At 50.7% G+C, this 138,443-nt stretch overlaps 6 protein-coding genes and 1 non-coding gene across 16 annotated transcripts; 3 read left to right on the top strand and 4 right to left on the bottom strand.

The window, feature by feature from the left end:
• Positions 1-10,840: 10,840 nt before the first annotated feature.
• Positions 10,841-14,931, bottom strand: TNFSF14 (TNF superfamily member 14). Of its 5 annotated transcripts, none has more exons than XM_032465751.1 (4): positions 14,547-14,931; positions 13,214-13,250; positions 12,920-13,108; positions 10,841-12,182 (listed from the first exon to the last, which is right to left on the bottom strand). In XM_032465751.1, the coding sequence occupies exons 1-4, from the start codon at positions 14,763-14,765 to the stop codon at positions 11,725-11,727; spliced, it is 903 nt and encodes a 300-aa protein (XP_032321642.1). In that variant the 5' UTR covers positions 14,766-14,931; the 3' UTR covers positions 10,841-11,724. The 5 variants fall into 5 exon arrangements, with proteins under 5 accessions (XP_032321642.1, XP_032321643.1, XP_032321641.1 ...); XM_032465752.1 differs by having other exon boundaries at positions 12,920-12,961; XM_006177540.3 differs by having other exon boundaries at positions 11,746-12,322; positions 12,920-12,961.
• Positions 14,932-19,831: 4,900 nt separating this feature from the next.
• C3 (complement C3) lies at positions 19,832-50,078 on the bottom strand. The gene is made up of 41 exons (XM_032465749.1): positions 50,005-50,078; positions 49,236-49,428; positions 48,419-48,578; positions 48,252-48,322; positions 46,424-46,518; positions 46,238-46,320; positions 46,062-46,152; positions 45,783-45,885; positions 45,530-45,668; positions 45,149-45,264; positions 44,899-45,045; positions 44,342-44,551; positions 44,004-44,210; positions 42,709-42,867; positions 42,247-42,376; positions 41,910-41,981; positions 41,514-41,711; positions 38,143-38,251; positions 37,785-37,870; positions 34,641-34,783; positions 34,335-34,547; positions 31,967-32,033; positions 31,784-31,870; positions 30,857-31,060; positions 30,330-30,405; positions 29,893-30,052; positions 28,809-28,907; positions 27,415-27,571; positions 26,590-26,753; positions 25,494-25,652; positions 25,286-25,345; positions 25,087-25,177; positions 24,934-24,985; positions 23,339-23,426; positions 23,130-23,219; positions 21,307-21,412; positions 20,949-21,038; positions 20,720-20,803; positions 20,333-20,416; positions 20,104-20,239; positions 19,832-20,022 (listed from the first exon to the last, which is right to left on the bottom strand). Exons 1-41 carry the CDS (start codon positions 50,076-50,078, stop codon positions 19,881-19,883), a joined length of 4,995 nt encoding a protein of 1,664 aa, XP_032321640.1. The 3' UTR covers positions 19,832-19,880.
• Positions 50,079-55,286: 5,208 nt separating this feature from the next.
• Positions 55,287-62,004, bottom strand: GPR108 (G protein-coupled receptor 108). Its single transcript, XM_014553149.2, has 18 exons — positions 61,840-62,004; positions 60,990-61,109; positions 60,110-60,160; positions 59,816-59,898; positions 58,971-59,095; positions 58,805-58,866; positions 58,645-58,713; positions 58,444-58,548; positions 58,103-58,236; positions 57,937-58,012; positions 57,363-57,436; positions 57,165-57,282; positions 56,947-57,077; positions 56,817-56,860; positions 56,498-56,547; positions 56,203-56,286; positions 55,985-56,109; positions 55,287-55,770 (listed from the first exon to the last, which is right to left on the bottom strand). The coding sequence occupies exons 1-18, from the start codon at positions 61,957-61,959 to the stop codon at positions 55,698-55,700; spliced, it is 1,644 nt and encodes a 547-aa protein (XP_014408635.1). The 5' UTR covers positions 61,960-62,004; the 3' UTR covers positions 55,287-55,697.
• A 2,067-nt stretch (positions 62,005-64,071) lies between these two features.
• Positions 64,072-72,694, top strand: TRIP10 (thyroid hormone receptor interactor 10). 3 transcript variants are annotated; one of them, XM_032465745.1, is made up of 15 exons: positions 64,072-64,224; positions 65,397-65,512; positions 65,597-65,653; positions 66,515-66,662; positions 66,738-66,800; positions 67,019-67,123; positions 67,210-67,338; positions 67,902-68,048; positions 68,161-68,355; positions 69,403-69,570; positions 69,833-69,942; positions 71,476-71,608; positions 71,831-71,979; positions 72,063-72,184; positions 72,285-72,694. In XM_032465745.1, exons 1-15 carry the CDS (start codon positions 64,201-64,203, stop codon positions 72,431-72,433), a joined length of 1,815 nt encoding a protein of 604 aa, XP_032321636.1. In that variant the 5' UTR covers positions 64,072-64,200; the 3' UTR covers positions 72,434-72,694. The 3 variants fall into 3 exon arrangements, with proteins under 3 accessions (XP_032321636.1, XP_032321637.1, XP_032321638.1); XM_032465746.1 differs by lacking the exon at positions 67,902-68,048; XM_032465747.1 differs by lacking the exon at positions 69,403-69,570.
• Positions 72,695-73,090: 396 nt separating this feature from the next.
• Positions 73,091-83,586, bottom strand: SH2D3A (SH2 domain containing 3A). 4 transcript variants are annotated; one of them, XM_032465743.1, is made up of 10 exons: positions 83,493-83,510; positions 80,210-80,285; positions 78,534-78,883; positions 78,088-78,161; positions 75,982-76,469; positions 75,735-75,850; positions 75,381-75,555; positions 75,176-75,287; positions 74,446-74,631; positions 73,091-73,584 (listed from the first exon to the last, which is right to left on the bottom strand). In XM_032465743.1, the coding sequence occupies exons 2-10, from the start codon at positions 80,276-80,278 to the stop codon at positions 73,424-73,426; spliced, it is 1,731 nt and encodes a 576-aa protein (XP_032321634.1). In that variant the 5' UTR covers positions 80,279-80,285; positions 83,493-83,510; the 3' UTR covers positions 73,091-73,423. The 4 variants fall into 4 exon arrangements, 2 of the variants coding, with proteins under 2 accessions (XP_032321634.1, XP_032321635.1); XR_004314328.1 differs by having other exon boundaries at positions 73,448-73,584; positions 74,446-74,719; positions 83,493-83,511; XR_004314329.1 differs by having other exon boundaries at positions 73,448-73,584; positions 74,446-74,677; positions 83,493-83,511.
• A 2,568-nt stretch (positions 83,587-86,154) lies between these two features.
• VAV1 (vav guanine nucleotide exchange factor 1) lies at positions 86,155-133,908 on the top strand. Its single transcript, XM_032465742.1, has 27 exons — positions 86,155-86,480; positions 110,217-110,333; positions 110,817-110,875; positions 110,994-111,062; positions 111,185-111,293; positions 111,380-111,475; positions 112,425-112,493; positions 112,665-112,768; positions 113,347-113,446; positions 114,127-114,222; positions 114,450-114,518; positions 114,817-114,903; positions 115,008-115,093; positions 115,436-115,568; positions 115,872-115,981; positions 116,685-116,786; positions 117,028-117,125; positions 117,212-117,234; positions 117,401-117,446; positions 119,521-119,657; positions 120,001-120,066; positions 122,439-122,470; positions 126,621-126,737; positions 128,364-128,451; positions 130,373-130,487; positions 131,898-132,049; positions 133,607-133,908. Exons 1-27 carry the CDS (start codon positions 86,277-86,279, stop codon positions 133,658-133,660), a joined length of 2,538 nt encoding a protein of 845 aa, XP_032321633.1. The 5' UTR covers positions 86,155-86,276; the 3' UTR covers positions 133,661-133,908.
• A 3,536-nt stretch (positions 133,909-137,444) lies between these two features.
• TRNAD-AUC lies at positions 137,445-137,517 on the top strand. The gene has a single exon. It is a non-coding gene; the product is annotated as a tRNA-Asp (tRNA).
• The last annotated feature ends 926 nt before the right edge of the window (positions 137,518-138,443 follow it).

The following is a 138,443-nucleotide window of genomic DNA, read 5'->3' as shown; positions in this document are numbered from 1 at the left end:
GCAGCCCTATTTACAATAGTCAAGCTACAGAAGCAACATAAATGTTCATTGACAGATGACTGGATAAAGAAGATGTGGTATATATATATACAACAGAATACTACTCAGCCATAAAAGAGAATGAAATAATGCCATTTGCAGCAACATGGCTGGACCTAGAGATTATCATACTAAGTGACATGTCAGACAAAGACAAATGTTAAATGATATGACTTATATGTGGAATCTGAAAAAGTGACACAAATGAACTGATTTACAAAACAGAAACAGTCTCACAGACATAGAAAACAAACTAATGGTTACCAAAGGGGAAAGGGATAGGAGGGATAAATTAGGAATTTGGGACTAGCAGATACAAACTGCTATATACAAAGTAGACAACCAATAAGGTCCTACTGTATAGCATGGGGAACTATATTCAATATCTGGTAATAACCTGTAATAGGAAAGAATCTAAAAAGAATAGACTTATGTATATATGTATAACTGAATCATTTGGCTGTACACCTGAAACTAGCATTGCATTGTAAATCAACTATACTTCAACAAAAAAGAAGTCCATAAAAAAGGAGAAATACAAAGTCTGATGAATTCAAAACTCATTAAAACAATTGAAAAATAACTTTAAAACTTTCCTATATACACACCTATACACAAATCTTTTCCACAAATAAGGCACCAGATCCAGAGCTTTTACACATGAGTTTGACTAAATATCTGTCTAGCTAATAATTGTAATCATATACAAGAATTTGGAAAAAAAATATATACAGTTTCTTTTTTAAAAAATTTAAGTATAGTTGATTTACAGTGTTGTGTTAGTTTCTGCTGTACAGCACAGTGATTCATTTATACATATATATGTTCATGTTCAGATTCTTTTCTTTATAGGCTCTTATAAGATATTGAATATAGTCCCCCAAGCTATACAGTAGGACCTTGTTGGTTATCTAGTTCCTATATAGTAGTTTGTATCTGCTAGTCCCAATTCCTAATTTATCCCTCCTACCCCTTTCCCCTTTGGTAACCATAAGTTTGTTTTCTATGTCTGTGAGTCTGTTTCTGTTTTGTAAATAAGTTCATTTATATCATTTTTTTTAGATTCCACATATAAGCAGTATAATATGACATCTGTCTATCTCTGACTCACTTCACTTAGCATGATAATCTCTAGGTACATCCATGTTGCTACAAATAGCATTAATTCATTCTTTTTTATGGCTGAGTAATATTCCACTGTATATGTATACTACATCTTCTTTATCCAGTCATCTGTTGATGAATATTTAGGTTTCTTCCATGTCTTGGTTATTGTAAATAGTGCTGCTATGAACATTGGGGTGCATGTATCTTTTTGAATTAGACTTTACTCCATTATATACCCAAGAGTAGAATTGTTGGATCTTATGATAACTCTTATTTTTAGTTTTTAAAGGAATCTCCGTACTGTTTTCCATAGTGGCTGCATCAGATTACATTCCTACCAACAGTGTAGGAGAGTTCCCTTTTCTCCACACTCTCTCCAGCATTTATTGTTTCTGGACTTTTCAATGATTGCTACTCTAACTGGTGTGAGGTGATACCTCATTGTAGTTTTTTTAAAGTTTTTTTTTAAGTTGAAACATAATCAATTTACAATGTTGTGTTAATTTCTGGTATACAGCATAGTAATTCATTTATACACACATATATATTCCTTTTCATATTCTTTTTCATTATAGGTCATTACAAGGTATTGAATATAGTTTCCTGTGCTGTACAGTAGGACCTTGTTGTTTATCTATTTTATATATAGTAGTTAGTATTTATAAATCCTGAACTCCTGATTTATCCCTCCCCACCCCCTTCCCCTCAGGTAACCACAAGTTTATTTTCTATGTTTGTGAGTCTGTCTCTGTTTTGTATATATGTTTCTTCTTCTCCTTCTTCTTCTTCCCATCCCCTTCCCCTTCTTCTTCTCCTGATTCCACATATAAATGATACCATGTGGTATTTGTGTTTCACTTTCTGGCTTACTTCACTTAGTATGACGATCTCCAGGTCCATCCATGTTGCTGCAAATGGCATGATTTCATTCTTTTTTATGGCTGAGTAGTATTCCATTATATATATACACCTCATCTTCTTTATCCATTCATCTGTTGATGGACATTTAGGTTGCTTCCCTGTCTTGGCTGTTGTAAATAGTGCTGCTATGAACGTTGGGGTGCATGTATCTTTTTCTTTTTTGTGTGTGTCATTTTATTTTATTTTTTCCTCTTTTTTATTCTTATTTTTTATTGAAGTGTAGTCAATTTACAATGTTAGTTTCAGGTGCACAGCAAAGTGGTTCATTTATGCACATACATACATGTATATATTTCCAGTTTCTTTCCCATTATGGCTCATTGTAAGAAACTGAATATAGTTCCCTGTGCTATACGGCAGGACTCTTTATTTATCTGTTTTATATACAGTATATGTAGTTTTGATTTGCATTTCTCACAGCCAATTTCTTTCATGAGGCCAGTTTTGCCTTCACACCAAACCCTGATAGGGTTAAGATGAGTCAGAAAAACCACAGACCATCTCTCTTTTGAAACAGATGCAAAAATCCTCCATAAAATATCAGTGCATTGAATCCAGTAATGCATTAGAAATATATCACCATCAAGCCAGATTTTTTCCAGGAATAAAAGGTTGGATTAACACTAGAATGTTGGTGAACATGATTCATCACATTGTCAGTCTGAAGGGGAAAAAGTCATATGATAATGTGAGAGATGCAGAGAAAATAGTTAATAAAATTCAACATTTATTCATGATTAAAACAAATCTCTTAGCAAATTAGGGCTAGAAGGGGACTTCCTTAATCTGATAAGGTAGCCACCTAAAAAACCCTGCAGCAGGCTCTTCGTTTCATTGATGGTGGAACATTAAAAGCGACCACTTGACGATCGGAAACAAGACGAGGATGTCCATTTTAGGGACTTTTTTCAATCTTCTTGTGATGACCACAAATATCTATTGCATTGTGTATGCCAGCAACAGATGTTAGAAAATATAAAATTAAAAAAAAAAAAAGAGATGACATGTACTATGGCACCAACAAATGTAAAGCATTTAGAAATAAATCAGAAAATGACGCAAAGTATTAATGGAGAAAATCATGAAACATTATTCAGAAGTGTTAAAGAAGGCTTTTGATACAAGGAGAGTTTCTGCGTTCATTGACTGGATAACTCCATGTTATAAAGACATCTCCAATTTGATCTGCAGGTTCAATGCAGTTCTATTAAAAATCTCAGCTGGGTTTTTCACGGAACTTGACAAGCAGAGTAAAGGATCATATATAACCAAGATAATCCTGACGATGAAGAAGAAGAAGGACCCTGTCCTCCCTTCCAGACAGCAGGACTTACTATATTCATTATATTAATGAGGGCAGTGTGGTACTGGTCCAGGTCCAGGCGCATCTGCCAACAGCACAGAGTTCATCATCTGCCTGGCTTCCTCTTGGGAAATGAAAGATGCTCTCAGAGGACTTGCTTTTACCATCAGGATGACGGGCCCACGACAACTTGTTGCTTCCTCTAGGCTGCATGTAAATCTGGAATACATATTAGCCCTGTTTTGTTTTACTTCTCAGTTGCACAGATTTTCATCCAAGATTGGGGTACATCCTACAATGGATGCCTACATGATGTGAGTGTTTATTTATTTGATGCTGAAATAGGCTGTTACTAAGTTTAGAATTTGATTTGGAATATATGTGTGTATCCATCCATCCATTGTCCATTCTTTTTTTTTGTACATCCATCCATCCACTTGACCATCCACTTACCATCCATCCATCCATCCACCCACCCGTCCACACTGTCACTCATTTACCCACTCATTGATCCATCCCCCTGTCCATTTATCTGTCCGTCCAAATACCTCTCTATTTATTCACCTATTTGTCTCTCTGCCCTTCTGCCTATCTATCAGGATGGTTATAGAAGAGGGCTTGCAAGGTCTATTAGTTACCTACCGATGCGTAACAAGGCACCCAAAACTTAGCGGCGTAAAGTAACGTGTTTTATCTGCTTGTGATTCTGTGAGTTGGCCCCACAGGGCTTGGTGGGCCTGGTTAGATCAGCTCTCCGGACAAGGGCAGTTCATCTGGGGTGATGGAACTGTAAAGGCTTTACTCTCACATCATTCGTTCTCCAGGGCCACTCCGTCCACCCGTCCTTCTCACTGGACAGCTGTACTTCCTCTCATGGCCACCGGGGGCTCCGAGAAGGCAAATGTGGAAACTGCTTGGCCTCGGGCGGCCCAGATTCTACACTTCCTCAGTGTCACTTCCATGTAAATTCTACTCATCAAAGTAAGTCACAATCAATTTATTCAGCCAGTATTGTTTGAGATCCTGTCGTGTGTAGGCACTGCTCCGGTAATAAGAGATGGACAAAAGAGACACATTCCCTGCCCACACGGAGCTCGCCTTCTGGTTCCTACGCTTTCTGTAGAGACTCCATATACACTCACACTGAAGCAGGTCGTAGGTCTCCATCCTTCGTGGGTGACTTTTCTCCCCACCCATAATCAGTAGCGTTTTTCTAGACCCCCTTGATCAGATCGGACTACTTTTCCAGGTTTCTGGTTCTGGGCAGGGACCCCAGTTCCCTTTCCTGGGCATCCCACAGACACATTGCTGTCCCTGGGGGCTACCAGACCCCCATTTCTTTGCACTCTAGAGTCTACTTTTGGGACCCCTCCCCTCCATTGCAGCAACAGCTCACCATTGTCACTCTAGTTTTAATCTCTCTCTTCCAAAAAAGCATCTAAGGATTTTTTTCTTTCTTCCTTTCAAGATCATCTACAGGTTATATTTTACTTTATTCAGCATGTCTCTGAGTTTTGAGTAGGAGCAGGGCCTGTCTCTGTCAGCTTTCTCTCTCGAAAGATTGGGTTTCCACGAAAACAGAATCTGCAAGGGAGATTTGCATGCTGGAGGTTAATTGCAAAATGCTGTCAGGTTCAGCACCTGTGAGGGGGTGAGGGCAGCGAGGCCAGGCAGAGGGAGGAGCTGGTTGCGATGCAGTCACACCAGGGGCTTCAGTGGGCGTCACAGGGAGATCTGAAGCTGGGACGGCTCTTTAGAATTATCGCTTCACAGCCCCCAAATGTTGGCCAAACTCTAAAGCTCTTCATTACTTCATGCTTTTGGAGATGGAGGCCAGGAGGAGACTCCTGGGTTATTCCTGCTTACCACCATCTCCCTAGCGAAGGATGGGAGGGATAAATAATAATAACATCGACAACAGTGGCCAAGATTGTTTTAATAGGAAAGACTCATTTTAAAAAAATTATCAAATACCTGATAAAAGCAACACAAAACAGAGGACATTATTTTGGTAAGACACAAGGTCTTTGCTCTCTAGGCAGATTGTTTTAAAGGTAAAGAAAACCTTTTACAGTCTCTTACCAGGAGCAGACCAGTAGTCCAATCAAACTTTGTCCTTTTAGCAGGTGAAAGAAAATACTCAGTTTTACGTAAGTACAGTATTGATAGTAAAGTTTGTTTTTAAAACTCTTATACAAATTAATTAAATCTGATCCAGCTTGATCATGTAAAGTTACATTTCATAAAGCCACACAGACCCGCGGAAGTGCCAGCTGAGGGGGAAGGGAGTTTAGAATGGATAGTGGGGGAGAGGGGTTGCTGAGCACCAGCTGAGGTGGCTAGATTTTTACTTCCATTTTTACTCCCATTTTCTGGTTGGAATAGAGATCAGCCAGACTCCTGCAGTAGCTCTTCCCAACTGCAGCGTGAGCCTCTTTATGAAGCACGCGGATGCGGGTGGGCTGAGAGGCAGACGGTCAGGTGTGCCGCGGGGCACCCCTCTGACCCCCGCTGGCTGACCTTGCTGGTGCTCCTTTAACTAATCACAGCTGACCCTTGAACAACATGGGTTTGAACTCCACAAGTCTGTGTATACGTGGATTTTTTTCAATAAATAGAGTACCTGTATTTTCATGTTACAAATCTTTACATTAACTAAGTAGAGGGGAAAGTTTGTGTTTGAGTAGAGATCACAACGCCTGGAATCAAGAGAACTAGGGTTTGAGTCCTGATTCTGTCCATCCCTGAGTGCATTTCAGCTTCCTGCCCTTGGGTGAGTCATTCGTCAATCCCTTTGTTTTTGAGGCAGAGGTAGGAGTACGTGGATTTTTGACTGGACAGGGGTCAGCTTCCCTAAGCTTTGCGTTGTTCAGGGGTCCACTGTATGGCCAACTTAAAGGCTTAAAACAAGACAAATCTATTATCTTACAGTCTTGGAGGTCAGAATCCAAAATCAGTTTTACTGGGCTAAATTCACGGTGTCAGCTGGGCTGCATTCTTTCTGGAAGTTCTAGGCACCAATCTGTTTCCTTGCCTTTTCCAACTTCTCGAGGTCACCAGCATGCCTTGGCTTGTGGCACCCTTTCCAGTAATCACATTACTCCCACCTCTGCTTCTATTGTGACATCTTCTTCTCTGCCTCTACCTCCTTCATTTGTAAGCCTCCCACCTCCAGTGCCTCTCGCCACCCTCCCAGCTGAGAACAAGGTTACCCAGGGCTGGTGAGAGGGGGAGAGCCGGTGTAAGAATCTGCCTGGGCTGCCTTGGCCAAGGACCACAGACAGGGTGACTTAAACAGAAATGTATTCCCTCACAGCGCTGGAGACTACAAGTCCAAGATCAAAGTGTCGGCAGGGCTGGTTCCTCTGGGAGCCTCTCCCCTTGGCTTGCAGACAGCTGTCTCTCCCTGTGTCCTCACATGGTCTCCCCTCTGTGTGTGTTTGGGTCTGACCTCTTCTTCTAAGGCCGGCAGTCACATCGGGTTAGGGCCAACTCTAATCGCCTTAATCTTCCTCTGTAAAGGTGCTATCTCCCAATGTAGTCACATCCTGGCGCACTGAGGGTTAGTGCTTTATATTTTGATATAAATTTTGGGAGGGACACAATTCAGCACCCATATTCTTGTGCACTGCTTTTTTGGAAAAAAAGAACGCTGGAAACATGGAAACTTCCCCAGAAGCGATCTAGGGGGGCCGAACACTAGAAGAGCCTTGAGTCTTGTTCTTCATTGCAGAGAGACTGCAGGTCCTCCGAAAGGAAATGACTCAAAGATGTCTCTGGGCAGTTGAAGCCACAGACAACCTCAAAGAATTTCCTGTGCCCAAACCTGGCTAAAAATCGGCCTCACGAGCAAGGCTCGGGAATAGCAGAGAACGCACCACTCTTAGGTCACAAGCACAAAAGTGGCGGGCTGGTGGATCCGCAGTGGGCTGGGCGCACCTGTGGGTGAATCAACACGAAACAGATGGATCCTTTCCTCACCCTTAATGCCTTGGCATTTCCTAAGCTCCCTCGAATTTTGACGGTCTTGGGAAAGGAGCATGTGGGGAAGGATGTCTCCCAACGGGCTGATATCAAGGTCTCAGCATCCTGGTACAAAGGCATCTTTGCATCAGTGAAACTGCATTATGAGTTAAAAGGAAGGTGAGTTATTTTCATTCCTGGTAAGTGGAGATTCACGTTTGCTGCACACATGTCTCAGTTTGGGCTCCCTCAGAGGCAGAGCCTGAGAAAAGGATGTGGGGACAGACCCTTTCTCCAGAAGGAACACAGCCCTGCCAACACCTTGATTTTAGTCCTACAAGTCTCATTTCTGACTTCTGACTTCTAGAACCATAAGATGATACAACTAGTATTGTTTTAAGCAGCAATAGGAGACTAAAACAAATATGAATTCTTGTTCTTCTTGAAATTCATGGTCATCTCAGGCTGTCACATATTTTCTCACCTTTGATGGAGAAGTGGCAACCTCTCTATGCCTAATTTCTCCATTATAACAGTACCCCCTACAGGGTCACTGTGAGAATTAAATGAGTTACTGCGAATTAATGCACTTAGCACAGTGCCTGGCATGCAGTGAGGACCTTGGAAGTGTGACCTGTAATTAATGGTCATTGTTACTTTAAGAAAAACAACAATACAGACATGATGATGAAAGGCAACTGACACTGAGACCACGAGGGGTGGTGGACACTGGGGTGAGCTGGTGCGTGCACGCCCCACCCAAAGGAGGAAGCCCCTTCCCGATCTGGGTGGTTGCCACAGCCTCCAACTTTGCAAGAAAATCCACAAATATGGATTTGTCCACGTGCAAAGTTTTGTAATGTTTAAATATTGGCTACAAATTCCCATTTTAAAAACACACGCAGTGACTAGATGCGGTCTCTGGATGTAAGGCCACCTTGCTGTAACGACTGAAAGTGCACGTGATTACAACTACGCTCGCAGAAAGAACGCCCGCGGATTCATCTAAGGACTCAAGAGCTCACTGTGGGCCAAACTCTGGGAAAATGATCAAAGGCTCAAATCGTTTCATTTCACAAGAACCAGGGTAGGGTAGAAGCCACTGTTCATCCTGTTTTACACATAAGGAAACCCAGGGAAGCCAAGGACAGATCTCAAGATCCCCCGGCTGGGACACGGCGGCGGCGCAGGGGTTTGAACCCGGGTGCTGCGGCTCCAGTGCGAGCCCTGTTCTGCGAGCCCCGTTCTGCTTCTCGGCGCGGACGCGTCCCGGCGTTTGAACGCAGCCGTCTGCAGCGGGGAGGGCCACGGTGTCACCACAGGAAATTAAGAAACAATTTAATCACCATCATTTTTCCTTCTATTACCCCTGCATCTTGGCAAGAGAGGAAGAGAAGGGGGAGAGTTTCCTGCCCGGCGCTGGGGGGAGGGTGAGGAGAGCCGGCTCTGAGTCTCGAAAGAGTTGACCTGGGGGGAGGGGAGGGGGAAATCTGAAAAGACAGCTGAGCGCGGGAGGCGAAAGCGGAAATCAAGTAGATAGACTTCTAAGAAGTTGTAAACTAGGTCAGTGGCCGGGCTGGGGATCAGGGCCCTTGCCGCGCCAGCCTCCGCCTGCCGGGCTCTCTGCCGCCTTCCTCGTGTCCCTGCGCCGTCTTTCCCTCCCTCCCTCTCTTTCCGTCTCCCTCCGACCCTTCTGCATCTCTGCCCACCTCAAGGCTGGGAGGCCCCTCCTGGGAAGGGTCTTCCGACACTGAAACTTAGCGAGAGGTTCCATCCCCTGGCAGATATTAGTGGCTGCTGGTGGCTTTGATAAATTCTCCACACCTTGGTCTGCTCATCAAAGCCACGGAAACAGAAAGACCATGATGAGAATAGAGGAAACTCCGGCGTGGGCTGGGGCGGGCGTGGGGGGCTGTCTCACCTCCCGCCAGCCCAGCCGAGGCAGAGAGGCATGAAACCGCGTGCCCTCAGTGGGGGCGGAGGGGAGGTGCCACCCCTGCCTCAGCCTCCACATCTGGAATATGGGGGCAACAACAGCTCCTGCCCCTGGATGGAGCTGAGGACGTGACTCACACGAGATGCCTGGCATAGGGAAAGTGCCTGGCAAGTGCTCTTCTTAATATTTCTAAATGGCTTAAGGCACTCACACACAGAAGGGGCTCTCACTGTATGCCAGCACCATATCAAATGGTGCCTCATCAGGTTTCCTCATCTGATTTAATCTTTACAATAAACCCAGGAGGTGAGGACTGTGGCCACCTCCCACTTATAGATGAGGAAACTGAGGCACTTGCTCCAGGGCACACAGCCAGGAAGTGGCAGAGTAGAATTGGAACCCAGGGCCATCTGATTGCCAAGCCATTTCCCTTCACCCCAGTACCAGGCAACAATGTCAACAATAACAATAATAATTTATCCACCTCTGGAGTCTGAGCCTTCATCCCAGGTTCCAGGGAAGTCTTACTTCGTGGGTTCATGCTCATTTGCATAAACCATCTGGTTTGTATGCTTATCATCAGCTGCCCCTCCCCACACTCCTTCATGCTCTGAGTTACTCCAAGCTGGGTAGCCTGCCGGTCTGTGCTGGATGACTGCTGCAAGTGTTCTTGAAAGTACGTGGCCTCTATTTCCTCAGAAATTGTGGATTTGAGGGGAAGGCAGACCTGCATGAGCTCTCTGGCTTCCCCCCTAAGCTTCCTGTATGGAGCTGGGCCAGCTGGCTTTGGTTTCTCATCTGTAAAGTGACCTCTGCTGGTCATTCCATCTATCCCTGTTGCCTCTATGAGCCACCCTTCCCCTGAGAACCCCGTGGCCAAGGGGCCCAGGGACACAGACCAAGTCTGGTCCTCACCCCAGGATGTGTTCATCTTGGCTGGGAGGAACTTCAGGCTGTGTGTATGTGTGTGTGTGTTTGTCATTGTGATGCTGTGTGTGTGTGTAATGGGACTGACCATGCTGTAGCAGGGGGAAGCCTGATTCTTTTCTTTTTTTTAAACTTTTTTAAAGAGTGGAGGTACTGGGGATGGAACCCAGGACCTCATGCATGCTAAGCATTCGCTGTACCACTGAGCTATGACTCTCCCCCACCCAAAGTCTGGTGTGACAAGCATTGCATCCATGTGTCACATGGTGTGGCTGTGTGGGCCGTGTGGGTGACTAAGGTTGTGATGATGATTTGTGTGTGGTTGTGTCATAATTGGTTGTAACGCGGTGTTTGTGCCAGAGGGTTTGCGACGCTGTCTGTGACTTGTGTGAGGTTGTGTGAGAATGTGATGCTTTGTGTGTATGTGTCTGTGGTTGTGAAGGAGTGACTGAGCTCGTGGAGATGTGATTCTCCGTGATGCTGGAGCTGTGATGAAGGTTTCTTTCTTTTTTTTTTTTTTTCCAAGCAATCATTGTTTTATCATAATAGCCAAAAACTGGACACAGATCTGAATGTCCTTCAGTGAGTGAATGTTTAAACAAACTGTGGTATGTGTGCACTAGGAAAGACTGTTCAGCAATTAATAGGAAATAAAGTATTTTAAAAAGACAGCTTTACTAAGATATAAATTCACATATGTGATGGAGGTGGTTTCTTTCTTTTTCTTTGTTTCTCTTTCTTTTCTCTCTCTCTTCCTTCCTCCCTCCCTCCTTTCTCTCTCTCTCTCTTTCTTTCTTTCTATATTTCTGTCTTTCTTTCTTTCCTCCCTCACCTTCCCTCCCTCCTTCCTTCCTTTTTTCTCTTTTTCTTTCTGCAGACATTTTCCAAGTGCCTGATGCCAGGATCTGGCTTGGGTGCCGAAATAGCCACGGTGTCCTGGAGGAATCTGAGCGCTTCGCAGTGCCAGCACACAGCCAGCCGGGTGACGATTTACACAGTAGCCAGAAACCAGCCTCCGTGGGACTGTTTGCCTCCCGGATACAGGCAAACACTACAGAACGTCTCCACTCTCGCAAGAGCCAGTCGCAGCACCCCATCAGCCAGCACATCGCGGTGACTGTGTCTCTGAGTGGACCTTCGTGGCCAGGTGGAGACGCGGCCACAGCGCGTGGCTGGGGCTGGGGTATGTGACTGTGACCGTGGGCGGGGCGGGGCGGGGCGGGGCTCCCCACGTGGGTGAGTCTTGATGATAAATCTCCCTCCCGGCACCACCCCGCCCACACTGAGAGAGTGGGGAGGATGCTGTTTCCTGCCCACTGCCAAGTCCCTGGGCCCCCAAGTCCCGCTGTCCTCTGAGTCGGAAGTATAAATACCCACCCCTCACCCCTTCTTCCTGAATATCAGGCAGATGAGCTTCACCCCTGCCTGGGGGCCAGCAGTCCCCTAAGTCTCCGGGTCGGGGTCTGCAGTGCTGAGCATGGTGGGGTCTGCAGTTCCCTTTGGTTCTCCGGACGTGCCGGCTGGGTCTTTAACTTCTTAGGTGGCCGGGTTCTTGCCCCCGGTGGTCCCCACTGAGCGCTGCACCTGCTGAGTTTGGGGTTCCCATGGGCACGCTGCAAAATCTCCGCTTGTTGGGTTGCCGGTCTCCCGAGGCACCCTCTGAGGTCTCCCCCGTTCCAGTCACCACCGCGCCTTCCTTCACACCATGAACGCCCCGAAATAGGAGCGCGTGCCGTCGCGGAGCCGGACCAGGCGCTCGTCCGGCAGGCGCACCACCACCTCCTCGCCGGCGTCCAGGTGGACCACTCCGCCCAGGAAGCTGCTGTCCCACCAGACCCGGGAGCTGCTGACCCGCCCGCAGGGGGACCGCCGGCTGACCAGCAGCTCCAGCTCCTCGGGGTAGCGCGCCGTGCGCTTGTAGAGGCCGTGGGTGATGGGCAGGCCGCCGGTCAGGCCCTGCGGGCAGCCCACGCCGCCCAGCTGCACCTTGGAGTAGATGTAATAGTAGCCCGTCTGGGCGATCACCAGGGCGCCGTCCCTGTAGGTGAGGCCCCTCAAGAAGGCCAGACCCAGCTCCGTCTCCCACAGCAGCGGGCCCCCGCTGCCCGTCAGGCTGGAGTTGGCCCCTGCGGAGGGGGACGAAGGCTTGCTGTGTGACCCTGAGCCCGCCGCCACGCCTCTCTGAGACCCATTCCCTCTGTGCTAGGCTGTGTGAGAGCTTTAGACGGACGACCTCACTGTAGCCTCACTTTACAGGTGGGGAGACTGGCAAAATAACTTGCTGATCATGCATCTTATTTTGTTTTTCCTCCCCTTCCAGCAGTCGGGGAAACTGAGGCATGGAGCAATTAAATGACTTGCCCAGAGCGTCAAAACAGGGGCAGAACTGAGGGGTTGAGGCAGAACACGTTCTGGTTTGGCAGCCTCATAACCTCTATGTGCCTCAGTCTCCCTTTCTGTAAAATGGAGAGAACAGTCCCCGCTAAGGATCTAATGAATTAATAACGTATAAAGCACATCACCGTGCGCGACAGGGCAGCGCAGTATAAGGGTTTATTCAATAAATAAAATTAGAAATTAATGGACCTAGGGGGTGCCTGTGTGCTGAGCAACTCTGCATAATCACTGAGTGAAAGAAGGGGTCCTCTGACATGGGGTGTCTGTCTCATGTCCCCAAAACATGCTGACCCCCGCCCCGTGGCAGGGCTCGGGACCCCCCTCACCTGTGAGGTGTGCTGCGGGGTTGGCTTGCTGGGTCCTCCGCTCTGGGGAGAGAGGGTCGGAGGTCAGAGGCGAAGGCAGTGGTGGGGGCAAGGGCCAGCACCCAGAGAGGTCAGCAAGTCCATCTCCCGGTGTCAGCCCTGCCCTTTCCGGAGCGCCCCAAACTTCTGCTTCTCCGCCATCTGTGGGGCCTGGGCCGGTTGTGCAAATCACATTGGGCAATGGGCTGAGGGTGTGGGGGCGGCAGTGTGGGAACCAGCCCGACCCCTTCCCCAGGCACCAGGACCCTGACCCACCTTGCACCAGCTGCTCCCAGGATCCCGCACGTCTGTCCTAAAAATGCAGAGCAGCCCCTGGTGAGGACCTGCGGGCCCCGTGCCCTGGCATCACTCAGACTGGTGGCCGAGAGACACACGCAGGCCGTGGGCACAGACACCACCCTCAGACGTATCCAAGGCCATGTGCACACTGCCCCCTCACCCTGGTTCCTGCCCCACAGCAGACTCATAACCACCCAGTGCCTCAGCTTTCCCCTCCATAAATGGACATGAATAGTGCCTGCTTAGGATTCAGCAAATCTACACGGGAAAAGCATATTACACTGCCTGGCGCGTAGCAAGCACTATGTAAGGGTTTACTAAATCAGTGATATCAGAGACACTCGAACACCCTAATGGCTGGATGCTTGGATGTAAATGCTAACACGTGGGTATGGACACATGACTCAGGGCACAGACCCAGATGCTTACGTGACACACTGACAAGACACACGTGGATGCAGGCATGTGGATACACAGTTTGGGGATCCACGTGGGTCCATGCACACAGAGACCCAGACACAAGGACATGCCAACAGTTAACACACGGGCTGTAGCTGGGCAAGGAGGTGGACACGCAGGTACACATATGCAGACTGCAGCAGGGGTCCGCGTGGGCCTGTGGCCATCACATCCAGCCTGGAAGAGGAGGAGAACAGACCTGGAAACAAAAAAGGCCAAGACCACGTGGGCATGGTGTGGGCCAAACAGTCCCACAGGTGTGGCAGACAGACAGAGACGTCCGCAGCCAACAGGGAACTGACACAGATTCTCACAGTAGGTAATGGCGATCAGGGTGTGGCTGATAATAATCTGCAAAGTCAGAATGTGGGTTCTGGGGGTTCCAGACAGCACAACTGTATTAGAAACATTCAGCTTCCTAAGAGACTAGATTTTATTTGTTCCCATCACTCGAGGAAATAACGATGTGACACCAGAGAGGTGTTAGCTAACGCTACGCTGGCAACCCTACTGCAATATAAATGTATCAGATCAACACGTTGTACACCTTAAGCTCACACAACGTTCTATGTCAATTATATCTCAATAATTAAAAACAGAATGTTGGTCCCCACTGGTTGAACGCTTGCCGTGATCCAGCCGGGCACCACCTGGGCTACATCATATTTTGTTCCCTACAGGGTCACTCGTTATCACGCCCATTTCACAGATGAGGAACCTGAGGGTCAGAGAGGTGAATTAATTTGCCCTGGGCTGCTCTTAGTCTGTCATCCATTCTGCACATACACACACAGAGACGCACTGTGACACAGGAGACCCACGGGCTTTGAGCACCCCCAGCGCCACTTACCTGCAGAGGGATGATCACCGCCTCCAGGCGCCAGTGCAGCTGCAGGAGGAACCAGCCCTGCACCGCCAGGCCGGCCGCCAGCAGCAGCAGCAGGAGGCCCAGGCCCAGCCGGGCAGCACTGCAGGGCTGCTTTCGGCGGCTGCGCCCCAGCCTCGTGAACGGGATGTCTGTCTGTCCATCCACCACGAACACCGAGGGCCGCACGGCTGTCTCCTCCATGCCTGAGTGGACGAGGCCCCACGACGCCCCGGGCTGGGCTGGCACGCCTGGCTCCTGCGGGGCCCGGAGGAAACCACAATTGCCCCACCCTCCCGGGCTTTGCACGCTGCAGACAGGCGCCCCTGGGTCCCCGGGCTGCCTTTAGAGCTGGGGCTCAGCCCCTCCCCTTTCCCCACTCGCTCTCCTCTTCTTCCTGTCCGCCCACCCTCGGCCCGGCCCGGCCCATCTTACTCTCACTCATCTGATCTCTCACACTTTCCAGAGGCTTCTGAAGATGTGACTCACTTGAGGATGGGAGAGGGAAGGGCCCAGCTTTCCTTTTTGGCCTCGTCGTTCACCAGATTGCCAAATATTTATTGAGCACCTCCTGTGTGCCAGGCACTGTTCTAGGTTTGGGGGTGCAGCCATGAGCAAGAGAGACAGAAGTCTCGATCTTGTGGCTCCCTGATTCTAGTGGGCTGAGAAAGACAATGAGCCTAATAAATGAGAAAACACTATACAGTGTTGGAGATGGTGATAAAAGCAGTGCAAAACACTAGAGTGGCTTGTGTGTGTGCTGTTTATATATATAGTGTGGGCATGCAGGTGTGCACAGGTGCCAGCATGCATGTATGTGTGCAGGTGCACACACAGTGTGGGCATGCAGGTGTCTGCACGTGTGTACATGTGCTTGCATGGCTGTATGCACATGTGTGTGCATGCATGCAAGTTTTCATCAGAACTCACAGTCGAACGGTGGAGCCACTGTCCACTCAGTTAACTAAACCCAAGGCCTGGGAATCATCCTGGACCCCTCCCTTCGTCCTGTCACTACATCTCACCCCCAGCAAGCCCTGTCGGTTCAACCTCCAAAACAGACCTGAATCCAGCCACCTGTTTCCATCCGCACACTGGTTAAGTCCTATGGACTGAACGATTGTGTCCTCTCTCCCCCTAAATTGGTATGTTGATGCCCTAACCCCCAGTGTGATGGGCTTTGGTGGTGGAGACTTTGGGAGGTGCTAGGGCAGAAGGGTGGGGCCCTCCTGAATTGCATTAGTGCCCTTATAAGATGAGACATGAGGGATATGCTCTCACTCCCTCTCTGCCGTGGGAGGACACAGAGAAGGAGGCCATGTACAAGCCAGGAAGAGGGCTCTCAGTGGAACCCAACCCCACAGGCACCCTGATCTCAAATTTCTAGCCTCTAGACCTGCAAGAAATAAATGTCTGTTGTTCAAGCCACTCAGTCTAGGGTATCTAAGACACTGAGGCATCCATCATTTTTTGCCTGGACTGTTACAGTAGCTTCCCACCCGGACCTCCTGCTATACCACTTGTCATCTTATAATTCATTCTCTATCCTTGAATTAGGGTGACCTTGCTCATTTATTTCCGATTTTATTTTATTGGGGTAAATTCACATAACATAAAACAAACCATTTGGAAGAAGCAACTCAGTGTCATTTAGCACATTTACAATGTTGTGCAACTCTTATTTCGTTCCCAAGAATTTCAGTGCCTCAAAAGTTAACCTGATAACCATTAAGCAGTCATTTCCCATCCCCAATTCTCCCCCAAAACCTGGCAACCGCTAGTCTGCTTTCCTACTCTATGCATTTACCTGTTTCAGACACTCAAAAAAAAAAAAAAAAAAAAAAAGGAAATACACCGTATGTGGTCTTTTGTGTCTCGCTCCTTTCACCAGATATAATGCTTGCAAGGTCCATTTACATTGTAGCATGTGTCAGTGCTTCACTCCTTTTTAAGGCTGAGTAATACTCCAGTATATGGATGAACCACATTTTACTTATCCATTCAACCATTAATGGACATTTAAGTCATTTCTGCCTTTTGGCTCCTGTGAAAATCACTGCTATGAGGAAGTGTGTGCGTGTATTTGTCTGAGTACCAGGTCTCGATTCTTTTGGGAATACACGTAAGATTGGAATTGCTGACATCAGCTTTTTAAACACCTAAGTCAGTTCTCATCTCTTCCCTGTTTAAAATCTTCCAATGGCTTCCCATTGAGCTTACAGGGGTTAGCAAATTACAGCTTGTGGGTCAAATCCAGCCAAGCTCCTGTTCTGTCCAGGCATAGAAGCTGCTCTTGGGAGCTGGCACTTTAGTGTGCTCTGGAGTCCCAGATGGGGCATCCCCCCCACCCCCTCTTCCTGAGTTTGCTCCCAATACCAGCCTCCCTGGCCAGCGGCCGAAGCTCGCTGCCGCCCATGCCTTGTGCTGGTCTCATTGGCTTCCACTGACATGTTGGAGTGTCCTCTGTTGACAACCGTTGGGCACCGAATGGATGCATCTCATTCTGGGGGTTTGTGACGCAGTCTGTTGCCTCACCTCTGGACAGCAAATCCAGATGAGACAGGTGGGCCTTGGGAAGGAGAGGTTGGCTGGGATCTGGGTATCACTGAAGCAGAGAGAAAAACTGGCCTCAGTGGTCACCCCTCACCTTCTCCACTTGCCTGGACCTCCAAGCAGTGGGTCCACCACCCTTCATCTAGAGAGTATCTCCAGCAGCCAGGTACAAATCCTGGCCACCATCTTGGATGGCCCATCCCAAGCAAACAGGGCATGTGGCAGGATGGAAACTTCCTCTTGTTTCATAAGTACCTTCGTAATATCCTCTATTTTATCTCTGGGTCCTCAAAGGCTAAAATATTTAGTATATGGGCCTTTATAGGAAAAGGGCTATCTCTTGAGCTAAGAATAGACAGTAAGTGGTTTTCACCGTCTTGAAGTCCTTGCAGTCTGGTTACTCTGTCCAAGGCACCCGGGCCTTTTGCATTGCTCTTCCCTCTGTGTGGAGCAGTCTTTTCCAGATCCTCATGGCTGGCCCCACCTTGTCATTTATTTCTTGACTCTTCACAGAAGCCTTCCTTGACCACTTGTATTATGCAAGGTTTGTCAGAGAAACAGAACTGATAGTATATCTCTGTCTCTAATCTCTGTCTCTAATTGCTATCTATCTATCTATTATCTATCCATCTACTATTTACCTATCTATTTTTATAGAGAAAGAGAGAGAGAGAGAGGTTTAAGGAAATAATTCATGAGATTTTGCTGCTTGGCAAATCTGAAATCTGTAGGACAAGCCAGCAGGTTGGAGATTCAGTTAAGAGTTGATGTTGTGGTCTTGAGTCTGAAGATGAGAAACTCAGGTAGAATTTCTATGCCACCATCTGGAATTTTTTCCTCCTCAGGAAACCTATATTTTCTATTCAGCCCTTCAACTGATTGCATAAGGCCCACACACATTATCAAGGGTAATCTGCTTTTAAAGTCAACTGACTGTACGTGTGAATCACATCCTAAAAAATACCTTCATAGCAACATTTAGGCTGGTGTTTGACCGAGCAGCTGGTCACCACAGCCTAGCCAAAGTGACACGTGAAATGAACCATCCCTCAAGCTAAATGACCACTGGTGGCTTCCCCATGTCACTCTGTTCTCGTTTCCTTTTTGGACGCCCCCACTGTATGAAATCAACTCTATGCTGTCTTTAGAATGTAAGTTTCATAAGACCCTGTCTGTGCTGTTCACAGCCTGGAACCACAGGTGCTCAAACAACACCACGCCGTGCGTTAAAGAAATGAAGAAAGTGAATTCCAGGGCAGAAGAAAGGGGACATGAACAAGAAAAGAAGTGAGAAATCAGTCACAAAGGAGGACGGGGCCCAGCAGATGTCAGCTGGGACACCACGTGGGTGATAAGGATCTCCGAGTCTCCCTTTGACAGGGGTCTCTGGCAGTAGGGGGCTGGAGGGAGGGGTGGGCTGTGAACCGATTTCCCTCATATTCCTGGAGTTGGGAGGTTGAGGATTCCAGGACCTCGGGTCTTAGGGGAAGGGGTCTATGCTGGGATGACTTCCAGGTCCAGGGTTTTTTCTGTAATAACCTGACCCAGAGGCCTAGCCTGGATCTCACCCTCAACGGTCCTCAAGAACCACACGAGGAGTTAGAATAGGCATTTGGGGGTCCCTTGGCAGCCAGGGGTCTCAGTTGCTTGTGGCTGGCACCCCACCATTTGTTTCTGGTGAGTCTGTGACCAGAACAGCCCCCGCACTCCTTCCTCAACTGCTGATTCGCCTCTTCTCCCGGCTTGGTGGCTCCCTCAGGGCTCCAGCCAGAGCTGTCGCCCTGCGTGCCCCTTACTGCCCCCTCCTGGCACAGCCACCTCACACACTCCTACCGGTCTGTTCAGGCCCATCTAGAAACTGGTGACCGGGAGGGTAGGGTGAACAACGTAGAGGACAGCAGATGGAATGCAGCGGAGACAGGAAATGGAGTGAGAGAGCTGTGAGTGAAGGCAAGTGGGGCGCAGATGAGAACAGGTGAGGATGGCAGGCAAGGATGCAGGTGAGCATGGAGGTGGGGAGGCAGAGGGAGACCGCAGGGCTATGATGCTGGCGGGGATGCAGGTCAAGACGCAGGGGGAGGTGCAGGTGGGAAGGCAGGCAGCTACGTAGGTAAGGATGCTGGTAAGAACATAGGAAGAGATCCAGAGAAGGATGTAGGTAAAGATGCAGGTCCTCACCCAGATGAGTATGCAGAGAAAATACAGGTGAGGACGCCAGCGGAAAGACAGGTGAGATTATAGGGAAGAACGTTGGTAAAGATACAGGTAAGTTTATAAAGATATAGGTAGGGGAAGAGGGTGAAGATGCAAAAAATGCAGGTGGATACAGCTGAGCGTGTAGGGGAGAGAGCAGGTAAAGACCCGGATGAGAATATTGGTAAGTGTTCAGGTGAGGACGCAATAGGAGGTAGGTAAGCAAGGGGGTGAGAGCTCAGGTGGAGGGGCAGTGAGCTGCTGGTGAGGATCAAGGTGAGAATTCAGGTGAGGATGGAGCTGAGGTGCGGTGAGATGCGGAGGAAGGTGCAGGCGCGCGTCCAGCAAGGTGCCAACGGCAGGCCCCGTGCTTTAGGCGAGGAAGCCCGGGAGCTCGCAGGTGGCCCGCAGGAGGGATGGGGTGGGACGCAGGCAAGGTCTCAGTAGGATGCAGCAGGGCTGCACATGCAGCCGCTGGGGGTCGCAGCTGCCCCTTTCCCCTCTCAAAGACATCCAGGCTTTGGGAGATGTGAAATATAACTGAGCTTTATTGGGTGGACAATGGCGGTGGAGTCAGTTGGGGCAGCCGAAGACGACCATGTTCTCAGTGAAGTTGGCCAGGTCCTGGCACAGTTTCTGGTTCTCCTCATCCTGGCATTCGTCATCCTCAGGCCACAGCTCCACCCAGGTGTCCTTCCCAATGATGTAGCTGATGCTGGGGGAAGGGAAACAGGTCAGGAGGCGGAGGGGAGGGAGGGAGGCGGCGGCCACGTGGAGGTACAGGGCGAGCACTCACTTGGGTTTCTCTCCCCACAGGTCGGAGGAGACGCCCCACACGAGGTACTGCTTCCCCTCCTGCAGTCTGAGGGCTTCTCTGCACTTGATGTGGCTGATGAACTTGCGCCTCTGTTTCTCCTTCACCTCATCCGAGCCTGGAGGGGAGGGAGAGGGAAGCCGAGCTGGGGGGAGGGAGGGGCAGGGGGGAGGGGGAGGCAGAGAGACAGGAGACAGGGCACAGGGCTGACCTGATTTGATGATCTGATCAATGACCATGGTGTACTCGTCAAAGTCATCGGACAGCTCCTTCTGGAGAAGCGTGGTCTTGTACACTGTCGAGGGGAAGGAGGACAGTGAGGGTGGTCTGTGGGGCACCCCCACCTGCAGGCGCCCCTGGGCATACGGCTCCTCCAAGCAGGTCCTTGCAGGGGTCACAGTCCGGCACGCTGCAGCCTCTGCCACGGCCCCCAGGAGCGGACACCGTCACAGACGGTCGCAGATCCCCCACCTCACCCAGAGTCACGCTCACAGCCAAGCACACGGTTACAGCCGCCCGCGACGACAGTCAGATGCCTGACACCTGCCGTCACGCGGCCTCACGCACACCGCCACAGCCCGCGCCCCGCCCCACGCACCGTAGTCCACCCCCGGCTCGCAGGCCTTGTCCAGCCGCTCCTCCAGGGTGATCTCCTCCTCCACGTGGTGCATGAAGCAGTTCTCTGCGGGGTGGGGCGACATGGTCTAAGTCCTGCACTCCTTGGTCGGGGCCCACCGCCCATGGGTGTGGCCAGCCCCGGGCACATCCCGCCATAAGAGTAGGCGGTCCAGTGGGCGTGGCCACCCTCCTGACTCCTATGCACCCACCCTCTGCGCAGCGGCACATTTCTTTGTGGCAGAGTTTGCTCAGCATCCCATCCTCCTTCTCCGGGTGGTAGAACCGGGTGCAGGTCTCATCTGCGGGCAGAGGGGATGGGGCGGGATCAGAGGGCTGGGGCTTCCACCCCAGAGAGCACACCTGGGGCCTCAGAGTCCCAGCTCCAGTCCCATGCACCCATCGTGCCGATGTCAGGTCTCCAACCCTGGGGCCCCCAGACCCCTCACTCACAGACCCCTGGGGCCCCAGACCCCTCACTCACAGACCTCTGGGACCTTGGGACCCCCAGACTCCTAACTCCCAGGCCCCTGGGACCCTGAGACCCCAGGCTGTAGGATGGCGGCTCACCCAGGTTGTAGTAGGAGTACACCTTGACCGACCCAGGCTGTATAAGCCCCACGTTGAAGTACTGGTGAACTTTGAAGGATAGACAGTCCTCCTGGGTGTGTGAGATCTGGGAAGAAGGAGGAGGTTGGTCAGGGGGTGACATGGAGGAAGTCCAGCACGGGGTTCTGGGGGTGGAGCAGTGGTGGGGAAATTGAGGGATCAGGATGAATACTGGTGGGGAAGATAGAGAAGATGGGTGGGGGCAGGAATCTTCGCCAAAAGATGAACGAGTAATTCAACAAATCCATGTTTTTTTTCTTCAAGGCTCACAGCTAGATCATTCTTCTCCGCCTCTTTGACTTCCACGTGGCCGAGTGATTGAGTTTTGGCCAATGATTGCTATCGATGGCCTTAAAAACATCCCACTGTTAACAGGATTGCACTGGATATTTGAAAGCTGCTGAAAGGGTAAATCTTAGAAGTTCTCACCACACACACACACACACACAAGTTATAACTATGTGAGGTGATGGATATGTTAACTGCCTTAGTGTGGTAATTACTTCTCAACATATACACATACCAAATCATTACATTGTACAGCTTGAACATGCACAATGTCGTATGTCAATTAAATCTCAATAAACCTGGAAAAAATAAAGAGAAAGGAAGGAAAGAAGAACGAAAGAAAGAAGAAAACAGATATGTGTGTGTGTGTGTCTATATATATATAGACACACACACATACATATGTGACAGATGCATACATTTGGAGGAAAATACTAACAATTAGTCAATTTGGGTATATGGTATATGGAACTTCTTTATGCTGCTCTGAAATTTGTAAGGTTGAAATTACATAAAAATATAAAAGTACAAAAATTAAAATGTAAAAAGACATTAAAAAAAAAAAACCCTTCCCATGCACAATCATCTCTTCTAGAGAGAATGGATCCAGCAGAGGACTCCAAAATCCCAGGACTGTAGAACCACAAGATGGAAGGTCCTTGAATCCCTGAGCAACCACACTGAGAAGGGTCCCTCCTTATCTCTCATGCCATCTGGACTTTAGCAGGGTGAAAAATACAAGTCTCTGGTGTTGAGACCCCCATAATCTTAGGGGTTTTATCACAGTAGCTGGTGTTCCTTATGCTGACTAATGTGGAGTGAGGGTCCCAGGGGGCACCGGGAGTTAGCAGGGAAGATATGAGGATAGCAGAATGGGAAGGAATAAGCAGGAAAGAGGAGGAAGCCCAAATCACATGAGAGATAATGAGAGCCGGATGGAGAGAAAATAAGAGAAGAGAGAAATGCTAGGGGGTGGGGAGCAAAAGAAGTCCTTTCTCTTCACTGAGCACTTTTTTCTTCTTTTCTTTAAACAAAGTGTTTTTTTTTCCCCAATGGTTGTTTAAGACCCTGATGAGAAGTAGTTGGAGGGAGCAAGTGAAAAATGAGGTTGGAACATCAGTGGTCAGAAGGCATAGAAGGTGGGTTGACCACCTTGTTGACCTGGGTTGACCACCCTGTTGACCTGGGTTGACCACCCTATTGACCTGGGTTTACCATCCTGTTGACCTGGGTTGACCACCTTGTTGACCTGGGTTGACTGCCCTATTGACCTGGGTTGACCACCTTGTTGACCTGGGTTGACCACCCTGTTGACCTGGGTTGACCACCCTGTTGACCTGGGTTGACCATCTTGGTTTACACATCCCTTCTTCCAACACCCAGCAGCACAGACCCTGTCTCCCCTAGCCTGGGGCTGGCCTGACCCAGAGACAAAGGCCAGTGGAGAAGGAAAGGCCAGAGCCAGGTAGGGGCCAAGATCCCAATGAAAGCCTTACCTTGTCCAGGTAGATGATGAGGGTGTTCTTATTGGAGAAGGCTTTGTCCATCTCATACTTAGAGATGTATCTGTCGACGCCAGAGCTCAGCTGGGGAAGGATGGGACTTGTGAAAACCCTTCCTGGGTCCCTTTACCCCCGCTCCAGCCTCTTCCAGACCCTGGGCTCCTTCTCACGGATCCTAGCCCCCAAGCCCAAGACCTTCGTACCAGGTTGAGGTCATCAGTATCAGGAGAGAAGCCAGTCATCATGGCTATGTCCAGAATTGACATGGTGGCGTCCTGGTCTCCCAGGTACCTGGACAGGGCAGGGGAAAAGATGCTGGGCCTCAGAGTGGGGTCAGTGCCTGGACGATGGTGTCATATCAGGGACTGAGGCTTCTAGTTCCCACGTAGCATCAGAGAGGGATGCTAGATTTTAGGAAACATTCCCCCAAGGGCAATAAAGAAAGGGAAGCATCGTGGTCAAGAGGACTAATGGCTCAGGTTCTGGAGCACAACTGCCTGGCTTCAAATCCCAGCCCTCTGTAACATCTGATGAGTTTCTTGACCTCTCCATGCCTCAGTTCTCCCAGAAAATGAAGATAAGAATACAGGCAGGTCTCACTTTGTGTGATTCTGTTACCACAGCCTAGTACAATGGTGCCAGTCCCACAGCACCATGGTTCAGACTTCAGTGCCACGGTATATTAATCGTAACTGCCTAAGGTACCAGTCTGGTCACCAGCTCTTCACTCCACCAATCACTATGGAGACAACAGATTTGCATCACAGCCAATGACCAATCACATCACTCCTTTCAAAGCCTGTCAGTGCCGGCTGCCTGAGCCCCGGCTGTTCAGCTCACACGCAGACAGCGAAGTGTGTCCTTGTGCTGCTCCTTTACTTCGCAGTGAAAAACCCACGTGAAATTTTACAAAAATGGGTAATTGACAGAGGGAATTGGCCAACAAAAATGAAAGCAAAGCCATGAAATGAAGAGTGATAACACTGGAGGCAAAATTTGAATAGGATACAAATGGCATTAGAGAAAAAACAGCAGAGCACGGGAATGCTGACCCTGCCGCCATTTGCAAGACTAGTGACATGGCCAGAGGAACTTAGTGAGGCAAACTCAGCGACGTAAATGAGGAAAGCGGCTGTGACCAAAAGAATGTAGGTGTCCCAGAGGAAGTGACACTGGCAAAGAGCGTCACACTAAAGGGACACTTGGCTATCTCATGTCGCTGAAAGCTCGAAGGATGAAATGTTGGAAGTTAGCCCAAACTTAGAGGGGAACATGACAACTCACTAGGGCATGGAAAGATGTTTGCTTTACATCATAAATTACACAAAGAGAATAAAGGAGACGCTGTCCCAACGACAGTGCTTTGGATAAAGGTTTTCCGAAGGGGAAAAAGAAAACCAATTGTTTTCTCAATATTCTAATGTTTTGAATTATGGTGTACTTAACAGATACCCATCTTATTATACTTTCATTTCTCTGTACTTTTATAACTGGCAGGATGATAGTTTGTGATGTTGTGATTAAAGATTTTGAAGGTCATGGAACAATAGGGATTTCACGCATGATTAAGATCAGTTTGCAGACTTGGCTCACGCGGTCACGGTCACTGCTAGTCTCACACTGCTATGCGAAGCGAGGACTGCCTGAGCTGTCCGCCTCCTTGTGGCTGCTTAGCACAGGCCCAGCCGGCAAGACACTCTCAGGAAGCACTAAGTACGACAGTTATTATTTGTAAGAAGTCTTGCTAGAGACAGAGGGATGGCCAAGATGAACCCCAGGGAATAACCCCGTCTCTTACCTGGCACAGATGCTAAGGACCATGGAGCTCTGGGCATCCTGAGGCTTCTTAACTACAAACACAGAAGACAAGGAGGATAGGAGGAGGGTCCCTGGGCTCTGATCCGGGAGTGGGAGGGGAGACAGTGACAGATAGGGTCTGAATTCCTTTTACCTGGTTCAGGGGCTGGTGTTAAGGAAACAGTGAGGTCAAATTTTTTGCAGCTGACTTTGCCTTTGACTTTGGCGTGGTACACAGTCACCACCTGGCAAGATGGGAGGGGAGACAAGGTTTCAACCCACTTGACCTGGGAAGCAGAGGGCGAGCCTAGAGAGGATGGTGGGTCAAGTAGGTGTGGGTCCCCGTTCCTTACCGACAAGGTGCCTTGTCCTTTCCCTTTGGCTGTTAATGTGAAATCCTCATTTTGCTTGGTCTGCAGGGAGCAGGGAGAGAGAAGAGAGGGTGCTGGGAATGCAGCCTTCCGCTGGCTGCAGTGGTCATGCACCCTCCCTCCTGTCTTCCGCCAAACCCTGGCTGGCATGGAGGATGAAAGGCGTGAGGGTTTGGCCAGGTGGCTATACCTCTTCTGACCGCAGGAGGCTAGCAGATTCCCAGACGATGCGATGCTTGACCAGAGAGCTGCGGCTGGGCAGGTGGATGGACACGTCCAGATTCAGTTCTTTGTGATCAGGGACATCCTTCTGGTACTGGGCCAAGGCTTGGAACACCATGAAAGTGGCCTATTACCCAGGACAGAGAAAGGGGGTGAATCTGGGTGACAGAGAGAGCAGTTAGAACCCACTGAGGGATGAAGAGACTCAGATCAGAACCGGGGCGCCGAGGCTGTGACCTGGAGCCCGCCAGAGGGTGAGAATAACACTGGGGTTGTTGGATACTGAGGACATTATGTAGAGCTCTCTGAAGGAGAGAGGGTCAGAGCAGAGCTTGCAGACACTGAGAACATGCTTAGAATCCACCAGAAAGTGCAGGCGTAAGACAGAAAGTCTAGCCACACTGAGAATGTGGTGCAGCTCCATCCAGAGGAGCGAGTCTAACACAAGAGTTTGGTGGCACTGAGAATGTGTCTAGAACCCACTCATGGAAAAAGAATAAAGTTGGAGTCTGGGAACACTGAGCATCTGATTAAGAACCCAAAAGTGACACTGAGGATGTGGTTGAGAGCTCACCAGGAAGAAAGGAGATTAAACTGGAGCCTGTGGTTGCTGGAGTTTGCGGTTAGAGAACCCATGGTCTAGAGCCCATCAGAGAGAGACAGAGGCTCGGGTGATGCCCTAGAATAACTGAGAACCTGGTCTAGAACTCATAGTAAGGCATGGCAACAGTGGGAGCCTCATGGAACTGAGAACATGGTCCAGAACCACCGCCCCCGGGGGGAGAGAGAGGCTCACATCTAAACCTGAGCCTTGAGAACATGATCTAGACACCAGGACGGAAAGGGTGGCTCAGAGCACAGTTTGGAGCATCCAGAATGTAGTCTAGAATCCATAGATGGGTTTGCAACTTAAAAAAAAAAGATTCCTCAGTTTTTCCCAATCATCCTGGCTCATGGGAGAGAACTGCCTCTCTTGGTCACAGTGTCTTCTCCAGAAGGCGAACGGGAAGCCAGAGGCAGTTGGGACGCAGGTGCCTGGGGTGGGGGTGGGGGGGGGCACTTGCCTGGGTGGAGCCGTAACCACCGCCGTAGTATCTCTGCTCGTTGAGCCAGCGCACCACAGGGGGCACAGTGTCAAAGTCTTTGAGCACAAGCAGAGCCAAGAGGGCATAGGATGTGGCTTCCACATTGTAGAGCTTCTGGCCAGGCTCCTCCCAGCGGGTCCTTTCTGCAAGGAGAACCCCCGCCCCCAAGGCTTACTGCTTTGTCCAGCCTGGAAATAGCTCAGAGAAAGCTCAGAAAAATGACTCACACTAGACCTCTTGGTGTTCAGGTGTCCTGGCCCACATTCAAGGCCCTCGATCTGCTGGCTTCTGCTTCATTCTCTTCCCTCATCAACTTTCCCTCCTCCATTTGAATTCTGAATTGCAGCCCCACTGATCTGCAGGAAATCCCCTAAGCTTGCCATGCTCATTCTTACCTCTGAGCCTTTGCATATTCTGTTCCCTCTACTCGGAGCACCTTTTCTCCATCTACTCCTGGTTAATTCTTACCCACCCTGCATAATCCAGCTTCAGTGGCACCCCAAAACTGAATGAGGCCCTTCTTCCTCCTGTCTCTCAAGGCATCCTGGGCTTTTCCCATGCCAGCACTATGATGCTTCACTGTCAAAGCAAGTACTTAATGCACAACGTGCAACCCTGTCAAATGAACTATGCACCAAACCTTCTTACGTGGCTTACAATGAAGACTTTTCACACGGTAGAGCCGTCCACCCCAGCTCAAGTTGGAGCTGCCCAGTGCCACTGAGGGCCACACATCCCAGCTCTAGAGGGACCCTCGAACCCCAAACATGCATCACTGTTTACCCCTTTGGGAGTGCTCCTCACCTGTGGCTGTGTTCAGGAATTTGTTGAGGAGGGCACCTTCCAGCTTGTCCAGCTGAGCCAGGGCATAGCCAGTGATGGCCACGGTATACGGTCTTCTCACGTCTAGGTAGTGGTCTGCGAGAAAGTCCCCTGCCTTGTTGATGCTGCGCCCCAGGCTCTGTGAGAGAGAGCATTGGGTCCTTGGGTCAGGTGGGCACTGATGCCACAGAGAACCAGTGAGGGTCACAGAAGCCAGGATGGGAACCAGGCTGGTTTCTGTCTCTGTCTCGGGCCAGCCCATTTTTGAGAGTTTCCTACTGTAGCCGCCTTGTTGCTGAGCGCCTGCTGTGGTCACTTTCATCTTCGCGCCTGATAAATTCTTGGATCTCTAAAATAAATGCCCCATCTATTTTTGCATCATCTAGGTCACATGTGTGACAACTAGGACAACTCAGAGAGTCCTAAAAAATACAACGATTATTATACCCATTTTACAGATGCATACACTGAAGCCAGCAAGGGGAAATGCCCGTGATCGGGATTTGAAGTCAGATCTATCTGACCCCACAGTCCTAGCGCTGTCTCTTTTCTACCATAATTTCTCTTAAATCTTCAAGACTGGAGCCAGGAAGGCCTGGGTACCTCCTGGGTGTAAAGGGTAACAGCCTCCTCCCCTCCATCTCTTTTCTGGGGCCCCGATGAGGGAGGAACAACTGGCTGAAGGTCAGACCCTGAGGTTCCCCAGCAGGGAAACTAAAAGTCAAAGAACCCACTCTCAACACCCAGGGCAAAGCAGGTGGAGCAATTACAGGCTCTCAGGGGCCCATCTTTCTAAGCTTCTCTGCTTCAGAACCAAAACCAGAAGAAAAGGGGACAGCGATGAGCCAAGATTTTTAATCCTTTCCCTTTTGGGGTCATGGACCCCTTTTAAAACATCCCGAAAGATCCGCCAGACTAAGAAAATAGTCCTGAGGGATTTTTATCTCTGTGCCTTGAGTTGTCTTCAGTATATTTAGGATATAAACGTGTCAGTTGTGTAGGAGTGCTGTGGCAAGCAAGCTGGAGGGGCTTCTGCTGAAATTGGCTACAACGCTCTGAAAACGGTAAAGCAGGCAGAAAGGGTCCAATCTTTGATCTCTTTGTGTCTCAGTTTTCTCTTCTGTAAACTAGGAATAATAAGAGTAGGCTATCTCTTGGGCTGTTACAAGGATTATAGGCTGTAAAAATGGGATGTTCTTAGATGAGCATCTTAGTTAATGGCTCGATGAATGTTAAGTATTATTATGGCTGCTGTGGTGGTTGTATCGCACTGGGAAGACTGGAAATGACCCAAAAGCAGCACCTCACCTTCCAAAGTGGCTGTGTCCTGGAGAGGGGAGGGGAGAGGAGGGAGGGAGTGGGCAGGGGACACTTACATTGACCTGTCCCTCACAAATGTCTTTAGCCTCCTGCAGCGCAATGACAACAAAAGCCGTGAGGGACATATCTTTCTCCTCTGGATTCTTGAAGCCACCCTGGGGGAGAAGGAAGCAGGAAGCAAGAATAGCGTCACCAGTGTGTCCCCACATGCCAATCAACCCACTTGTATGATCAGTGGGTCAAGACAGGGCTGGGTCTCTCCCCAGTGTCTCCCCAGCAGGGCCATGCTCTTTAGTATTCATTCATTCATTTATTCATTTATTCATTCATTCATTCTGCAACTATTGCTGGGGTGAATGAAAACCAGACATGGGCCTCAGCCCTCATGGAGCTCCTTGTCTAGTTGGGGAGACAGACATGAACCAACCAACTCATCCATAGATACATAATTATAAACTGATGAGTGCTGTGCAGGAGAAGTGGATGTGGCAGTGAGACAGCGGGAGTGTGACTCAGTCAAGGAAGTCGGGAAAAGTGCCCCTGAGGGATAAGATGGAACCACAATATGAACAGTGAGTAGGAGTCAATGCTCACAGGAACAGTATGTGCAAAGGCCCTGTGGCTGGTTAGAGCAAGGCTCCTAGCAGTGCAGATGGAGCTTGGAGAGAAGGGGTTAGCTGTGAGGCTGGGAAGCCTGAAAGGTTCCAATTCCTAAGGCAGCAATTCTCCAACTTAAGCACATCTGGTGGTGGTGGTGGGGGGGCCGGGGGGTTGTTAAAACTCCGATTCTTAGGTGTTGCCCCTAAAGTTTTGATTTAGTGCACCTGGAGTCCAGCCTGAGAACGTGTATTGCTAACAAGTGTGCAGATGGTGCTGATGCTGCTGGCCTGGGACCACACTTTGAGGACCACAGCTCCAGGGAGTTCTGTGTTTATTTTTAGAGACAGGAGGGAGTCAGGGGGCTTTCATTTTGCACCAGATCCTGCGGGTCTAGTGTTTTTGCAGCGGAAGGGTGACACTCTGAGCTCCCTTATATCTCTTTCCCAGCGTGCAGTGAATTGGGCGGTGGGTGGATGGTGGAGTCTTTTTCCAGTCCAGGTGCCCCTCTCCCCCAGCCTGCCCTGAATCCCTGCCTCTTACAATCATTTCTTGGTGTATCACAGGCCCATCCTCCTGGAAGACTCCATCAGGCTTCTGTTTCTCCAAGATCAGCCATTTGACAGCCCCGCAGAGGACCTGAGAGTCGATGGCGATGAGGTTGGCTGCCAGCGCAAAGACCTTGACCACAAAGGCTGTCAGCCTGGGGGTGGACACAGAGCATGAGCCAATTGGCTCTGGGATCCAGAGACTACCATCCCAGATAACCAATGAGCAGAGAGGGGCGGGCCTGTCCTCATCAGCCTAGCTTCCCTTCCCAAAGCTCAGGACCCAGCGTTGCATAAGGGTCACTCAGCTGGCTGGTGCCTTGAATGCGAGTGAAGGGGTCCCGTCTCACAGGGCTGTGAGGGTGAAGCCCGCCTAGGGCGCTCCAGGCTGGGATCCAGGGAGGAGCAAGGCTGAGGTTGGGCAAGACTCACCAGGTGCTGGCTGGCCGGGCTATGAAGGCCGCATATGCCATGTTGGGTTTTTTGAAGGCCAGCTGCTGGGTGTACCCTGCAGGGAAGGGAGAAATGTCACCAGAGGCTGAGCGGACGGGGTGGCTGGTGTGCGTATGTGAGGAAGGGGCTTAGAAAGGGGATAAGGATGCTGTGAGGGGTGGGACAGGGGTCCACAGAGGCAAGGGGGGCTCTGGGCAGGATGGGGTGTCTGCAGGGGAGAGGAGCTTAAAGGCGGAAGGGACTCAGAGAAGGTGGGAGGAGCAGAGAGAGGAAGGGTAAGGAGTTCTCAGAGAAGAGGGGATTCAGAGACAGGAGGGTGCTCAAAGGGGGGTCTCAGGGGCAAGCAGCCCCCAGTGGGGGAGGGAGCTCAGAGAAGGGCCTCAGAGAGGAGAGAGGGGGCAGTCTCAGAAGGGGGCGGGGCCTCCAGAGGGGCGGGGCCCCAGAGGGGCGGGGTCTCAGGGAGGAGCGGGCTCCGAGGGGCGGGGATGGGGGCCTGGGGCACACACCCTTCTTGATGAGCTCTAAGGCCTCCTGCCGCTTCTCCAGGCCGAACTTCTCCCACTGCTCGGTGTGGTCCAGGTAGTGCACAGCGATGACCGTGGGCGTCATGCCGATCATGTTCTGCTCCCCACAGCCCGACGGGGTCACGATGAGGTGCTTCAGCCGCTCCCCGTCAATGGCGTCTTCTGCCATCTGGGCCACTGGGGTCCCTGCAGCCGGGCAGGAGGATGACACTCAAGTCCGGGGCCAGCCAGGGCCAAAGGGGTCAGGGACAGCTGGGGGCGCGTGAATGACGGAGGAGCTGCACGCCTGGGTGGCTGGAGGGGGCTCTGCGTTTTTAGGGGGTGAAGGTGGCCTTGCGCTTCATGGGGAAACACAGGACCCTGGGTCTTCTTGTTACACCAGTAGTAAACTAATTCCAGTAACAACAGCCATGAATACTGATGTCGGTGCTTAATGCTATTTGCCAGGCTTTGTTCTAAGAGAACACCACATAGTACCTCATTTAACCCTCCAACAACCCTCAGACATTGGCACTATTACTCGCCCCCATCACAGATGAGGAAACCAAGGGTCTCCTCCCCAAACCTTACACCTCTCAGGTTGCGAGCTGCCTTTTCAGCTCCTTCTTGCGTCCCTTCTTGCCCCAGTCATTCTCCTTCCGGGGCAATTAGTTCCAGAATTTCTGCTCTTAAACTATATTGTTTCTCATTTAAACACCTTTATCAGCAAAGGCTATTTGCTGTACTAAATACTGCCTGGAACCTTCTATAAGTCAGATCAAGGTGGGGGTTGTTTTGGCTGAAGAGGACGAGGGAGGCACAGTGGTTATATTTCCCCCAGAGTTAGATGGAACTGGGGTCCCTTCTCACGGATCATGCCCCTCCCGCCCCGTTCTGGGTCCCATGGGGCTGGGGCCAGGGGCATCTCACCTTGCAGGAGGATCCTGGTCTCCGATTCCGTGTCTGGGACTTGGTCACTGAGGTCTGCAGCTTTGATCTCCTCTCGCTGGACTCCATCTGCCAGGCAAATAGGAGACACCGATGGCACCAGCCCCCTCCCACCCACCCTGCGCCACCACCCAGGCCTCGCCCCCTCTCCTGCAGCTGACTCACTTTGGCCCTTTTCTTCTGGATTCAGTGTGCGGACAGCCACAGTTTTGTTCACTCTCCTTCCTTCTGGCTGGACAGCGTTGAGGGGCAGGGGGAGTCATGTGAATGAAAGGACAGAGAGCCGGTCAGCAGGGCACTGTTCTGGGAATCACTGTGGCATATGTGTGATGCCGTCCACCTGGTCTTAGCTGTGTGACTGGAAGTCAGTTACTCACCCTGTCTGTGCCTCAGCATCCTTCCTGATAGGGAGGTAATGTAAACATCTACCTTATAACCATTGTTGTGCAAATGAATAATAAAATTATAAGTTAATAATGAAATAACAAGACCTTCAGAAATTTTCTTATGTGCCTAGGACCTTTCTTTACTGGGGTTAGTTCATTTAATCTTCACAATAACCCAATGGGGTGGGTACTACGATTAACACTCCCATTTTAAAGATGGAGGAACTGGGGAACAGAGAAGTGAAGCAACTTGCCCGAGGTCACACAGCTAGTAGGACAGAACTAGGGTTTGAATCTGGTAGTCTGGCTCCAGAGTCTGTTTTTAACCCAGTGACCTTCAATGGATTAAATAAGAGAAAAATAAAAATTTTAAAATAAAACAAATGATTTAACTTAAAAGTAAAACAAAAGTATAAAATAAGTAAATAAGAATAGGTAATAAAGAAAAACTAAATGAAAGAATGTGCGTAAGTACTCAACACTGCCTGGCACATAGTAAATGCTCAATTAAAATAGGGGTTATTTTAATTAGGATCAAAGCCCAACTCAAGTGGGGAGGGTATAGCTCAGTCGTAGAGTATGTGCTTAGTGTTCGCAAGATTCTGGGTTCCATCCCCAGTACCTCCATTAAAAATTAAATAAAATAAATAAATAAACCTAATTACTACCCCCAACCAAAACAATCAAACAAAACCAAAAAAAAAAAAAAAAAACCCCGAAAACACAAAAAACCCAACTCGAGCTCTCATGTGTTTACAAATAAACCTCCGTAGTGGACAGTGTCTGTGTTTGCCTTCTTAAAATCCAGTCGCCTTTCACCTGGTAGTAATTCCCAGATTTTCCTTTGCAGACTGAGTTTCCCCCAATGGTGCGTTGGCAAATGTGTAACATCCAGCTTTCAAGGAAGATAAGCTCCTGAGCCGCAGTGCTGTCAGTTGCCTTGGTGTAAATATCCCCGCCATGCTGGATTTCAAGCCAACAGCGGCAGCGAGGACGGAATTTGGAGGTGGCGGGCATGCGGGTTCCTGGGAGCTGGGCAATGCAGCCTCCAGCACACTGCTGGTTTTCTTCCCGCCAGTGCCCAAGCTCAGCCATACTGAAACCCAATGCAGGAGAAAAATGTGTGCCCCTAAATATATACTTTTTTGTAATTCTTTAATGGTTAATTTTTGTTCCAGAACATTAAGGTAGTTGAAAAACATATGAGTTTGCTTCCATTAAAGCCAGAAAAGAAAAATTATAATAAATTTCGGTTTGGGTATAAATGAAAGATTTCAATGTAAAATCACTGTCAGTTCTAATACATTTGGTTTTCAATATTTCCATGATTTTTCAACTACTGTAACATTTTGGGAGAAAATTAACTATTAAAAAATGCACACAGACCCATCTACAGGGCAACTCATTTTTCTTTTGCTTCAGGCTCCAGTGTGGCTTGGACTGACACTGGCAGGTCCTGTCTCTAAAATTTTGATATTTTGTTCATTGTGGTGGTTTTGGCATTAATTTTGATTTCTTAAAATACTGTCTTAAAATATTTTATCTTGTTTGCGATCTCACATTTTGCTTTAAAATATTAATAAAAGATGATGAAATAGTCTTGTTTTTATGGATGATTTTATCTCTGATTATATTGGAAAATGTTCAATAGAAACAGAACTGTTAATGTATATTTCGAGGGTAAGACTCGTAGGTAAAAACAGAAAAGTTTCCCATGTTCCTGCATTGTATATTATTGCTTTATAACATTTGTTCTGTGAAATGTTTTCCCAAGATCTTTAAAGTCAAAAGAAAACTCCTACTGAAATGTATTGCAAAATGTCATATTTGAGATAAAAAACAAGGTCCTACTATATAGCACAGGGAACTAAAAAAAGTCATACTTGACATTAAAATATATTTTAATGAAAAAGTATTATTGATCTTTGTTACTGAGCTTTTGGGTGCCTCCTAAAATTCCATGCCCAAGGAGAAAGCTTCACTTGTCTCACCCAAATCCCAGACCTGCTTCCAAATTTCTAGGACCCTCAAATTTCCTAAGGTGTGTGCTGTGTTCTCAGCCTGGGTCTCCAACCTGGGCTGATAGCACAGGGAGAACAGGGGCCTTCCCCGAAGGACAAGGGGCAGCAGGTACCCTGAGGACTCACCACGACCTTCAGAGTCTTCTTGACACCATCACTGATGAAGCGGTTGTACACGGCGGCCTTGACCTCCACCTCCTGGAGGCCGATCTTCAGGGGCACAATGACATAAGGCACGGCCACCGAGGATTTGGCTGGGATGACTAGAGTCTGCTGGTGGCGCTTCTTGGCGGTGGCCAGGCTGCAGAAGGCTGGATTGTAGAGCAATTCCACCCTCACCTGCCGGGCAGAGAGAGTATCAGGTGAGGGGAATGTGCCACGGCTCCTCCCCTGCAAGCCCCTCTTCATGCCTCTGTTGCACCAGGGACCCACCTTGAGATCTTCGGCCTCCCGGTAGTTGTAGAGGACTGCCCGGATCTCCACCTGCTCGTTGCGCACGACAGAGTAGGGCAGGCGCAGGTCGATGAAGAAATCCTGCATCACTGTAACCTCATAGGGCTCAGCCACGCAGATCCCTGCCCGGGTGGAAACAGAACACGGAGTATGAGGGGTAGAGCGTGGGCAGAGAGGACTGGATCCAAGTTCAGGTCCAGGTTCCTGTCCCTGCCAATGTCTCGGTGCTTATCCCTGACCACGGGAGGCATCCCAAGCCCAGCCTGTCTTTGCAGAAGCCTGTAGACGAAACATCATTAATGGTGATAACTTACAGATGGTGGTGGTGGCAGGATGCTGCCACGATTTAGTGATTCCTATTTTCTTTGTAATTTTACTCATAGATAGATGCACAGGAGGAAAGAAGGCGAGCATGACTGAAGGGTCTGTATCTGCGCCCTCCAAAATGGTAGCCCCAAGTGGTCACTGGGCACTTGAAATGTGGCTAGCTCGAGTGAGAACTGGATTCCTGCTTTTAGTTCATTTTATTAACTCAGATTGAAACTTTAAAAATTGTGAATATACTAAAAACCACTGAATTGTACACCTCAAAGGGTGGCTTGCATGATATGTGAATTATATCTCAATTTAAAAAAGGATGCTTGATTCAGTGATTAGGAAACTTCTTAAAGTACGTTTAGAACAACTTGGTGGGCCAGTCTACCTTCTCAACTGTAAATTTTATGAGTCCTAAAATACAGATCAAAAGTGAAAATCTAGCATCCTAGATGAACAACAGTGTCCTAGTGTAGCACAGAGAGCTATACTTAATTGAAGAAAAAAAAGCTAGCATCCTAATTGAGACGTGCTGTAAGTATAAAATATGTGGCAGATTTTGAAGGCTTAGTACAAATAAAAACAAAATATGTCATTCAAAATTTTGAGACACTGATAGGTTATCCTTAAATATGAATAGATTTATTATTGTAACATTGTTATGTGGTAGTGGTTTTGCAAAATTTTATAAAATTGAAATAATATTTTGGATATATTTGGATTAAATGAAATGGGTTATTAAAATCGACGTCATCTACTCCTTTGTTATGGGGCTATCAGAAAATTTTAAATGACATACACAGATGGCATTATATTTCCAATCAACAGCACTGATCTACTTGTAAAAATTAATAAAAGAAAATCTCAAATAAAACTGGCTTAGGGAAGGCCTGTAGAGGGAGTGCTGATGCCCTACCACCTGTCAATTACCTGCGAACAGGAAGCTGTCAATTACAGATCTTAACAGGAAGAGGCATCAGTTACAGACCCCAACCAGAGGAGATGCACCTTGCACTCCCCATCAGGAAATGCAACTGATTTAGGAGGAAGGAAATTTTTCTTTCTGCCCAGCAACAAGCCCAGCCAATGGAAACACTGCAGCTCAACCAATGAGAAACTATCTCACCCGAACTGCTGCTTTCCTCCAATGAGGAGATTTTTCTCTTGCTGTTGACTTGTTTGTCCCACCTTTCTTTCTATAAAAACCTTCCATTTTTTACAGTTTCTCTTTCTGGTTTTTTTTTTTTTTTAAGCAGCATTGGACTATCACATTCATAATAATGTTGCACTAAGAAATCTATTAAGATTTGATCATTTTTCTTTCTTATTCTTCAATGGCAAAAAAATAATCAGAGACTTGAACAAAATCCTTATTTCTCATCACCCTCGGGGTGTCTGCTGTGGTCACTGGTACTATCAAAAACAAGACAAGCAAAGAAGCAGATTTTGAGAATCTTGAAGCCAGGAAAGTAAAATTATAATAAAGTATAATTTATGATAAATTATAACTAAACAAAATTATAGTATATTAAATTCTGGGTTTGGTGTAAATAAAACACACTTAATGTGAGTTTTAATACACCTACCTTTTAATGTTTCAGTATTTTTTCAACTACCTTAATGCTCTGGGAAGAAAAATTAATCTTTGAAAACAGGCATGTGGGACACACATTTTTCCTCTTGCCTCAAATGCCAATATGGCTTGGCACGGCGCTGGTGTCTATTTAAAATTTGGTTATTTTAGCAGATACAAGCTATTATATACAGAAGAGATAAACAACAAAGTCCTACTATATAGTACAGGGAACTATATTCAATACCTTGTAAAAACCTGTAATGAAAAACAATAAATATATGTATAGCTGAATCACTATGCTGTACACCCAAAATGAACACATTGTAAATCAACTATACCTCAATAAAAAATAAATAAAATAAAACAAAATTTGGATATTTTGTAAATCACAAATTTCTCTTGCATTCATTTTAATTTAAAAAACTAATGCATGAAAATATGAATTATCTTGATGACTGAGTCTTTTGGCACCTACTTAATTTTGCACTCAAAGTCAGTGCCTCGCTCTCTTTACTCACCCCCAGCCCTGCTGCAAACCATCCGTCTTTGGCTACGGCTCCTTCTCCTCAGGGTTTCACACCCAGCCCTTGGTGGGGGCAGTGGTGGTGGAGGGAGATGGGGGGGCAATGTGGGTAGGGACATACACACCTTTTTTGTCATGTTTCACAATCTAACCACCTATGTTTCAATCACTCCTTTCATCCCGCTTCCTCTTTTTTTTTCTTCATTGCTTTCCCCACTATCATGGCGACATCACCCCCTGAAAAGTTTTTGTTGTTGCCAATTTTTCTGTATGATGCTTGGACGATGGGTATATGTCATTATACATTTGTTCAGACCCACAACATGTACAACACCCAGGAGTGAAGCCTAAGGCCAGCTATGAACTTGCAGTGATAACAATGTATCCATGTAGGTTCATCGATTGTAACAAATGCACTCTGTGGGTGCAGGATGTTGATAGCGAGGGAGGCTGTGTGTGTGGTGGGGAAGGGGGTATATGGGAAATCTCTGCACCTTCCTCTCAATTCTGCTCTGAAATGAAAACTGCACTACAAATAAAATCTGTTTACAAAGAGCACCGTGTTAATCACATTCTAGACTCTAATGCCTCTCCAGGGGGAAGAGTGGGAGCCACCAAGAAATAGAGGGTCTGTTGGGATGGAATGAGTAAATGCCCAAGGGGTCTGGGGTCCCGGCCTCCTGAGGATGGGGTTGCCATCTTCTCTTACCTTTCTTGTCTGATAGGCTCACAGCCAGAATCTCCCAAGTGGTGATGGAGTCTTTTAAAAACACGTACATGAGCTTCGTGGAGATTCTGGATGGGGGAGGAGGGGGAGCGGGGCATTAGGAGAAGACATCTAGCAGGGTGGAGGGGGAGAGCTGTCATGGAGGGGTCCTAAAAGAAGGGTTGGAAGGGGCTGGGATGGGCACGTGTAGGTAGCCCAACTCTCGATTTACTGGGCTGGGTTGTGGGGTTCCACCGTGATTCCAGAAGAGGAGGGATGGAAGTGCATGCAAACTAAAGGCCCACCCTGGGGTGATGACAGGAGCTGAGGGTGGGGTGGAGCAGGGGCATCCCAGCCTTACCCATTTTTCTCCTGTTCTTTAAGCTCCTCAATGGTCCACAGCCAGCTCTCGGGGAACTGGCTTCGGGAAATGATGTCCTCCTCTGGGATTATTTCATCTTCCAGGTCACCTGCAAGGGGGCGGGGGGACAGTCCCAGTTTAGAACAGACCCACGTTCCCCGCTATTCCCTTTTAGAGGTTTATCTCTGCAATCCCCTGGAAGGATTCCTAGCAGCAGCACGCCCGTGGCCACAGCAGCGCTTTGGGGGATCCCAGGTCTGTTTGCCCCTGAGGTGTGTGTGTGTGGGGGGTTCTTTCCTCCATAAAAAATATTAACAATCCTATTTTACAGCTGTGTTGGTATAAAGGTGAAAATAATCCAGGCTGTATTATATTCATGTTTCCCTTCTCTGATTTTTCAAGGGAGTGAAAGCAATTTGCATGAGCCTCTGAAACATCGCGGTCTCCAAGCACTGCGCCCACTGAGCCTGATGGTTGAGTACACCCTGAAAGCAATGGGGTGAGTTCAGAGATGCCACAGACTTGATGGAAATTGCGAAGAGGTGGTGGCCTTTACAAGCCACCTTGACACTGTCAGCAAGTACGTGAAGTTGGGTTGGAGTAGGGTCCAACCCTGGCTGGATTTCCCTGAAAAAATGATGAACAGATTATAATTTGACTCTGGGTCTGCCTAACAACAAAGCAGATGGAATTCCACAGTTGCCCAAATCCACACATATTCTGGAATAATCCATCAAAGTGCCTTTGGGGTACTAACTTTTAATCAGCTCTCTGTCTCACTTCCTGTTGGCTAAAGAAATGACACAATGCTAAAAAAAAAAAAAAAAAAAAAAAACTATGTGTCAACCATTTCCCCAGTAAATCAGAAGTTTTGTCTAAATTTCCTCTTTGCAAAATAAAGTCTTGGGCGCCTGGAGCAGAGAGCAGCACGTGTAGTTATAATTTGCCAAAAGACTGAGGGTAGACTGTTTTGCTCACACGTGTTGGGAATCTTGAGTCTTTGGGCGGCTGGAGGGATTGCTAGCTTTCTAGCTAAAGGAATTTAGAAAGATTTGACCACATTGGCAATGGCTGCCTTTGAGATGTGGTTGTAAGCAAAGAAAAAAAAAAGAAAGAAAACAAAAGAAAAGAAAAAAAAATACAGTTGTGTACAAAAATCATGTGTTACCATATAAAGAGTCCATACCTGTTTTCTTAAAGGTTAAGTGAATGTTGATTTTTGGGAAAATCTCTCTTGACTTAAATTTTGCTATGATTGGATAGTTACAATGTTAAAGAAAAACAAAACTAGAAAGCAATAAAGAGGAAATTTACAATGGAGAAATCTGGCAGACACTGCCTTAATCAAGTGATCAGGGTTTTCACAACACCACTAATGGATCAAATCAGTACCACGTGGCTCCTGAGACAAAGGACAGAGAAGGACATGGTATCTCTTCAGTGATGGTCCTGCCAAAAGCTCAAAACTTGAATAGGATCATGAAGAAGCATCAGGCAGACCCAGAGAGTGGGACAATCTACAAAATATCTGGCCTGTGTACTTCAGAGACGTCGAGGGTGTGAAAGTCACAGAAAGAACAGCTGATAGGGGTCGGAAAGATCCAAAGGATGCTGAAGGGACCCAACCAGAAATGCAGCATGAGAGTCCGGACAGGGTCCCTTTTCCTATAAAGCGCCAGAAACAAAAAGAAAACCCAGCAAAACCAAGAAAAAACAAACAAACAAAAACCTGGTGAAGTTTGAATGGTGTTGGAGGACTTGGTGGTGATGAATCAGTGTTAGTGTCCTAATTCTGATGGCTGCACTGAGGTTTTGTGGGAGAATACAGGCGTGCTTCGGTTGAGCTTTGCAGATACTGAGATTTTTTTTTTTTCAATCAAAGTTTTATGTCAACCCTGCATTGTAAGATGATGGTTAACACTTTTTTTTTTTTTTAGCAATAAAGTATTTTAGAATAAGGTATGTACATTTTTAAGACATCACACAATTGCACACTTAACAGACTATAGCATAGTGTAAATATGACTTTTCTATGCAGTGGGAAACCAAAAAGTTCATATGACTCACAGTGTTGCCATGGTCTGAACAGAACCCACAATATCTCTGAGGTCTCCCTGTATCTTTGTTTCTAGAAAATCCCCACCAAACTATCTAGGGGTGTTGGGGCAAATGGTTCAGGAGGAAAAAAGTTTTTTAGATTTCATTTCCAGTTTTTCTGTAAAGTTTAAGACTATTTAAAGAAAAAAAAAATGAGGATTTTTTTTTGCTTTGCTCTGCCAGCCTGCCACTGAGGAAGTGTCCCCGTCTTCTGTGGCTTTTAAGCAAGAGTATTTTCATCACTTTTTATCTTGTAATTGATAATGTAATTTCCATGTTTCAAGTGTCAAGTCACTGACACTTGACTCTGCCCTTGGAACCCAATTTGATCCACGCAAGTCCCAATCCCCTGTGAAAATGACAGGACACACGAAAGAAACGTTCCAATGGCTTATAGAACCATCCCCAGAGACATGACAGCTCACCATAAAAATCATTAAAAAGAGAAATTTGGACGGGTTAAAATGGACTGGGGTTTTGCCAAGGTGATCCTCGCAAAAGATACCGAGCTGCCTGGGGTGCAACATCCAAATGTTGTTTCAACAAAGCCCCTCCTGTGAGAAGTCTTTCCCTAATTAGGACGGATTAAAAGATGCTTCAGAAAAGGAGGGATCAGGCCACCCAGGGCTTCTCTGCCTTTCAGAAGATGACAGTGAGGGCCCTTGTCAGTTTTATAAGTGGAGGCGTAGTTATAAGTTGCAATCATATGGAGACAATTTTGGTTTTGCTTTAGTTGGGCTTCTGATAAGAGAAATTTCTCTTGGCTTTGCTTCAAACTTAACTTGGTCTGAGATGGAAAGTTTCAAGTGTGTGAATGTTTCTGGAACACAATGAATGAATGAATGAGTGAGTGAATCTTGTTGGTAGGCAGAAGTTGGACACCTCTCTTTGGAAGGCAACATGAATTTGTTTCTTTAGTAAAGGCATGCTTAGGAACACATGCCAGTCTTGCCACTGGCAACTTGTGCGGCCTGCCCCGTCATCTGGAATGTCACCCCCCTCAGACCACGGATGTCCTGGGCGCTGGCGTTGTCAAACTTCAGAGTGATGGGAATGGGCCAGGGTGATCCTCCCAGGCAGGCAAGGAATCTTCTTCCCCATTAGACTAATTCCTTCTCCTTCCCTCAGACCTGAACCACCTCGCTCTCTATCTGAGGGCTTTCTTACCCCTCCGACAGGGGCTTCATCCTCCCTGCTTCCCCCTCAGACAGGCCCTCCTTCCCCCTTGGGCAGGCACCTCGGCCGGGGGCCGCCTCCTCCCGGGTGAGACTTACTCCGGGCCAGCCCCAGGGGCTGGTCGCGCCTGAGCTTCTGCCGCAGCTGGGTGATGTACTCGCAGCAGTCCAGGAAGGCCTTCACGCAGGCGGCGCCTTGCAGGATGAACTGGGCCCGGCGCCGGCACGGGAACCTCATGGGGTTGTCCCGCATGCCGTCTACACAGCACTTGCGCAGCTCCCTGGGGTACTGACCCGCTGTGGGAGGACAGAGCCCCCCCCCGCCGCCCCCCGCATGCCCTCAGTCCTGGCCTCGAAGCAGGAGGAACTCAGGACAGACCCCAGGGAGAGCTTCCCCACCGCCAGGATCTCCTCCCCCCCGCCTTTGGCTGGGGTCCCATCTGGGCGGGTTCTGGGGTGTGGGGAGGTGGGCAAAGGCCCGCGGAGGGTGCCCACCTTTGTCCGCCCTCTTCTCCATGAGCTGCACGGAACGGCGGCGGCGGGTGGCCGGTTTCGGGCACTCAAGATCTGAGAAGGGGGACCAGGAACGAGATGGGTTAGGCACCTCCTCTGTGTCCTTGGTTTCCTCACTGCAGCCCGTGAGGTTGGAGTGTTATTGCTCCCACTTGACAGATGGAGAAACTGAGGCTCAGAAAGAAGTGATTTGCTAGATGGTGGTGGAGGCAGGACTTGAATATTCCCGATCCCAGACCCCTGCTCTTAACCTGCTATCAGCATCCAGTAGGTGGAGGCCCACCCCGCTCCCCGAACCTACCACTGGCTGCATCCTCACCTGCCCTTTCAGGGGTCTGGAGGCCTTTGTCGGTTTTGAGGGCCAGCCCTGCATCTGTGAAGACGCCAGCATAGTCCTTTCCACTGCCTGGCGTGCAGCCAATGTCTGCCTTCTCCACTGTGTCCCAGATCTGTGCAGTGGAACGGGGAGTCCGGTCTCAGGGTGGGGTGAGGCCAGGCCAGCAGTGCCTCCACCAGCGTGCCAACACATCCATCCAACCCCACCTCCATCGTCATCCTGGTCCCCAGGCCGTCCACGGTGGACCATCCGGAGGTGGACCCAGAGCTATGTCCATTCACATCACCATCCCCAGCTTGGACCCTTGTCCACATTCTCATCGTCAACTCAACTTCAACCCATCCCAGTGTCTACATCCACTCCGACTTCTACGTTCAACTCTTGCTTAAACCCATTTGCTCTCCCCAGCCCCATTCCCACCTCAACCCAATGCCATCTCCGTACCTTCCTCTGGGTCAGTTTGTTCTTCTTATTCAGCACGAACACACCCTTGTCCACGGCCACCAGCCCCACTCGGGCCCCCCGGTTGCCCTCTATCTTGAGGGTCATCTGTTGTCCAGGTCGATGCTGCTTCTCCTCCTTATCACCACCTTTCACCACCAGCTGCGGGGAGGTCGGAAGGGTGGGAGGGAGAAGTCAGCCCTGCGAGGAGGCCCCGCCCTCGGGCAGCAGAGGACAGAGGAGGCCCCGGACTGGACAGGGAGGGGAGATGCAGGCAGAACCCGCATCAGGCAGAGAGTCAAGAAAAGAGAGAAAACCAGGAGCAAAAAAGATACTGCGTATAAAGATTCCAGTTACAAAATAAATGAGTCGCGGGGATGCGGTGCACAACGTGGGGAACACAGGCAACAGCTGCCCAGTACCTGCATGCATGGTGACACGTGGTGACACGTGGTGACTGACTTACCCTGGTGAACACTTAGACGTGAGGGATTTTGTTTTGTTTTCTAACGTCTTTTTAGGGGGGAGTTAATTAGGTTTATTGATCTATCTTTAGAGGAGGCACTGGGGGTTGAACCCAGGACGTCACGCACGCTAGGCATGCGCTCTGCCACTTGAGCTACACCCTGCCCCTGGTGAACATTTTGAAACATATGGAAATACTAGTCGCCATGTTGTGTATCAGAGGCTAACATAGTGCTGTGGGTCGATTATACTTCCAAACAGGCTCATAGAAACAGAGATCAGATTTGTGGTTACCAGAGATTTGGAGGGGGGGGGGGACTGAAGGAAGGTGGTCCAAAGGCACAGACTTCCGGCTGTAAGGTACGTAAGCAGCAGGGATGCGTGTACAACATAACAAGCATAGTTAACACTGCTGCGTGTTAGATATGAAAGTCCCTTGAGTAAATCCTCTGTTCTCACTACAAAGAAAAATTTTTTTCTAATTCTTTAATTTTGTATCTCTTTAAGATTAGGGTTGTTCACTAGACTTGTGGTGATCATTTCATGATGTATGCAAGTCAAATCATTATGCTGTATACCTTAAACGTACACACAGCACTGCATGTCCGTTACACCTCCATAAAACCGGAAGGGAAAAAAAGAGCCGCTGAGACTGAAAAGAGAGGGAAGAAAGAACAAGATGGAAAAGGAGGAGGAGGTGGGCACCCTGCAAACAGGGGAGAGGAATGGAGCCAGAAAGTTCTAGAGAGGCAGAGCCAGAGACGCAAGACGGGGAAAGCGATGGCCAGGCGGAGAGTCCCCACATGGGCACAGAGAGATGCAGGGGAGCTTACCGTGCCCACACACGTGTCCTTGACATCCACCCACACGGAATCGGCCACCACCTCCCTCTGGCCACTGGTGGTGATCAGCGTGTAATAGGCCACCAGGCGGAAGGAAGGGATGAAGTCCTCAGTGATGGTCAGGGGCATTACCACCAGGTCCTGGCCAGGCTCTCGCACTTGGCGCCCCACCTTCAACAACTTCCCCTTGTTCATTATCTGAAAGGACAGGTCGGCATAAGGGTCGGGAAGGTGAGAGGAAAGATGGAGGGGATCCAGGATGGGGGAAGGCTCCTGGAGGTGGCGCCAAAGTGAGGAAGAGGGACTCGGGGTTCCAGGAAGCCACAGACCAGGTAGGTGTAATAGCGGATTTTGGCTTGCTCTTTGGGGTCCGTTCGCAGGTGGAAGTTGACATTGAGTGTCTCTCCCGGCTTTAGCTCCACACGGGGCACAGAGAGGTGCAGGTAGTTGTTGGAGTTGCCCTGGGTGCTGTAGGGAAGGGCCTGCATGGTCCTGGTCGCCTGTCGCGCCTCTGGGATACCCTCCTTCTTAGTGCGTACCTGGGCAGGGAAAGATGGATGCATGCTGGCCCCCCACGTCCACATCCCTGGGAACTGGGAATATGGTGTTTAACGTGGCAAGAGGGACTTAGCAGATGGGGTTAGGTTAAGGATCCCGAGGGGATGCGGAGGAGACAGGATGACCCAGGTGAGTCCAGTGCCGTCACAAGGTCCTTAGAGGACATCTGAGTGGAGGGAGGGCCCGGCTGTGTGGAGGACAGCCCTTCGGTGCAAATGCACACATCCCTCTCTGGATGGCAAATCCCTTTATACAAATAAAAGGAGCCCTCTACAATATAAAGCCCCCCGTCCCCCGGCGTGGGGCCCCGAGGCTGGCCCAGACGCACGGTGATGGTCAGGGGCTGCCGGCTGTTCTGTGTGTTGATGCTCAGTTTGGCGACACCGTCATCCTGGGTCAAGGACTGCACGTTGGAGCCCTGGGTCACCACTGGGATGTGGCGGGCCGGGGAGCCGTCGGGGTTTGTCACGAACACCTGCGGGTGCAGGGGCAGGTGGAGGGGGTTCAGGTGGACCCAGAGGCGGGGTGGGGCTCAGGAGCGGCTCGGGGGAGGGGCGCAGCCCTGCCCTGGGTCTCACCATGAGGTCGAAGGGCATGGCGGGCTTGAAGAACTTGGGTGTCTTGGTGAAGTGGATCTGGTAGGGGGAGGTCACGATGGGGATCCCGGTGCGCTCCGCCTCCACCATGTCACTGCCTGAGGGGGGCCAGCCGTGAGGGCAGGCTCCTGGGCCACCACTCAGGACCAGGCTTCCCCGCTCAGATTGGACCGCGCCTGCACACTGGATCTCTCTCCTCAGACTGGGTCTCCCCCATAAGTCGGATCCCGCTTTCATTCTAAATGTCCTCCCTCAGATTGAGGCTCCCCCCTCAGACTGGGTTTTGTGCCCCAGACTGGACCTCCCCTGTCAGACTGGACCCCCTCTTCAAGCTGGGCCCCCTCCCTCAGTCCGGGGCCTCACCCGAGTGCAGGATGACCGTGACGGACACGTATATGGACTTCCCCACCAGGATGTTGGCAACGGCGTCGGCTCGGGGGGCCTGTACCCCGTCCAGCAAGACCTTTTGACTCAGTGTGGCCTCCCCAGTACCATCCTCGATCTGGGGGAGAAAACGAGGGCTCAGAGAGGAGGAGGGCTCAGATGGGGGTGCTCCATGGGGGAGAGGAAGGGTGTTCAGGGTGGAGGAGACTCAGTGGGGTCCTCTGGTAGGTACCAAAATACGGGTAAGGGACTTGGCCAATGAAATCCTCTGTTCACCATCCTGGATCCCAAAGATGACGAAAGCTGTTCCATCCACATTCTTCCCATACAAGAACCTGTGAGGTGGGGAGAGTCTCAGATTCTCCCCTGCTGAAAAGATGAGACTTTCCCCCAAACTTCCATCGGCAGTGGCTGAGCCCCGCACTTCCCCTGGTCCTCACCAACTTCTCACCTGGTCCCGCACCTGTCCCCATCACCTTGCCTCTCCCTTGGTCCTCCCCCAGCCCCTCACCTGGCAGTGATGGTGACCTCCAGGCCGTTTGGGTCATCGATGTAGTAGAATTTCTCTGCTGGTTCCACTTGGACTTCAAAACTGGGCAGGACTGGCGGGACAGATGGTGTCAGTGCAGGGTCAGTGTGGGGTTAGCGTTACGCTCCCCCCCCCCCAAGGCTCCTCCCTCCTCTTACCGTATTCCTTCACTTCAAACTCAGCTGAGAAGATCTGCTGCGGGGAATTTTCATAGTGGGCTTGGATCTTCCACTGTCCCATGCTGTGGGGAAGATGGACTAGTGATCTGGCCACACCCAGCAGCCCCTCACCTCTTCTCCTGGGGTAGGGGAAGCCTGAACCCCCGCCTGAGGGGCCTGACATACGTGACCAGCTCTGGGATGTTCCAGGACAAAGGCAAGATGCCAAACTGGTTCTGGGAAGACAGGGAGTCACGCTTGATGAGAACGCCATCGGGGGTCTGTGGGGAGACAGGAAGGAATATGGCTCTTCAGAGACTAGACTTCACCCTTCGGCTCTCCCCTCCCTCTCTGGGTCTGGACGCTCTCTATGAGTCATGCCCACCAGGGAAATGGTTAAGAATGTGCCCCTGAGCCAGTCAGGTAGGGTTCAGATCCCCACTGCGCCACTGACAAGCTGTGTGACCTTGGGCAAGTTACTCAACCTCTCTGTGTGCAATGTGCACATTTAGAAAAAGGAGATACATACTACTCCTCCGTCATTGGCTTGGGACACATCAATACGGGCAAGAACTCATGATCAGTGTCTCTCAGATTACTAATAATAACTAGCATTAATTGAGACTTTTTTGCAGGACCCTGTGCTGAGCATTGGATTTCTATATGCCACTGCCTGCCATCACCTTTCTGAACTACAAGCATAGCCACCTTGTGCGGCTCGACCTGATACACAGATGACTTCGTTCGTTGCCAACAGTTCAACATCAGGAGACATCACACAGAAATCTGATTTTCTGGCTTCTCTTGGAAATTGAGGTAACTGTGGCTAACGTGCTGCTGTTGGCACAAGGTGACATCTGGTGGGAGCTGGGCAGCGCTGAGGAGGTGTGTGTTCTCTGTTCCGCACAGACCCCATCAGCCTGGTAAGCCAGCCTTCAGAACCTGGCCCCTCTTAGGTTTGTGTGATGTTACTAAATACAAAGATCGCATGAGGAGGACATGCCCTTTCTCTCTCTCCCTTCCTCCTACACTTGCTTTTCCCTCCCAATTGCGCCCTGGTTTTTTCTCCCCATTCCTCCCTCCCTCCCTTCTTCCACTGAGTTTTTATTAACCCTACAACCTGCACTGTGCAAACAGATAATCTCTTTCTGTATGGTACTTGGATTCAGTAGAAGTTGGGGGAAGGTGCAATGAACAAATGAAGAAATCCAATTTACAGGATGCCAAAAGGAGATGCCAGGAAGGGAGAAAAGAGAGTGGAGTGTGTGTGTGTGTGTGTGGCGGGGCAGTTTGCACTTTTACAGGGAGCTCAGAGAGAGCCTCACTGTAAAATTGGGAGCTTTGCGACATTTGAGCAAAGGCTTAAAGGAGGTGAAGGAGCAAGCTGTGTGGTTATTTGGAGGAAGGGGGTTTTCTAGGTAGGGGGAAGAGTCCGTGCAAAGGTCCTGGGGCAGGACTCTGCCTGAGTTGTTGCAGGAACAGGGTGGCTGGAGCAGAGTTGGGTGGGGGAGGAGGTGAGAATAGGGAGGGGACAGGGTGGGGGCAGGTCGTGAGAGGCCCTGTGGGCCATGAGGAGGAAGTGTGCTTTTACCCCCAGGAAAGTGGGAACCCTGGAGGGCTGTGGGCAGAGAAGGGGCGGGACCTGACTCAGGTGCTCACAGGCGCCCTCTGGCTGCAGTAGGTGGAACAGACTACATTGACTTAGTATCTGTCATTGTCCCAATTTCAGATGAAACTGAGGCTGGGAAACATGAAGTGGCCTGTCCAGAGTCACACAGTGACCAGGGGTGGACCTGGAGTCAGAATCCAGAGGCTCAAGCATCGCTCCACGCGGTATCCTTGGGTCCCCGTCCCTCTCTGGGCCTCTCTCTGCTTGTGCCTCTACGTATTTCTTTGCCTTTGGGTATCTGCTGCCTGTGCCTTTGTCCGTGTTTCTTTCACTGTCTCTCCCCATCTCTTTGTCTCTCCCAGAGTCTCTGCCCCGGGTAGGTCTGGGGTCCCTGTTGGCTGGTACCTCAATGCTGACGATAACCGTCTGGCCCACCGGCAGCAGCTTGTGGTCAAGCGTGAAGATCCGATAGAGGACTATGAGGTGGTGGGAGAGAAAGGGAGAGCTGGGTGAGCCCTGTCCCTCCTCCTGGCCCTACCCCCGGCCCTCTCCAGCCGCCCCCAGCCCCTTACCCGTGGATCCCGGCGTGTAGATGGTCTTGTCCGTCTGGATGAAGAGGTACCCGCTCTGAAGGCTGATCAGTACCACCTTCTCCACCAAGACGTTCCCGAAGGCTGCCTGGACAGTCACGAACTTGTTCCCCACCTCTGGTTTTAACTCTTTGGCCTGGATCTGGGCACAAACCAGGGGATCAGGAGGGGTCTGCTCCAGGGCCTCTTGCCCACCGTCCAGCCTCTTGGCCTTCGGGCGGGGTCCACACCTGCCCCTCTTCACAACAGAGCCCGCCCATCACTTCTGGTCTCCTTAGTTTGCCCAGATTTAGGGAGAGAAGGGGTACTCAGAGAGGGGGCAAGGGCAAGAGAGGGGGTAGGGGGTCAGGGAGAGGGATGGGAAGGGGAAATCAGACGGCGAGGGTGCTCAGAGGACGGAGGGCTCAGAAAGGGAAGAGGGCTCAGAAAGGGGAGGGGCTCTGAAGGAAGAGCGGGCTTAAAGGGGGAGGGACTTGAGAGGAGGGGCCCAGAAATGGGGGGGCTCAGAGATGGCCGGCCTCGGAGGGGGTGCTGAAGGAGAAAAGGGGGCTCCGAAGGTGGAGGCAGCTCAGAGAAGGCACTGGTTGAGAGAGCGGGTGGGGGCTCAGAAAAGTGGGGGCTCAGAAAGGGGAGGAGGAGACTCAGAGAGGGGAGGGGCTCAGAATGGGGAGGATACTCAGACAGAAGGGGCGGGGCTCAGGCAGAGTGGATGCGGCTCAGGGAGAGGAGGGGCTCAGCAGGGGGAGGACTCTAAGAGGGGGCGGGGCGTCAGCAGGGCCGGGCTTCCCTGCACGCCCACCTTGATGTTTACGTGGCCCAGATAGCTGTTGGCTCTGTTCAGCACGGTGTTCTCGCTGGACAGCACTTGCTTCTTGGCTGGGAAGTCATGGACCGTGACTGTGACCTGAATATCCCCTTGCACATCATGGGCTTCCAGCACCACCATCTCCTCGCTCTCCAGACGCAGGATGTTGGGGGTGATCATGGAGTACCTGCCGGAGCGGAGCACCGAGCGTGGAGCTATCACCCCAGGACCGTGAGAGTCCAGCCCTCAGCCGAGGTCAGCGCTCTGGAGGTTCTGGAGGCGCTCCAGTGACCCGCCAACAGCTGGGGGTCCTCGAAGCCCATCAAGTCTTGAACCCCAAATCAGAACCACCAGCTCCTCCAAGACTCTCGACTTCCAAACCCAAATCGAACCCACGTACTCTGGAAGCCCTAACTCCTACATCGTTAAACAACCCAAGTTTCTAAACACCCAAACCCTGGAACACTCCAAATCCTAATCTAAACTTTTGGCACCTCAGATCTATAAACGCAACCAAGTTCACCCCCTCAGCCACGTAAATGCACACCAAATGTCCAAACTCTACAAAGACTGAAAGCTCCTACATCCTGAAACTGCAAACTCCCAGATCATCTGAAATGCAAATCTCTGAGACTTGAAATCACCCCATCCACAGAATCGCTGAACACCACATGTCCCCTAAACCGGCAGGGACCTGTCCCCGCAAATGCCCACTCCCATCTCAGAAGCAGCCTTGTTTGGGGTCTGGGCTGTGACTACTCACATGGGGTCCCCCAGGGCCAGGGGGAGGCTGGCCAGCAGCAGCAGGAACAGGCTGGAACCTGAGTAGCGCCGCATGGTGCAGGGGCAGTGGAGGGACAGAGGGGCAAAGGGGCAGAGGGACTGAGGGAGAGGACGGGGAGGAGTGAGTTGGGGCTGCTGGAGGCTGCCTTTTATCTGGCTCCCCCCTTTTCCCCTCCTCAGCCCAGCCCTCCTCTCCCTGCAGCCTCCCCCCTCCCTGGGGCTGCCCCAGATTTCTCAATACGTTTCCTAAATTTTTCAATCTGCAGGGCCAGCAGGGGCCTGGGGTAAGTAACCCAAGGGCATGTCCTCCTGCAACAGGAGAAACACAGCAGCCTCCTGCCCTGGCCTTTTTCAGGGTCAAGGCCAGCTGGCGAATAGGGACCTTTCCCTGTGACACTCATTTTATAGCAGAGGAAAACCGAGGGCAGAGACACCCCCCCAGCCCCACCCAACCCCAAATATCTGGGCCTGGTCTTCAGTCCACTTTTGGCCATGCATTTATTAACCAAATCCTTCCTGTGAGTCCATCTTTATGCTGGTAGCTAGAGTCCCACTTCTAGAACCTTCCATGCTGGAGTTGAGGGTGGGGGACGGAGTCCAGCACTGACACTCGTAGCCCCATGGGGTGGCTTCCTCAGTGGAGAAGAACTCTGTTTCTTAGAGGGTCAGGGAAGGCTTCTTGGAGGAGAGAACATTTTAGCTGGACTTTGAAGTATGTGTAGGAGTTCACTATCCAGTTGAGAAGGTTTTCTAGGGCAAGGAGAGCCTGGAGCTCCCTTCATATATTCTTGTCAAGGGGCCCGAGTGACTATGAGGGTTTATCAAAATCATAATTGAGGACGGTCTCATTGCTAGTTTTTGTCTTACATCAATATCGTCTTAGGATAGTGTTATGAAACTTTAGTTTTTTGTGTATGAGTAGGTAATAAAGTTATATGGCTCAACGTCTTAAAGGTAAAAGTAAATACACAGGGAAGAGGTAATCCTTCTCCAGCTCCTATTCTTGTGCATTTACAAGTGTTTGCAAATTAAAAAAAAACCAAGTGCCAGCAAGCTCCACACACTGCCCTGCCTCCTCTCCCCGGGTCACACCTTGCTTGTTCATAAACAAGATACCTTAGAGATTGTTTCCTATCAGTGCACAACTTCCTTGTTCTTACCGGCGACTGTTTCACTGCCTTGTGTGAAAATAACCAGCCACCTACTGATGGACAGACAGACTTCCATTGTTCCAAACCATGCTCCCTCCACGGGGTAATCTTGAACTTGTATTATTTTCCAGTTCTCACTATTATGAGGTGGTAAACTTTGGGCAAGTTACTGATAGCCATCTGAGCCTCAGTTTCCTCCTGTAAAGGGGGGTTTTATCATAGCAGCAGCTTCAAAGAGTTCTTACTGCAAGGAGAAGAGATAACCTGGGATCAAAGTCTGTGCGCAACAGTAATCTTGCTAGATATGTCTCAGTTCCCCTCCAACAGTATAGTGATTTGCATGCTTGCTGGCCCTGCGCAAAATTGCCAATTTCCTCACAGCCTCCCCTCGAGGGCATGTTGGTAAAACCTTTGGATTTTTGCCTCAGTGTCATTTTAATTTAATTCCCAGGAGGCTGAACATCTGGGGCAGGAATATGTGAAGTCCAGGTGAAGGAGGGGATGGTGTGTGGATAGGCAAACCCAGATCCCTGAGGGGCTGGTTTCCAAAGCTCCTTTAAGGGGTTAATGGCGAACTCACTCTGATTTCCTGTAAACCATGCTCTTTTCCTGGCTATACACCATGGCCCGGTCAGGGGGGAGGCCAGCGGGGAGGCGTGGAGAAACAGAACAAACCTGGCTTATGTCTGCTTTGATTGCGACATCCTTTCCTTGGAAGAGGAGGAGGCGGGAGAGGCAAACACCTGCTTACCCTCCAGAATGGGGGTGCCACTTCTGAAACCTGCTACAATCCCCTCATCCCCCAGTGCTTTGTTTTCCTCCTCTGCCCCCCATCAGAAAACCCCCCACTCCTTTTCTTGGTTTCATTATAGCCTTAAGCATTCGGGCTCTGTGGTTTGAGAAGGAATTCCAGCTTACTTCCATTTCCCTGGGAGGCTGGGCTCCTTCCTTGGAACCTCAGTTAGTCCATCTGAACAATGGGACTGATGATAGTTTCTGCTGTTTTGAAAATTAAATGAACTCAGATGCCTCGGAGCCCTGGGCTTGGAGGGAAGGCTCCTGCCCGTGGTGGTGGAGGTCTGGGAAGGGTCCTGGCCCTGACTTCCAGGAAGTGACCAGAGGGATGGAGCGAGGTCTCCTGGGAGGCAAGGCGGTGAGAGTCAGAATCCTTCCCGGCTTTTCCCTGGGGAATGCACGTTTGCACCCAGAAGTCTGGGAGGAGGATGGTGGCCCCTCACCACAAGCCTAGCAGGGGAGGGAGAGAGGAGGCTTTCCTGGCTTGGAGTGGGGGAAAGCGAGGCTGCCTGGGCTGGTCCTATTTAGGGAACCAGGGAAATCTGGAACATTCTTATACCAACCAAGTTATTTGTTGTTTATCTGAAATTCAAATTTAACTGGAAAGCCTGTATTTTTCTGGCAGCCCTAGCTGGGGTGCAGAGAGAATAAAGGGAAAACAATGGGCATGATTTCTGGAGGGGGAGCCCAGGCACCCCCCACCCCCCACGCACCTGCCTGGGTGCGGTTATCTCTTGGCGGCACCCCATACCCACCCTTCCCTCACACAGGTGCGGCCAGGCCTGGGAGCAGCAGGGACCCCCCTTCCCTGCCCCCGCTCCTGGATGTGGTCCTTGCTACACTGCTTTCTGGGAATTTCTCTCCAGGACTCACAGCCAGGCCTCCCCTCCACACCCCCCTCCCCCAGCAGCCTGGGCTTCTCCTTCTCCCCCAACCCATTACTCATTAACTCGTAGTTAACCTTGACCTGGTTGAGCCAGTCCGCCTGCCCTCTGGCTCCTCCCCCTACCCCCCTCATACTTACCCAGCTGAGGCCCCCTGGGCACCAGGGACCCTCACCCTGGAAGACTCAGGGGCCAGAGATTTTGACTCCAGCTCTGCCTCCTCCCAGCCTTGACGCCTAATCTGTAAATTAGACATTCAGAGCCACAGAACCTCCCTCTGGGTCTTGGGGTTACGGTGCCTACAAGCCGAGGGCTCAGCCCGGTGCCCGGCACATGGCCAGCCCACGACGTGCTTTAGCTGGTTTTTAATTTTTGCTGACACCTGCTTCTCCTCTCTCTTGCCATGTTTCAGTGGCAGTCCCACTGGGTCTCCGAGCCAGGGTTCCCATGTCCTCCATCTTCCTCGTCCTCCGCGACCAGCCCCTGACCCTTAGACCGTCTCTCAGCCAATCCCTTCTCCCTGCCCTTGTGGTCCCTGGCCTTTCTGGCGTAGGCTCATCTCCTCCAGTTCATCTAGTCCATAGCAATGGGAGACTTTTCCCTAAAACACACCTTTGCGTTCCTTTTACAGAATTAAGATGTATAATACAGGCATAGGTGCTCGTGACCGTGAACCGTGAGGCTCAGCGGCAGCGTCAATTTCTCGCATCTTGTTTATTCCAAATGCCTTAGGTGCTATCACTGTCCCCATTTTACAAAGAAACTTGGGGCTTTGGCCACTTGCCCAAGATCCTCTAGCTGGTAAGAACTGGAATTTAAACCCTGGCAGCTGGGCTCTGGCGTTCACGTTCCTAAACTGTATGAGCTTCTGACCGCTGCTGTAACAAACGATTACAACCCTGGGAGCTTAAAACAATACATTTTTAGAATCTTACAGTTCTAGAGGGCAGGAGTTTGAAATTAAGGTGTGAGCAGGGCTGTTTCCTATGGAGGCTCTCGGAAAGAATCTGTTTCTGGCCTTTTCCAGCTTCTAGGGGCTGCCTGCATCCCTTGGCTTGTGGTCCCTTCCTGCATCTTCAAAGCACAAAATTCTAGCCTGTTTCCAGCATCACATCTCATTCTCTGATCCTGACCCCACTGCATCCCTAAAATGATCCTTGTGATGACAATGTGTCCACCAGAGAAACCCAGAATTATCCCTCATTCTGAGATCCTTCATTTAATCATACCTGCAAAGTGGCTCTTGTCATGTAAGGGAACATAATCATGGGTTCTGGGGGTCAGGATGGGGACACGCTGGAGGAGTCATGAGTCTGCCTCTCCCAGCATTCATGTGGAGTAAAACATCCACCCTGTGTGGCCATATCTCTCCATGCTTTAAACTCTTCCTTGGCTCTGTGAGACCCAGCATCCAGTCCAAGTGTGTCTGCCTATCTTCAGGCTGCCGCCGGCTGCCCTTGTCCCTCCACTGGCCCCAGCCAGACCTGCAGCACAACTCGCAAGCTATTCTGGGCATTGCCTTGCTGCATAACTTCCTCAGTCTGCAATGCCTTCCCACTTCCTTCTTTGTCTGGCTGGGCTATATGTTCATCTGGGCCCCAGTTATACATGTTTCCGCTTGCAGGAAACCTTGACCTCAGCCCTGGTTCCCTTCCCCTGTCCCATGACTGTGCCCCGCCCCCCACACACACCAAGGAATAGCGCTCAGAGCTCCAAAAGAGGTCTAGTGTTTGAGTTAAAGGATGAAGCATGGCGGGGGAAGAAATGCATCCTGGGAGCCTGACTGCAGGTGTGTGCAGCTGCATCTCTAACCTGCCGTGATCCCTGAAGCTTCAGGGAAATCCAGGAAAGGCCAGGCTGTGTGGGAGGGCACTGTGCTGAGCCACTGACTCCCACTACCACCCGTGACACTCAACTCTACAGGGTCCCCATTTTACATGCCAGGAAACAGAGAGATTAAGCCGCTTCACAGGGTCACACACCAAATAGGGAGCAAGGTCAAGAGGCTTGGTGGCCGGGAGCCTAGGTGCAGAGGGGCGGTGCACACGGTGGTAAAGGACAGCTCTGGAACCAGACTGCTGGCCATTTGAGTCCTGAGCCTTCCAACAATTTGCTCGCTGTGTCACCTTGGGCAAATTACACAGACTCTCTGTGCTGCCTAAGATTTTGAATCAGTTAAAGACTATGGAGGCCTTAGAATAGGGTGTGGCATATAGCAATCACTTGGCTTCCTGTGGGCCTTTCAACCCCTCCAGCCTTTGCACGTGTCGTCCCCTCCTCTGCATCCTTTCCTCACTTCTCTGTTCACCTCTGATTCCCCAGGCCGGGCCAGGGCCCTGTGATGAAAACGTCCGGCGACACGAGTGCTGGGACTGGGCGGTCTGGGTCGCGGCACCGCCCGCAGCACCCAGCACGGGACCCAACATGCAGCAGTCACTCCATTAACATTTATTGACTGCAAAGCAGTGGGTGCTGAGCCCTCTCCCGCCCCCCTCACCCCGCCCCCAGCACGCGTCTCCAAACTTCAAACACAGCCTCTCCGTTAGCGCTCACGCCTCAGAGAGGCAAGAACCCGGGGCAGGAAAACAGACTGGTCATCATTGTACAGCTGCAAGTAGGGGGTGGTCCCGGGTGGGGACAGGGCTGCTCAGCACTTGAGGCGGTGGGAGGCTGTCTGTCTTCTTCGGGACAGGCTCCAGGAACTCGGGTCTCGGGGAGCTGGGTGCCGTACGAGCACTGGCCCCCTCCTCCTCCTCCCAGCCGCGCTCTGGGAGATGCTACAGTGAGGAACGTGTGAGGAGAGGACGAAGGAGGACGAAGGACTGTCCGAGGTGGGGACATCATCATAACAGTTCTCGCCCGCTGGCCGTTTTGTTGACCTTGGACAGGCCTTCCCGGAACCCAGAATCTGTCATTCTGGAGGCAGACAGCAAGGGAGTGAGCCAGGAGCTGAGGGGTACCAGGCTCCGTCCACCCACCCCATAGCCTCCTGGCCCAGCCCCAGGCCTCCGCCCTGCCCACCCAGGCCCCCCACACCCACCCCGAAGCCTCTGGGGCCCCGCCCCGCGCCCAGCTGCCCAAGCCCCGCCCCTAGCCCTCACCCTCCCCCGCCCCCAGCGCCAGGACTCACATTTGCTCCATCTGCACGTCCTCCTCGTCCTCCTGGGGCAGCTGCAGGTACGGGTTATCCCTTGCGGGCTGGAACTTGCAGCCCGTGAGCACGAAGAAGGCGAGAGTGGAGCCCTCCACCAAGAGCTGGGGGCCGGCGGAGGGCAGAGCGGGAGCATCAGGCACGTGCCTCCAGCCTCCACCTCCGCTGTCTGTCTGTCCAGCCCTCCCGGTGCTCACCTGGTACAGCCACTGCCACTGGAAGGGCACGGCCACCCGCAGCAGGATGGCGATGATCCGCGTGAAGTAGATGTAACAGATGACCTGCAGGGACACGGGTGGGCACAGGGGCCGGGGGCCCACCGGGGTGTGAGACCACCAGGACTACTGGGGATACCTGGGGATGGGTCCTGGGGATTATGGGCAGAGGCGCAGGGCTCAGAGGGACTGCAGATGGAGGGGTTAGGGTGGATGTGCCAATGGGCTGGTTGCCCTCCCTCCAAAGCTCCCTCCCAGTGGGGAACAGGGTTCCTACCATGACGTAGTAATGCCGGAACAGCTTCAGCTTGGCCAGATTCACTGCCACTGAGGGGTGGGCAGAGAGAGCGGCGGTCAAGGGGAGGAGGCTGGGGACAGTTGAAATGGACAGGGGTAGAAGAGGGCTGGGACAGGGAGGACCTTGTGGGGAGGGAGGGTCTCTGGGGCATGGCATGGAGAGGGACGTCCAGGGGATGGTAGAGAGACAGGAGGAGGCAGGCAGCGGATGGAAGGGGCATCCTGGGCTCAGCAGGAGGGGCCGGGAGCTGGATGAGGGCTGCGGGCACAGCAGTCCTCCTGGGGGAGCAGCGCCTCACCCTTCCCGTCAGTGCCAGATGCGTCCTGGAGGTGCCGGATGGACCTGGGCCGGGGTAGGGGACACAGGGAGTGGTCAGCACTGCCTCCGCCCAGGCCGGCAGGGGAGGGGGTCCATCGAGGGAGCCTCACCAGACCACGGGGAAGAGGATGGTGCCGCAGCAGATGAGATCCACCAGGAAGAGGATCTCCCTCCAGACCCTATAGTCGCTGGCGCCCTCCTCTCGGGACTCCATGACGATGTAGGCCACGTTGGCCAGGACCTGCGGGGGCAGGGGGGTGCACAGGTGGGTATGCCTGGCGTGGGCACGCCCTCACCCCTCTCCCACCCCTGGGGCCTCCGTCCACACCTGCAGTGGGATCACAATCCCGAAGATCTTCTTCTCCTTGTCAGACAGGACGTACTTGACGAAGGCCCAGCCGGAGCCGATCAAGGCGATGGTGATGAAGAGGAGGGCGCCCTTCAGCCTGGGGCAGGAGGTGTGGTGAGACTGCAGAGCCCGGCCCTCCCCTGCCCGCCACCCAGCCCCGCAGAGGGGGGCACTCACAGATGCGTGATGTAGTGCATGACAGCGAGGCCTTCGATGGGGTGGCCCTGACTGTTGATGAAGTAGTAGTTGATCTGGAGGTGGATGGACAGATGGACAGTCAGATAGATGAAAGGAGGGGGCGGGAGGGGGTGGTTACAACTGGGTGGATGGCAGGGACGTCGGATGGGTGGCCAGGAAGTTGACTGAACTGACGGTTATGATCGGGGTGGCAGGCGGGCTCAGAAACGGACAGTCACCGTCCGAACGATGGTCAGACAGGTGACTGGACAGAGGGATGGACAATCACACTTGGGACAATGGAGGGAAGGTCAGATGGATGGACAGTGAGACCATCAGCCAAGTGGACAGTCACAGCTGGGCCAACGGTCAGACTGAAAGGTGGGCCATCACGGCTAGACAAAAGGACCGGAGGGACAGCTGGCCACCATGATAAAAATGGATAGACACGTGGATGGCCAATTAGAGCGCCCAGTCCAGGGTCTGCAGAGGTCTGGGGAATGGCCTGTAGAGATGTTTCCTGGCCCTGGAGACCCCAGCCCAGCCCCTCCTGCTCCCGGCCCAGGGCTCTCACACTGTGGAAGAGGAGGGAGATGCTCTTGGTGAAAGCCAGGGCCGCCATGAGCCAGTGGATCTTGAAGACATTGTACCTGGTGACGAGTTGGGGACAGAGGGAGTGGTAGGGCATCGGTTAGGGTGTGATGAGGGAGGTGGGGGACCCCCAGGGGCAGGGGCATTACGTGTTCTTGCAGAGGACGGACACCCAGAAGATGCCGGCAGCCAGGAAGCAGGCGGACATGATCATGTAGAGCTTGAAGAGGGGGATTTCCGCAGCCGACAGGAAGCCCTCGGGGTTCTTCTCCCGGATCATTACCTGCGTGGGGCGGGCAGTGGTGGTGGGGGGAGGGTTGCACACTAGCTCTGGGCTTGCAGGGCCACGAGTGTGAGTCACCAGCTCTCCCTCTCTCTCGCCGGCCGACTCCCCATTTCTCAGCCTCAGTCTTCCTGTCTTCCAAATGGGCATGGTGTACCTGGCCCGGCATCAGTGCTCCGTGAACCCGCTGCCCGCCCCTGCTCTCACCGTGATGTCGAACGGCTGCTCCCGTCCGGGCACGGAGTTGTAGCAGTTGTGGAAGTTGAGGTTGTACTGGCCTTCCTCGGCCCTGGAGCCGATCACCACGTGGAACTGGGGAGGGGGTGCGGACAGAGGGGAGAGGAGGCTTCAGCTTGGGAGTCTCCACTCCGGGGAGGGGTGGAGCTGCAGGCACTCACAGACACTCACACTGAAGTTGTAGGAGTTATTGAGATGGCCCAGGCCCAACACCAGCTCCTGGTCTTTCCTACTGACGCCCTGGGGGGCGGAGGGGGACAGAACATCTCCATCACCATCAGCTGCTCCCAGGGGGCCGGCTTTCCTCCCTCCCGCCCTGGCTTCCCCAAACCTGTTGGTCTCCTTGTGACATTGTGGGTTTCAACTTGGCCTTGTTGGGGGCAGTGGTGGTCCCTGTGGGGGACAGGTGGATGAGTTTAGAGGACAGACGGCAGACGGATTGGGGGGCGGAGCATGGAGCGGCCACGCCCCCCCCCCGCCCCGTTAACCGGACTCACCGCTGTCCACCTTGGGGGTGATCGCGTGCTCTGACTTCGGGAGCCCCAGTTCGGAGGGCTCTTGGGGGAGGAGCCCAGGAGAGATGAAGAGCTTCTTCTGCTCCCCATACTTTCGCACCTGGACCCTGGGGGAGGAGGCCGGGAGCCTGAAGGCTGGGGTGAGGCAACACCAGCTGTGCCGAGGGACTCAGTGGCTCCTCTGGGTCTCCTCTCTGGGGGCCAGCGTTGGGCCCAATCGGTGGTCACCAAGTTTCAGCATTTGGCCACCACCCATCAGATGGCTGCCGCATCCCTATGCTGACCACACCAGCGATTATTTGTTGTTTCCTGTGATTTTGAGTCACTCATTCTACTGAAGTCCATTGTTTAAAAAGAAAATGCTGTATTTACAAAAATGCCAATTATACAGAGAGGCATCAGGGTATCACTGGACCCTGGTGTCAGGCTGTTTGGCTTCAAATCCCAGCTTTTGGGCCTCAGTTTTTTCATTAGAATGGGGATAACAATGGTACAAGGAATCAATGAGTTAACACCTGTAAAGCTCGCAGGACACTGCCTCGTGCATAGGGAGCAGGCAACAAGTATGAATGACTCTTCTTAATTCTCACAACACCCCTCTGGGGCGGACTTCTGCCCTGAGACGCCAATACTCCCCGGACACCCCTCCCTTCTCTCTGTCCCATAATCAGAAGGCTTGAAGGCAAAATTAAAAAGCCGGTGGCTTTCTTCCCAAGGGAGTCAAGATTCTCTCTGGCTGGCTTCATTCCTGAACAGTTCATGTGGGTATTACAACCAGGGAAACACAAATGATGGATCTTTAGGGGATCCACCCCCCCCCAACTCACTGCAGATCCTTGGTGTTGATGAGGAAGAGAACCAGGGAGTTGCTACTGTTCTTCCAGAGAGGACAGTCGTGGGAGTCCTGGCTCTGGAGAGTGGGCAGCAGGGAGGCTTGGTTACCCACTCCCACTGGCCCAGCCTCACCCTGCCTCCCTCCCCATCCACTGGGACAAGGGTCTCTTCCTGCTCCCTCCTCTGGGAAAGAACAGGGGCCTCTGGTTTCCAGAGGACAGACAGCCCTCCCCTCCCACTGCCCCAGTCTCTCCTCCTTCCCTCCCCACCAGACTCCCTCCACTCACTGAGTAGGAGCGAATGCTGCCAGATCGAACGCGGGTCAGACTGAACCCCACCTGGCAGGTGGAAAGAAGAGGGGACAATGAGAGGGACGCTAGCAGGGGCCTCCAAGCCACCTTTCAGTGGCAATAGATCCATAACCTCAACTTTCCTGGATACCTACTACATTCAAATCGGGTACTCACTGACTGACTTTTCCAACAACCCCTCAGCACCCCCAACCCTCTTCCTTTAACTGCTAACCATCCGTGCCTCTCGACTGGGATGTCACTTCCCCAGGGAGACCCTTGCTGGTCCTCTGGACCTGGCCCACCCTGATCCCCCCATCCCATTTAAAATGCTGATGTGAAAAATAAATTAAATAGAATGTTCACGGCTTCCTGCTTTGGGCTCTGAAATCCAGCACACTTGGATCTACACCCCGGTTCTGGGACTCTGAGCAATTCACATACCTCAGAGTCTGTGTAAACACCTGTAAAATTGGGTTTACAGGTGTAACATTTTCACAGCATCCCTGAGAGGTGCCTGTGATGGATCAGACCCATGGAAATTGATCTGCATGGTACCTGGTACATGGTACCCAGGGGCTGTTCAGTAAATACTACCTACTCATTTTAACTTTAGGAACTGGGGCTGTCTTGTTCACTGGTATGCTCCCTTCCCCGCCCCCAGCTCAGTGCCTAGCACATACTGCATAGATTTTATTATTCCCATGTTACAGATGAGGAAACAGAGGGCTCAGAGAGGCCAAGGGATTTGCCCAAGATCACATGGGTGAGAGGCAGAGCTAGAATGTGAATCCAGAACCAGATGCGGCAATGAGGGGGGTAGTTCAGGAACTTGTGCACCTCTCCCTCTTCCAGCAAACTCCTCAAAGCTCCTCACCAGCGGGGCTTTCTCTTCTGTCTCCGGGAGGCCCAGCCGCAGGAGGCTCAGGTCCACCTCCAGGGAGCCGTTGGTGTAGAAGCCGAAACTGTTCAGCTGAATGTCTGCTCGCTTCTCCCCCTGCCGGAGGAGGAGGCAGAGGCAGTTCAGACTTCCCACCAGCCCAGCCCCCGGGCTCTGGTATAAGGTTCCCCCAAGGGCCTTGGTCCCCTCCTGGTATCCCTATATTTAGGACAGGTCCAAAGGGTGACAGAAGAGGCAGAGAAGGCCACCCCGGAGGCTGTGACCCCAGACCAATCCCAGGCAGGGACAGGGTGGCTCTGGATTCTCTGGCCACTGTTCGGAGAGTCCAGGAAGAGAAAACCTGGGACACCTGTAAGTCCCCTCACTGAGTGAGCACCACTTGGAGAGCAGAGTTAGGCATCGTGGTACGCCTGGCCCTCATCTCCGGGAAAATTTTTAGATTACAACTGAACCCCCAAGACCCCAGTGAGTACCTAGAGGACCCCATTCTAGAACCCCGAGGGACTTTCCTGGGCGGCGTCAAGGGTCCCTAACGCCCCCAAAGCGATCCCAAGAATTTACAGGGCTCGGAGTCTCGGGTCGCAGGAGATGAAGCCCCACCCTCGGTGGGCGGGGCACGACCCTAGCGTGGCTGGCCAGGCCACTCCAACAGGAGGACTGAGGGGGATTCCTCGGACGAGACCACTCCGGGCTTGGAAGCGGGGTCCCCGGATCGCTCCATTCCGCGTAAGGAGCGGGGGAGGGAGGACGAGACCACTCCAAGCCAGGGGCTTCTCCGGGGCAAAGCTGCGCACCCCACCCCAGACCGCCTCGCGGCGGGACTCACTGTCAGCGTTAGCCGGTGGATGCGCCCAGAGCAGCCGCCCAACAGCAGCAGCAGAAGTAGCCGGTGTCCCCACTCCGCGGGGCTGCGGAGGGCGAGCCCCCTCCTCTCGCTCACTGCCATCTCTGGAGCCACCTCCTCCCCTGACACCGCCTCTGGCGCCTCCGGGCCCGCCTACCGGTGAGCCAATCGCTGCACGGTGGGGGCCGACCTAATAGCGTTTTCGGCCCGCTCAACCAGTCAGCGCTCTTTTCCTCGCAAGCCCTCCCTATACGACACCAAATGGACAACAGCGGCTCCGAATGGGAGTGAGGATTTCGCTTAATCCCGCCTCCACCGTCACCAATCATTAGAAAGATTGTCCCGGATATAATCTGATAAACAGTCCATCCAACCAATTGTGGTAGATCTAATATCCGGTCCCCGGAGGGGAATTCCTCCACCCACTCGTAACTGACAGACTGGTTCAGAACTACAGTACCCGGAATGCAGTGGGAGCCGATAGCTCAATAGGGCATTTAATAAACTACATTTCCCAGTATCCCTAAGGACGGACTTCCTCTTTCTTACCCTGGGGATGTGGCTCCCAGCCAAAGCTCAGGGTTTTGGTAAACACACGCATTTGCTAAAGCCTGTCCTGTTCTCCTAATCTTCCTGATCCACTGAGAGGCCAAAACCTGCCCCCAAGCTAAACCTTAACCCTAGGATGACCTGTGATCTCAGGCTGAATCCCCAGCCTTAGATGAATCCTATTCTGGAGTGAGGCGCAGGAGGCCCACCCCCAGATCCCAGGCTGGTCTTGACTCAGGCTGAACCCCGGCCCAAGACTGAGCTCCCTACCTGCAGCTGAACCCCGACCTGAGCCTGAAACCCAGACTCCCCCGTCTCCTTCTACCCTTAACCTATACTGACCCTTAATCTCTGGCTGAGCTCCCACTGGGACTGAGTCCTGACCTCAGATTAGGACTGGACCCTGGACCTTAGTTTGAGTCGCAGGCCTTCAACTGGGTGGCTGACCCCTCTGCTAAGCCTCCGATCTCAGTCAAACCCCATCCTAACTGTGATCCCCTCCTGGGATAAATCCCAATTTCAGTTAGATCTGAGACCCTACCCCCAGGCTGAACTACCGAATCCCAGACCCCGGGCTGAGCTCCTGACTATTCTGATCCTTCAACCTCTGGAGCACAAGTCTACTCTGCAATTTGAGGTGTTCTAACTCAGAAGCCACCAGCAGGTGGGGCCAGGTCCCCGCAGAGCCATCGGTCCCAGTGTGGGCTCCTGGAGCTATCTTCCTGGGCTCCCCGGTCTTTGTACTGGGAGACCGGAGCCTCGGTGCCTAACTTGTCCCCATGGGGCCCGGAACCCCCAGCCCCAGCAGGGCAACTGTCACCTCAGTAGCCAAAGAGAAGAACCAAAGGCGGGAGAAGATGAAGGCAGTTGCTGCCGGGATCTCTCCCCTTTCATCCCAGTGCCTCAAAGGGATTAACAAGGTGTGAACAGACTTTTATGAGGGAGGTGACAGACTTCCAAAACACCAGGGCTCGAGTGTGGGAGGAGGGGCGGGGGTCGTTGGGGTCGGAGTCGGAATCCCAGGGTCGGTGCAGACAATTAAACCTGATTTGGCCTTAATGGATGCAACTGGAAAATGGGCAGGTGCAAGCACGAACTGGACGGAAGCCGGGGAAAGGCCTGGGCCCGGCGCCCCAAGGACGGCCTGTCCTCAGTTTCCCAGAGCAGACTTTAGGGAGGGAAGCAGGATGCGGTGGGGGCACTAATGGACCCAGCCTTGGCGGAGGCGCGTCCTGGGCAGGATCGAAGTCCTCCCATCCGCCCTGTGGCCGGAGGGACCAGACCATTAGTGGGACGACCGTAGACGTCTGGAGCCGGGCCGGCCCGCAAGAGCCGGGTGACCTCAGGTTCTCCCTGCGACGGGGTGGGGGAAGGACCTCTTGAGTTGGGATTTTATTGTCTTGGCACTTTAAGGAATAGTTGATAGGAAAGAGGAAAGGAAAAACAGTCCGGGGCGGAGCAGGGGTGGGGAGGACAAGAGGGTTTCAGGGGATTTGGAAAATGGGTGGGGGTCCTTTAAGGAGTCTGTCCAGCGGCGTCGGGTGGCGACGTTTCTTTAAGAGGGGGCGGGGCGTCCGTTGAGCCCCGCCTCTTTGGGGGCCCCACCTTCAGGGGGCTGTGCAGTGACTCCGCGCGGGCGGGGGCGTGGCAGAGTCTATGGGGCGTGACTGAGACTGGAGTGGGCGGGGCCTGAGCGGGGCGGGGCCCGGCTCACCGCCCTGGGCTGAGTCTCCCCTCGGAGGGCGGCGGGCGGCGGGGACCGGGTGCGGCGACGTCTGCATCGGCGGGAGCAGCATGGATTGGGGCACCGAACTGTGGGTGAGTCCGATTGGCCTGGCTCCAAGTTTTTCTCTTCCTGGAGTCTAGACCCCCACTTTGCCCCTGCAGTACCCTAGCGGGGGCTCTTCTCTTTCTCTTCCACCGATCCCCGGAATCCCCGCTCTCCGCCCCCATTCGGAGTTTCCCAGGGCGTTTCGGGACGCCTGGGAGCGGAGGGCGACCTTGCAGGAGTGGAGTAGGGAAACTGAGGTAAGGGGTTCAGAGTGAGGAGGGCAGAAGAAGCCCTGGGATCAGGCCGGGGCGGCCGGGAGAGGTCACCTATTTTGAGCACCCTGGTCTGGGCCGGCGGCTTATCTTACGGCCCCTGGGTCCCTGCCCGCCGTCCGCCTGTCCGGCTGGGGCGGGGGAGGGGACCCTCTGGCTACTTTCAAACCCACGTGGGACCTGGAAGTCCTGACCTCCCTTTCGTCGCCTCTAATCAACAATTAGGGGCTTGGGGACGCTGTAGGGGGGAGGGGGCTGCGGGGCTCGGCCTCAGCCCCCTCCCGCCATCCGCCCCAGGCCCTGGGAGGGGCCGCCACCAGGCCGCCTTTAACCTCTGCTGTGGAAGCCCCAGGAATTCACCTATCCAAACCGGGACCTCTAATTCCTCCTCTTTCTGGGGGGCGGTGACACTCCTGGGTTCCTGGGTGCCCCGGGGTAACTAGATCGCCCCCCACCCCAACTCTGGGATTTCTTTTGGAGGTGCAGTGGAGTCAATGAGCGGATCTGAATGCCCCCTCAGGGGATCCAGGGAAGCATGGCGACCGGGGGAACCTGGTGCCTGCCCTCTGGCCATTCTGGGGCCCCCCAAGCTTCGGGGAACCCTGCCCCTCTGGCCCTGACTCACGCCGGGCCGGCCGGATTTTCCAGAATCTGGGGGGGATTAGGGGAGCTGAGGCAGGGGGTGTGGCCTTGCCCCATTCCACACCCCTCTTGGCCGTCGGGAGAGGGGACCCTGTAGTCCGGCTGGGGCCCCGCCCCTGTTCCCTGGTCCTTCCCGGGAAGGGGAGGGGGTTCCCGCCGGTTTCCTGCCTCCCCCCGCGCCGCTCCGGGGCGGGGCCGGGAAGCCACTCCTTCTTGGAGCTCGGAGCCTTGAGGCTCCCCTGCGCCTGGTCGGCGGGCTGTGGGGTCGCAGGATCTTGACCCTAGTCCTCTCAATCCCCCGCTAGGATCAGTTTGAGGTGCTTGAGCGGCACACGCAATGGGGACTGGACCTGTTGGACAGATACGTGAAGTTCGTGAAAGAGCGGACCGAGGTGGAGCAGGCTTATGCAAAGCAGTTGCGGTGAGACCCTAGGGTGGACGCGCCCTTGGGTTAGGGGGAGCGGTTGGAGGGCTGGGGGCTCAGCCTTCCTGCCTCTCTCTGTAGGAGCTTGGTGAAAAAATATCTGCCCAAGAGACCTACCAAAGATGACCCTGAATCCAAGTAAGAATGAAGGGGCTGCAGGGCTAAATTTGGGAGGGTAGAGGGTGTTGGACCCACTTCCTCTCCCTCAAGCTGGACCACCCAAACCCAAACCGGTCCCCCACCTCTCACCTCAAGTCCACCTAGAGATCTGAGCTTGGATGCAGGAACCGTATTACTTGGGTTGGAGCTTTAAATCCACTACTTTCTAGCCCGACTGCTTTATCCAGTTTACTCAAGCTCTCCGCCTCCATTTTCCTCCCCTATTAAATGGGAGAGGCTCCAGCAGTTACTCAATGAGTGACCCTGGGCAAGTGACGGAGTTTTTGTGCCTCTGTTTTCCTCACCTGTGAATCAGGAATGATGATGATGATGACGGCCTTGTAGGGGCTCATGCGAAGCATAAGATGTGTTACAACAATGCCCAGCCCATTTCACTTTATTCTAGGCCCCCGGTTCCAGCATTCAAAAAGCTCTAGAAATTAAGTTTTTCTGGTAACTTGTTTGGAGGCCCGAACTGACTTAATGTTAATTAATTACAGTTACAGTCTTGCTTTTTTATCCTACTGAGCGTGAATGTCAATACTTCCCACTGCAAAAATACTTAGAGTGTTTGGTTACAAAATGCTGCCGCTGACACCACTAGGGTGATGCATAAAAGATGGTATAAGCATCTTATTCGCTTTTTAAAACCCCCAAAATTCTGAGTTCTGTGTCTCACTCAAAGGTTGGCAATAAGGATGGTGGACCAGAATGTATCATTGCTTCTGGGGTCAATGTCTTGGGGCTTACCCTTTCTCAAATGGAGGTGGGTCCTGGGGCATCTGGCTCCAGGGACCCTGACCCTCAGCCCGTGCCTCCTCCACTCCCCCCACCCCAAAGGTTCAGCCAACAACAGTCCTTCGTGCAGATTCTCCAGGAGGTGAATGATTTTGCTGGTCAGCGGGAGCTGGTGGCTGAGAACCTCAGTGTCCGTGTGTGTCTCGAGCTGGCCAAGTACTCACAGGAGATGAAGCAGGAGAGAAAGATGGTGGGTGATCCCCTCCCTGGGACTTCCCGAGGGCCCCTGCAACTGGGGTGAACCTTATCTGTCCTCTTTCCACAGCACTTCCAAGAAGGCCGTCGGGCCCAGCAGCAGCTGGAAGGTGGCTTCAAACAGCTGGAGAATGTGAGTTTGTGGGTGTGGAGAAGGGTGGCTCTGGTCCTGAGGAGCGGGCTGAGGGTTGCTGATCCACTGAGATACCCTCTTTGTCTGGCCCAGACCCCTCCTCCTCTGTGGGTTTCCAACCTGCCTGTTGCCCCCACCCCCACTTGCTGGGTGATGTCCCGCCAGTCCCTGAAACCTTGGTTGGCGGCTCCTTCATGCTGGTTCTGTCCCCAACACAGAGTAAGCGGAAGTTTGAGCGGGACTGCCGGGAGGCCGAGAAGGCAGCCCAGACCGCCGAGCGGCTGGACCAGGATATCAACGCCACCAAGGCTGATGTGGAGAAGGTGCTGGTGTGGTCTGAGACAGGCTTGGGGGTCAGGGTTGGGCAGGGCCAAGACCTGGCAGTGACCCCCGCCTCCATATTCCTCAGGCCAAGCAGCAAGCCCACCTTCGGAGTCACATGGCAGAAGAAAGCAAAAATGAGTACGCAGCCCAACTGCAGCGGTTCAACCGAGACCAGGCTCACTTCTACTTTTCCCAGATGCCCCAGATATTTGATGTGAGTGCTTCAAACCTCCAGCCTGACGACACACAGTTAACGAACTCCTACACATTTGTTAAAAACCCCAGCTATAATGCCCTAATCTCTGAATTGAAAGGAAATTAGAAACAAATAATCACGGTGAGCTCTACTTTTACTCAAGCTGTTCTTTTTGCCAGAGGGGTCTTTCTTTTCTTTTGAAACTCCTGTCCTCTCTTTCAGACCTCAGCTCTAACAACCCCTCTTCAAAGGTCTTGAATTTCCCCACTTCTGTTTCAGCTTCTGTCCCAAGCCTGGGACTGGCAGTATCTGTGCGGGGTCTGCTTTTTCTTCCAATCCCTGACTCCATTTTCACCTCCTTTAAGAAGCCTCCCTGGGCAAGAAGGGGAGGTCCTCAAAGTCCCCCCTGAAATGGCCCTGTATGACATTGACCCAGAAATCTCTGTGTTTTCCCCGCCAGCCTGGGCTTGGGGCTGGGGCTGGGGGCCAGAGTGGCTCTCCATCATGCTTGTGGAGTGAATCACTCTGCCACCGCACCCCCACCAGCACCCCTGAGAACTCCCCCGCCCCTGTCCCTATAGAAGCTTCAGGACATGGATGAGCGCCGGGCCACCCACCTGGGGGCTGGGTACGGGCTCCTGTCAGAGGCTGAGCTGCAGGTGGTGCCCATCATTGCCAAGTGTTTGGAGGGCATGAAGGTAGCTGCAGACGCTGTGGATGCCAAGAATGTAGGTGCCTGGTCCCGGGCAAGTGGACCGCTTGGTGGGCAGAAGGAGGAGGAGCCGGAAGGCTGGACACCCAGTCTTGCCCCTGACTGCCCTCTCCCACCCACTCCCACAGGACTCCCAGGTCCTCATTGAACTGCACAAATCTGGCTTCGCCCGCCCTGGCGACGTGGAATTTGAAGACTTCAGCCAGCCCATGAACCGAGCGCCCTCAGATAGCAGCCTGGGCACCCCCTCAGATGGGCGGCCCGAGCTCCGAGGCCCGGGCCGCAGCCGTGCTAAGCGCTGGCCCTTCGGCAAGAAGAACAAGGTGGGAGCCGGGGCCCTTGGGGTGGAGGGGATGAACGTGAGTGGGGACAGCAGGGGCCCCCACTGAGTCAGCCCCAGCTGCCGGAACGCTGAGTCCCGGGCAGGAATTTTCCTCTTGGCTGCTGGCCCAGGCTGGAGGGAAGGAAGGCGGCCGGGCGATTGGCCTGGGAGTCCCCCGAGGCTGAGGGGTGGGTGGCGAGGAGGGGGGCCTGTGGCGTCTGTCTGCTGCTTCTCAGGATGCTGGGCGAAGGCCTGCCTGTGGGATTTGGGGCTGGGTGAGGGCTTGGGTCACCAGTCCCAGGGCCTGCCCTGAGTCTCTCCAATCCTCCGATGGGTCTCTGGGCCCCCCAACCTCAGGCTGTTTTTTCCTGGGATTTTTGGCTTTCAACGTCAGTCACATACCTGAACACCCCTGGCTTATACCTTTGAACTACTCTCCTCCCCACTTTGTTTATACCTTTGACTCCTGTTTTATACTTTTGATCCCTTGTGACATATACTTTGATACCTCTTTTCAGTTTATAGATGAAATCCCCCAGCTTAAACCCCAGCTGTGACCCTTCTGGTATTTCATGCCTTTGACTCTTCTCTGAGCTTGTCCTTGACCTTGATGGCCCCATATTTGTCTGAGACCTTGACTCCTGCATGCCTCTCCCTCCACCTTCTAGACTGTGAGCCCAGAAAGCCAGGGGGGAGCAGAAACATGGGCCTCCCTGCGCCCCCAAGCCCCCTGTTTTAAGTACCAGGTATAGGATGCAAGGGACGTGGGAGATCCGTGGGGAGGGAGGGGTCTGGACTTCTGGCTCACAATCTAATGCACTCCTGCCACCACCCAGATTTTTGTGTTGCTCTTTGCATGTATTTTCTGTGTGTGATTGTGCATCTTGAGTTGTGGTTTTCTTACTTTTTTTTTTTTTTTTGTCTTTTCTCCATTTGGTTTTTTTGTCCTTTTTCTTTATTGCGTCCACCATTCGTCCGTTCATCCGTCCTTGTTCACTACATCTTCCCCCACTTCCTGACCTGTGCCCTTCCTGGCCCCCGCCGGTAGCCACGCCCCCCACCCCTCTCCCCCCTGGGGGGCCCCCTGCCATCAGCATTACCTAATGGACCCCCGTCCCCCCGCTCCGGCCTCGACCCCTTGGCCATACTGAGTGAGATCAGTAAGTCGGTCAAACCCCGGCTAGCATCCTTCCGCAGCCTTCGAGGCAGCCGTGGGGTAAGTGAGGCCTCTGGGGGGGAGGAGGGGGCGGCCCCAGCCCGCCCAGCCGCCGGGTGGCGGGACCCTGGGCTCGCTTCCTGCCGCTGGCTGGGCCCCCTCCTCCCATTGCCCCACCTGGACCTGCTTTGCTCTGTGCATGGCCTTGCCCCCCAAGAACCTTGGGTGGGAAGGAAGGTGGACTTGGAGTGTCTTAGGAGTGTCTTAGAGCCTGGAAGCTCAGACTCTGTGATCCCAAACTCAGTCCTCTTCCACCTTGCAGACAGTGGTGACTGAGGATTTCAGCCACTTGCCCCCAGAGCAGCAGAGAAAGCGGCTTCAGCAGCAGCTGGAAGAACGGAACCGTGAACTACAGAAGGAAGTCGACCAGAGGTAAGGAGAGGTGGTGGGCAGGTCAGGAACAAAGCAAAAATTACAAATGAATTATGTTGAAATGGTCCTCGAAGATCTCCCCAGTAAGCCCCAGGCCGTGATGGATTTATAGGTGATTCCTACCCCACTTAGGAGAAATAGTTATGTCCCATCTTACACAAGTCATTCCAGCAAACAGAAAAAAGAGTGAGAGCTGCTAGCCTGTTTAGGAGGCAGGTGGAATCTTGATTCCAAAATTGAGCTAGCAAGACTTCAAGAAAGTCAAATGATGGGTTTACTTTCCTTTACTTATGATCTTAGATGCAAAATCCTAGCCAAGCAAGTCCAATGGTGTATTAAAAAATAATATATCACGTGGGTACTAGTGATTGCACAACACAAATTAGTTTAATGCCATGGAACTGTACACTTAAAAATAGCTCAAATGGGAAATTTTATATTATGTATATTTTACCATAAGAAAAAAATAAGAATAAAAGACCAAAACAAACAAACCAAAAAAAACATGATAAGTCGGAGGTTATCGCTGTCATGCAAAGATGGTTCAATATCTAAAAATCTACCAGTCTGATTCAGTATGTTAATCAGCTCAAAGGGGGAAAAAAAAGCATATGGTTATTCATTTAATAACTCAAAACACTAACAATAAAAAAAAAAAAAACCCTGCCAGATTAAAAAAAAGACAATCTTTTACTCACTCTTTCCAAGCAACAAGATTCTCTTCCCAGTCCTCTTACATAATAAGAATGACGGTTGCCACTTGCAGACAGGCAGCCAAATTATATCTTGCCATTTTCACAGAACCTCTTGTACAAAACAGCTTTTATGGATGTAAAGTTCTATTCAGAACTCTAGAGTTCCTGAGTTTTCATGGGGTGTGAGTTATGGATGAGTGCTCTAGAGTTGAGACAGACTGGCTTTGAATTCTAGCTGTTTCCAGACCTCCGTTTTCTCATCTGTACTATGCATGAGGTGTTAGGACTGGAAAGAAACTGAACCCAGGTTTGACGTACTCCAAAGGTCTGTGCTTGTAGCTGTTCCTATCTGTCTATGTAGACACGGAGAAGATCCGGCCTAGGGACGAGTGGCAATAACGCCTAGCATCTACAGAAGGTTATTGTGTGCCAGGCACTATTCCAAACATCTTTCTTGCATCATTAGGATTCCTGTTTTCCTAAGAACTTTTGAGCAGAGGTAGGATCACGATTGACCTGTTAGTACGGTGTCTCTAATGCCTAGAATGGGTTCTTGGCACACAGTAGTCACTCAAGATACATCTGAATAACTAAAGGCACTGTTCTAATCTTTACAACAGCTCCCACGAGATATACAGATATATTCTCATTTTTTAAGGCAAGCATCCTGAGACAAAGTTTCAGTAACTTAACTCAAACTCACACAACTCAGAAATGGCCCACAGTGGGATTGGAAGCCAGGCTAGAAAGCCCTGGCTGAGCTCCTGGGAGCCAAGCCCATGTGTTTTGGCTTGTTAAATCACATGGGATTCTTTCTCCTCTGTCTGCTTTGTCCTAGGGAAGCCCTGAAGAAAATGAAGGATGTATATGAGAAGACACCCCAGATGGGGGACCCAGCCAGCTTGGAACCCCGGATCACAGAAACCCTGAACAACATTGAACGACTGAAGTTGGAAGTGCAGAAGTATGAGGTCAGGGAAGACCCTGGGGAGGGGTGGGGGCCAGCGGGCCTGGCTGAGTCACTTCCCCGGGGGGGGGGGTAGGGGGGACAGGGAGGTGTTGTGGGGGGACTCCAGCTGTTTCTCATCACAGCCTTGGGTGTGCATGGGTGATCTCAGGAAACCTCCCGGGCCCAGAGCGGGCTGACCCTGGAGCCCTGCCCTGGAACTGACCGTGTGGTCCCCTCCTCTCAGACTTGGCTGGCGGAAGCTGAGAGCCGGGTCCTAAGCAACCGGGGGGACACTCTGGGCCGGCATGCTCGGCCTCCAGACCCCCCAGCCAGCGCCCCCCCAGACAGCAGCAGCAGCAGCAGCAACAGCGGATCACAGCGTAACAAGGAGAGGTGAGCAGGGAGGCGAGTCTGAGTCTGCCCAGGGGCCGGGGCGGAGGAGGGCTGTCCTCATCTGTTTTGCCCTCTCCAACCAGCTCTGAAGAACCCCCCTCAGAGGAGGGTCAGGATGCTCCCATCTACACAGAGTTCGATGAGGATTTTGAGGAGGAACCTGCATCCCCCATAGGTCACTGTGTGGCCATCTACCACTTTGAAGGTAAGGACAGCCCACGTGGCACATCAGTGGCTTGGGGGGCCGTCTTTATGGCTAGATTCGCCTAAAGCAGACCTGAGCCCACCACCACCCCATGTCACAGGGTCCAGCGAGGGTACCATCTCCATGGCGGAGGGCGAAGACCTTAGTCTCATGGAAGAGGACAAAGGCGATGGCTGGACCCGGGTCAGGCGGAAACAGGGAGATGAAGGTTACGTGCCCACCTCCTACCTCCGTGTCACGCTCAACTGAACCCTGCCAGAGGCGGGAAGAGGAGGGCTGTTGGCTGCTGCTTCTGGGCCGTGGGGGGCCCCAGGACCTACGCACTTTATTTCTGCCCCCGTGGCTTCGGCTGAGACCTGTGTAACCTGCTGCCCCCCCCACCCCACTCCTCACCCCGGATGGACCCCGCTGTGCCTTCCACCATCGATGTACATACTCATGTTTCAAATCTTTTCTTCCTGCCTCTTGGCTGGGGCCATTTTGTTTTATATAAAAAAATTATGGAAAGCTCCTGCTGTCTGAGCCTTAATGGGAGATCCGGATATTGGGACTGGATGATCAAACACCACCCTCCTTCTGGGTCACACAGGGGAGGAAGGGGAGGTGAACTTGGGTACACCTTGTACCAACCTTACCTCTTCTCTGATGCCAAAAGGGAGGCGGGTGCCCGATGACATCCCTTTGGTGTTCATCACAGCTTACCGGGAACAGGAAGCACCTTTTGAATACCTACTGTGTGCCAGGCATGCTCCACCCATGATCTCATTCAAGCATGGAGCTTTCATCCCCATGACAACCCCTGGAAAGTACAGTCTCACTTTTTATGTTGAAGGCAGGCACAGAGAGGTCAAGCAATCTGCTGGAAGTCACACAGCTTTTAAAATGTATTTGAACTCCAGTCTCTTATAGATCTTCAAGTTCTCTTTAATATTAAAAGCCACATGTTCACCATTTGGTGGGGGGGGGGGATTGCAGGCATAGGGGCTGGGAGAGGGCGTCCAGAATCTCTAGACGTCAGGGGTCTTCCAGCGTTGGGGAGGAGACGTCTGTCCCTGAGGATCCATGTGCATTTTTAGGGCATGGTAGGTTCTTGCAAACCAGGTCCCCTCCCTTCTGTGAGGCAGGATGTATGTCCCCGCTGCATCTGGCCTTGTGAGGAATCTGGGGTGGCTTCGTTGGTCCCTGTTGGGGATCCCCAGAAGCCTGGGTATCCTAGCGTGAAGAAGGGGGTCTGTGCTTTCAATGCTCAGGCTCCAGGCGCTGCGACAGGACACTGAGAACGCGCTGGAACTTCTCCAGACGTGTGGCCCGCGGTGCCTCAGCCCCTCGGCTCCCCCAGAGCAGCCTCCGCAAGAAACTGGTTGTCAGGGCCTCTCTCAGCTCCGGGTTGGGCCGGAATCCTGGAGGAGGGGCCAGGTAGGCTAGGGGCGGGGCCCAGGCCCCTGCCTTGCCCCTTAGGGACTTTGACCCTGCGGGAGCCAGGAGGGACTCTGCCCCAGGTTCTCTGGATAACTGGGCAGGGTTAGCAAGGAGGGGGCCCCAGGGTCTCTGTAGGAGTAGGGGTCCGGGTGCAGGTGGCTGAGGGGCTCCGTGAAAGCGGGCTCTCCTGGGGTGCATGGGGCAGTCTGCTCCAGGTGAAGATCTGGGGGCCCCGCTTTAGGGGTCGTGCCTTTAGATGGAGCCACGGGTGTGTCTGTGTGTGTGTAATGTGGGGTCTGCGCTGCCCTGCGTGGCAAGTTGGCAGGGAGGTGGGGCCACGTTGGAAGGAGAGGAGTGCTAAGGTCACAGACAAAGGCAGGAATGACCCAGGTGGGGGCCTCTGGAGGCTGGGCTGCCCCAGGACCAAGGAGGGAGGTGTGGCTCCGACCCCAGTGGGGTCTCTGTTCTACCAGGTTGAAGGACCGAGTCATTTTGGAGGGAGCTGGTCATTAATTGAGATCCTCTGGGGGCAGAGCCTTCCCAGAGGTGGGAGAGTGCTAGTGGGGCCCCGTGGGCGTGGCTCTGGGGGGCTGGACCGCACTTTCGGGGCGGAGGGCACTCTTACTGTCAGCACCACAGATTGCAGGGTCCTTGAGGTGAGAACCCCCGAGATGGGGTGAGAACCCCCCGGGGTGGGGCCTCCCAGTTCAGGAAGGTCTCTGGGAGGCATGATGGGAGGCTCTAGTCCCTAGCCTGGAGGGGTTTGGGGGCACCCGGTTAGAGCACGCAGGTTGTTTCTAAAGTCGGCATCTCTGGCAGCCAGGTGCAGAGAGGGCGCTCACCTCGCAGGCGCCGGGCCGCTGTCTCGCGAAATCTGGGCGCGTCCTGGGCCATCTGACGCGCCCCGTGCAGGGTGCGCAGCAGCCGCTCGCAGCTCTCATCCAAGGGCCCCGGGAGTTCCTCGCCCTCCAGCACGCGCACCGCGGGTGCCACGTGCGGCAGCGTCACCTCGCCCGGGTCGCAGGGTCCTGTTGGGGGAAGGGTCTGGGCTGGGCTTAGGGCAGAGGGCGGGTCCTAGGGAGAAGACGGTGCGACAAACATTGGGCCGAGAGCACACTAGGACAGAAGCAACGGGTGGGGTTTGGGTCAAATAGAGGCTTGAGCCCAGCCCAGGACGGGAAGGGGGGCAAGGGAGGGGCCTAGGGAAGGGGCGGAGCCCAGGACAGAGTGAGGGCGGGACCTGGGGATTGAGTCCTGGACCCAGTCCCGTACAGAGGGCGAGGGCTAGGGCGAGGAAGGCGGAGCCTTGCTTAAGGGGCGGGGCCTAGGGCCGAAACATCTGGCGGAACGTAGGGCCAAGGTGGAGCCTAGAACAGAAGCAAGGGGAGGGGTTTGGCCAGAGACCCAGAGGCCAGAGCCTAGCACAGAGCTGGATCTGAGTCAGGGCCCCGGCCTAGGGCAAGGGGCGGAGCCTAGGGGAGAAGCAGGGGCGAGGACCCAAGTCCCCGGCAGGGCCTAAGACTGGACTAGGGTTCTGATGAGAGTTACCACTCATCTAAAGATGCCACTCACCGGCTCCCTCATCCAGCGCCCGCAACAGCGGTTTCAGCTCCTGCTCGAAGGCCAGCGCAGCCTCGGTGTGGCTCCTTCGGAGCTGGCGCCACGTGCGTTCCAATCGCGACACCTGGAGGAAGGAACAGACCTGAGAACGCTTCCTCTCCACTCTTCCCCATCACTCAGACTCTGGCTCCTCCTTGTTCTCGGGCTTCCCACGCACCTGGGGCAGGAGCAAGGCGCCCATGACAGCGGCCAGTCCGGGCAGGTCCCCCGCTGCCCCTGGCCGCAGCGCCAGGGCCAGTTCCACCAGGCCTTTTAGGGCGGCCGCGCGTTCCTCCAGAGGCCCTGCGCAGCCCAGCACAGCCAGCGCCCCCGCCAACATCAGCGCCTCGTGCCTGTAGAGGCGGAGGGCAAAGGTCTGGGGGCAGTGGAGAGGTTTGCAAGGTGGGGTGAGACGGGACAGTGGGTGGCATTGCCCATGCCCCTCCTCCCTGGGTGGGGGGCGTGAATGGTGGTGGTGGTGGTGGTGGTGGGAGGTTTGGGGATCCTAGGGGATCCCAGGTGGCTGGCTCACCTCTCCAGCAGTTCCAACCTCAAACGATGCCCATGGGGAAGTGTGAGCAGCTCCAGGCCGGAGGCGACCCCCATGGCACGCCGCTGAGCCCTGGTCACTCCCAGGAGGCCTGTCGCCTGGCCATGAGGGGCAGGGGTAAGAGTAGGGAAGGAAAGTGAGCAGGGTGAGTATGTGGGTGTGAGATGGAGTTGGGCCTGGCCCTGGCTTCAGACAGTGCCTGGCAGAGAGAACCCGGTAAGTAACCCACCTGGCAGTCCACCAATAGCAAGTGGAGGGCGGTACTCTCAGAATGGTGCTCCAGGAACAGGCCTCGGAGAGTACGCAGGACCTCAGGTTCCAGAGGCCGATTCTGGGGGCCCAGCAGGCAGGAGGGCTTGTCAAGGGGGCTCAAAGAAACCTCAGCCTGTGGTCTTGCAAAACATCCGTTCTCCTCCTCTTCCTCATCCTCCTCAGCCTCCCACCATGGCACCTCTGGCTCTGGGCAGCTGTGGCCAGGGGCTGTTCCCTGGACCTTGGGCACTCGGGGCACCAGCTCACAGTATGTAGGGGGGCGTCCAGAGGCATCAGGCAGCATCAGTGAGGGTGTTCGAGGTGGCTTGGTTGGTCCCTTGGCGTGAAGCTGCCCATCGGAGGCCCTGAGGCTGTCAGGAATGGACCCCATGGAAACCGGGGTCTTTAGTAACACGGGGTCACTACCTGTCCGGGGTAGGGCAGATGCGGGCACGGTGGAGGCTCCTGAGGGGTCATACAAGAGGAGGTGAGAGAGGTACACATAGAAGACAGCTGGGTAGAAGGGGGGTGCTTCAAGGGCAACCACCACTCATTCAGCCAGTAACCAGTTATCCCAACCCATCTTGGTGTGGCTTTGAACTTGAATAACTTCATCAACATAAATGCTATGCACTTATCAACGGTTTAAAAATTAGCTTTCTCTGATATGTCTGGAGTTATGTGAATTCTGAATAGTACATTTTATTTATTTTATTATTTATTTTCCTGTGTGTGTGTGGGGGTAATTAAATTTCTTTGTTTAGTTGGTTATTTTAATGGAGGTACTGGGGATTGAACCAGGACCTTGTGCATGCTAAGCATGTACTCTAAGCACTGAGCTATACTCTCAAATTTTAAATTTGAATTCTTTGTTTTTGCTCCTCCGATGGAAGATGGGAAGTATTGACCATACACAATTAAAATAAAAAATAAATCATTCAAAATTCATAAAACTATGTAAGCATCAAAGAAATGGAATTTATCATAAACTTTTGAATGATGACTTTTGTTAAGGTCATGACATATTCACTTCTGAGGTTATTGGAATTTAAAGCTGCACCCAGACTTGGGGTGAGACTCTGTATTTATGACGCATTTAAGTTTACCCTGTTATAGGGGTTTAAAACCTTCCCATGATTCCCAGTTCACCCTGAATAAGAGCCACAAGTCCTCACATTAGCGCCCAAAGCCCTCACCATCTGAGCCTCATCTCTCTGACTTCCCTCTCATTCCCACTGCTGCTGCTACACTCATCTCCTTTTGCTTCAATGAACAGTTCAAACTCTGGTCCTGGCCCCAGGACCTTTGCACTGGCTGTTCCTTCCACATGGGCCACTCTAACTCCCACTTTTCTAATTGTTCCCTCCCTCACCTCCTTCAAATCTTTCTCCGTGGGGCTTTTCCTAACTACCACTTAAAATTGTAATACTCACTCCCATCCCCACACTCCTTACTCTGTTCTGCTTTTAATTTTACCCCTGAACTTACATAATTGACTTATTTTTGTTGTTCATGGTCCTTCCTTTAAGAGGAGGATGTTGGCTCCACTCAAGCAGGAATCTGCCTTTCTTGTTCATTGATGTATCTCAGTACTGAGTACAGTGCCTGGCACACAATGAGGACTCGTGTTGAATTGGGGAGGTTGGGCAGGGCAGATAAAGCAGTCAGGGAATGAGGGGACCCTTCATTTATGTAGATGGTCAAGGTCAGCTGCTTTGAGGAACTCACATTAGATGAGTTGGGAATGGGTTTTCCAATGGTGAGAAGAGCAAGTGCAAAGGCCCTGAGGCAGCAACAAATTTGGAAAGTTCCAGCAACTGAAAGGAAGACTGTGTGACGAGTGAAGAGGGGAAGTAAGAGGAGTTTTTAGAGCAGTCAGCCATGGTCAGCACAGAGGATCTTGGAATAATCATAAACCCACATTTTTAAGCATCTCCAAAGTTCTTGTGTGTTTTTAATCACCATGAGAATATTGAAGCATCATCATCCCTTTTTTCAAAAAAGCTAAGTCACCTGCCCAAGGTCGCTTGGGTAGTGCATGGCAGAGCAATCTGAGCTATGTGCTGTCCTGATAGACCCTTACCTGGTCCAGGGTGGTCTTCTGTCCGTCCCACCTGCTCCAAACCTGCAGGCTGACTGTCACTCCACTTCCTAGCCCTGGGGGGATAGAGATGGGGGGTGTGTAGTCCTACTCCAAGCAGAGCAGCCCCCACCAATGCCCAGAAAACCCTACATCCAGTCACTCAGGACCAGTGGATCCCAACCAGGGTATGTGATCCCCCCCAGGGGACACTTGACAACATCAGGAGACATTTTTGGTCATTATAACTGGGAGGTGGGGTAAAGAGGATGCTGCTGGCATCTAGTGGGTGGAGGCCAGGGATGCTGCTCAACATCCTACAATGCACAGAACAGCCCTTCACAGCCGAGAGTAATCTGGCCTCAGATGTCAATAGCGCATAATGCTGAAGGGGAGCACCCTGGGGTGTTTGGTGTCGTCCGGGAGATAGGGAGCCTATGACTGAGTACCTGAGCAGCTCTGTCCGAGCTGGGCTATCTGGAAGGGTGTCCTCACTAAAACTGCGTCGAATAGGTCCTTGCCATGTCACCGGCCTGGAGGCCACAGCCCCCGTGAGCTGGGACAGTGGACGCTGGCCGGTCACATAGCTGTGAACCAGGGCAGGCAGGCTTGGGAAACGCTCATCCTCCAGCTGAAAGAGGGCTCTGGGCCGGCCTGGCCGGGGACGCAGGGCCACACGGAGCACTTCGAAGTGTAGGACTGAGCCCCGCCAGCGGCAGGAGATCACGGGGTGGCCCCCACGGGACCCAGACGCACGAACTAAGAAGTCACCATCTTGCTGGAGAAGGGCCTCAGCCTTCTGGGGGTAGGAGGTAAGGGGCAGGGGTTTGAAGCATGAGCCCGTATCAGCAGTTAATGGTGACTCCCCATCACCACCCACCCACCCAAGAAAAGCCAACCCAGACACTGAGTAGCTTTGTGGCAAACCATTTCCCCTTTTCTCATGGGCATGCCTCTGGACTACATCTCCCAGGCTCTCTTGCAGTTAGGGTCATCATGCGACAAGATCTGGCTATGGTATGAGAAGTGCTCTGGGGGATGTCCAGACCTGGCTCGTAAAACCCTCCTGCACAATCCTACAGGCTCTATCCCCTATAGGTCTACTGATGTCCCCAGAGCCCTGGAGGATGGCGGAGCCACAAAATGGAAAGGGCTTGGGTCTGACACACTTTGGAGCTTTCCATCCCCACTCCTCAACAACCTTGGACTGTGACATGAACTAGCCCTTAAATGGTGAACAAGTTTGGCCAGTAACATCTTGAGAATGTTTGTTGCAGCCACTAGTTGACACTGACTAATGAGACTTCCAACCTGAGGACGTGCACTGGGCTTGTGATGCAAACGTGGCTTCAAGGAAAGCTATTAGCTGGATCCTTCCAAACAGACTGTGACCTAGAAGTCCGCCTTTATAAAAAGGCTCCAGCAATCTTCTGCCAGCAATGGTGGCTGGTGTGAAAATAGGGGCTGAGGGCCACAGCCTTTATAATATGCCAGACACTGTTTTAGGTGTAAAACATATCAACTCACTTCATCCTTTACCAAGGTTAAGAGGTAGGGCCCATTATGCCCATTTTACAGATGGGCAAACCGAGGTCCAGAGACTTCAAATACCTTGCCCTAGTTCATACCCAATGTAAGTCATAGGGCTAGGGTTTGAACCCAGGATGTCTGGCACTAAAGTGTGGGATTTTAACCTCTAAGCTACACTGCTTCTCACGATTTGATTGGATGCTCAGGGTCCTGGGACTCCTGAAGGTGATACCTCAGTTGGATTTGAGGGTGAGGAGCCTTGGGTTGAGAGGCAGATGGGGCCCTGGTGGTCACAGGTGCCTGGGATCCAGAGAGAGAGAGGGACTGAGCCACGGGGTGGTTTGAGGGGTCATTAGGACCCTTTTTAATCTCTATCCCCATCCTCAACAGCATCCCAAAGGAAGTGATTACTTAAATATAAGAAGTGACATGCCACACATGTGAAGCTTCAAGATAGTCCCCAGCCCCCCAGCTCCCTCTTCCCATAGACTTGGACTGTAAGTCCCTTATCTGGGACCCAGGAGTCCCCAGTAAGTCGAAGGTGGGAGAGACTCCCCATCAGATGGTCCTGAGGCCCTGCAGGGGGCAGCGGTACCTGGCGGGACAGGGGTCCGTGGTACCAGGGTTGGGCAGCAACGTCCTCTCCATCCTGTGGCACCTGCATGGAGCACCTGGGGGCAGAGGGTGCAAGGACTGTGCTCTGTACTTCCAGAGGGCCTCAGTCTTCCTCATCTGAAAAATGGGAATAATTACTCTTGCTTCCTGAGTGGCTGGGTCAGCCCCCACCATGTTCCTCATAGTTTTTGGTTTGTTTTGTTTTCTTTGCTTGTTTCTGAATGTATGATATCAGTTATTTTTTATTTTTATTTTAAAAAATTTATTGAACTTTAGTCAGTTTACAATGTGGTGTCAATGTTTGGTGTACAACATAATGTTTCAGTCATACATGTACAAAAATATATTCATTTTCATATTCTTTTTCATTATTGATTACTGTAAGATATTGAGTATAGTTCCCTGTGCGCTACAGTAGAAACTCATTGTTTATCTATTTTATATATAATAGTTACTATCTGCAAATCTCGAACTCCCAATTTATCCTTTCCCAATACCTTTCCCCCTGGTAACCAAGAGTTTGTTTTCTATGTCTGTGAGTCTGTGTCTGTTTTGTAAATAAGTTCATTTGTGTCTTTTTTTTTTTTTTTTATAAGATTCCACAAATGAGTGACATGATATGGTATTTGCTATTTTTCTTTCTCTTTCTGGCTTACTTCACTTAGAATTACAAACTCCCCTAAACTCCCCTTGTAGTTTTGAAGACAGTAACCGGCACCCTACCAAACCTTAAAATGCAACTCTCTTTGTATATGTATATATACAAATATTTATTTTATTTTATTTATTTTTCACAAATATATATTTTTTAATTAAAGAAATTACTCATAGTCAGAATTTTTATATATATATATATATATATATATCAGATTAAAATCAGGCTATGAGTAACTTTAATTTAGAATAGGCTGTGATTTCACAGAAACACTTATACATTCACTGGGATTCTTGCAAAAGCTGAAGACCTGCACATTGCTTTCAGTGTGATGCAATTTTTTGGGGGGGGGAGAGTAATTAGGTTCATTTATTTATTTATTTTTAGAGGAGGCACTGGGGATTGTACACAGGACCTTGTGCATGCTAGGCATGCGCTCTACCACTTGAGCTATATCCCCTCCTTTATTTTTATTTTTAATGGAGTACTGGGGATTGAATCCAGGACCTCATGCATGCTAAGCATGTGCTCTACCACTGAGCTATACCCTCCCTCTGTCAATGTAATGCAATTTGCATGCGGATGATGTATTGCTATGTTTCGGAGAAATTTAATTATTGAATCCACTCAAACCAATATTTATGGGGCTCCCACTGTGTGCCAGGCACCATTCTAGGCACTAAGACCTCGTAGTGAGCAAAACAGACTGGGATCCCTTCCCTTAGGGATGTTCTAGTCGGGGAGACAGTGACTGAGAAAATAAATTAGTAGGTGAGGGAGGATAGGATAGGTCAGAGAGACCTAAGCAGACAAATGGCACCAGGGATGGGATTAGGAAGATCTGAGTGGTGGAGTTAAGATTTTCCATAGGGTGACAATGGGAAGGTCTCAGTCAGTAAAGATTTGGAGGATTTTGAGAAAGCAAGCCAGGTAGTTCTTGGGGTGAAAGGAATTTCTGGCTGGAGGGGGAAGGGTGGGATTTAATTGACTAAAATCTACAGTGTCTTAGCAATCTATGGGCACACTCAAGTATTCTTAGGTGGTATGCAAATCTAACCCATGTGTGGCTTCCAAAGTAAAGCCATTTTTTAAGGGCATTCAAAGGTCACATTTTTGTAGGTGTTGGCAAACAGTGAGTAGGCATTTGTAGATCTTTATGTTATGGAGCTGCTACATTTTGTTGTGAATATTATGGTCAAATTTAGGTCTCAGACACTTTAGGACTCCCTTGATCGCCATGCAGTTCTCAGGCACTGGGTGCCTCAAGCGTCTGGCGGGGAAATCTGCCCTGGATTCAAGGGACGCAGGGGTCTGCTGGCCTCCTCCACTCCCAGGCTCTTCTGGACCTGGCTGGTTCTGTAGGGAAATCGCACCAGGATTCCTACAACCTGAGTCAGCTGGCTCAGGCCCTGAAAGGGGCAGGAAGTTTCAGGCTGGCCCCAGGTTGCTGCAGGGGCGGGGAGCGGAGCAGAGTGCTGGCTCCAGGCGCCACATACCTGAACGCCAGGTGTGTCTCCTAGATGCCCGTGCACTTCCTGTTTGTCAGCTGAGCCATGTCTGGCCTCTGTCTAAAGAGTCCCCCATCTCCAGCGTCCTCTGTCTTACGGGCCCCCGGGTGGCTGTGGAGGTGGGTCACTGACAAGGCTCTGGTTAGTTCCAGGGGGAAGGCAGGGAGCTCGGAATGGGCACAGGTCACCCATGACCCATCTAAGTCATCCTCCTGCTTTGCGTCCTTTGCAATCATTTCTGGACATCTGAGCAGGGGAGAGAGGAAGGTGGCAGAGTCAGGAGAGGGGGGTGGGTGAGAAGCCAGCTTGGGGGAAGGAGGGAGGGGATTATTTATGCTCTATCGATGGGGTGCCACCTGCACACAGACACATGGACACAGATGGATACGAGGACTCAAACGTGAGCCAACGCTGACTGGTTGTGCGCCAGGCCCTGTTCTTTTCCCTGGAGAAACAGTGATGAATGAGACCAAGGCCTGGCTGGTGGGCGAGACACACAGCACAAGCACACAGTGAATGAAGAAGATAATGTCTAAGGGTAAACAATGAAGGTGATAAAACAGGGAGATGTGATAAAGGCAAGACAATTATGCAAAGATTTGGAGAAAGCAGTCCAGGTTGTGGGGTACAGCGAGTGCAAAGGTCTGGGGCTGGCTTTTCACAGTTTACATCATCAGGGAGGCCGAAGTGGCTGGCTCCTGCGAGCAAGGAGCTAAGTGGAGAGCAAGGAGGTCGGCGGGGGTGAGACCAGGCAGAAACTGGTGGATCCCGAATTTTCATCTGAGTGGGCTGGAAGGGCAGCTCCGGAAGTGTTTTAAGTGAGGGAGGGGCACGATCTGGTTTAAAAAGAGCGCTCAGGCAAAAGTGGAAGCAAGCTTTCCGTGTTGCACAGGAAACACGCTTAGAGGTGCAAGTACGCCCAGGTACACGGACACGCGTAATGCATAGCGACCCAATCAGGCGACCCCGTCTACGTTCGCGGACGCGCACGGACAGACACCCAGATCCTCCCCGGGATCTGGTGGCCGCACCTGGGAAAGAGAGAACTCCCTACCTCAATGAACTCTTGGTCCTGAATCCGTCTGGGGTCCCTCACTCACCTAGGCCGGGACCCGCGGAGTTCCCAAGAACCTGGGGCGGGGCGGAAGCCAGAGGCTCTGCGGCTCGCGACCCCTCCCTCCCCGCCCCAGCCAAGTCCAGCGTTTCCCCGCCGCGCCCAGAGGGAACCGAGCCCCATCACCTGGCCCCGCCCCTTCAAGCCCTGCCCCGTCAGGCCTCACCTCTTCTCCAGCTATAACCTCCCGGGCTCGGGGCTCGCCGCCTTGTTCGCGCTTAGTACGGTTAGCACGGGTCTTTGGGCTAACCACGCCCCCTTCAGGTAAAACTCGCTTCCCCATAGACCACGCCCCCTTGGGAACCCCGTTCCTGCTTAGTGGGTTCCGCCCCCTTAGAACCCTGCCCCACCCTCCTCCGACTGACCACGCCCACACATCTCCCCGCCCCTCTTTCAGTCCTGCCGCTTAGAACCGGGTCCCTAGATTCATTCTCATTAGGGTCTCGGGCTGGCCCTAAGCACCCATAGCCTCTTGGGACGGGAGAAAAGATGTTTCTCTCCTAGCCTATCAGTGTTCCCGGCAGGGGCAGGGCGGTCCCTACCGGCTCTCTCCCCCGGCCGGGAGTGGTGGCGGGCTGTGACGTGATGGGGTGAGCTTCCTCCAGACCGCCCCCCTGGGTTTCCGGGAAGGAACCCCATGGGGGTGTCGGGTTTTGTGGAGAGAGATGCGGGAAAACACGACAGCCTCTCCCAGTAACTGAACTTTGGAGTTGAGCTAGGACGTCGTGGGGGTGGTAAACTTTCAGGTAGTTTCCTAGGTAAGGGGAAGGAGGAGAGGGGGCTTCCATCGTGTTGCCTGGAGACAAGCATGAGACAGGTGGTGGTCGGGGCTGGCGGTGGGATCTGGAACCAGAAAGAGGACGCTCAAGCCAAGTTTATTGACGGGGCTCATAACAACAACAGAGTCGAAAGCAGTAGCTGTAACTATCATTCATTAAGCTCTTACTGTATGCCAGGACTATTCTGCTTGCTTGACCTGCCTCCACACGTACCATTTTTACGTAGACCTTGCAGTGAGATGGGTACTATTTTCATCACCTCCACTTTCTAGGGGCAGAATCTGAGGCACGGGGAAGCTAAGCCTTTCCCCCAAGTTAGCAGGCTTGTCAGTGGTCAAGGCGGGATTCAAGCCAGGAGGCCTGGAGAGCTATCCTGTCTTCCTGGCTTTCATCCTTGCAGTCCCACGATCTCTGATCCCTACAATTAATTCTAAACGGTGAAGTTTACTGTCACCTATTTTACGATGAGGAAATTGACTCACAGGGAGCCACGAATGCTTGGGGATGAAAATTTTGGTGCCTGTGGGATCGTAAATATGGGAATTTCCAGCCTGGGAATTTCCCTCCTGTCAACGTGGAAGAGACTTCAAGTTCAGGAGTCTGACAGGTGTGTTTTCCTTGACCCACTCCGGCCTGGTTTTGGTAGAGTAGTGGGTATGACCAGTGAAGGGGTCTAGCGCCCCCAAGTGGCTACAATAATTAAAGAAGAAAATCCAAGGCAGGGGTGCCTTCTGAGGTGGAGGGGGTAGGGAAGACTGTGGGTGGAAGTGGGGAGAGAGAGACCTCCTAGACCAGATGATTTCAGGTAATGATAAGGGCTACGAAGAGAGTAAACATTTGCTAAATTAAAATGACACGATTGAAGTCTATAAGGAAAGAGATGATGGTGGCCAGGGACATGGGGATAAATGAATAGATTTGGGATAAGTGTCAGAGGTAGAGCCAATAGAGCTTTCAACTAGTCATTCATTCACTCATTCATTCATTGATGCAACAAATATTTACGAAGCATGCATATGTGCCAGGTGCTGAGGGTGGAGTCCAACAAAAGAGACACAAATTTCTAAATACACAATAAGGAAATCAGTATAATAAAATAGATTTGTCAGACAGTGATCAGGGCTAGATGTGGGGAAGTTGGGTAGGGTGTGATGGAGTAGGGGAAAAGGCTGTGATTTGAAATGGAAAGTTTTGGGAAGACTTCAGGAGAGCAAAGTCGCAGGAGGTGAGGGAGCTAGCCAAGCGAAGTCGCCTCAGGCGGAGGGAGATAATGTGCAAAGGCCCTGTGGCAGGATTCTAGGGCAGGATTCTGGGGTGACCTGGTGGGCTGGAGAAACACTGAGGGAACCCGTGTGGCCGGAGCAGAGTGAACGAGTGGGAGAGTGGAGGAGGTAAGGGCAGGGATGAGGGCATAACGTACAGAGCCTTGCGGGCTGCAGGGAGGACTTTGACCCCAGTGAGGGGGGCTTTGGAACAAGATGACTTAGGCGTTCACGAGTGCGCTCTGATGGGGGAGTCCAGACTGCAGGGGCTGAGAACAGGAGCGCGGGGACCGACAGCGGAAGGAGACCTACTAGGTCAGGCTAGCAAGGATGCGGGGCTGACTAGGGTGGAGGCAGAGGAGGGAGGGGTGGGAAGAAGGCGGATTTTGGGTCTTTTTCGGAGGCGGTACTGCTCTGGGGTTGGATGTAGAGGAAGGCAGCAGGTCTCAGTCTGGTTACACTGACCTCACTCCTGGGTGCCCAGGTGTTCAGTTTTGGGGGAAAGAGAGGCGTGGTCCTGCTTGAAAGGGGCTGGGCGGGGCTGGGCTGCAGGTGCTCCCCCGCCCCCATCCGCCCCCACCCCACGGCTCCTCCTCCTCCACCCCCTCTCAGGGCGACAGTTACAGGCAAAGAAGAGGAAGTGGTAGCTAGCTAGCACAGGCGGGCGGGCGGGCGGGCGGGCGGAGGAGGCGGCGAGGGTGCGCGGCCCGGCCCGGGAAGGCAGCGGCCATGGAGCTGTGGCGCCAGTGCACCCACTGGCTGATCCAGTGCCGGGTCCTGCCGCCCAGCCACCGCGTGACCTGGGATGGGGCCCAGGTGTGCGAGCTGGCTCAAGCCCTCCGGGATGGCGTCCTGCTCTGCCAGCTGCTCAACAACCTCCTTCCCCACGCCATCAACCTGCGAGAAGTCAACCTGCGTCCCCAGATGTCCCAGGTGAGCCCGCCACAGGCTGGCCGGCCCAAGGGTGGGAGGGGAGAGGCAGACCCCCCCGCCGCCACTCCAAGGTTGGCACCAGGGGGCTGATGCACCGGCGCCTCCAGGCCGGCAGCGTAGAGCGGAATCTGCTCCTGACTCTGGGTCTGACACCAGGTACCGGGAAGCGGCGGCGGTGACACTCAGCGATTCTGGGGTGGCCCACCCGAGGTTAATGGCAACGGGCCAATAGGCTCCCCGTTAGCCACGCTTAGGCTGAGAACGGCAGACTTGAGGCTGACGCTCCCAAACCCCAGGCTGACTCCTCTGGAGACCGAGCCCCCAGACGGGGCTGTGGGGGTTCCTGAGGGGCGCTGGTAACCCCTTGGGTGGCTGGTAGGATACCTGAGGCTTTTGACTCCTTTGACATCTCCCCCCTCCTCCAAGATTCTGGCCCTGGGGGAGGGGCCTCCTCCGACTCCTTCCCCCACATGCATCTCCTCCTCCCGGGGCCTGGGCCCCTTCCTTCCCCTCACATCTTCCCCTTGGCTTCCTGCCTGGGCCTGGGGCAGCATGGGGCGACTGCGGGGCGGGCTGTGGGCTCCGGGCTCCGGGCTCTGTAGCTCCATCCATCCCAGGGGCCATCTCGAGGCAGGACATGACCCTGAGCCTCAAGAGAGGGTCTTGGGATTTTGGATCCTAAAAATAGCTGCTTTTTCTCTGTAGGGATTTCTGCAAGGGCCTGAGGTTCCAGGGGGAGGTGGATTTGACTGCCGCCGCCCCCAGCTCAGGAAATATATTCAAATTCCTATTTGAATGCGGTTGGGTGGGGGTGGTAAACTGACTGGGTCTCTCCGGGTAGCACCTTCTCTGGTTCCCTATGGCCTCCGGAGTGCTGGGTGGAAGTGATGTCGGCTGATGGCTGGCAGTTAGGGGCGCCTTGCCTGCCCTGGAGGTCCGAAGGCACACTGGCCATCTAGCCCGCAGGCTCTACCCCTGGACGAAAGCCTTGTCTGGAAGAGCCGCGGGCTAGTGGGGCATTGCCTTCTCCCTGGTCTGAGGTGCCACGTGCGAATGGGGGGAGGGGAAGTAGCTGCTCAGGGAGGGGTCCCTGAGGGTGTCTCTTGGGGACAGGGCCATGCATAAGAGAGGTGCGTGGCCCATCCTCCCCTAGCTCAGGCAGGCTTCCTGAGAGAATGAGGGAACCCCAGAGGCCCCCTCCCCCCATGGCCAGCTGCTCTGGCCACAGGCCATCCCAAATTCGCCTACATTTTTTTCCTCCTTCTGGCGTCCAGCTTATAAGGAAGTAGCCATCAGACCCTTCAGGTGTCAGACCTGCAAGCAGTCAAGATTCTGTGAGGCTTCAATAGCAGCTAATGGGAAGGTGGATAGACTTAAGGATGAACTTCCATCCCTGCTGGCATCTTCCCTACAGCTGGCTCTCTGATGAAGCGCAAGGGGACCTGGCATTAATCTCTAGGAGGACTGCTGCAGGGATTAATGTGTCTTGATTTTCTGTGCTGGGCAATGCTGAGGACCCTGGCCTGCGTCTGACGCTCAAGATGCTCCCAGACTCGAGGAGACAGATATCCCCCAGCCCCGTGTTGTCAGGCCTGGGGCAGAGGAAGAAACCCCTGGGCGGGGGCCTGGAGCAAAGGCAAGACCTTGCCTGGGGGAGTCAGGCTTTATGACAGAGGGGACATTTACGCTGGGTTTTGATGAGTGAGTAGGAGTTTTCTTGTTGCTCTGGCTTCCGGCACCTAGCTGTATCAGGTCCCACACTAGGCAGGCGTGATCTTCCTCATCTGGGAGCTCTGGATCTTTTGCCCTGTGCATTTTGTCTCCCTTCAAAGCTCAGCCCTGTGCCCCTTCACAGTGGGGCCGTGTGTGGAAAGCTAAAAGGTGGTCACACTGAGCCGGAGGGAGGGTCCACAAGAACAGCTTCTATAGGTTTGAAAGTCCCTATTTGTAAATAGATTTAAGCCTGGACCATGAACCGCTGGGGATGTGGAAGGGTGGGGAAAGAGAAGGGAGGGTGCTCCCATTGGGGGAATGGCATAAATAAGGGTGTGGAGGCTGGACTTGGGGTGCTTCCCAGTTTCTCTCATTTCCTCTTCGGAGTTGCTCTGCTTTTGCTCAGTTATTTCCTGGGTTGAGGGTGGGAAGAGAATGTTCATTCATTCATTCATTCATTCATCAACAGTTACAATGTATGCCCGGCCTCTTCTTGGTGCCAAAACAGCGAGAACAAGACACATACAAACCCCTGTGTTAAGGAGGCTGCATTCTAGTGGGAGACACGGACAGTGGGCAAATAAGGAAACATAAATTGTCAGAGATGGTACGTGTTCTGGAGAAAGGGGCTTGGGAGTACGAGGTTGCACTCTTGCACCAGAGGCCTGGTGACATTTGAGAGGAGACTCCGGCAAACTGAGGGAATGAACCATGTGAATCTGAGGAAACTGCGCTCCTGGCAGGGGCACTGCCAGTGCCAAGGCCCTGGGAGGAGAACTGGTCAGTTCCCACGTAGTCTGCACCGTGCTGCAGGGGCCTGGCTGGCGGCAATGGGTCACGGGCGAGGTTAGATTGCAGTGAATCTCCAAGCTGGTCAGGCCCTCTGAGATCTGAGACCCAGAGAGACGATGGTATCACCAGAGGTGGCCGCGGTGATGACCAGACACCATCATTCTCTCCTCCACTCTCTCTGGGAGCCCAAATTCTGAGTTGCAGAGATGAAACTTGAAGGCCAAGGGAGTGGAGAGGAAGAAACGAATGTGACAGTCATTGTGGGAAAGATCACCAGGACGGGCGAGCCGATTAGACTTGGGTTGGGAGCGGTCACTGGGGCCAAGAGGATGTCAGGGTCCCCAGCCCATAAAGGCTGGTGCCACTGGCAGAGGTGGGGAAGGGAGAGGGTGGGAGAGTCAGAACAGGATGGGCCATGGCTTGGAGGAGCCAGACCTGGGTTCAAATCCTAGCAGCTCCACTTCCTGGCTTCACCTCTCTGAGCCTGTTTCCCCATCAGTGAAGGGTGGATAAAAATGGCATCTCTCTGGGGAGGACCATTGTAATATTTCAGCACTGCTCAGTGCAGTGTTGACACCCGATAAACCCTTGCTGAAAAGTCTTTTTAGGAAAGATGTGGGATTGTGCGAGGTTTGGCAGCTCAGCACAGCCTGTAGGATTTGGGTTTAGGACAGTGGTTCTCAGCTGGGGTGGTTTTGCTCCCCAGGGGACACTTGGCGATGTCTGGAGATAGTCTGTGTTGTCACATCTGGGAGCTGCTACTGGCATCTAGCGGATAGAGGCCAGGGATGCTGTTCAATATCCTACAATTTCACACACAACTGAGAATTAGCCTGCCCAATGTCAACAGGGCTGAGGTTGAAGAGCCCCATGCTAGGGCACAGACAGCCTGGTAGAAGCTTTAAAATATTTAACTCTTTGGTTAAATGATACACGTGGATCATTCAAAAATTAAAACATAAAAAAGTGCATAGGGTAAAATGTAACTTTTAGCCCTCACCCTCAGATACCCCGTCTTACCCTCCCCCGTAGTAACTACCCATTTTTTTTTTTAAGTTGACTGTATATATTTATGCAAATAGGAATTTAGGTTCTTGCTAACTACACTCTGCCCTTACCAGGAAAGACGGCACGTACCACCCACTGCTTTATACCCTCACTTTAATAACTGTCTTGGGCATCTTTTGAAATCAATACATAGAGATTGCTTGCATTCTTTGGAAAAAAATGACTGCATGATATTTCAGATTGTCCATTGATTTAACAAACTATTTACATTGTGCCCACTGGGTGCGAGGCATTCGTCTAAACTGGGGGCTGGCAACCTACAGCGGGAGGGCCGAATCTGGACCATAGCACATTTTATAAATAAAGTTTTATTGGCACACAGCCACACCCATTCATTTATGCTTTGTCTCTGGCTGATTTCCCATGACAACAGTACAGCTAATTGCCGCAGGGAGTGTTTGGCTGGTGAAGCTGAAGATGCTTACTATCCAGACCTTTGTAGGAAAAGTTCCCCCCACCCCCGGTCCAAAGGCTTTCCACAGACTAACTCGTGCCATCCTCAGAACAGCCTACGATGTAGGTAGTACCATCAGCACCGTATTGCACATGGGGAAACTGAGACGCAGGGAAGTTAAGTCACTTGCCCCAGGGCACCTAACTTGAAAGTGACAGAGTTGAATTTGAACCAGGCAGCTTGGTCCCAGGATCTCTATTCCTTTTTTTTTTTTTTTTTTTTTTTAATGGTTTGCACTTTGCACTTCTTATTTATTCACTTTACTTAGAGGGGAAGTAATTAGGCTTATTTATTTATTTATTTTTAGAAGAGATACTGGGGATGGAACCCAGGACCTTGCGTATGCTAAGCATGCGCTCTACTGCTTAAGCTACACTCTCCCCTCTTATTCTTGTTATTTATTTATTTATTTTTGTGTGGGTGGGGGGCAATTAGGTTTGTTTGTTTGTTTGTTTATTTCTTTATTTGATTGGGGCACTGGGGGTTGGACCCAGGACCTGGTGCATGCTGAGCATGACCCTACCACTGAGCTCTGCCCTCACTCCACTCCAGGATCCCTGCTCTTAACAGCTGCTCTGAGCTCTATTCCATCACATGGCTGGGCAAACACTTATTTTACCATTACCCCCACTGATGGGCACTTAGTCTGCGCCAGGCTTTTGTTCTGACAAACTTACTGCAATCAATAACCTTGTCCGTGAACCTTTTTGCAGCTCCTTCATTGTGTGACCTTGGCCATGTTCCTTAACCTCTCTGTGCTTCTGTTTCTTCACCTGTAAAATGGAGATAATAAATCTCCATCTGAAATGAAAGCATTGTGGTGAAGGATAAATGAGTTACTATCAAGAACCTAGGAAAGTGCCTAGCTACATGTAAGTGTTATCACTGTGGCCGTACACATGAGCAAGGATACCCACGTGATAAATTCTCTGAAGGGTTTGCTGGCTCAAAGCGGGTGAGTCTGTGTTTTTGGTAAGTCTTGTCAAATTGTTCTTTGTATGGGATTGTTCCCAGATGACTTGTTCCAATTACACTACCATTAGCAATGTCTGAGAGTGCTTTTTTCACTCCATTGCCTCGCCGGCAGACAGTTCTGTTGTTAAGCTTTTGGATTTATGCCAAATTGATGGGTGATAAAAAGACCTCATTATGGCTCAGTTTATATTTCTTTTATTCTGAGTGAGGTGGAGCCTCTTTTCTTATGTTGAAGAGCTATTTATATTTTCCCCCTGCAAAATAATAATTGTTCATATCCTTTGCCCATTATTTTTTTCCTTCTGGCACTGTGGGCCTTTTTTTTCTTATTGATTTTTAGGAACTCTTTATATATTAGACTGCTTTGAGTTTCAAGTCAGATACTTACTAGCACTGTGATCTTGGAGAGGAAAAAAATTACTTAACCCATCTGAGCCCTGGTTATCTTATCTCTAAAATGTAGATATCACAGCACCTTTATCTCAGGGTTGTATGAGGGTTCAATGTGATAAGCTGAGTTAAATTCCTATCATGGTGATTGGCAGATTGAGGTATGATTGATGTACAACAAAAGCTAAATTAATGGGAGTCATTCTTTTTGTTCATTTGATTTCAGTGGGTCTGAGCTGCCTGTAGGGTGTGGTATAGGTCAGGATGCGTCATGTTAGCTGCTGTAACAAACTACATTGCTTCAGTGACTTTCAAGAGTTTGCTCCTTGCTTATATCACATCCAGTTTGGGTCAGCTGAGGGATTAAGGGGGAAGCCCTCCTTACAAAGTCCCCACAGGACCTGGGCTCCTTCCATCCCATAGCACCACCCTCCCCGACGTCCTTGGAGTCCTGTATTCAGCCAGAGGGCGAGGAGGGAGTTGTGAGGGGTGAAACCCTGGGAGGTTTTCATGGCCCAGGCCCAGACATGGCATTATCACCTCTGTTCTGTTGCCCAAAACTCCATCACATGGTTCTATCCAACTGCAAGACAGGCTGGGAATGTAGTTTAGCTGGGCGCCAGAGAGGACAAGGAAATGGGTTGGGTGGATATAGAGAAGGCAGGGCCAAAGGACCCCAGGATAATGCCTCGCTGGCTTCAGAGATGCAGGTCTGGAGGGAGCTGGCTTGGAGGAAACTTCAGGGGGATGAGGAATGAGGAGGACCTGGACCAAAGCCATGGGGGCAGGATTCAGCTGGGGGCAGGGGGACCTGGGTATAAGCAGAGCTCAGCCAAGTGGGTTGAATTGGGTTGGGTTGGGTGGAAGACTTAATCTCAACATATCCATTAGGGCTGATGGGGACGGAAGCCCAGAGGGTCAACATTTGGCACTGTGTCTTCTTTTCCATGACTTTCTGTTCTGTTCACTGTCACAGAGGATGCTGGAAACCCATGTCCCTCACCTTGCGCCCGGCCGTCCCAGGCTACCCTTGGAGCAAAAGACCAAAATCTTCATCATGACCCAGAAGAGCCTATGTATCTGGCCTCTGCTCACCCCTCGGCCCTCATCTCCTCCCTCTCTCCCCCTCCCTCACGCAACTCCAGCCACATGGGCCTCCTCACTGTTCCTAAACCCACCAGGTGCAATCCAACCCCAGGGCCTTTGCCTGTGATGTTCTTTCTTCTCAGATCCCTCTTCCCCGCCTATCTACACTTTGGCTATTCTCTTATCTTCTTCAGACTTCCTATCAGAGAGATTTCCCCTGGTTTCCATATGTAAAATCGCACCTCCCGCCCCCACTCCGCACACGCACACCTTCCGTTCTCTGCCTTGTTTCACAGTTTTTACTTAGTTACTAATTGTCTCCTCCCTCAACTGGAATATTAGGGCAATGCTTTTTGTCTATTTGGTTCACAACTGTGTCCTCGGTGCCTAGAACAGCACCCGTCACACAGTAGGGGCTCAGTAAATATTCAAATAGTCACTTCACTCATGCGGTCATTTAATAAGGGGTCAGCACACTAGAACTGGGGGCTGACTGCCTCTTTTTGTAAACAAATGTAACTGGCACATGGGTTGCTGACACGCTGCCCACGGCTGCTTTCTCTCCGTGAGCAGTCACGACAGAGACCCCGTGACCTGCGAAGTCAAAGAAACGTACTGTCTGCCTCCTTACAGCGCTTGCTGGCTCATCTCTGATTCAGTCCGTATTTGCCGAGCGCTCTTTCGTTATGGGCAGGTGGTAGCTGGTGAGCCGAGGTCGAGGTGGAGTGCCTGAGATCACCTGTCTCTACCTGTTCCTAGTCATGTGACTTCGAGCAAGTGTTTAGGCTTCTCCCTTTTGGTTTTCTCATTGGTAAAATGGGGCAAATGATGGTCATAATAGCAACAGTAACAATAATGATGATTCTACCACCACCTCGCAGACACTTCTTTGTGCTAGTTCCACGCACTTGGTGATGGAGAACCCGCAGTGAATGAGCCAGAGACCTTCCTGCAGCTCATGGAAATAGATGAGGAAATGGGCAGTTACAGCGCAGAGTAACACATGTGTCTCCTTTGCTAACACTAATGGTGCCAGGAAGTGGGCAGGATCGGAGGGTGTGTTGGGTGGGCATTGTTGGGCTTCTGAAGATCTCACCACATTGCAGAGATGGGCCACGCCTCTTTGATTTCAGGGATGATGTTCTGAGGCCTGGGCTTTAAGAGGAGCATGGGAGTCAGGTCCCTTGGGGAACAGTGGAAGAAATAAAGGATGTTCAGTTGGAGAAGTTTAAGATTTGAGGAAATTCTGAGCTTAGTCTGCAGAAGTTTCAAGCAAGAATCTTAGATCTTGTGACAGAAACCCAACCGAAACCAGCTTGGTCAGAAATAGTATTTATTACCGCACATAACTGAAAGATGTAGGAGAAAATGCCTTCAGGTCCAGCTGTATCCAGGAGTTCAGACAATATCTCAGAGGCCCTCCCCTCCTATCCCTGCCTTCTATCTCTTAACTCCACTTTCGTTGGAATGTTTTCCTCCATTCTCAGTCATTCTTTACCGTCATGGAGGCAGACAAGAGGTCCTAGATGCTCCCAATTTTTGTTCCCACAATTCTGTGTCCAGTGGGAAATGGGAGGGTTAATTACATGGCCTCTAAATTTAAAATCTGTCTTTTATTGGACGTGAGTTTTTTTAGTGGGGAGGTGGGGAAGCATAGCTAATCCTGAACCAACTGCTGTGGTGGGGAGGATACTTGGCCTCCCAGGCCAGGTCTCGTGCCATTTCTGGAGTTGGGGGTGGAGTCGCCTCTACCCAAAGGAACCAGACTGGGGGGAGGTGCTGTTTCAGGGGAAACTGAGGGACTGCTACTGGAAGAAGAGGAATAGATTCAGGAGGCAATCATTGTCCTATGGGCATTAAGTACTAAGTTTAGTCCTGAGTTTCTCAGCATCAGCACTGCTGAAATGTGAGGTTTCATTCTCTGTCCTGAGGGCTTTCCTGTGCCTTGTAGGATGTTGGGCAGCAGCCCTGGCCTCTACCTACTCGATACCAGCAGCATCCCTCCCCCCGGAACAGTGACAATGAAATGTCCCCAGCCACTGCCACATGTCCCCTGGAGGGCAGAAGTGCCGCGAGAGAACCGCTGTTCTGAAGGGAGTGAGCCTCCTATCTCCGGGGGATGGGGAGGAACCTAAAGAGAAATGAACAATTTCCGGCTGGGATGAAGAAATTAAGAGCATCTTCAAGTCAGACTATTCCTTTATTTTGTTATCAGCAATGGGCGCTGTGCTGAGGCTGGGGTTATGGGGAGGAACATCGCAGATATGGGTTCTGCTCTCCTGGGCACATGGCCTCGTGGGAGGGAAGGCTGCCTGTGTTCTGTTTCCTGTGGCTGCTGTCACACAGTCTCAAAAACTGGTGGCTTGCAACAACGGATATATTGTTTCACAGTTCTGGAGTCAGGGTTGAAACCGAGGTGTTGGCAGTGTCTTTCTCCATCTCCAGGCTGCAGGGGAGAATCTGTCCTGGCCTCTGCCAGCTTCTGCTGGCTCCATGCATTCCTTGGCTTGAGCCTGCCTCACTCCTGCCTCGGCCTCCATCGTCACTTGGCTGTGTCCTCTGTGTCTGTCTCTGTGTGTGTGTCTCACAGTCCAGAATGATCTCCTTATCTTGACATCTTTAGTGATGTCTTTCAAAGTCCTTTTTTCCCCCCAAATAATGTCATATTCACTGGTGCCAGAGATCTGATGCGGACATATCTTTTCAGGGACTGCCATTCAACCTGCTACAGACAGGAAACAGGCAAAGCAATAAAACATTGTAGGAAATGCTGCAGACAGAATAAACCAAGGGTCAGGATGGAGAAGAACAAATGGGACAGGCTTCTGCAGGGTGTTCAAGGAAAGCTGAGAGCTGAAAGATGAGGAACCAGCTCTGGGAAGCATGGGGCAGGGAGAGCAAAGGCTGTGCAAAGGCCCTGTGGCAGCAGGATGGGACTGAAGCATCCACTGGTCAGTGGTGAGGGAGTGAAGGGAGAGTGGAGGGAAATGAGGCTTGAGAGGAAGGTACTTCCTTAGCGTGGCTGTGGGTATGTGTGTGGAACTTAAATGGGATGGGGAGTCCTTGGAAGGTTTTAAGCTGCTCCGTGGGGACCAGACTCTAAGGGCAATAGAGGTGGCAGCAAGGGGACCTGGGAAGAGGAGGCTGATGAAGGTGTCCCAGGGAAGAGTGATGGTGGCTCAGACTAGGGGCTGAGGGCAATAGATCCAGCTCACATTCTGCTGGTTGGGCTGATCAGCCTTGCTGACAGATTGGATGAGGGGGAGGGCTGGGAGTGAATGAAAGGAGGCCAGACAATGTCTAAGTATTTAGCTTAAGGACCTGCGTGAGGGGGGCTATCATTTGCTGAGGTGGGAAGGCTGGGGGAGGAACAGGTTTTGGGGGGTTCCGATTGGCCATGTGATATTAGAGATGGAAGAAAGCCCAGCATGGTGGTCAGCACAGCGGTTCTTAACTGGGGGTGGGGGGAGCAGCTCTGTTCTCCCAGGGGACATTTGGCAATACCTGGAGACGTTTGTCATTGTCACAACTGCAGGGGGTGGTGTGCTCCTGGCATCAAGTGCGTAGAGCCCAGGGCTGCTGCTGAGTGTCCTCTCATGCCCAGGATAGCTGCCCAACTATCAGTAGTGCTGAGGCTGAGAAAGGGAACTACATTTCCCAAGTGCCCTTGCAACCTGGCCTCCAGGTAGTTTCAGCCAATGGGAGGTGCAAGAAGCAGACCAGCCGCTGGAGGAAGAGAGAAGCCAGGGTATTTCTCCCTCTCTTGCTCTGCCTCTCCAGTGGCAGATACACCTCCTCGGTGGTCTCGGCTCCCTGAAAACAGCTCTTGCCCAAAGTTCCCCCTGTTTGAGGACAGTGGACTCCAGTTGCCTGGGGGTCTGGGGGCCAGTCATGACCGTGGGATCTTGGATGAGTTGCTAAACCTATCCTTGACTCAATTTCCCCTCTTTCAAATGGAGATAAGGATAGTGCCTACCTTATAGGGCTGTGACAGAATTAAATGAGTTAACAGCCATAACGTTGCGAAGTGCTGCGGACAGTAGCTGTGAGTGATGGGTAAATACCTCCGTGGGCGTGGATGAAATCATTCTGGGAGGGAAGAGAGAAGAAAAGGAGTCTGAGGGTTGGGCCCTAGGGTGCAACAGCTTAGAGAGATTAAGGAGAGGAAAAAGAAACAGCAAAGATGTCAGAAGGAAATCCAGTGACCTGGGAGGAAAGCCAGAAGGGCGTAATGCCAAGAGGCCCAAAGAGGAAAGTGCATCCACATCCAGGTCTTGATACTTTGAAAAGAGCAGTGTTAGTGACACAGGTGGGAATTGATTCAGAGAGCATAATGAATAACAACAGAAAGAGGGCCCATTTATTGAGCACTTCCTACCTGCAAGAGCTGTTCTAAATACTTACTTATGAACTCATTTGATTTTCTCAGCAAATCCATGGAGTAGGTACGTTCGTGTTTTGGTGATCTGTTAACCGTGAAGCAAACCGGCCCCGACTCAGCGATGCAAGATGACCACTGCGTTGTCCTCCTCACAGGTTCTGTGAGTTTGGAATTCAGGCAGGCCACGGTGATGACGGTTTGCCAGCTCCGTGATGAGAAACCTGGAATGTCTGGGGGCTGGAATCACCTGGAGGATTCTTTACTCGCCTGTGGGGTGCCTGGACTGGGATGATTTGAGGCTACTGCCTGGAGCACCAGCCAGGAACCTCTCCATGTGGCTTGGGCTCCCTCCCAACATGGTTACTGGCTTTTGGAGAAGGAGTGTGGAGAGAGAGAAAGAGAGAGCAAGTGTTTCTCAAGAGACCAAAGCGGAAGATGGAGGGTTTTTTCTGACCTACTTAGAAATCATACGGTGCCACCTGACTGCATTCTCAGGGACAAGCAAGTCCCTAAGACCAGCCTAGATTCAAGGGGAGGGGAATCAAACTCAAGGGGTGTAACAAGTCACACTGCAGAAGGGCATCCTGAATAGATAATATTTTTATAGCCATCTTTGGAAAGCCCAACCTATTACCTGATATTATCCTAATTTCACAGATGAGGAAAAAGAAACATGGAAAGTTTAGTAACCCAGTGAATAATGCCTAGTTGAATAAGGAGCTATCCTGGGATTTGAACCCAAGTGGCCAGTCCACAAAACCTATAGGGATATTGCCTCTTTGGGGTAGGCAGGGCATATGAGCTTTTCAAGTGGTTATGAAGATAGTCTTGGATTTAAATTTTTGGTTCCCCTGGTCAGGGTTCAGCCCAGAAAATAGAAATCATCTTAGGTCTTTCAAACAGAGAGAATTTAATTCAGGGAATTGGTTAGCGGATGATGGAGTTGCTGAGAAGACAGCTGGGTGACACTAAGGCTACCCAGAGATTAGCCACTAGGCTGGAGAAACAATAGGAGGAGGTGGTGTGACCAGGGCCCAGGGACCAGAACCATTTAAAGGGAGCTAGATCTCTGGGCAAGCGCTGACTTCTGGGAGCTAAGAACACAGAGCAGTTATATTTGCTGGCGGAGAGGCCGAGCAGAAGAGGGAGAAGTACCCTGGCTTCTCTCTTCCTCCCGCCCTCTGATCTCCTGCCTGGGCCTCCCATTGGCTGAAACTACCCGGAAGCCAGGGTGCAAAGGCACCTGGGAAATGTAGTTCCCTTCGATACAGAGCAAAGCAAAAGGAGAGGCAGGGAGAAGACCTGAGAGCAAGCAGGCTAATAACCCTCACAGACTTGGAGCAAGTGACTGCCTCTTTGAACTCAGTGTATCATCTCAGTTAAAGAGAGCTGCTGTGACTGCTGTTTGCCTGAGAATTGATGATATGCAATGGTTTTATTTCCCGTGGCAGGGTCCTCCTCAGCTTTAATCGCTCTGCTGGCTTTACCGTTCAGATCAAACCCAGATCTTCTCTTTCTTAGGACCCTCCTTGCCACAGGCCACAGCACACAGCTAATCGTCCTTCCTCCAGACAGCCCGTCAGAGATCTTCTGCCTGTGATTACATCCCTGGCTTCCTCCAAGTCGCCTCTAGTCCAGGCAGAAAACCCTCAGCCCCTTCATAGCTCCTCAAAGAGCAGCTTCCCGACCTCTGCCTTGGGATGGCTGTCTTGGGATGCTTGTCTGCCTGGGGCACCCAGATTGACGCCCAGATAGGTGCAGCATCTGAGCACCCCAAGGCATGTGGGGCTGTTGCCTTCAGTCTGATCTGTGATTGAGCAGAAGACTAGGGGGAGTTGGAAGAAATGCTTTAAAAGGCATCAGCCCTTTGTGCTTCCCTCTCAGGGGCTCGGGGAGATACGACAAATTGGTGGGATGCTCTTGTGAGTGCGCTTGCCCCATGTCGTTCACACAGCCCCCGTTTTGGCAGATCAGCATCTGATACCATCTTTGGTTCACTCCCTGCCACTCCCCCTTTCTCACTCTGCGCTAGCTACACTGACCTCCAGCTTCTTCCGCCAAAGCACCGCAGTGTCCAGCTTCAAGACCTTTGTTTTGCACTGGCTGTTCCCTCTGCCTGGAATGCTTTTCCTTCAGACACCCACCTAGATCATTCCTTCCTTCAAGACTTTACTCAAATGAGCCTTTCCTGACCCTTTCATTTAGTATTGCACTCCCCTGGCACCCCCCATCCCCTAATCTTAATTTTCTTCCTTAATATTTACCACCTTCTAACAAGCTATATTCACATAACACATTTGTTGAATGTCTCTTTCTGTCAGAATGTCAGTTTCACTTGGGTAAAGATGTGAATCTCTTGTTCACGGCTGTATTCACAGCACTTAGACCAGTACCTACAGCATAACAGATGCTCAATAAATATTTTCTGAATCAACGAAGGGATGGCTGAATGACTGGAACCCCCTTGCATGCTGTTCCCTTCACCTGAAGCAACCCCCTCCCCGGCCCCAACACTCTAAAGTTAAAGATTTGTTTGGACAGAAAAATCATATACTTGTCTCTCACTTATTTTGTTTTATCAAAGGTAGGGATGAAAATGCAACAGGATAGTACATTTTGCATTATTGATGAATGGTGGCTTAAAATATTCCTTTTTTCCCATTTTCTCACTCCCTAAAATCTCCCCTAAACCTCCTAGTTTTAGGGGAAAGACACAGCAGGAATCTGGTCTCCCTCTGGCTTTTCAAAAGTTATATTAGCGTACAAGAAATGACATATTTAAAATATACAATTTGATAAATTTGGAATATGTGACCTGTGAAACCAGCCCCACAATCAAGAGAGTGAACAGACATGTCACCTCTAAATTTTCTCCTGCCCTTTTGTAATCCCTCCCTCCTAACCCCTATCTGCCACCCCCAAACAATACCTGATCTGCCTTTGGTCCCTATAGATTGATTTGCATCTGTTACTGAGCCAGATTCGTACTGCTTTCTGCATGACAGGCCAGTAAATCGAGAGAGGAATTGCTGGGGCAAGGAGTAGTGACTGTTTGGAAAGCCAGCAGACTGAGAAGATGGTGGACCAGCGTCCCAAAGAGCCATCTTCCCCTGAGTTAGAATTTAGGCTTCATTTACACTAAAACGGGGAGGAGGTGTGTTTGGTTGTTGCAGACTTCTTGGTGCCAGAATCCTTTGTTCTTGCATCTGTCCACGTAAGTCAGGTCATGATGTCCCCGTTATCCTCCAACAAGACAAAAGTTATTCTCTATTCTGTAACTTTTTATCTGTATATGAATGGGAAAGTGTTATACCTTCAAAGGTCAGAGCCTTGTGAAGGGGCTATTTGTGTGTTTCAGGCTATAGGCAACTTGTGTCAAACGCTTAGGTAAAAGAAACAGACCCAATATGGAGTCAGCTTTGTTCCTCCCTACTAGGTACCTTCTAGAGTTTTATAGAAATGGAAAATGGGGTCTTATGATATGTAGCCTTTGAGGCTGGTTCTTTTACTCAGCATAATTTTTTGTGATTCATTGAACTGTTGCATGTCTTAGTTTTTTTTTTTTAAACAGACATCCTGTTGTTTTTATTTATTTATTTAATGCAGATACTGGGGATTGAACCAAGGACCTCGTGCATGCCAAGCATGTGCTCTACCATTGAGCTGAGTTCTTTATTCCTTATTATGGCTGAGTAGTATTCCATCACACAGATATACTGCAGTTTGCTTATCCATTCTCCTGTCCTTTTGATGTTTGAGTTGCCTCCACTTTTTGGTTGTCACAGATAAAGCTGCTCTGAACATTCACATGGACACTTACCTTTATTTCCCTTGAGTGAACGCCTGAGCATGGAATAGGTCATATGGAAGGAGCATGCCTAACTTTTTAAGCAACTGCCAAAGCGTTTTCCCAAAGTGGTTGCGCCATTTGACAGCCCCACTGGCTGCGTGTGAGGGTTTCCCGGAATCCTTCTCTTTGTTCCTCTTTGTCTCTTAGTCTTGGCTTTACCAGACACATCACCTCCTTAACCAGATCCCACAGGGAGCTGGTTTTTCACGTAGTCAGTCACCACAGTTATAATCAATCAGTTATTCGTGTGACTCTGCTTAGTGTCTGCCTCCTCCCTGGACTGTAAGCTCTGTGGGGACAGGGATATGTCTGTCTTGGTCACTGTCAGGTCCCAGGGTGTGGCACACAGTAGGCACTCAATACATGCTTGCTGTTGAATGTACGATCCTGCCTGGTGGGCCAGGGGCTAGAGTGATTAGGTTGGTATGTTTTAGTCCCACTGTGATGATGAGGAAATAGAGACACCAGGAGGTGCAATGACCCATACAAGATCCCTCAGCTTGCAGTGGCTGGGCTGGAAGTCAGACCCTGTCTGATCCCCTCGACTGGTGGTGAGCCTGGCAGTGAGATGCTGAGTGCATGCTGGGTGGGAGGTGAGGGGAGAGGATAGAGATGGGCTGGCCCAGGGAGGGCTTTGAAGTCCAGGAAGAGGAGTTTATACTCTGCACCTCTGCTTGCGAGCTTCAAAAAGGGTGCACAGCATGCACACCCTCTCTGGCCTACAAGATGAAGTCTTGCAACGCCAAGATTAAGGGGCTGCAAGGGCTGAATGCAGAGGGCCCCCTCTTTCTGTGTCTCCCCAGCAGGCACTGGTAACAGGTATTTCCTGTTTCCGGCCAGCTCCCTGGGGCTGAGGTGGGGGTGGGGGAGCTGATTGATGCAGCTCAGTTCTGGGTTCCTTCTCCTGCTCCCACCCCCCCCACACCATCCCCCTCTTTCCGCCACCAAAAAGAGCTTCTGTCCCTGCACGCTGGTTCCCTGAAAGAGGGTGGCAAACTAACCAACCTTTCCAGCTCTCTCTTTGTCTTAGGCAGGGGCTGTGATGATGGGGGACCTGCAGGCAAAAGGGAAGTGTCTGGGTGCTGATTTGCATATGGGCAAGGTGCCAGCCCAACTCTGGTGAAAGGAGGAGAGGAGCTGAGGGGTTGCCTCCCTCCCCCAATAGGGAGGAAATATTCTCACATGCCCCTCCGATATTGTTCAAAAGGCCTCTAGTCCTTTACCGTCGCCCACACTTCAGGCTGCCAGGAAGTCCTTCTAGTGGTCTAACCCCAGTCACTACTGCTGTTGGAGGGAGCCCCTTTCTTTAGCCGGCCCTGCTCCACCCGGAGGGCTGATGAGTCATACCTCCTGTCCCCTTTTGAGGTGTCACATGACTAGGGGGAAGCAGTCTTAAGGCTCAGCTGATCTCCCTGAGGTCAGCAGGGAACTTCCTCCCTCAGGCCAGATGGGGCCATCTGTTCTGTTGCCCCTGGTGACCTGCAAGCCCTGTCTGGAGTCAGCCTATGATCCCGCAAAGGCTGCTGGGTTGGAGAGTGGTACATGTGGTTCCTGTCACGTGCTCAGTTCCCCATTATGCCTCCCGCAATGTGGCACCATGAGGCAGCCTGGCATGGTTTGAAGAGGTAGTGGGGTGCAGAGGTTAGGAGCAAGGCCTCTGGGTCCAGAGCTGGTATCTGGCTCCCCATTCCTACCTGGGTAGCCTCAGAAGGGGCTAGCTCCTTTCTGAACTTCAGTTGTCCCATCTGTCAAATGGGGATTCATTCATAAGCTCAAAACTTATACAGTGCTACTTCCGCTGCATTCTCTTGGCCAAAGCAAGCCACAAGCCCAGCCCAGACACAGAAGGTGGGGAAACAGACTGCAATTCTAGATGGTAGGAGTTGAAAAATATTTGTAATCACCACAAGGGGCATTCAGGCAGAGGGGATAACATGGACAAGGCGTAGAGGCAAGAAAATGTAAAATATGTTGCATTTAGGGTATGGCAACCATTTTTACCTGATTGGGGCTGAGGGAGGGGAGGTAGAGTGAGACAGTTCTTGCAGAATTATCTCGCAGGCCATGGTGAGGCTGGACTTCATCCTGAGGTTGTTGGGGAACCACGGCAAGGTTTCAAAGGGAGGGTGACATGGTCAGATCTACTGTGTGGCGGTGGGCTGGGAGGGGTGAAACATGAGCCAGGGAGACCACCGAGGGGGCTGTTACAGTCACAAAGGTGACAGATGGTGGTGGCTGCTCTAGGATTTGAGTGGGAATGGTGAGAAGGGCTGGAAGTTGAGACATAGTTTGGATGGTGCATCCAAAGGACCCCCTGATTGCTGGAAGTGAAGGATTAACTGAACGCAAAACACTTAGATGCATTGCTGGTTTGGGGAAAACAATCCGTAAACTTAATCTAACTTGATTATGAAGCCTGGGGTGTGTGAGAATCATCCTGGCTTCCTAAGGAGAGTCACTGGATAGCAATGGAGGAGAGGAGGCTGGTGCGGGAGTGAGTTCAAAGTGGCCACGACATCGGCCTTGAACCTGTCCAATTTGAAGTGCCCACTGGTGAATGAAGGAATCTGTTTCCCTGGTTGTAAATGAAGAAGTTGATGGTATTGAAAATGCAGTGTTTCCAGCTGTTGTTCTGAAAACCCGACCCTGGAGCAGGGAAGGGGTCCAGACTCTCCTCCAGTTACCCCCATGTTGTTTATTTATTCAATAAACACTCATTGGGCACTACTGCATGTCACCACATGTCCAGGCTCCAGAGGTGACCCAGACCTGGGCCCTGCTTTCTCCTGGTGGAGGGGACACAGCAGGTCACAGACCTAGTGGTCAGCCCTGGGGCTGGGGAGAGACATTATCCTGGGGTGGGAGAGTGAGACTGAGGACTCCACTTGGGCAAAAAAAATTAAGGGAGGCTTCCTAGAGGTTTTGGGGATGGGACTTGAAGAACGAGTAGGAGTTTACTGGACTGATGTGAGAGGAACTTTTAGCCTGGATTCCAGCCCATGGAAATTTGTTTATTTCCATGTGTATAATTTGTGGAACAATTGGCAAAGAGAGCTAGAGTAGGCAGTCATGGGGCCTCTGAGGATCAGACAGATGGCAGTTGGCTCTGGTCCTTAAGGCTATTGCATTAGGATAACATTAGCTGCTGTAACAGATAAGCCTTTTCGGTGACTTAACACAACAGAAATTTATTTCTTGTTCACATAAGAGTCCGATGTTCCTCCTGGTACCAGGTGGGAGTTTATTCTTCATGGGATGATTCAGGGACTATTTCCATTTGTGGCTTTGCCATCCCTTAGAGTCTCATCATCATTTCTGTCCAGCTTGCAGGTAACAGGGAGAAGGCAATTCCACTTCTTAAGTACGCTGCCCCCCAAATGATGCACAAGGCAAATACTCACATCTCACTGGCTAGTAGAACTAGTCATATGGCCACACCCACTTGCAAGGGATGGAAAATATAGTCCTTGGCTGGGCAGCCACATTTCCAGCACCAATTCCATATTCTGGAAGAGAAAGCATGCATTCTGCTGGATGGCCAGTGGCCTCTGTCACAGGTAGGCAGCAGGAATAGAACTAAGGCCTGGGAGGTGGTAAGAGATACCCAGTTTGCTTTGTGACTTTGAATAGGTCCTTCTTCTCCCTCTCTGGGTTTTTTTCCTCTCTCTGGGGGATGAACATTGGAGACTGGTTGACATCTGATGTCTTTTCCAGGTCTGAAAATTGATGAATCAGTGAATGCTCTTGGGCTTTCTGGCTGGAACTAAGATAAAGATAGTGATGATGACGTCCGTGATAGTGATGGTGATGGTGGTGGTGATGGTGATATTGGTGATTATGATGGTAATAGGGCTGATGATGTTGATGGTGATGAAGATGTTGATGGCGATGAAGTTGTTGATGGTGATGATGATGAAGATAGTGATGATGGTGGTGTTAAAGATGATTATGATGGTAATACTGATGGTGATGACGATGAAGAAGATGATGACGGTGGCGATAATGGTGACTATGAAGGTGATATCGATGATGGTGATGGTGGTGGTGATAATAATAATGATGTGCTAATCATGATGGCAATGATGGTGATAACCATGGGTATGATTATGGTGATAATGGTGATGTGAATGGTAGTGAGGATGACAGTGATCATTTCCAGATATTGAGGGCTCACACCATGCCAAGCCCTTTCCATGCATTATTCTATTGACTTAAAACAACATGACACAGTAGACATTATGATGGTCCATTTTGTAGGTGAGGAAATAAGTTCAGAGAGGAGAGGTGACTTGCCCAAAGACACACAGCAAGTAGGGAGGTCTTCCCATAACCTTCTGGATTAGGAGCACTTTGGGGTTTATTCTCCATCCTGTTCCCTACCTTACCAGCATCCCCCTCCTGGCTCCAGGGGTTGAAGATAGTAGGTTCGAGAGAAAGCTCTGGAGTTTAGTGATGTTCACACTAAAGATGTTCAATAAAAAATCATTTTGGGATTTTAACTGAAATTACGTTGAATGTATCACTCAATTTTGGAGATGGCGGACATTTTAAAAACTCTGAGTCTCTATAATGAGTATATATTTCACTCTATTTACTTAGATCTTCTTTCATATCTTTCCATAAAATTTATAATTTACTCCATAAAAGGTTTGTACTTCTTTTGTTAGAAACATTAGATATTAATCAGCTTTTTTGTTTGTTTTACATTTTTTAAGCTACAGGAAATGCTATCCTTTTAAAATCAAAGTCCAATTTACATACAGGGTCATGCTCAGTTCTTCAATTTACCATTCAGTCAGCTCTAGCAAATGTATACACTTGTGCTACGCACCACACCCTCACCAAGACAGAATTTTCCATGACTTGTGGCCTTTCTGAGTCAATCTCCATCACCCTCCCCACCCCAGAAACAACCACTGATTTGATTTCTATCACCATAGGTTAGTTTTGCTTATTCTAAAATCTCCCAAATTTAATCTTAAAAAAAAAAACAAAAAACCGCACACACATTTTTCTGATTGATTGTTGCTGATCTACTGACACACAGTAAACTTTGTACGTTGGTTTTGTTTTCAGTAACAGTACTATTTTATTACTTCCAGTTATCTATTTGTGTATTCTTTTGGGTTTTCTATGTTGACAATCATATCATCTGCAAAAGTGACCATGGTATTTCTTTCATTTCTTTCTTTCCTTTTATTTCTTGGTCTTGTCTTGCAATGCAGGCTAGGGTCTTCAGTACAGTAGTAACAGGGAAGGACAGCAGGCACCCTTGTCTTTGTTCTGATTTCAAAGAAAATCTTTGCAACATTTCACTTTAGAGGATAATGTTTTGCTTTTTCCTTAAAACAAGGTTTAAGGTTTTTTGAAAATCCACTTAGGTTACCGAAGTTCCTTTCCATTTCTGCTTTGTCAAGGATTCTTTTTTCCCCTCTCTTTTTCTTTTGATCACCAGTGGATATTGAATTGCTACTGTGTCTTTTATGCTTCTCTAACTGTTGCTAATCTCTTTTTGACAGAGAGAACAGGCCTTGGGCAGGCAACAGGATCTAACTTGAATGCAACAACACTGTTCACATCATATTTATTTTACATTGGCTGCCATTTACTTAGCACTTGATCCTAGTTTCCTTTGATAGTAGGATGTCAAGTTCTCTTCTTAAATACTGAAATATTTATTTATGTTAGAGTGAACTGAAAGTCCCTGATCCACATAGAATAACCCAGGTAGGCTGTGGACGTGGCAATACTTGAAAAGAAGATACAGTCTGAAGATGGCAGTGAGATACATGGATATGATGAACACTGGCTATTGAATTGATTCACAAATGTAGCTGCCAGAGTCCGCATTCCAGCTGTCTCTCCCTGCCTCGGTTTCTTTATCTGTAAAATGATGATAATAGTAATAACCTTGCAAGATTTTTGTAGGGATTCCGTATACATATATGGAGGGGGGGGGGGGAGAGAGAGAGAGGGAGAGAGAGAAACCCATAGAAGTAGTGAGTAGAAAGATGGTTACCAGAGGCTGGGAGTGGTGGTGGGAAGATGGGGAGATGTCGGTTAAAGGGTACAGACTTGCAGCTACGTAAGATGAGTCAGTCTGGAGGTCTAGGATACAGGCATGACGGTGGTACTTAGTGGTACTGTACTGAACACTCTAAAGATGCTGAGAGTAGATTTCATCACACACAGAAACATGACAACTACGGGAAGGATTGATATGTTAATAAGCTCCTACTGTAGTAATCCTTTCACCATGAGTAAGTATATCAAATCGGCCTGTCGTAACCCTAAATATATATACTTTTTCTTTAAAAATATGTACATTAAAAACATATATATATATACGATAGCCAAGACATGGAAACAACCTAAATGTCCATTGACAGGTGACTGGATAAAGGAAATGTTATATATATGTGAACATTAGCCATAAAAAGATTGAAATAATGCCATTTGCAGCAACATGGATGGACCTAGAGATGATCATATTAAGTGAAATAAATCAGACAAAGACAAATATCATCTGATATTACTTATACGTGGAATCTAAAAAAATGATGCAAATCTTATTCATAAACCAAAAATAGACTCACAGACACACAAAACAAACTATGATTACCAAAGGGGAAAGGGCAGGGGAGGGATAAATTAGGAGTTTGGGATTAACAGATACACACTACTGTATATAAAATAGATAAACAATGAGGTCCTACTGCATAGCACAGGGAACTACATTCAATTTCTTGTAATAATGCTGGCTTTCACTGCGTAAGAGGCAATTAAGTGAAGCTACAGCCAAGAAAGTCAGCTTTAGATTCACAACATCCTGGCTTTAAATTTCAACTCCTCCATGGACTTACTCTTTTTTTTTAAATTGAAATATAGTTGATTTACAATGTTGTGTTAGTTTCGGGTGTACAACAAAGTGATTCAGTTATACACACACACATACACATCTGTATATTCTTTTTCAGGTTCTTTTCCATTATAGATTATTACAAGATATTGACTATAGTTCCCTGTGCTCTACAGTAGGTCCTTGTTGCTTGCCTATTTTATATACAATAGTTTGTTTCTGCTAATCCCAAACTCCTAATTTATCCCTCCTCCACCCTTTTCCCTCTGGTGGCCGTAAGTTTGTTTTCTATGCCACAGACTTCACCCTTGCTGCTAATAATCTTGGGCAACTTTCCTTTCCTCTCTGAGCCTGCGTCTTCATAGGTAAAATGGACATTAAAAACTCACAGGGTTATCAAGAGAACGGAATAAGTCTGAATGCCCAACCACGTGTAGGAGGCATCCCCTAAATGCAAATATTGCAATCTGTAGAGTCACAGAGTAGGCGTGAGCAATTACCTGGGCGTCGCCTGGAGAGCTTGTTAAACATGCGGGTTTCCGGGCCCTCGCTGCCATCCATCCATTCAACACGTATCTATGGAGGCTCTGTTCCAGATGCTGGGTATCCACTAAGAAGTGAAGCGATGGCCCTGCCCTCCTGAAACTGACATTCTAAGGGCTGGAGATGGGCCGTAAAGAAAAGAAGTGAAGTGCAGGTGGAGGGGATGGAAAATGCCAAAGGAGGAGGGTGGCGTTGAAAATAGGGAGGTCAGAGAGGCCTCACGGAGAAGGTGACATTTGAGCAAAGACCTGAAGAAGGTGGCCAGGAGCCTTGTGCACACTGGGGTGAGTGAGTTTGCCTGGGCTGCCCTGACAAAGCGCCACACACCTGGGGGGCTTAAACAACAGGCATGTGTTCTCATGTAGGTGTGGAGGCTGGAAGTCTGAGTTGCAGGCGTCAGCAGGGGTTTTCTTCTGAGGCCTCTCTCCTTGGCTTGCAGACGGCCAGCTTCTCCCCGTGTCCCCACGTGGTCTTCGCTCTGTGTGTGTCTGTGTCCTAATCTCTTCTTATAAAGACACCAGTCAGACTGGATGAAAGCTCACCTTTAGGATCTCATTTCAACTTACTTACCTCTTTTAAAGGCCCCATCTCCAAACACACTCATCTCCTGAGGTCCTGGGGTTTAGGATGTCAACACATGTATTTTGGGGGTGACACAATTCAGATCATAACACAGGAAGATGCATTCCCAGTGGAGGGGACAACGTTGTTTGGCTACACCTCATTTTGTGTATCCAGTATCAGTTGATACACATAGATGAATGCATAGAGACAGAAGTCAGACTAGTGGTTGCCAAGGAGAGGAGAGGGGGGTTTCCAAGTGACCACTTAATGGGTGCAGGGCTTCCTCTTGGATCTAGATGGGGTGATGGTGCAAAACATTGTGAATGTATTAAATGCTGCTGAAGGGTATATTCTAAGATGATTAATGGTAAAATTTTAAGATTGTGGAACTGTACATATTTATCATTATATATAAACAAAATAATATAAATATAAATTCCTATGAAAATATATGAATAATACATAAATAAAATAGTATTTGTCATGTTAACTATTTGTAAGTGTACTGTTCCAGTGGCGTTGAATACATTCACAGTGTTGTGTCACCATTACAACTATATCCAAAGCTTGTTCATCATCTCCAACAGAAATTCTGTCCCCATTAAACACTACCTCCCTATTCCCTTCCCCCAGCCCCTGGTATCCACCATCCTACTTTCTGTCTCTATGGATTTGCCTATTCTAGGGACCTCATGTAAGTGGAATCACACAATATTCTTCCTTCTGTGTCTGGCTTATTTCACTTAGCATAATGTTTCCAAGGTTTATCCATGTTGTGGCATAAATAAAAACTTCATTCCTTTTGAATGGCTGAGTCATTTCCATTATACATATATACCACATTTTGTTATTGGTTAATGGTTAACTTTGTATCTTATAAATATTTCCTCATTAAAAAAAATTCTTGGGTAGATCTCGCTTCAGGTACAGCTTGATCTTCCTTGAGGAGGGTGCTGTGCCTTCTTTTTCCTCTTCTGTGCCAGTCCCCAAGTCAGACAGCCAAGGGTCAGCTTCTCCCCTGTCCCATTGTATTTCCTCCATCCTCATTTCTCTCTCCACAGTTCCTGTGCCTTAAGAATATCCGTACCTTCTTGTCTACTTGCTATGAGAAGTTTGGCCTCAAACGAAGTGAGCTCTTTGAGGCCTTTGACCTCTTCGATGTGCAGGATTTTGGGAAGGTGAGCTGAGACTGAGCTGCCTATGAGCAGACACCTAGCGCCCAAAGATTGGATTTCAATTCATTTCCATGAATGTCTACACCGGGCAAGCCAAGGGCTGACAGGGAAGGGCAGATGGGCCAGACCAAACAGGTGCAAAGAGCCTGGCTTAGGACACGTGGAACTGAGTTTGAGTTCCTGCTCCACCACTTGCTGTGTGACCTCAGATATGTGGCTGTGCCTCTCTGAGCCCTAGGTCCCTTGTCTGTAACATGGAAATAAGATCATCCCATCCTCTCTGAGTGGTTATGAGGATTAAATAGAACAAAGGAGTCAAGTGGTGGGAACAGTGACATGCTGACGTGGGGGGGATGGGAAGGTGGGACTATCCCAACTTAAGCCCCCAAGGGACATGGAGTCCAACTTCAAGGTCAGGTGCTTGGAGGCTGTGTTCTGGAGTTGGGGTGGCAAGGGGTTTGCGGAGCAGCCACCGCCTTTTCACAGGTCATCTACACCCTGTCCGCTCTGTCCTGGACCACAATTGCCCAGAACAAAGGGATCATGTGAGTAGCCACCTGAGCTGACAGCTTCGGACCCATTCAGTCCCAGTCCTCCTCCTTGAAGCCCCCTCCCGACCTGGCCCCCCAGGACCTCTGGCTCATACCGTCCTGACTCCCCCAGGCCCTTCCCTACTGAGGAGGAGAGTGTGGGTGATGAAGACATCTACAGTGGCCTGTCCGACCAGATCGAGTGAGTGTCTGGGACCACGACCCTGCCCTGGGGGTCTGAGGGGACACGACCCTGCCCCAGGGGATCTGAGGGGCCCCTGGTCTCGGGGTCCCCCTGGCCCCGCCTGACTCCGCGTCCCGCAGCGACACAGTGGAGGAGGATGAGGACCTGTACGACTGCGTGGAGAACGAGGAGGCCGAGGGCGACGAGATCTATGAGGATCTCATGCGCACGGAGCCGGTGCCCATGCAGGTGTGTGGGGGCGCAGGGCCGGGCCCGGGCAGGGGCGGGGCGCAGCCCGGGGCCCCCCAACACCGGCTTCCCCTTCCCTCTCTCAGCCCAAGATGACAGAGTACGACAAGCGGTGCTGCTGTCTGCGGGAGATCCAGCAGACGGAGGAGAAGTACACGGACACGCTGGGCTCCATTCAGCAGGTGCGGCGCGCCGACTCGGCCGCTGCCAGGCGCATGCGCGGGAGCCGGGCGGGCGGGTGCGCGCCCGCGGAGAGGCGGCGGGTGTCCCAGACGAGCCTGGGGCTTTGGGCTTCTTTGCCCCCGGTTTCCTCTCTCTATCTCCCTTTCTCTCTGCCTCCATCCTCGCTTCTACCCTGTCTTGCATCCTCGTCTCTGTCCGTTTGCTCCATTACTGTCTCTGACTTTCCGGTTCCTCTTCCCTTTGGCCGTCTCCTTTCCGCCAGCGCTGCTGGGAGTGCGTCAGTATCCCGTGCAAGTGCCCCATTTAACAGCCGCAATTTAGTGCTTTTTGAAAGATTCACAAGCGGGTGCAACCATCACCACTGTTTAATTTTAGACCATTTTCATCATTCCCCCCCCCCCCCCAAAGAAAGCCTGTGCCCCTCAGACGTCACCTCAAAAGCCCTGGCGCTCCCCCAGCCCCTGGCAACCACTGCTGTCCCTTCTGTCTTTATGGGTTTGCTTATTCTGGACGTTTCACGTAAATGGACTCATACACGCTGTAGTCTCTTGTGTCTGGCTTCTCACGGAGCGTCACGTTTTCAAGGTTCATCCACGTTGTAGCGAGCGTCTGTGCTTTGTTCCTTTTCATGGCCGGACCACATGTTGTTATCCATTCATCCATTGATGGACTTTTGGGTTGTTTCCAGTTTTTGGCTCTTATGAGTAATTCTGCTACGAACAGTCCTGCACAGGTTTCCATGTGGACTTTCTCCACCTCTCTTTTCTTTCCTTTACTGTCCATCTTTGTTTCCTTGCCTCTGTCCTCTTTCTGCACATCTCTCTTTCTCTCTCTCTGTTTCTGTTTGTCTCTTTCCATCTCTCTTCTCCTCCTTGTGTCTCTGGGACTGCACCGAAGGGAGGAGTCTCACCCTCCTTCATCCTTTCCTCTCCCCACCCCCTCCCACAGTACTTTTTGAAGCCCTTGCAACGGTTCCTTAAACCTCAAGACATCGAGATCATCTTCATCAACATTGAGGTGAGCCGGCCCATCCCCAGCCCTCCTGGGCTTCTGTCCAGTGGAGATGGTCTGCCGCCTCACTAGTCCCTGGAGTGTAGGGGTTGGGAGATGAATGGCACAGGGTGGGTGGATGCCCGGCACCCCAAGCACCAGGCTCTGGCCCCATCCCTCACCCCTCCCTCCAAGTAGGACCTGCTTCGTGTGCACACCCACTTCCTAAAGGAGATGAAGGAAGCCCTGGCCAGCCCCAGTGCACCCAACCTCTACCAGGTCTTCATCAAATACAAGGAGAGGTGAGACCCAGCTGACCAGCCCAGACCTCCGGAGGTCATCCTGCCCTGCCCAGACTGGGCATTTGGGAGGCTTTGTCCCCAGAGACTGCTGGACAGAGAGGACTTTTCCTTCTTTGCTCATAGGCAAGGGACTGCCCATCTCTGGTTAAATTCCCAGCTCTTTCTCGTGGGAGCTGTGTGGCATTGGAAAGTCACTCAACCTCTCTGTGCTTCTGTGTTGACATCTGTAAAATCAGTGTGATGCAGGAACATACCTCCTAGGGTGTGATGAAGATTGAATAAATTGAATGCATTAGGTGCTTATTACAGGGCCCGGTACACAGTTGGTGCTCAATAAATGCTTACTAAGTAAATGAACATCAAGCAAAGACTATACACTGGGTGCTGTGCTGAGAGCTTTTTATGCATTATCTTATTTCATGCTATGATACCCCATGTGGGAGGTGCCCATTTTACAGACAGGGAGACTGAGGCTCAGTGGCACCCAGCCAGGAAGAAGTGGGGCTGGGACTGCCACCCAGATTGGCCTGACCTTGGTGCTGGCCACTATTACCTGGCCACCTGTCCTCTTCCCGCAGGTTCCTCATCTACGGCCGCTACTGCAGCCAGGTGGAGTCGGCCAGCAAGCACCTGGACCACGTGGCCACAGCCCGGGAGGATGTGCAGATGAAGCTGGAGGTGGGCGTGTGCCAGGCTACGTCTTGGGTCAGGGGTGGGGGGCTCCCACTCCTTCCCAGGCTCCGGGGGCAGTTGAGAAGAGACTGAGCTGGAGATGGTGTCACTTTCCATTGCAGCCCAGCCAGGGGTCTGCCTGCTGCAGGTTTGGGGAGGCAGGGACTGACCAGCCAAGAGGGGAGCAATGGAGCAGAGGAGATGGACCAGAGTGCTGAGCTCTGATCCCAGCTGAACCCTGACCCTAGGCTGAGGTTCCGACCCTGTCCTGAACTCTGGCTCCAAACTGAACCCCAGCCCTGGCTGTGCCCCAAGTCTGGGCTGAATGCCAACTTCACATGGAGCCCCGATCCCAGCCAAGCCCCGATCCTGGACTGAACCCCAGCCTGAACCCATATGTCTGGCAGAAGCACAGACAGGACAGGGAGGATGAGCCTCTGTTGCACCGTCCATGGTCTCCACGGTGGGGACCCTCTACCTGTCTATCTCCCCTTCTCCAGCCCCACTCAGCTGAGGAATCCTGGGACTTTACTCCAGGCAGCCTTCCAACTGGCTCTTAAATCATCCCTAGCTCTGAGACATTCTTCCTTCCTTATTTCCTGGGGGGAGACCTGATGCTTCAGGTTCTAGAAGAATCCCCATCTGCCTTTACCTCTTCTTGCTCACCCCTTTCTCCGATCCCCCAGGAATGTTCTCAGCGGGCGAACAATGGGAGGTTCACCTTACGAGACCTGCTGATGGTGCCCATGCAGCGGGTACTCAAATACCACCTCCTTCTCCAGGTACACAATGCGGGGTGGTCCAGGCATGGGCTTGGCATGTCTACCTCCCTGCAGGGGCTTCTGGGGACTGGGCTCTGGGACTCTTTGCGAGGAGTCCCTGGGGCCATGCCCCAGCTTGTGGGGATGGCAGAAGGAGGAAGAAGGAGTTGGTGGGCCAGGCTTGTTCAGAAGTCCCCCCAGGAGGGGAGGGCAGGCCTGGGGGATGTGCATCTCTGTGGGTCCCGCAGGAGCTGGTGAAACACACGCAGGATACAGTGGAGAAGGAGAACTTGCGACTGGCCCTGGATGCCATGAGGGTGAGTGGTCACACACAGGGATCATGGTGACACACAGGAACATACACGTTCGAGTCTGTGAGTCCCACCCAGGCACGGTCACATCCACGGGGAACCCCCCGCCACCACCACCTCCGCAGGTGACACCCCTGTATGCCCAGTGAGCGATTCGAAGTACCCCCCTTGGGGACAGTGACATACTGTGGACACCCTCTTTAAGCCTCCTGCCGGCCCCTAGTGGGGCTGACCTCCTGTCCCCAGCTAGACAGGGGATTGGACCACGTTGGGGGACCCAGGCTCACTCTCGTCCCACCCCCAGGATCTGGCGCAGTGCGTGAACGAGGTCAAGCGGGACAACGAGACGCTGCGGCAGATCACCAACTTCCAGCTGTCCATCGAGAACCTGGTGAGGGCGCGGGGTGGGGCGGGCCAGGGGTGTGGCCGCGGGGCGGGGGGGGGGTTAGTCTCCTCCTTGGCAGCCCCTTGCCAGACACCCTGCCTGTTGTGCAGGACCAGTCTCTGGCCCACTACGGCCGGCCCAAGATCGATGGCGAGCTCAAGATCACTTCGGTGGAGCGGCGCTCCAAGATGGACAGGTGGGCGGAGCCAACACGGATCTGGGACGGAGCCTGGCAGGGGCGGGGCTAGATTTCCAGATAGACAGGTGGGTGGGGCCACCCGGCCCAGAGGGTGGAGCCTAGGTGGAAAGGCAGGGCAGAGGCAGCCTGGATGTGTGGCTGGACCCAGAACAACAGCTGACAGGACAGGTGGCACAGATCATATGAGTGAGGTCAAGATGGACAGATAACCAAGCTGACCACCGAGGAGGAAAAGGACAAGTATCCTCGAGGGACGGCAGGGCGGGGCCGGGAAGGTGGAGGGGATCAGGCAGGGAGCTGGCGGGGACTTTGGGAAGAGCCTGACCCAGCTGCTTCCAGGTACGCCTTCCTGCTCGACAAAGCTCTACTCATCTGTAAGCGCCGAGGGGACTCCTACGACCTCAAGGACTTTGTGAACCTTCACAGCTTCCAGGTTCGAGATGACTCCTCTGGAGAGCGGGACAACAAAAAGGTAAGTTTCTGAGGCCATAACTGGGGGACCTCCATGCTGGGAAGCCTCAGTGCAGCCTGAGCTCTCCGCTTAGCTCTTAGGATGCCCGTGTGTGTGCTTGCGTGTGTGTGATTTTAGATTTGTGGGTGTGTATTTGCTTTTCCTGGGCAGCACTTTTCACGGCGACATGTGCGGGGCTCTCCTGGGAGCAGGCAGCCTGCTGTTGGCTTGACCCTCCTCTCCCCACAGTGGAAGGGTCAGTGGGCATGTGGCCCGTCCCTTTGCAGGGCGGGCACCTTCATTCTGAACCCTGCTTCCCTGCAGTGGACTCACATGTTTCTCCTGATCGAAGACCAAGGTGCCCAGGGCTATGAGCTGTTCTTCAAGACACGAGAACTGAAGAAGAAATGGATGGAGCAGTTTGAGATGGCCATGTGAGACCTCTGTCCCCACCTCCATCTTTCTATCCTCAGAGGATTCGTATCACGTAGATGCAGGGGCTGGGAGGCAATTCTGTGCCCTGGTCTCACCCCTGCCTTGACATACTGTGGGACCACTCTGAACCTCAGTTTTCTCGTCTGGGAAATTGGAGGGACAGGCCTTTAAGACTATCTGCATCCCCAGAATGCCAAGGCTTTGTAAGAGCCAGCCATCATTCTGGAAATCCTTCCTCCTCATTGTTCTCTTCCTCCTCCTTTTTCTCGAGATGAAATTCATCTAACCAAAAACTTAGCCATTTTGAAGCGTTCAGTTCAATGGCATTTGTACATTTACAATGTTGTGCAACCACCATCTCTATCTAGTTCTGGAACATTTTCATCCCCCTGAAAGGAGACCCTGCACCTATGAGGCAGTCACTCTCCCTTCCCCACCTCCCTGCCCTTGGCAACCGCTAATCTGCTTTCTGTCTTTACTATGTTCAAGGCAGCGCTAGTCACAAGAGCTGACAATGTGACAGCAACCCAAATGTCCATCGGTGGGTGGATGGAGAAATACAACAGGGCAGACCCATGCAGTTGAACAGTATTCAGCCGTAAAAAGGACTGAAGTCTTGCTTCATCCGCATTACAGCGGGTATTGGTACTTTGTTCCTTTTATGGCCAAACACTGTTCCGTTGCTTGGACTTCTCTCTCCAGCTCCAACATCTACCCCGAGAATGCCACAGCCAATGGACACGACTTCCAGATGTTCTCCTTTGAGGAGACCACGTCCTGCAAGGCTTGTCAGATGCTGCTGAGGTGAGGCGCCTCGGAGGATGGACCTGGGTCCCGGGCTGGGTGGGCTCCTGCTCTGTAGTCAGGGCCCCTGCGTGCCATCCCTATGAGCTGGGAGGTGGGAGGCTGCCCTCTGATTTTCAGCTTCTCCATCTCTCTCCTGCTCTAAAGAGAGCCCAGAGGGGCCCCTCACATTATTGGCAAAGCGATTGGCTGTGTCCGTTCAACGTCACCGAATCTCCTTTGTCTCCTCCCTGCATCCTAGAGGCACCTTCTATCAGGGATACCGCTGTCAGCGGTGCCGGGCGCCTGCGCACAAGGAGTGTCTGGGGAGGGTCCCTCCGTGTGGCCGACATGGGCAAGGTACCAGGGACTGAGGGTGGGAGGCGGGCTTGCTTCTGCGCGGGCGATTTTCCACTCTAACTAGTATTTCCTGTATCCTCCGATAGATTTTACAGGAAATATGAAGAAGGTAAGACCCTCCCTCGCCCCCCATGTGTGCGTGGAAAATCATGGCGGGTGGAGGTGGTAAGGAAGGGAGGACCCGGGAGACCCAGGCAGTGGGCGCGCTCCTCCTCTGGGTGCTCAGATGAGGGCTGATGAGCCGCCCTGCTTGTTTTCTTGGTCTCTCCCTCCAGGATAAGCTACATCGTCGTGCTCAGGACAAAAAGAGGAATGAGTTGGGTGAGTCAGCAGGGGGCGCTGTGCGGGGCGGAAAGAAATCTGGTCTTCGCCTCAGTGACGCTGGCCCAGGGACCGATCTCAACAATTCTTAGTGACCACGTAGTGTCCCGCTTATAAAGCATTTGTTCCAGTCCTAGAAACCCGAAAGGAATTTGTAAATAACTGTCTGAAATTCTTTGTTTGCTTTGCTCAAGTGCTCCCATTCACGTTGATTATTCACTGCACTCCCCACCCCACCCCCGTTTTTTTTTTTCTTGCTTACAAATTCCTTCTGTAGTCTCAGCTGGCTGGGCACACCTCTGCGAGCTGTCCTCATCCCCTCTCCTGTTGATTCTGTATCACCGAAACTTACCACAATAGGGTGGTCCATCCGGAGGGCGGTGAGTGGGAGACGCAGTCTGGCCGAGACAGAATTCCTTTTGGCGGGGCGGGGGCGGGGGCTGCTGCGACCTGGGTTCGTCTACGTGTTGATGGAGTCTGTGGGATCACAGCAGCGGTGGGTGGTTTTTATCAGTGCCTCCTATATATATGCTGTCTGGGGCACATGGTGACTGAACAAGGGCTGCTTCTCCTCCCAAAGCGCTCAGGCTGGTAGCAGGAAACAGACTTTGGCTAAGTCGTTACAGTTGGGGTCGGCAAAGTAGAGGGTTTTCCGGAGCATGAAACTTGGGGACCAGATGAATCTGAGTCTTCAGGGAGGGCTTCTCAGAGGAGGAGGCATTAGAGTGGACACTTGAGGGATGAGAAGGAGTTACACAGGTGGAGAAGGCACGAGTGTTCCAGGCAGAGGGAACAGCTCATGCGAAGGCTAGGAAGCAAGAGGGCAAGGCATTATTAAAGAAGTGAGAACCTGGCGTGGCCAGGAGACATAAACTCTTTGCTTATAGTCATACAGAATCAGTGCAAAGACTCAGTTTCGTATCTATCCATCTGTCTATCCATCTATCCCCCTATCTGTCTGCCTATCTACGTTGACTTATAGATGGGTGTCTATAGATATCTGTAGGTAGGTATGGATACACCAGCTTTATCCGCAATAGTCAAAAGTTAGAAGCAACTCAAGCATCCTCAATAGCAGGAATATATATATATGATATATATTATTTACATACATAATATCATAATATATGTATAAAATCAGCTGTACACAAAAGTGTATATATTGGCTTTATTTGTCAAAATCCAGAAACAACCCGAATGTCTTCAGTAGGATGAAATACAAATGCGAGTGTGTATATGTGTATATGCCCACTATGTATTTACTTCATATCCAATATATACCTGCTCACATGTCCATTATTTATAGATATATATGCTTTTGATTCAGATGGAAAATACATACCAAAATGTATATGAAATGAGTAAATCTTTTTAAAATTGAAGTAGAGTTGATGTATGAATATTATGTAAGTTACAGGGGTACAATATAATGATTCACAACTTTTAAAGGTCACACTTGTTTGTAGCTATTATAAAAAATGGAATAAATCTTAAGTGTATGGCTCAATAAATTTCTACCCACGTAACCACCACTCAGATCGATGGACAGAACATTTCCATCATCCCGGCAAGTTTTACTGGATGGACCTGCTGGTCATATTCATGGCTAGTCAGCCCTTCTTCCCAGCAGGAACCACTAGCTGAACTCCATCATCATTGATCTGTTTTACTTGTCTTTGAACTTCATACAAATGACATTCTACAGAGCAGTATGGTTGCTTGAAGCAGTACTTTGTTCTTTTTCCTGGCGGTATTGTATTCCATGGTATGGTTATTGCCCGCTGTGTTTGTCCATCTTATGGAGGACATTCAGTTTGTTGCCAATTTTGAGGGCTCTTGTGAATTCCTGCCTGTGACTCTCTGTGGACCTGTGCTGTCATTTCTCTTGGTGATCTATATGGGAATGGAATTAGCTTTAGCGGTTCCTGCAGAGAGTTTTCCCAAGTGGATTCCCACCCTCGCCACCCCTTCGTATAGTCTTTTTAATTTTCGCCATCCTGCTGCGGGGTGAGACTCGGGTTGGAAAGCCCTCTACTGCCAACCACAGTGTCCTGTCTCCTTCCCTTCCCTCCAGGTCTGCCCAAGATGGAGGTGTTCCAGGAGTACTATGGGCTGCCTCCGCCCCCGGGAGCCATTGGACCTTTCCTACGGCTCAACCCTGGAGACATCGTGGAGCTCACCAAGGCTGAGGCTGATCAGAACTGGTGGGAGGTACAGGCTGGGGCCATGGGAGTGATGGAGAAAGACCCGAGTGTGGGGTCAGGGTGTAAGTGACCTTGGGAAGTGGGATCATGGCCCCCTGGACTCTGGCCGTGGAAGGCCACTCTGGGAGGGTGACATTGATGGGGCTTTCTGTGGGTGGCCTGGTCCTCATGAGCTGGTGGTCTTCCCAGGAAGTTGACACTTGCTGGCACCTCTCTGGGTCATCCTGGCTACAGAGAGATAGATCAACAAGCAGAGTGGCCATTGGGTGAAAGATGGGCAGACACACATACACACACACATCACAGATGCCTGTAACCTCTCTGTCCATCTTTCCCTCCCATCTTTTTAGGGCAGGAATACGTCGACCAACGATGTTGGCTGGTTTCCCTGTAACAGAGTCAAGCCCTACGTGCATGTGAGTGCTTCAGGTCGGATGGAGCGAGGGCAAGGGGGTGTCCAGAGAGGGTCCATAAGGGTGGACAGCACTGGGGAGAAACTCACCTGTGTACTTACCTGTGTGTCTGTGTAGCCACTGATCAATCGTCTGTATATCTAACTAGGTAGCTCTGTATTATCTATCTATCTCCAGAAATGTTCCTGGATTTTTATTTTAAAATTGTCTCAGCCTTGGCCAGTGTGAGCCCCTACAGGCTGGCTTTTCTGCCCTTTTGATGTGTCCGCATTGTTCTCCGAGCCCTTCCTTACTTTCCAGCACGATACCAGACTTATCTAGTGCTTTTTCTGCCGCAGTCTTGGAATCAACCATTTTCCCAAGAAGTCTGGGTCTTTCCAGTGTGGGACATTGGCACTCGAGCACTGGGCACCTCTCCAATTTCTGCCTCCTTATGTAACTACCTCTTTAAAGCTGCACTCATCTCTGCCTCCTTTTCTCCCACTACAATGAAGGCGCTGAGAAAAGATAGGGGGAAAAAAAAGGCAATTCTCCTTTCTATTTGAGGCTTCGCACCCTCCCGGCACCACCCATCTGACAAAGTAACTACTATTATTCATTTCTTATATGTCTCTCTCGAGTTTATTAAGGCAGATGCAAGTAGAGATATGGGTTCTCATTTGCCCCATAGTTTATTCAGAAGGTTCAATATTCACTATTTTGCAGCTGGTCCCCTTCCCCAATATATGTTGGGATTTACATATCCCTGTACATAGAACATTTAATTATTCCCCCCCCTTTAAAAAACAGAGGTAAAATTTGCATAACATAAAATGCACAATTTTAACGTGTATGATTCAGAGGTACCTTAGTACGTTTTACAATGATTCCACTGATATGAAATATCTAAAGTAGGTACATCCACAGGGACAGAAAACAAATTGATGGCATCCAGGTGCCAGAAGTGAAGGGCACAGAGAATAACTGCTTAATGGGTAATGGGTACGTGTTTCCTTTTGGGGTGATGTTTTGGAACTAGTTCGAGGTGATGGTTCCTCATTCCTCTCATTATTTTGTAAAATTATGGTAAAATATCTGTAACATAAAATTTACCATTTTTTAAGTGTACAGTTGAGTGTTACTGAGTACCTCTACCTTGTTGTGCAACCATCACCACCACCCACCTCCAGGACTCTTCATCTTGTAGAAGTGACATTCTGTACCTGTGAAACACTGACTCCCCATTCCCGCAATTCGCCAGGCCCTGGTGGCTACCATTCAGCTGCCTGTCTCTATGAGTCTGACTCCTCTAGGGACCTCACATAAGTGGGGTGAGACCGCCTTCGCCCCTCTGTGTCTGGCTTATTTCACTGAGTATCGTGTCCTCAGTGTTCACTCAAGTTGGAGCGTGTGTCCGAAATTCCTTCTTTGTTAAGGCTGAATGAGCTGTCCACTGTGTGTGTTTCCTACGCTTTGTTTATCTGTTTATCTGTTGATGGACGTTTGAGTTGCTTCCACCTTTTGTCTATGTGGTTAGAGCTGTTTGAACACTGAAGTATAAATATCTCCCTGAGTCCCTTTTTTTCTCTCCAATTCATCTGGGTCTATTTCCAGGAGAAGAACTGTTGGATTATTTGATAATTCTATTTTTATTTTTCTGAGGAGCTGTCATCTGTTCTCCGAAGTGGCTGTACCATTTTACATGCCTGCCAGTGATGTAGGAGTGCCAGTAATGAAACTCTTATTAGAGTTTCAGTTTCTCTATATTCTTACCAACAGCTGTTCTTGTCTGTCTGTCTGTTTGTTTGACAACGTTTTTTTTTTTTAAACAGTAGCCATCCTGATGGGTGCAAAGTGATGGAAATGAGCACTTTTACATTTATTTGGATCAGGGATTGGCAAACTTTTTCTGTAAATAGACAGATCGTAAATAGTTTCAGCTTCAGGGGATCAGAGACTCCCTTTTGTGGCTACTCAGCTCTGCTGCAGCAAAGCGAAAACAGACACAAGTGACCTGTAAATGGGCGGGCATGGCCACGTTCCAACAAAACGGAGCTTACAGACCTGACGTGTGAATTTCATGTCACCTCCTCCTGCCAGGAAGTATACTTCTTGTGATTTTTTGCAACCACTTAAAAATGTAAAAAGCATTCTTAGCTTGAGCGTCATGCTAAAGCAGGCTGTCAGGGCAACCCCTGGCTCGCTTGGTACTGGGTCAGTCTCTCTCCCTGGATTCTGGGACTGTATTTGTAGTGAAGAGCGCAGTGCCGGGCATGTAATAGGCACCCAATAAATGACAATGGAATGAATGAATGAATGAATGAATGAATGAAGTGCCCTGACGCCTGCTGCCTCCCTGAGCCCTTTCCGCTGAGTCTCGGTGTCTGTGTCCCCAGGGTCCCCCTCAGGACCTGTCCGTTCATCTCTGGTGAGTAGAACCACCTTTATTATTTTCAGCTTGGGGTGCTCTGGAGTGAATGGCTGGGTTGGGCACTGGGATGGGGTGGGGGCTACAAACTCATCAGTTATTCATTCTTCAAACCCTGGGCATTGACTGCTGGGTCCAGCCCTATGTCGGGACCTGTGGAGCAGACAAAAGAGGGTCCCTAACTGTGGGAGATTATGGTCTCACTGGAAGGAAAATGATGGTGATGATGAAAATGGGAGCTCCCGCTCCCCACCCTCCTACTTTTTGGAGCACCTACTGCATATAGAGCAGTGGGGGTGGAGGTTTACAGTGCTGCTTCTGAGCCCACTGACCTGGGTTCAAATCCTGACTCCAACATGTCCCAGCTGTGTGACCTTGAGCCAGTAACTCAACTTCTCTGTGCTTCAGCTTTCATCTCTGGAAAAAGATTCCTGACAATGTCTACCTCGTAGGGCTGTTAAGAGGCTCCCACGAGCCACTCCCTTGTGAAGTGCTTCGTTCTTCGGCACAAGCAGCACTTTATTATCCGTTATTGTCAGCATTAGCTGTTATGACCCCATTTCATCAATTCTAAAATGCACACTTTCCCCCTCCACATTTTATCATCTCTGGCATCGGAATGGCTCTGACACTTAGTGGAGTTTCAACCTTCTGCCTAATTTTATGGGTAATGATTTTTATTTCGTAACTGGCCCATGAAAGAACGGTGCATTTTATGACCGTTGGCATCTTAGACTTGACGTCATATGGTGGTGTCTTTATGATGTGTGTCAGCACTTTAAGGAGAACACGCAGTTCTCATAATAACACTTTGAAGTTGGTGCTATTCTTACTCCCTTTCAGAAAAGGAGGAAACTGAGGCTCAGAGAGGGGAAGAGATTTGTTCAGTGTCAAAAAGTGAGGAAGTGATGGAGGTGGGATTCGAACCTAAGTCTCCCTGACTCCATAGCCTGACCTTCCTGCCCCTTGAAAATTAGAGAAACGCAATGGCCAGAAGAGCACTCCTGTGTCCCGAGTGCATGAGGCGCTTCAACTGCGTTATTGCCGTTTGTCAGAAGTGTCTCTCTGCGGCGGGCAGTTTTATTTCCTCTTTTCAGTGGAGGAAATTGGGACTCAGAGTAGCAAAATCGGTTCCTAAGGTCACAGAGCAACTCAGTGGCAGAGCCAGGATGTAAACCGTGGTCTCTTGAGGCTGCGCCCACTCTGCGCCGCCCAGGTAGATGTGGTCCCCAGGGCCCGAACTGGGGTGAGGAGAGGGAGACACTGACTTTGGGTGCAGAATTTAAGGGGCACCCAAAACTCAGGCATCGAGATCCCTAACATTTTAATGCAACATTTTTTAAAAAATCAAAAGCAAGGCAAAAAAAATCCATGATAACCAAAATACCAAAATTGTCAATAAAGACAGGGTGTGACAGGGCTGGGAGCAGGGAAAGGTGAATTGTGAACCAGGCACCTGCAGAGTCAGATCTTTATTTTTTTTCTTTTTTCTTTTCTTTTTAAATTTTTAAATTTTTAAAAATATTTTATTTATAGAGTCAGATCTCTAAGATTTTGACATTTTGATCATCATGGATTTTTTAAAAAGATTTAATATTTAACCTTGTTAATAGCTTTAGTTAAAAGAAAATGTATTTCCAGACATCAAAAATTTGAAAACTACAAATTAAAATAGTATTGAATTCACACACGAGTAGATAAATTGACCAGTTTTTTTTAATACCATATTTTTCTTCATAGATTTTTTTGAGTTAATTTTTTAAATTGAGGTGAAATTCATATAACATAAAATTAATCATTTAACGTGGCATTTATGTTAATATTTACATATAAAGTACATATTCACGTTTGTATATTGTATAATTATATATTATATAAGTTAATACATATTCTGTTATATATTTATATTTTAGCATATATCAGATTCACATTTATATATTATCTATATTATATCTATAATTAACATATTATTTGTTACCTATTTACACATACTCATATTTACATTTATATGTTCTCTATATTATATAGTACACAATTAACATATATTATTTGTTATGTATTTGCTTTTATAGCATAAACATATTCATATATCATAAATAATTCATATTTATATATCATAAATGTATTATCTATAGTGTATATTATTTATTGCCTATATGGCATAAGTTATATATATGGTTTAAATTATGTATGTATAATTTAATATATAAAAGTTTCCCTACAGTTACTGTTCTACATTTATTATTTTTAAATATATGACATATTTACTACTTAAATATGAATTCATGGCATTCTGGTCATTTTTTTTAACAGTCCTCTGGGGGAACCCTGTTTATTACTCCAGCAGTTTTGAGTTTGTAGTTTTTGAATTTTTTTGCAGTTTCATGATCAGTTCTTCACTTCCTGATTTTTGTAGATGACATGAAGTTCTCTATGTGGAATAAATAATAATAGAAGTAGTTTTTACCGATAAAAATGTGGAAAAAGAAATACATATAGAATCTACAGATATGATTTACATTTATGGTATAAATATATCCATGTTTACATCTGAAGTCAGGGGCACTTCGTACATCACAGTGACGTGAAACCACCTCTTTCAAGCTCCAAAACATTTCCGTCACCCCAGAAAGAAACCCTGTCTCCATGAACAGTCACCCCCAGCCCCTGACAGCCGGGACCCCGCTGTCTGTGTCTGGGGACTGGCCTGTTCTGGACGTCTCACATCCATGGACTCACACACTGTGTGTCCTTCTGTGTCTGCTTCTCCCCCTGAGCATCACGTTTTCCGCGTTCTTCCTCGTAGCGACTGTCAGAGCTTCACTCCTTTTAACAGCTGCTTTTGCGGTCGTTTTGATTTTTAAAAATATTGCATTAAAATACTACTTCTTTTATTTCTTATCATTTGTCTTAATGACGATTTCAGCTTCCCTTTTACATTTTGAACCCAAAGCTAGTGTCTCACTCTCTTCACCCTGTTTCTGTCCTGGTGACCACAGAGATGGGCAGACCGTGGACACGGAAACTCAAAAAATGCCTGTCCAGGAATTCCAAATTCCAGAGTAAAGGAGAAAAAAGCCAACAGCTGTTTTTCCGTAGTCAGACTCTCAACAGTTCTAAAACCAAGTGTGTGGGTTCTTCTTTTCCCCCACACCAGGTGATTCTCCAGTCACCAGCTGAGTGGCCTACAATTCAACTCCATTCTGACCCTATTTGTCTGGAGTCAGCGTCAGATCCCACAGGCTAAGGGCTCAGTCCCAGAAGACTGTCTCCCACTTCAGAGGCCAGCCCTGAGCTGGGGCCTTCATCTTTTCTAACCCACTGACTATAAATGGGGTAGGAGGGTTCCCACAACCCTCTCCTTGGGTTCCATCGTTTGCTAACAAATTCACAGAACTCAGAGAAAGAGTTTACTTACTAGATTACCAATTTGTTATAAAAGGACACGACTCAGGGGCAGCCAGGTGGAAGAGGTGTACAGGGCACTGTGTGGGGAAGGGGGTGGAGCTTCCACGCCCTCTCTGGGCATTCCCCTCCGGGTACCTCCCTATGTTCATCAGCCTGGAAGCTCTCCATAACCATCTGGGAGAGGCATCATCACATAGGCAAAACTGATCAGATCACTGGCTATTAGTGATTGACTCAACCTCCAGCCCCTCTTCCTTCCCTAGATGTGGGGTGGGGCTGAATGTTCCAACCCTCTAATCACAGGGTTGGTTCCTCTGGCCACCAGCTCCCATCCTGAGGCTACTGAGGATCCCCTAGCCCCCAGTCATCTCATTAGCATACAAAAGATGCCACTTTGGAGATTCCAAAGATTTTAGGAGTTATATGCCAAGAAAAGTTGGGGGGCGCACAGAGATCAAATATGTATTACTTATTACGTCTCGTGGAGACACAGTCACACCCAAAGAACTGAATTCTCTCCTGTAATCCATGTGCCAAGCCTTGGGTGTGAATCACAGAAGTCTGATTCTACTGCCCACTTCGGGACTCTGGCCACTGCCTCCCCCAGGGTTTACCTTGGTATCTAAGGGCTGCTGGGCCTAGACTGTCATTAACTCTAAAATCACAGGGATTGGGGAAAAAGCAGCCTCAATATGGCAACACGGGGGCTGTGGGAACCTCTCTCCTTGGTGTGTCTTGACAGGTACGCAGGCCCCATGGAGCGTGCTGGGGCGGAAAGCATCCTTACCAACCGCTCGGACGGGACGTTCTTGGTGCGGCAGAGGGTGAAGGACGCTGCAGAATTTGCCATCAGCATTAAGTAATTCCTCCTTCCCTGACCAGTTTTCCCTTGTGACCTGGGCACTGCAGGTGCTTAGGAAGAAGGGAATGTTCAGTCATGAGAGCCACCTTTTACTAAGGTCCTGCAGTGTCCTCAGTGCTTTTTTAAAATCTTTCTTACTTCTTTTAATTGACTCACAGGAAAGAGACATGCTTCCTAGGGAGGCTCTAAGGAGCATTTAGCACACCCTAGGAAGAGGCATGGAATCTAAATCCAAGTCTTGCAGACCCTGGCTCTCCTGCCTCTCAGTTTCTTGGGTGCAGCTTCTTGCCCATGGTGACGTGTTTCCTTGTTGGTTTTGTAACTTTGTCTTGTGATCTTAAGTGGAGCTCTTTCTTTGGGTATCTTTGCTGCCTGGGTCTCCAGAGATTTTGCATTCGCTCCTGTTGGGACTCACCAACAAGTTAATTTCTTTTTCAGGTTAACAAATTTTAGGTTAATTCCTTGGTTTCCCAGACTACACAGGTGGTTTAAGTTTAAACCTTAGACCTATGTGCGGGCAAGACTGAGATTATGAATTCTCAAGGGTGACTTTTCTGTTTTGGGTCTGAGAGAAGCAAGCTTTCACACGGTCCCTGCTGCGCTGACGGCCGGAGCTTCTCCAGACCTGCTCTTTGGCAAAGGATGTAGCTATTTGACAGTCGGGGCTTATGGGGTGTTGGGCCGGTCTCAGTGCCAACTCTCCACCCTACAGGGACCCAGTAACTCATCGCATGTTTCTATGTGACCATCAAGACATTTGCCCCTCGGTTTCCCAGATCGGCAAAGCCTGCAGGGCAGCAATCCATGCTTACCAACGAGTTTTTAGTTTCATCCTCATTTTTGACAGCTGGGGTTTTCCCATGCTTTTTTGAGAACTCAGCATTTTTTTTTTTTCTTGGCATTTCTAGGGTTTTTTTGGAGCAGACTTTTTTGGTTACCTAGTTCTTGGTTGGCAGGATCAGTTTTGCTGCTTCACGTCTCTTGTGTGCCCTTACTAGTCTGTGGGCCGCCATGCTGGGGGGGATGGCCTCTTCCCCCACATCCTTTATTTATTTATTCATTAAAAAATTTTTTTTAGATTTATATATTTTTATTTTTTATATTTTAGTATATTATTTAATTATTTTATTTCGGTTGGGGAGAAGTAATTAGGTTTATTTAGTTCTAGAGGAAGTACTGGGGATTGAACCAAGAGCCTCCTGCATGCCGAGCATGCGCTCTGCCCCTTGAGCTGCACCCTCCCCCTCCCATATCCTCTAGAGTCAGCTGGTCCTCCGCGTTCCTCCAAGTGGAAATGTTGTCCTATCTGTTCTAGAACAGTGCTTTCTTTACAAGGTCTTTTTGACTTCTCAACAACCCTGGGAGTCAAGAGAAGATTGCTATTACACAGAGGAGGACATTAAGGCTGAGAGCAGCCAAGGCCCCGAGGGAGGGACCCTGTTGGGGCGGCCAGAGGCAGGCTCAGACTCTGGGCTCCAGTGGTCGCCCCCTCCCTGAAGTAGCCACAATTGCTTCTTCCACGGTTGAGGGTGGGCAGTCTGGGGCTGAGGCTTGACAGGAGATGGGCCTGAGTTCCCAGGCTCAGGGTCCAACGACCATCTTACTCCTTTCTCCTCCTTCCAGGTATAATGTTGAGGTCAAGCATATTAAAATCATGACAGCAGAAGGTCTGTACAGGATTACAGAGAAGAAGGCTTTCCGGGGTCTTACGGTAAGGGCCATCTGCTCCTAACCCCAGACTTCCAGAATCTAGACGGGACCCTCCCTGAAGCTTCATCTTGGGACCCCGTTTTCCCACATTCAGAACAGCCCCTCCAAGAGCACTATGGAGTAATCGTCTTTAAACTCTTTTTCCTAACAGCCATCAATGAGAATAATAATAATAAAAATAATAGTAGTTGAGCCTTTGCAAGCACGTACTGAGCGCCAGGTGAATTATAAATGGGATGCCAGTTAATTCCCTCAACTCACTCTCTGAGTTCCCATTTCACAGGTGGGAGAAGCTGAGACTTAGTTCTTCTCCAGTAACGCAGAATTGCAGAGACCCCATTTTTGTCAGACGTCAAGGCTTAACTCTGCCTAATCTGCTCAATGGCCATTTCATGGAAAATTCAAATGCCTTTCAAGTGTTTTTGCTTCTATTTGGTGCCCTGTAATTTTGAGTTATCTGTTAGACATCTTAAGCCCGTTGGTCTAAGGTCCATGGATCTTACCCATGGTCTGTGGATCCTGGAGACAGTCTGAGTCCTCTGAAAGAAAATCCAGAATTTTGTGCATATCAGCATATCTTGTGGTGGAAGATGTCTCAGACCCTCAAATGGGTCCTTGACTCCGCAAAAGGTTAGGGACTGTTATTTCGTTCCACAAATGTTTTTCTCCCACAAAATTTATTCTGAAAAATTCCCTTCCCCCATTTTTAATTTCTGAAAAGTGACTGAATATTTACTGGATTAGCGTCATGAATGTCTGTGAACCTTTCACCTGGATCTGCTAATTGCTAACATCCTGCCTCTTTTGCTTTCATTCTTCCCCCCTCCATCCCGCCACGCTTATTCCACACAATTTAGGAGTAATTTGCAGGCATCAGGATCCTCCCTATAAATACTTTGGCATGAGTATCCAAAGGGCCAAGACAGTCTCTTGCCTCATCCGAGGTGTCATTACCACAGTCAGGAAGTTGAACATTGATACAAAGTTGTTATCTAATATTCAGCCTGTTTCCCAGGCTTCCTGATTGCCCCAATGTTGTCTTTTGTAGCAATTTTTCCCCCCAGGATTTAATCAGAGGGCTCACATATTGCATTCATCTCCTTAGTGTCTCTTTTAATGTGCGACAGTGCCCCAGTCTTTTGTTTATTCCTTCGGCCTTTCATGATATTGGAGCCTTTGAAGTCTAGGACATCCATAAGATGTTTTGTTTTGCCGAATCACCCTTAATTTTAACTTGCCTGACAGCTTCCTTGCCATGAGAATCAGCTTGAGAATTTATGGAAGACATAGTCATGAATGCAACCCAACTGGGACTTGAATTCAGACCAGTCTTATTAGAGAAGGCAGCTCTATGTTACTGCACTCTGCTCCCCACCCCTCCACACTGTGGGTCCTAATTCCAGATCTGCCCCTTTCCAGCCGTGGGACCCTGGATGAGGCTTCTCTGTGATGCAGTTTTTCCATTTATAAAGTAGGGGAATCATCAACGTATTCATCTCCCGTGATTATTAGGAGATTTTGATGATGTGTGGCTGCATGCTGGCCAGCATACAGTAGGTGCTTAATAAACAGTATTTATTATTATTGCACATTATTTGTAAAAATAAGGCTTCTTGACACCCACAGAAGGGTTGGTTTTGGTGAGCTGGTCATCAGGCAAGTCGATTACTTGGTAAATTTTTCATGAAGTGAACTGGCTATTAGGAGAACTGGCTTGAGATGGTGTGATTTCTTCCCCGTAAAATGATCTTGGCTGACTGGGAAGGGAGTGAGCACCCCATCACGGGGAGCATTCAAGGAGTCTATTGCCAGGAAGGCTGGAAGCGGGGCCTGGCTTCAGTGAGGAGTTCACGTGGCTCCTTACAGCTCTGCCCTCTTCCTGGGCTGGCCGTGAGAGAGCACCTGTCCCACTGTCCTTCCAGGAGCTGGTGGAGTTCTACCAACAGAACTCCCTGAAGGACTGCTTCAAGTCACTGGACACCACCCTGCAGTTCCCTTTCAAGGAGCCTGAGAGGAGAGCCATTAGCAAGCCACCAGGTAGGAGGCCTCCAGCTGGGGGTCTGCAGTGCCAGCTCCTTCTCATCGTGGAGGGAAAGTCTGGGGGGTGCTGTGGGGTTTCGTGCAGTGGGCATGAAGTCCTATCTGTAAAACAGTGTGAACACCATCCTGCTTCCTGTCTGTCCCTTTGCTCAGGAGAGGTTTGCATATGCATTTGGATGGAAGGAGGGGCAGGAGTAACTTTCATATTTGGGAAGATAGCCTCACTGCACCTTTTAAGCCTTTATTTTTGTATCAACAGCAGACATTAATTAGTATCTATAACCTTCTCCTCTCAAAAGGCAAGACCTTTAGTGCATCTTACTTCCCTTTTCCTTTGGATTTCTCACTCACCTGGTTTGTTGAAATTATCTGGAATGTTGAATACAGTGTGCTATGAATTAAAACAATCACAACTTATATTTTAGGAATCCTTTCTTAACCATTGCATTTCACTTTGCAAATACAGTATCAAGAATTATTTTGACTCCATTTATATTTCTTGTTTTCCATGTTTTTTTCTTTATTTTAAAATTCTTTATTCTGATTCAAGTTTCATTTTGCTGGAGTGCATTCTGGAGTATGTTTTTCAGAAAAGTTCCATGGTGGGTGGACTTTTGGAATTCTTGCATGTCCAAAAAATTTTTAGAGAGGGATCTAAAATTTGATTATTGTTAAAATGTTATAATTTTGGAAAAGCAACACTAACATGACATCAGGACTCAGATTAAAATTGCTCCTTTTCTCATCATCCAATTAAATAAATATTTCTGTCTGCAAGTTACTTATTAGTCCTGGTGAATATATGAATGTTCCATCTTAGCATATTTGCAGAAATACTACAAATTAATTTAATTTTATTTTTTAATACTATGATTTATTTTATTTATTTATTATTTTTTTAATGGAGGTATGGGAGATTGAACCCAGGACCTCGTGCATGCTAAGCGTGTGCTCTACCACTTACAAATCAATTTTATATTCTACAATATCATTTCACATTGTACTTTGAAAAGTTTTCTGTGTCTTTTCTCCCTTGCTTCTTTTTCTCCCATTCTGTTTTTTTTTCCAACCCTTGGTCCTCCTTAAGATCCTTAATTTTAATAGCCTGGAATGAAAATTTCCCCATATTTCTTCTTTCCTTTTATTATAAATATATACAAATCATTTAAGAAATCATAGATGGTATTATGTTCTAAATCTGGATGCTGTTGGGCTGGAAGGATGATTCTGGGAGTGCAACCGTGTCCCCTCAGAACCCAGGGCACTCAGCCAGCCCTCGGCAGGAAGAAGCACTGAGAGACCCTTCATCCTGGCGTGTCCTCCTGGGAGTATTGCTCTCCCACTGCCCCCGACAGTGGGTGGGTGTCTGCCTCCGACCCCTTTCCCACACTGCTCTCCCCTGCACAGCGGGAAGCACCAAGTACTTCGGCACAGCCAAAGCCCGCTATGACTTCTGCGCCCGGGACCGATCGGAGCTGTCCCTCAAGGAGGGCGACATCATCAAGATCCTTAACAAGAAGGGGCAGCAGGGCTGGTGGCGAGGGGAGATCTACGGCCGGGTGAGTTGGGGCAGAGCTTGGCAGCCCCAGGGAAAGGGTGTGAGGTGGCCTGGCTGTGGTGAAGCTGTACTGGAATGGTGGGGTGGAGACGATGGGCGGTGGCTCACGGGGAGGGTGTCCCCGGTTGGAAGGGAGAAAGGGACAGAGATTTCGTTCATTTGTGCAATTTGCATTTATTTGGTGAGCACTTTCTCTGTGCTGGGCTTTCTGCTGGACGCCCAGGAGACAAAAAGGAGCCCAGCGTAGTTGCTGCCCTTGTGAAACTCCTGGCTTAGTGAGAAGCATAGAGCTGTAACCACGCAGTTACAACAGCGAGTGGTTGAGACTGAGATGGGGAATCCTAAGGCATCATGGGAGCCCCAGGGGAACTCCTGACCCACCCTGGGAGCCGGACCAGAGGGCTTCTGAGAGGCCAAGCTGGTTGCTGGGGGAGGAGTTACATGAACCAGGTAAAAAGGTCACAGAGCGGGATGTGAGGAAGTATGCCAGGCAGAGGGGCCAGCATGTGCAAAGGCCCTGGGGTGAGAGACTGACGGGCGGGTTTGAGGAGCACGAAGGGAAGGATTCGCCTGTCTTGTTCTCTGCAGTATCACCAGTGCCTGGAACAGTGACTGTCACATAGCAGATGCTCAGTACTTACTGACTGCATGCAGAGGCAGGCCGGAGACAAACACTTTTGCCTTTTGAGTTCTTTTCTCTGCCTGAATTTGGGCTTTCAGTAGGGAGTTCAAGTTTCTTCAAAAAGTTTGTTTCTGCCTGGTTCTTAATTTTGTCTCACAAAGGCAGAGTCTTCTTTATTTCATCTGTGGATGAACTCCTAGTCTCGGGAATACTGCCTTGCTTGTAGTGGTTTCTCAAAAGTATTTGTTGAATGAAGGTAAGGGCAGTGGTTAGGAGCTTACATTCTACCAGAGGGAAACATATATGAAAAATGACCTGGAAAATGGCTTAGATGAAGTTTTCAGAACCATGGAGGGTAAATCCAGTGAGTAGTGGAGAACAGTTAGGGTTTGAGGGAGCCTTTTAGAGTGTTGAGGAAGGTCTGGGCTGTAAAGAATTTATCCATCTATCATTCTATCCATCCATCCATCCATCATTCCATTCATCCATTCATTCATCTTTTCAACAAATATTTATTATCTACTGTGTTCCAGGAACTATTCTAGGCTCTTGGATTCAGTGATGAATAAGACAACAGAAATTCCTGCCCTGTCATAGTGAAGGGAGGTGGAAGAGACAACAAGCCCATAAATAAGTAACATATATAATCAATTAGATAGTGCAATTGTTATGGAAAAGCAGGAAATGGGGATAAGCGGTGGTGCGGTGGGAGCTGTAATTTTAAATAGGATGTTTAGGTGATAAGGTGACACGTAAGTAGAAGACTGTAGGAGGTGGAGGTGTTCAGCTGAGGCTATATCTGAGGGAGATACTTTCTGGGGTAGAAAGTATAGCAGGTGCAAAGGCCCTGTGGTAGAAAGGAGTCTGCCTGGTGTTTCAGGGAACAATGGGAGAACCTGCAGAAGCTGCCCTGACTACTTCCTTGTCTCTTTCCAGGTTGGCTGGTTCCCCTCCAACTATGTGGAAGAGGATTATTCCGAATACTGCTGAGCTTTGGCATATTGGCAGAGAGATGAGAATCTCCAGGCTCTGAGCCCAGGATGAACGGGCAGTAGGGCCAGGGGCTGTGACAGATCCTGGCGGGCTGAGTGTCTCGGATGGACTGTGGAGGGCCAGCATCCAGCTGGCAGGGCTCCTGGGTGGATGCCCTGTCATGGTTAATTTATATCACACTGATTTCCTCTTGGGTCCCCTTGAGAAGGTGGGGCTCAAGGTAACCGAATAAAATGGTGAATGGATGTACTGGTGTCGTTCAGAAAGACCTGGAAGAGGAAAGATGGGAAAGGGCACTGGGACGCAGACAAAAGCCCCCTCGCCAGTTCCTGCCACCAGCTCTCACACCTTTCTCTGCCACTCAAAGAAGGAAATGGGACCCTGTGTAACAGGAAAGAATTTTACACTCACAGATTCTGGATCAGGAAAATATAACTCTCATTTGTTTTTTTATGTGATAGAATGTAATTACCGTTTGGAGCCCCTCCAGTTCTGCTAAGCGGTAGAAACTTTATCGCAGTTGAGTCTGGGTCTCCTGAGTCAATTCTCTCCAAGATCATGTTTAAGTCCCAGAGGCTTTGGCACTGGAATGCTGGAGAGACTGGTACTGGGTGGCTATCGTCCATCACACTGCCCCTGCTGAGATGTCACTGCTTCTCCTTCATCTTTGGCGCCTCTGTATCTTCCACACCCCTTTTGGCACATGTGAGGCCAGGCACCTGGCAGTTTCCCTGTAACTGTTGACTAGAATGACTGTACATCCTGTTTGCCCCAGGACGATCCTGGCTATTGCCCTGGTGTGGTTATTAATCACGATCCTCTTCATTCTCCAGAGCGTCCTGGTTTGGATGATAAATTACGTGGTCACTGTCTCAGGTCGAGCTGCTGTAGGAGCAGAGCCTGAGACAAGGATTTGGGGGTGCAAAGTCTATCTGGGTGGTGATCCAAGGAAGCAGCTGGGAGAGAGTGGAGAAGAGAGACAGAACGGGGGAAGATGTCGCAGGGAGCATCGATGAGCAGGTGAAAGCTGTGGGCAGTGGGGACCCCTTCTTACTGGGGACCCCGGCAGTCAGTGCAGAGCAAGTTTTGGAGTTGAGGGGCGAGGGAGCTGGGGTATTTATTCACCAGCTTCCACCGGTAATTGCTTGGGAGCTACTTGCATGTTGGCACTACGTGCTCTGGTAGCCCGAGAACCACAGTCGTATTTGGAGCCACTGACCTGTGTGGACCTTGCCAGTGCTGGGGAGCTATGCCTGCTCCGAGGATGCTGTCACATGCGAGATGTGGGGGGAGCTCTGTAGAGCCTATGTCTTGGGGTCCGGGGGCTCTGGGGAACCTTTTTCCCTCTCTCATACCCCCCTGAAGCCACATAGACGGGGACTAGGCCAGTGGGGTACAGAGATGCATCGCTGGATTCATCTCTGAGTTGAACTATCTTCTTTCCCACCCAGCCCTTCCCGTCTGCTTTGGGGAACCGGGATCAAGTTTGTTGCAGGAAAAGTTGACTCAGCCTGATGAATGCTCTTCCACATAGAGAGCCAGGCTTTCTTCCTACCTCACAGAATTTATGATTTTTTTCAATTGTGGCAAAATACACATAACATAAAAATTGACCATCCTAACCAGTTTCACGTGTCCGGTTAGGTGGCGGAATGTATATTCACACTGTTGTGAGACCAGTCTCCAGAAATTTTCATCTTGCAGAAGGAAGTTCTCCTCATTGAGCTGTCCTCCCAAATGTACGTGTCGAAAGCCTCGCCCCTGGAGACCTCAGAATGTGAGTGAGTCTGGAGCAAGGGTCTTTAAAGAGGTAACTAAGTTAAATGAAGTCATCAGGGAGGGCCCTAATCCAACGTGACTGGTGTCCTTATAAAATCGAGACACAGACATTCACGGACCATGTGAGGACACAGGGGGAAGGTGGCATCTACTTAAACTAAGGAACGAAGTCTCAGCAGAAACCAGCCCTACTGATGCCTTGCTCTCTAACTTCTGGCCTCCAGAACCGTGAAACCATAAGTGTCTGCTGTTTAAGTGACTTTATTACAGCAGCCCAAGCAAACTAGCACCGCAGCTTTGTGCCATGTGAACAGGCAGAGACGTGCCTGCCAAGTCCACACACTCTAACTGGGGACTTGACCTGTCCCCTCGGTGATCATAATTTGGGAGTGATGTTTCAGAATGAGGGAAGCAAGGATGAGAGACAGATCTAACCTGGTCTTGGGTTGGGAGGGTGGTCAAGGAGGGCTTCCTGGAGGAGGACACATCTAAGGTGGTACCTGAACAATGAGCTGGAGTTATTTAAGAAAAGTGGCGGGGCGGGGTGGGTTTAGGGGAAAGTGAGTTCCGGAAACTGCAAGTGGTTCACGTTGCTTAGAGGGGGAGGGAGAGTGGGGGGTTGAAAAAATGTTGGACGTGCCTTCTTATGTGTCCCCCAGGAAGACACCTTCTGGAGGAGGCCGCCTCTCCCAGGCTGGTGGAGATGACGAGGGACCTCAGGTGTGCCCTGGCGTGGCTTGCCTGATGGTTGGAGAGCTGGATTCGAGGGAACAGCTGTCACTCAAATACACTGGCACAGAGAGGTTCAGGGGGACACACAGCAGCTCCAGGAGGCCCTAACTCGGAAGTTCTTTGGTGCTGGCTGGCAGTCACATCCGGCAGCCTGGGGGCACATGGGCGCGCGTGCGTGCGCGCTCGCTCGCACACACATGCACACACACACACACACACACACACACACACACACACACACACACACACACACTGTATTAGCTTGCTCAGGCTGCTGAAACAAAGCACCACAAACTAAGTGGCTTAAATAAAGAACAGAAACTTATCACCTGACAGTTCTGGAGGCCGGAAGTCCAGGATCAAGCTGTCATTGGTGGGGCCACGCTCCCTCTGAAGACGCCAGAGAAGAATCCGTTCCAGGCATTTCTCACACCTCCTGGGAGTTTCTTGGCTTGCCGGCTTGTGGTAGCAAAACGCCAGTGTTCACCCAGCATCCTCCCTGTGTCCAAATTTCTCCCTCTTATAAGGACCCCCGTGCTGCTGGATGAAGGGCTCACCCTACTCCAGCATCACCCAAGACCCAGTTTCCAAATAAGGTCACATTCTGAGGTTCTGGGGATTTTGGACTCCAACATGTGATCTCGGGGAGGGTGCAGTTTAACCCACAACACATGTAATGCATACGAAAGCCGTTATGCAGATCCCCCTGCACAAGTGGCCAAGCAGATGTGCAGACGACCACGAAGAAACACAGCCCCCCAAATACACAGACGGTCAAATACAGCAGGTAGAGACTGACAAGCAGACAAGCAGATGGACAGACAGACGGGCCGACACAGAGTATCTGCCCAAATACAACAGCAAGCAGGCAGCTCTAGAGATGCATAGACCCAGAGACACTTCCCCCATCACAACAGGCAAAAGACCCCAGACCCAAACACTCTCCTTTCCAAACACCAGAACAGACGGAACTAAGAACAGAAACACACAGACAGATGCAAAAATACTGACATCCTCTTCAACAGGTAATTCACACATACGCTTGTAAAGCTGATTTATATAGACACGGAGACATAGATGGACTCAGCCAGGCACAGAAACACACCCCAAACACCCACCTCTGTGCACAGCAGATGGTCCCCGACAGACAGGCAGACACCCTCACATACACTCACTCATACGCCCCACTCGGGACCTTGCTAACTCATCCACAGGTGAAATCTGTGAATAGACCAAACCCGGTCAGCTTGGGGCACGGAAGCGGGGGCAGGGAGGGACTAGCTCAGTGGTAGAGTGTGTGCTTATCATGCACGAGGTCCTGGGTTCAATCCCCAGTACCTCCATTAAAATAAGTAAATAGGTAAACTTAACCTCCCCCCTCAAAAAGCTAAGAGAATTTAAGGTTCAAACCCAGTCAGGCAGATATCCATTGAATCAAACAGGACACTTATAAACATCACAAAGATACACACACAGACAAACGCGCGCGCGCGCGCACACACACAGACACACAGACACACACACACACGAGCATAAGGCAGATAGCTGCAAAGTCAAGTCAAGCTTGCCCTCTGGTGGACAGTAGCAGTAGTGCCCCAACCTCTTGATTAACCTGGGTCCCTGCTTGGGGAAGGGAGCAGAGAGAGCAGAGGAAGGGGTGTGGTGTACGTAGGGGTGTGTGCGCGCGCGCGCGCGCGTGCATGTGCACAAGCCTGTCTATACGAGCCCGTGGGCACCAGAAAGAACTCCTGGTGTTTTTGGCTCTGCAGCTGGTCAGCATCCTCACACCGCCCCGTGGTACCCCCCCTACTCACACACCCCAAAGCCCAGGGAAGGACCTACCTGGAGAGACCCATTGAGGTCTCATTCCAGAGTCCTGCTGGGTCAAACAGGCGCAGCCTCATGTGGCCAGGATGGAGCAAGAGGGAGAAACACAGAGTTGGAGGAGCCTAGAAGGATGAGAGATTTCCTGCAAGGTGAGGTTGGATCTGGGTCTTTGAAAGATAAGCATGTGTTTATACTGTTGAGACGGCAAAGGAACATACTGTAGGTGGAGTGGGCTCTACCTAGAGACTTTGGCTGTAATCCGAAGGCTTGTCCTAACTCTTTAATCCCTTCCAGGGCTCAGGTTTGGTTTTTGAGTTCGTACCCTGTATTTCCAGAAGAGAAATGGAGCCATCCAAATAAATGACTCTCTAATGATGGAATGCCAATGGAGTCAGGCACAGGGCAGATTTTCTTTCTTTTGAAAACCAGTTTAATTAGGTAT

This window comes from Camelus ferus, chromosome 22 (assembly GCF_009834535.1).
Source record: "Camelus ferus isolate YT-003-E chromosome 22, BCGSAC_Cfer_1.0, whole genome shotgun sequence".
Lineage (NCBI taxonomy): Eukaryota > Metazoa > Chordata > Mammalia > Artiodactyla > Camelidae > Camelus > Camelus ferus.
Note: the sequence above shows the minus strand (reverse complement) of the source record. Positions and strands in the feature narration are given on the sequence as shown.

What these genes read in the sequence shown, in the direction of transcription:
- TNFSF14 (XM_032465750.1), bottom strand. Translation starts at nt 14,765, where the DNA reads ATGGAGGAGACAGCCGTGCGGCCCTCGGTGTTCGTGGTGGATGGACAG. An exon ending in CGGTGATCATCCCTCTGCAG is followed by an intron (nt 13,251 to 14,546) that starts GTAAGTGGCGCT and finishes CTGCATTTTTAG; the next exon opens with GACAGACGTGCGGGATCCTG. An exon ending in CCCCGCAGCACACCTCACAG is followed by an intron (nt 12,183 to 12,919) that starts GTGAGGGGGGTC and finishes ATCTACTCCAAG; the next exon opens with GTGCAGCTGGGCGGCGTGGG.
- C3 (XM_032465749.1), bottom strand. Translation starts at nt 50,078, where the DNA reads ATGCGGCGCTACTCAGGTTCCAGCCTGTTCCTGCTGCTGCTGGCCAGC. An exon ending in CTACACGCCGGGATCCACGG is followed by an intron (nt 48,323 to 48,418) that starts GTAAGGGGCTGG and finishes ACCACCTCATAG; the next exon opens with TCCTCTATCGGATCTTCACG. An exon ending in GTCCTTAGCATCTGTGCCAG is followed by an intron (nt 23,427 to 24,933) that starts GTAAGAGACGGG and finishes TGCCCTGTCCAG; the next exon opens with GTACCTGGGAGACCAGGACG.
- GPR108 (XM_014553149.2), bottom strand. Translation starts at nt 61,959, where the DNA reads ATGGCAGTGAGCGAGAGGAGGGGGCTCGCCCTCCGCAGCCCCGCGGAG. An exon ending in TCCACCGGCTAACGCTGACA is followed by an intron (nt 61,110 to 61,839) that starts GTGAGTCCCGCC and finishes CTCCTCCGGCAG; the next exon opens with GGGGAGAAGCGAGCAGACAT. An exon ending in AGCAGCCGTTCGACATCACG is followed by an intron (nt 58,237 to 58,443) that starts GTGAGAGCAGGG and finishes CGCCCCACGCAG; the next exon opens with GTAATGATCCGGGAGAAGAA.
- TRIP10 (XM_032465745.1), top strand. Translation starts at nt 64,201, where the DNA reads ATGGATTGGGGCACCGAACTGTGG. An exon ending in TGAAGCAGGAGAGAAAGATG is followed by an intron (nt 66,663 to 66,737) that starts GTGGGTGATCCC and finishes CTCTTTCCACAG; the next exon opens with CACTTCCAAGAAGGCCGTCG. An exon ending in TGGAAGTGCAGAAGTATGAG is followed by an intron (nt 71,609 to 71,830) that starts GTCAGGGAAGAC and finishes CCCTCCTCTCAG; the next exon opens with ACTTGGCTGGCGGAAGCTGA.
- SH2D3A (XM_032465743.1), bottom strand. Translation starts at nt 80,278, where the DNA reads ATGCAGGTGCCACAGGATGGAGAGGACGTTGCTGCCCAACCCTGGTAC. An exon ending in GCTCGGACAGAGCTGCTCAG is followed by an intron (nt 78,162 to 78,533) that starts GTACTCAGTCAT and finishes CTATCCCCCCAG; the next exon opens with GGCTAGGAAGTGGAGTGACA. An exon ending in GCGCCTTGCTCCTGCCCCAG is followed by an intron (nt 75,288 to 75,380) that starts GTGCGTGGGAAG and finishes TCCTTCCTCCAG; the next exon opens with GTGTCGCGATTGGAACGCAC.
- VAV1 (XM_032465742.1), top strand. Translation starts at nt 86,277, where the DNA reads ATGGAGCTGTGGCGCCAGTGCACCCACTGGCTGATCCAGTGCCGGGTC. An exon ending in TGCGTCCCCAGATGTCCCAG is followed by an intron (nt 86,481 to 110,216) that starts GTGAGCCCGCCA and finishes CTCTCTCCACAG; the next exon opens with TTCCTGTGCCTTAAGAATAT. An exon ending in GCTTGTCAGATGCTGCTGAG is followed by an intron (nt 116,787 to 117,027) that starts GTGAGGCGCCTC and finishes CCTGCATCCTAG; the next exon opens with AGGCACCTTCTATCAGGGAT.